This window comes from Petromyzon marinus, chromosome 13 (assembly GCF_048934315.1).
Source record: "Petromyzon marinus isolate PM22_M1 ecotype Great Lakes invasive population chromosome 13, UKy_Petmar_22M1.pri1.0, whole genome shotgun sequence".
Classification (NCBI taxonomy): Eukaryota; Metazoa; Chordata; class Hyperoartia; order Petromyzontiformes; family Petromyzontidae; genus Petromyzon; species Petromyzon marinus.
Window position 1 is genome coordinate 738,295 of NC_133679.1, and position 117,478 is coordinate 855,772.

At 49.9% G+C, this 117,478-nt stretch overlaps 4 protein-coding genes across 10 annotated transcripts; 1 reads left to right on the forward strand and 3 right to left on the reverse strand.

The window, feature by feature from the left end:
* Positions 1 to 22,899: 22,899 nt before the first annotated feature.
* TDRD7 (tudor domain containing 7) lies at positions 22,900 to 49,481 on the reverse strand. 6 transcript variants are annotated; one of them, XM_076066759.1, is made up of 16 exons: positions 49,063 to 49,481; positions 40,109 to 40,326; positions 39,321 to 39,450; positions 38,069 to 38,180; positions 37,656 to 37,890; positions 36,095 to 37,137; positions 35,804 to 35,987; positions 33,947 to 34,058; positions 32,557 to 32,750; positions 31,876 to 31,995; positions 31,138 to 31,230; positions 29,924 to 30,058; positions 29,497 to 29,607; positions 27,685 to 28,283; positions 26,502 to 26,659; positions 22,900 to 25,124 (listed from the first exon to the last, which is right to left on the reverse strand). In XM_076066759.1, exons 1-16 carry the CDS (start codon positions 49,310 to 49,312, stop codon positions 24,919 to 24,921), a joined length of 3,900 nt encoding a protein of 1,299 aa, XP_075922874.1. In that variant the 5' UTR covers positions 49,313 to 49,481; the 3' UTR covers positions 22,900 to 24,918. The 6 variants fall into 6 exon arrangements, with proteins under 6 accessions (XP_075922874.1, XP_032809695.2, XP_032809697.2 ...); XM_032953804.2 differs by having other exon boundaries at positions 40,109 to 40,329; XM_032953806.2 differs by having other exon boundaries at positions 40,109 to 40,348.
* A 103-nt stretch (positions 49,482 to 49,584) lies between these two features.
* On the forward strand, positions 49,585 to 59,940 carry GTF2E2 (general transcription factor IIE subunit 2). 2 transcript variants are annotated; one of them, XM_076066762.1, is made up of 8 exons: positions 49,585 to 49,706; positions 53,748 to 53,907; positions 55,745 to 55,833; positions 56,020 to 56,127; positions 57,836 to 58,018; positions 58,344 to 58,454; positions 58,951 to 59,066; positions 59,202 to 59,940. In XM_076066762.1, the coding sequence occupies exons 2-7, from the start codon at positions 53,748 to 53,750 to the stop codon at positions 59,017 to 59,019; spliced, it is 720 nt and encodes a 239-aa protein (XP_075922877.1). In that variant the 5' UTR covers positions 49,585 to 49,706; the 3' UTR covers positions 59,020 to 59,066; positions 59,202 to 59,940. The 2 variants fall into 2 exon arrangements, with proteins under 2 accessions (XP_075922877.1, XP_032809701.1); XM_032953810.2 differs by having other exon boundaries at positions 49,588 to 49,706; positions 58,361 to 58,454.
* A 5,143-nt stretch (positions 59,941 to 65,083) lies between these two features.
* On the reverse strand, positions 65,084 to 74,826 carry LOC116942184 (RNA-binding protein, mRNA-processing factor 2a). The gene is made up of 7 exons (XM_032953811.2): positions 74,412 to 74,826; positions 73,048 to 73,125; positions 71,849 to 71,887; positions 71,410 to 71,472; positions 67,376 to 67,523; positions 66,839 to 66,966; positions 65,084 to 66,383 (listed from the first exon to the last, which is right to left on the reverse strand). Exons 1-7 carry the CDS (start codon positions 74,520 to 74,522, stop codon positions 66,360 to 66,362), a joined length of 591 nt encoding a protein of 196 aa, XP_032809702.1. The 5' UTR covers positions 74,523 to 74,826; the 3' UTR covers positions 65,084 to 66,359.
* A 4,152-nt stretch (positions 74,827 to 78,978) lies between these two features.
* LOC116942185 (sodium/hydrogen exchanger 2-like) lies at positions 78,979 to 109,327 on the reverse strand. The gene is made up of 13 exons (XM_032953812.2): positions 108,792 to 109,327; positions 102,997 to 103,298; positions 100,026 to 100,199; positions 99,165 to 99,415; positions 91,235 to 91,455; positions 89,250 to 89,452; positions 87,477 to 87,566; positions 86,891 to 86,961; positions 86,653 to 86,808; positions 86,238 to 86,370; positions 85,234 to 85,314; positions 82,335 to 82,413; positions 78,979 to 81,406 (listed from the first exon to the last, which is right to left on the reverse strand). The coding sequence occupies exons 1-13, from the start codon at positions 109,081 to 109,083 to the stop codon at positions 81,177 to 81,179; spliced, it is 2,283 nt and encodes a 760-aa protein (XP_032809703.2). The 5' UTR covers positions 109,084 to 109,327; the 3' UTR covers positions 78,979 to 81,176.
* Positions 109,328 to 117,478: the final 8,151 nt, after the last annotated feature.

Sequence of the window (117,478 nt, forward strand, 5' to 3'; positions counted from 1 at the left end):
CTGGAATTCGTACTCTTTGGTTTGAAAACTAAATTTAGTTTTCATTAATTTAATTTAATTCTTCACCTACGTGACTTTACCGAAAAAAAAACAAAGAGTATGAATCCTTGCAGTCACGAAAGCTTCCAATCTAGAAGCAGCTGGAATGTTTGCACGGGGTACGACTCCCGACCTAGGGTACAAGATGGAAGCTGACAACACCATTGTTGATTGTACATTTACCTAAACTCTGTCTTTTATTCTGCTGCTGCTGCTTCGTATGGCTGATGCTGATGTGGAGCAACAGCTGCGATTTTTACATTGAGGCGGTGGAGTCAGATGCTCGTGTTGGGAGCAGCCGAGTGGCGTGTCGATGCTGCGGCGATGCCCTCTTCGTCTTTGTGTGAATCGGGCATTGAGTCGTTTACAAGGCGATCTGTTCTGGGTGGTGACAGCAGTCAACGCACACTGACCCGAGTTTTTAATTTCTCATTTGTGCATCACCACCACCATCAGTACCATCGACTGCTGCTGCCATGGTGTGTGCAGTGGATGCGGTTCGGGGTTGTGGCCCCAGGAGTTTCACGGAAGGTCCAAGCCAGGGATCTTCCTGGTCGGATCTTTCACGAGGAGTTGTTTGTGGCCTTTTGCCGACTCCAACTTTCCAAACTTCAGCGTCAGCGTTGAAGCTGCATTGTTGAAGGTTAAGCAACGTGTGTCCAAGGCGGGCTACACTCCATGGCGATGATTGTCCTTGTCCTCGCATCGTGGTCGACTCATACGAGGGGAGGAGTCACATGCTTAACATCCAAGAAGCAAGCAGACTGGTACTTTATATTTTCCATAAAAGAGATTTTTTTGGGTTAGATCGCATAAATATATAAATGTTGTGTCGTTAAAACCCACCACCACCCGACAAAGCCAACTAGTAAGGGTTATCACGTAAACAGAACGTGGCCAATTCGTCACAAGTACAGCACTAGTGTATAGTGTATTGTAGTGTATAGTAGTGTACAGTGTAGTATACTAGTACAGCACACCGGTGTGTTGGAGAGCCAAGCCACAACATTTACAATCAGAGTACGACGTTTCGCCAGTAATTACAACTAGCTTCATCAGGCGACAGCCAGATTTGTAGAGGAGTCCACCTGTTTCGTTCTTTATTTAGAGGCGTCGATGTGCTGAGCACGCAGCTGCACTCTACTTGTGCAGAGTGGGGGGAACGAATCTGTTTAACTTCCTAAAACGTTGACAAAACGCGTTTGTTAAAACGTATCCGTTAGTTGTGTGGATTTGAATATGTTAGTTCACCGGCGCACGTTAAAATGTAAACGAAACGCAGTGGTTTCAGTGAGCCAACATCGTCGTTGCTGGCTTAGCCTCCTGGCACGGCTGAGCCAGCTCGATCTGCGTGGTAACAAGTTCTATAGTCGCGGCAGAGCGGCGAGTTGTGTGAGCTTATTGTCATCGGTGCACACGTGCGATTAACAAGAAGGAAAAACGCAACGCATTTGGCAATAACACTGTGGTCTGAAAATACAAGATGCTGAAGAGGCAGCGACGTTTCGGACAATAGGCCTTCTTCATAGCACGTAAATGCGCTATGGATGACTGACATATCGTCGTATCATATCTAGATGTATATAGCAGCGCCTTATTCCAAGGCGTTTTACAGCAATTATAAAATTGTATCCATGTAATGATAGTGGTTGAGATAAAGAATGGAGTTATTCTTGTTAAAAGTAGTGGCGTCGTCGTGCGGTGTTGGTGCTGGGCAGCGGTGGAGCTGCGCTACAGACCCGGCGACCCGAGATTGATTCCTTCTCGTGGCCAACACCGGTGACGATGATCCCAACCTGTCCTGGGCCTCCCCTAGGTCGACTCAACCTCAAAAAAGTACCTGGTGCAATGTGCAAATATTGTCACTCGGGAGACAAAGGTGGCCTCGTGTGCCGTGCCGGCCTTCGTAGGTGTTGATGATACTCGCTAACAGCACTTGCCCCAACAGTCTTGTGAAGACTACGCGGGGGATCTTTGTCTTTGTGCTGAAGGCCAGTGGCTCCAGCTGTGGCTGGCGGTATATTCTTAGGCCATGGAGTCTACGAGGCCTCGGGAAATATGCCCGATTACATTCTTAGATAAGGAAATGTGTAGGGCATAAAGTCAAGTGACGCCCTAACCCTTACACGTTACGCCTAGTAAGGTGTTTCATATTCTTAGTTCTTTCGGTAAAGTCACGTTGTTGTTTCCCTTCAACGTGACTTTACCGAAAGAACTAAGAATATGAATTACTACAGTCACGAAAGCTTTAAATCAAAATTTAAGGTGTTTCATATTTTAAAGTCGTGGTAAAACCGATCCAATGAGACAAATTCAACATCAACAGCGGTGATCCTGCCGGCTGTACGTACCGCCAAGAGTCGTGATTGTATTCCTCCTCATCGCCCCTTGTCGTTCGTGACACAATTCCCATGTTCAGTTATTCCTCATCGCCCCTTGTCGTTCGCGACACAATTCCCATGTTCAGGAATTCCTCATCGCCCCTTGTCGTTCGCGACACAATTCCCATGTTCAGGAATTCCTCATCGCCCCTTGTCGTTCGCTACACAATTCCCATGTTCAGGAATTCCTCATCGCCCCTTGTCGTTCGCGACACAATTCCCATGTTCAGGAACCGTAAGAGGGCGGAGAGCCTCACGTTACCACCCCGGGATCTCTTCAACTATCAATCCTCCTGCAAGAGAGTCGGTCTTTCTGATGCTCTCTTTGCTTTAAAGAGTGGATGCTTTCCGCAAATAATAACCTGGTAAAAACATAACCACAACTATTTAATGCTCAGATTTTTAGTTTCGATCCTTAGAGAAAACTACTATTTTTAATTCGGGCTATATATATACACACACAGTACGTGTTTCTGTGCTCATGTTGTCTTAGCAACCACAATCGTCAGCCCCACATTTTTGGTATCCAAGCTGAGCCAGTTTTGTCGATCGAATATTTTTTTCTTATTGTTGAAGTGCTTTCAGGTTTCTCTGAAAACGTTGTAAAATAATTGTCTGTAGCTAAACAAATCATAGGGCCATGGCTGATAATAAGTACATTCATAATTATATTGCCAGCATCGGCGTGTTCGGGTCATATCAATTGGTATATGAAGTATTGTGTACGGTATATGAAGTATTGTATATGGTATATAAAGTATTGTGTATGGTATAGCAAGTATTGTGTATGGTATATAAAGTATTGTGTATGGTATATGAAGTATTGTGTATGGTATAGCAAGTATTGTGTACGGTATATAAAGTATTGTGTATGGTATATGAAGTATTGTGTATGGTATAGTAAGTATTGTGTACGGTATATAGAGTATTGTGTATGGTATATAAAGTATTGTGTATGGTATATGAAGTATTGTGTATGGTATATCAAGTATTATGTATGGTATATCGAGTATTGTGTATGGCATATCAAGTATTGTGTATGGCATATCAAGTATTGTGTATGGCATATCAAGTATTGTGTATGGTATATAAAGTATTGTGTATGGCATATCAAGTATTGGGTATGGTATATCAAGTATTGTGTATGGTATATCAAGTATTATGTATGGTATATCGAGTATTGTGTATGGCATGTCAAGTATTGTGTATGGCATATCAAGTATTGTGTACGGTATATAAAGTATTGTGTATGGTATATGAAGTATTGTGTACGGTATATAAAGTATTGTGTATGGTATATGAAGTATTGTGTATGGTATAGCAAGTATTGTGTACGGTATATAAAGTATTGTGTATGGTATATGAAGTATTGTGTATGGTATATCAAGTATTATGTATGGTATATCGAGTATTGTGTATGGCATATCAAGTATTGTGTATGGCATATCAAGTATTGTGTATGGTATATAAAGTATTGTGTATGGCATATCAAGTATTGTGTACGGTATATAAAGTATTGTGTATGGTATAGCAAGTATTGTGTATGTCATATAAAGTATTGTGAACGGCATCGCAAGTATTTTTATGTCCATGAGCACACTACACTTGTACACAGGGTGGCCCAAAAGTCAGAACACACGGTTACTTCATTTATTTTAACACTGGCATTAAAACATTTTAATTGTTTATTAAGATAATATTTGATCTATTATCAATAATAATACTATCTGTCTTTCTTCTTCCTTTTTAAATGTAAGTCGAAATACATTTTACTAAAGGCGAACTAGTTCAATTAGTTTTTATGTATGCTATATAAGGCAGCTGTGATCTCGAAAAAAAGTCCTAAATTAATTTCACAAGATTATTCATGCATCAATGAGTGTGGAAGTCAGTTTGAACATTTGTTAATATAAATTAAATAACCATGTGTCCTGACTTTTGGGCGATGTGTAATGTTTATACAGTACTATAATATCAAACACGGTAAATTTAGAGTTGCATCACTTTGTCAATTCAAATTCGTATTCGTTTCTTTCCGTGCTGTATCGACCAGGGAGGGAGGCGCTTTGGACAAAGGTCCACACACCACAGGCCAGGTCCACACACCACAGGCCAGGTCCACACACCACAGGCCAGGTCCACACACCACAGGCCAGGTCCACACACCACAGGCCAGGTCCACACACCACAGGCCAGGTCCACACACCACAGGCCAGGTCCACACACCACAGGCCAGGTCCACACACAGGCCAGGTCCACACACAGGCCAGGTCCACACACCACAGGCCAGGTCCACACACCACAGGCTAGGTCCACACACAGGCCAGGTCCACACACCACAGGCCAGGTCCACACACAGGCCAGGTCAACACACAGGCCAGGTCCACACACCACAGGCCAGGTCCACACACCACAGGCCAGGTCCACACACCACAGGCCAGGTCCACACACAGGCCAGGTCCACACACAGGCCAGGTCCACACACCATAGGCCAGGTCCACACACAGGCCAGGTCCACACACAGGCCAGGTCCACACACAGGCCAGGTACACACACAGGCCAGTTGCTGTTGCTGAGCGGACCGGTTCAGGTATTGCTCACCAACGATGTCACTCCTCATCGCCAAGAATTGAAGTCACATGGTTCACACCAACTTAAACAAAACTATTTTTTATTTATTCTACCAGGTAATGCTCACCACTGAGCTATATATAGATATTTTTTCAGAAGCCTCCTGGCCACAAATGATAGCTCGACAGAGTGGCTTATCACGTGGACATGTATAGCAGCCAAATGCTCTCGACGAATCTTTCTGATTGTGTAGGGAAAACCCCTGGGGGCCCAGAGGAAAATCCACGCGAGCACAGGAAGAGAAAAACGTGCAAACTCCACAGATACAGCAGCAGGCATCAGGGTCGGGATCGAACCCACGATCTCCCGTGTACCAGGCCTGTAATTAACATCTCCTAACCACCGTGACTCATTAATTTGCCTAAGGTGCACCGGAACATGTTCACAATTATGACGATTCAGCCAATGCTGAAGCCACTCATCGAGCCGTCTTGTGCACCCTCCCTGTTCTTCAAGTGACGACGGAGGAGTGATTTACAGTTTTCTGCAAAATTATGGAATGTTTCGCTGTTAGCATTGTTGTATATATAGGTGTTATGAAAATTGATGAAAATAATGAAAATTAAATTAAATTTGAGATTTGCATAATTTATCCGAAATTATGTTAATCAGTGTAAATATGCGCATAAATTATGCTGATTCGAGAGATAATCGTATTAATTTGTGCGAGTGGGCGTGGTCATGATAATGCAGGTCGTTATGGATTATAAGGTCGAGCCTCGGTGACGAGGATTGTGTTATGAAATGAATAACGCAATTAATCGTATGCAGTGACGCAGGCGTTGTGAGCGTGAATGAGAGAGAGTCGATTCGACTCTGCTCTTTATTTCCGTATTATCGATAAGGATACGATTACTCTCGATTGAACATTATGAATTATGTGTGTTATGGATTATGTGTGGTGATAGTGTACTTATGATAGGTCCCCAGGATTCAGATCTCATACGCAGAACAATATTATGCAGAATTTCAGGAAGAATCACACATAAACCTTCTGCTTTAATCAATTTTATTTCTAGCTAACTTTAATTTTTGGATAATATGAAAACTCAATCTCGGGATTTTGGAATTTCAACACAGCGTGAACATGATACCATCACGATTACGTTGTTTCACCTCGATAGCGGCACCTGTGGTTAATTCCCGACGCGTAACGCAATCGATCGGTTGTTGAGAGAGATTAAAAACATGCGAACTATTCTATCAAAACCTTAACCTTATAATATGCAAACTCGTATTCTTGAATGATTACACAACACGGCACTCGGCCTTTGATTCGTATCCAATCCTTAACACATTATGATATGCGAAATTATGCTTGAAATCGTCAGCACAGTACCACGGCGATGTTCGTTCATTGATTCATCAACGATTATGCAATTAAAGCGTTCGACTGAAATCATTCTGATTGCCTCATCAATGTAACTCAATGGGTGGCGATGTTTTTCGTTATCAGCTAATAGTTGACGCAGTTATCATGAGTCTTGTATGTTTAATGGGAGGGTTGTTGATTTCTTGCGTTGAGCAAACGCCTAGGTTGATTTCCTTGTCAAAAAAAATTGTTTGTTCGTTGTGTAGCGGTGGGGGAGTGAGGAGGGGGGAGAGTGTGGGGGGGCATACGAACGACTGCCAGTTTCTGTCCACCGCTGGCTGGATGAGTCAGCACGACGCTCGCCGTCGTCGCGCCGATGGGTGTTGAGTGCAGGACCGCTGCCCTCTCAGCCCTGGTGACGCGAAGTTGCGCACTGTAGCACGCTGGTGGCACGCTGTTGGCACGCGCTGGTGCTGGTGGCACGCTGGTGGCACGCTGTTGGCACGCGCTGGTGCTGGTGCTGATGGCACGCTGGTGGCGCGCGCTCCCTCTCCTTGAAGATGCGCGAACGCGCCCGTGCTGATTCGCTGATAGCAGTTTCTCTCCACTGCTGGCTGAGCTGCTGCACGCTCTTGCTTGGCGTTGCTGGCCGCGCTCTTTCTCCTTGAAGATGCGCGAACGCGCCCGTGCTGGTTCGCTGACAGCAGTTTCCTCCACTGCTGGATGAGCTACGCCGGCGCGCGCTCTTTTCGCTGCTGTAGTATCTGACGCTGCGCTCGCGAGCGACAGGTCAAGTTTTTCTTCTGCTGAGTGAGCCGAGTGGCACGCGCTCTCTTTGTTGAGGTTGTTGGCGGCTCTCTGACAGCAGGTTTCCTCCACTGCTGTATGACTCAAGTCGCACGCGCTTGGCCACTGGTTTGCTGAAGTTGTTGGCGGATGCCCAAGCTTTTCCGCTGCTGGTTGAGCCACGTTGCACGTGCTTGCTTTGTGGAGATGCTCGAGCGCTCTCAGCGCTGATTCGCTGATAGCAGTTTCTCTCCACTGCTGTATGACTCACTTTCGTTGATACATCGCGACTCAGCGATCTTCGCTACTCAGCGAGGCTCGGAGCCAGCCGCTCCATGCGACTGCTCGTCCTGTGGACGTCTTGACTCGCTGATCTGTCTTGACTCTTGACTTAACTTCACTGACTTTTGAAAATGCGGCTGACCGTTATATTCAAAGACAATTCTCTCTGCGCAGTGGAAAAGGGGGGGGGGCGGGGTCTGTGTGTGTGAGTTCGTGTGTGTGTGTACAGATGGCTCCTGCGATAACGATCTGTTTGCCCTGGCGTGAAATTCCTCTCTCGCGCTCTTCGGGAGAGACAAAGGTGGTCGGGAGCACCTATCTCTTTATACTTTCGACTTATATTTCTCAAATACCATTTGGTCCCATGTTCGCCACGACTCGTGTTTGTAACTACGTCCTCCCGACACCTCTCGGTTTACCGAGGTTCGAATTGTTATGATGGAATTATTAAAAAGAAAATAATTTTCATCCTGAGTTTAAGAGGTCCGTTTCCAGATTGTTGGAATCTATATCCCTTGGTTCTGTAAGGTTCTATAATGGAATATCGTTTAAGGTTAACACATTATTATTAATGTTATTTTGCAATTTCTTTAAAACTTGTTTGTCTGGTTGCCGTGTGTGGGGTGGGGTGTGTCTCCTCATCAAACCCGGCTGGCTTTTCCAGATGGCCCCTTGTGATAAGGTGTAATTCCTGCTTCTCCGCGCTGTGAGAGAGACAAAGGTGGTCGGGGTTGCTTGGGATATTGTTTAAACTCTTTCGTAAGTTTGCCCGTTCGCCTCATTCCTTCTCGATAACCTTTGATGTGACTCGGTATTTTGTCTCCAAGCTTTGTTTTAACAGTAAAAGTATTAAAGGTGAAAATCATTTGATAGCGAATTAATTATTGGATAATAATTCACTGATGTATCTGGTGGCCTGGTCTTGATTGGAGTGAGCGCGAGGACCGCTAACTTTAGCTCATTCTTGTTATTGCATTTTAAATTTGAACCGTCGTTTTAAAAAAAAAATAGTTTAACCCATGGGCGTCCTCATTTCTGGCTTGCGGGAGGGCTTCCCTCTGCTTGACCTCCCTTAGGGCACATCAAACTCTTGTTCATCTGGAGATCTTCGCAGATAGCTGCTAACATCCTCGCCTCGAGAGTTTTATTATTTCTTTATTTATTAATGGCCTGTTTATGACCGACACCTGGTTTTTTTGTGTGCCTGGCTTACGGGTTTTATTAATTATTTTGTTTCGTTTGTTAAAAAAAATATGATATATATAACGGCAAATATTATTGTTAATATCAATTTTGGAAAAGGCTCATATACAACAGCATTTACATTACTAACACCGACTAAACAGTTTTATTAAAAGTTGCAAAAGTTAACTTCTTCTTTGGTTCTTTCGGTAAAGTCACGTAGAATGAGAATAAAATAATAAATTGTTAAAATAAAATAACACAATAATATTCTCACGACGTTTCGGCCACAACACAAGCGGCCTTCATCAGGTGAAGGGACGAGACTGTCTGGTAGGACAGCGATGGAGTGAAAGAGCCACGTTCAGATCACGACCTTTAAGCTGTGTGAGAGGAAACAAAGCACCTTGACAAAGGAATTAGCATATAATTTAGCATTGAAATGGCTGAGTGATTAGCTTGTGACTGGTCACAGAAATAGCTATGTTAAAAGTTAAAGCATACACATCCGCAGAGGCACCCCTTGACAAAGGAATTAGCATAGAATTTAGCATTGAAATAGCTAAGTTAAAGCATACACCTGCAGAGGCACCCCTTGACAAAGGAATTAGCATAGAATTTAGCATTGAAATAGCTGAGTGATTAGCTTGTAACTGGTCACAGAAATACCTACGTTAAAGTCAGAGCATACACATTCACCGAGGCACTTAGTACAAATCAAACAGGAGAATTTAGCATTGAACTAACTAGGCGAATTTAGCATTGAAATAACTGAGTGATTAGCTAGTGACTGGTCACAGAAATGACTATGTTGAAGTCAAGGCTTACACATCTGAGCTATTCACAGTACTATATAGTGAACCAATAAAAAACTAAAATATAAATTACCTTAATGTTATCAATAAACTCTATATTCTCCAATCAGCTAAGCTACCAACAATAAGTCGTTATATATCACAATGCTATATGGCGAAAAAATGGGTGGATTCTTACCCTCAACTTTAGCACCACGGATAGCTACGGGCCCCGTTCAGACGGACGAGTTCATCCATGGTCGGAACGGGGCCCGTAGCTATCCGTGGTGCTAAAGTTGAGGGTAAGAATCCACCCATTTTTTCGCCATATAGCATTGTGATATATAACGACTTATTGTTGGTAGCTTAGCTGATTGGAGAATATAGAGTTTATTGATAACATTAAGGTAATTTATATTTTAGTTTTTTATTGGTTCACTATATAGTACTGTGTGTAGTCATAGTCGTAGTAGTAGTCATAGTAGTAGTCATAGTAGTAGTAGTCATAGTCGTAGTAGTCATAGTAGTAGTCATAGTAGTAGTAGTCATAGTAGTCGTAGTAGTAGTTGTAGTCATAGTCGTAGTAGATGCGGTACAAAAAAAGAGTGCACGAAGCCAAACCGCACGACGAGACAGCTGCCTACCGAGTAGCGCGCATAGCATAGTACACACAGTACACACACAGTACACACAGTACACACACAGTACACACAGTACACACACAGTACACACACAGTACACACAGTACACACACAGTACACACAGTACACACACTATTGTACATAGTATAGTACACACAGTACACACACAGTACACACACAGTACACACAGTACACACACAGTACACACACAGTACACACAGTACACACACAGTACACACAAAATTGTACATAGTATAGTACACACAGTACACACACAGTACACACACAGTACACACACTATTGTACATAGCATAGTACACACAGTACACACACAGTACACACACAGTACACACAGTACACACACTATTGTACATAGTATAGTACACACAGTACACACACTGTACACACACTATTGTTCATAGTATAGTACACACAGTACATACACAGTACACACACTATTGTACATAGTATAGTACACACAGTACACACACAGTACACACACAGTACACACACTATTGTAGATAGTACAGTACACACAGTACACACACTGTACACACACTATTGTAGATAGTATAGTACATGCAGTACACACACTGTACACACAGTACACGCACTATTGTACATAGTATAGTACATACAGTAAACACACTGTACACACAGTACACACACAGTGTACACACGATTGTACATAGTATAGTACACACAGTACACACAGTACACACACGATTGTACATAGTATAGTACACACAGTACACACACTGCACACACAGTACACATACAGTATACACACTATTGTACATAGTATAGTACACACAGTACACACACTGTACACGCAGTACACACACTATTGTACATAGTATAGTACACACAGTACACACACTGTACACACAGTACACACACAGTACACACACTATTGTACATAGTATAGTACACACAGTACACAGTGTACACACAGTTCACACGCAGTACACACACAGTACACACACTATTGTACATAGTACAGTACACACAGTACACACACAGTGTACACACAGTATACACACAGTACACACACTATTGTACATAGTATAGTACACACAGTACACACACAGTACACACACAGTACACACACTATTGTACATAGTATAGTACACACAGTACACACACAGTACACACACTAATGTACATAGTACAGCACACACAGTACACACAGTACACACACAGTACACACACTATTGTACATAGTATAGCACACACAGTACACACACAGTGTACACACAGTACACACACTATTGTACATAGCACAGTACATACAGTACACACAGTACACACACAGTAGACACACACTATTGTACATAGTACAGTACACACGGTACACACACAGTACGCACACAATTGCGGTTTGAAATAATTAATTCAAACCGCATGAATTCATTAGGCTAGGAGATGTTCATTAATCTGTCTGCCAAGGGGACGAGAAGTGATTCAACCCCACTTCATATTCCACTTCAACTCCACTTCAACAACACTTCAACTCCACTTCAACCCCACTTCAACTCCACTTCAACTCCACTTCAACAACACTTCAACAACACTTCACCTCCACTTCAACTCCACTTCAACTCCACTTCAACCCCACTTCATATTCCACTTCAACTCCACTTCAACAACACTTCAACCCCACTTCATATTCCACTTCAACTCCACTTCAACTCCACTTCAACCCCACTTCATATTCCACTTCAACTCCACTTCAACAACACTTCAACTCCACTTCAACTCCACTTCAACCCCACTTCATATTCCACTTCACCTCCACTTCAACCCCACTTCACTTCCACTTCAACCCCACTTCATATTCCACTTCAACTCCACTTCAACAACACTTCAACTCCACTTCAACTCCACTTCAACCCCACTTCATATTCCACTTCACCTCCACTTCAACCCCACTTCACCTCCACTTCAACTCCACTTCAACTCCATTTCATATTCCACTTCAACTCCACTTCACCTCCACTTCAACTCCACTTCAACCCCACTTCATATCCCACTTCAACTCCACTTCACCTCCACTTCAACTCAACTTCAACCCCACTTCATATTCCACTTCAACTCCACTTCAACTCCACTTAATATTCCACTTCAACTCCATTTCATATTCCACTTCAACTCCACTTCAACTCCACTTCAACTCCACTTCAACAACACTTCAACTCCACTTCAACTCCACTTCAACAACACTTCAACTCCACTTCAACTCCACTTCAACCCCACTTCATATTCCACTTCACCTCCACTTCAACCCCACTTCAACTCCACTTCAACCCCACTTCAACAACACTTCAACTCCACTTCAACTCCACTTCAACAACACTTCAACTCCACTTCAACTCCACTTCAACCCCACTTCATATTCCACTTCACCTCCACTTCAACCCCACTTCACCTCCACTTCAACTCCACTTCAATCCCACTTCATATCCCACTTCAACTCCACTTCACCTCCACTTCAACTCCATTTCATATTCCACTTCAACTCCACTTCACCTCCACTTCAACTCAACTTCAACTCCACTTCAACCCCACTTCATATTCCACTTCACCTCCACTTCAACCCCACTTCACCTCCACTTCAACTCCACTTCAATCCCACTTCATATCCCACTTCAACTCCACTTCACCTCCACTTCAACTCCATTTCATATTCCACTTCAACTCCACTTCACCTCCACTTCAACTCAACTTCAACCCCACTTCATATCCCACTTCAACTCCACTTCACCTCCACTTCAACTCCATTTCATATTCCACTTCAACTCCACTTCACCTCCACTTCAACTCCACTTCAACCCCACTTCATATCCCACTTCAACTCCACTTCACCTCCACTTCAACTCAACTTCAACCCCACTTCATATTCCACTTCAACTCCACTTCAACTCCACTTAATATTCCACTTCAACTCCATTTCATATTCCACTTCAACTCCACTTCAACTCCACTTCAACTTCACTTCATATCCCACTTCAACTCCATTTCAACTTCCACTTCGACCCCACTTCATATTCCACTTCAACTCCACTTCAACTCCACTTCATATTCCACTTCAACTCCACTTCATATTCCACTTCATATTCCACTTAAACCCCACTTCAACTCCACTTCAAATCCACTTCAACTCCACTTCGTATTCCACTTCATATTCCACTTAAACTCCACTTCAACTCCACTTCAAATCCACTTCAACTCCACTTCGTATTCCACTTCAACTCCACTTCAACTCCACTTCAACTCCACTTCATATTCCACTTCAACTCCACTTCAACTCCACTTTATATCCCACTTCAACTCCACTTCAACTCCACTTCATATTCCACTTCAACTCCACTTCAAATCCACTTCAACTCCACTTCATATTCCACTTCAACTCCACTTCATATTCCACTTCATATTCCACTTAAACCCCACTTCAACTCCACTTCAAATCCACTTCAACTCCACTTCATATCCCACTTCAACTCCACTTCAACTCCACTTCAACTCCACTTCATATTCCACTTCAACTCCACTTTATATCCCACTTCAACTCCACTTCAAATCCACTTCAACTCCACTTCATATTCCACTTCAACTCCACTTCAAATCCACTTCAACTCCACTTCATATTCCACTTTAACTCCACTTCAACTCCACTTCAACTCCACTTCAACTCCACTTCATATTCCACTTCAACTCCACTTCAACTCCACTTCAACTCCACTTCATATTCCACTTCAACCCCACTTCAACTCCACTTCATATCCCACTTCATATTCCCGGCGTTAAAGTGGAGGGAGGCCATGGGGCTGAAGGGTGCCAAGTGGTAAAGGCACCCAAAGGTAAACAAACACGCACGAGATGTGCTCACGTGCTTCAGCATACAAATGGATGTTGTGCTATACAACACCCTAAATTGTAGGACAAGTTCAAAAATTACACATCGCCAATTTAGACACGTTTAAGATAAAATGAGATCACTTTCAAACAACGCTCTACGAAAGGAGACCGGTTAAAATTAACAAGGCTATATTAAACATTTTAATCATAAGCACTGTGCCCTAAAGACAAATAATACAGAAGCAGAGAAACAGGTTACAACTTAAGGTGCAGATAAAAGCCACAAGCATGAACCAAATAAATAGGGAACAAACTGGTTTTAATTACACATAGTGGACGTTTCCATGGCTCTGTATTATAATACCGTCGCAAAGAAACTCCTTAGAAAACAGAGCTTTTATCCTATATCAAATAATTATTAATTAACTCACTTAAAAGACTAAAGACTGCTGACCACTGTAATCTATCACACCAATGTTGTTCGTCTCGGAGTAATGTTACACATTGCTTGTGTTGCAAGCTGATTTATATGTAACGTTAATGACTGCCAAACTTAAAAGAGCGTGACCAAAATGCGCCTATGTGACATAGCAAATAAATGTTGTGTTGCATCTCGAGGTGCGAGCCTTAGTGCACTTCCTATTGCTGTGTCGTCCCTCCCTTTGCGTGGCCTATAAAGGGCGACTGTTGCAGGTGCCCTTCTTAGGGAGTTGACTTCAATTACCCTGTCTGAGAGTTGGTGATTTGCAAACTCGCCGGCCCGCCTCCACCACCACCACCACCACGCATGTATCTGGGAATTGCGGCGTCGCGCGGTCCATCGTTTGGAGTTCATAGCCGCAGTGGCACGCAGGAGAGTTTCTGTTTCCCCACGTGGACACAGCGCGACCCCACTGCCTCTGGGTAACCTCCTGCCCATTGCTTCCACGGTAAATGGGAGCCAGGCAGTGTGTGGTGATGGGGATCGCGGATGAGGAGTTTGCCGAGCACGTTGCACGGATCCCACGGGTTGGTCCACGCCGTTTAGACTCTGAAATTGGCGTCTTGCGAGGGTTTTTGTGCGTGGTTCCAAAAACGGATTTCTGAATTGCAGCCGAGGACGTGGGACCGTGGTCCGATCGTCGGTGATTCTCAGCTTTGGGTCGACTTCTCGTCACCTTTCGTTGCCGCGTGTGGCACCACTGGTGGGACATTATGGCAGTGGAGCAAGTCGCTGTTTGCACCTCGTGGTGCTCATACATTTGAGGACAAACAATGAGCATTTCCCACCACATGAATCAGAAACACATGCGATGTTGCGATCGATTCCTTTCAGGGTTCATAGCCTGCTCTCAGGACATGGGCTATCAGGCCAGGTAGATCGATGGCCCTGATCAATGGTAGATTTACTGTTCATCATCACACAAAGTTAGCTGGAAAGCAAACACTTGCATCACAAATAACCCGCACAAGGCGCATGCCACACACTGCATGAACCCGGAGCCTAGTGCAACATGCAATTTGCAATGCCCAAAGGGGATTTTTTTGTTAAATTTAGCCCAGCGATGAATCATGATATATTTTGAGCATCATATTTACATGTCGATTTAAAGCTTTCGTGACTGCAAGGATTCATCTTCTTTGGTTCTTTCGGTAAAGTCACCACGTAGAATGAGAATAAAATAATAAAATAAGACGATAAAATTCTCACGACGTTTCGGCCACAACACAATTAGCCGTCGGGACGACAGAGCTTCAACATTGAAGCGCTGTCGTCCCGACAGTTTTGTTCCTTCACCTGAAGAAGGCTACTTGTGTTGTGGCCGAAACGTCGTGAGAATTTTATTGTCTTTTTATTTTATTATTTTAGTGTCATTCTACGTGGTGACTTCACCGAAAGAACCAAAGAAGACGTCATTTTACAGTGTTTTTTTTCCTCGTACTGCGCGCTAAGCTGAGATATCGTCATCGCCATCACATCGATGTAGCTTGAACTTCTTTCGCACAGTACGTAGCGGGGTAGGACAACAAACCAAAGGGTTCCCATCATTCGCGTGTCATGCACCCCTAGCGACACGAATGCCCGGACCCCTACCAGAAAATACTGCAAGTCATTTACAACTTTTGCCGTTGACATTCGCTGAGTGATTCTGTGCTCGCTGGTAAGGACAACGTCAGCCCCACGAGTCTCTGAGTGATTCTGTGCTCGTTGACAGGGACAACGTCAGCCCCACGAGTCTCTGAGTGATTCTGTGCACGTTGACAGGGACAACGTTAGCCCCACGAGTCTCTGCGCTCTGCGCCGCCGCCACCAGCACGCGGTGCGGACGAGCGCGGAGGTGATTGCCCCGTGACGCTGCCGACCTCAGTGCGCGCAAAGGCCACGTGTCTCTGTGACTTACTGAAGCACAGCACTCTCATTGTCACACTTTCAAATCGAGTCATCATTTTAATTTTTAAAATTATGCCGACATGATATAACCCCCCTCCTCCTCCCCATCGAATTGTGAAACCACAGCCCGATGTGATCGACTCCAAAACGTTGTGTCAGGTAGCGAAAACGGTGTCACAGGTACACCGCACACACAGGTACACCACACACACAGGTACACCACACAGGTACACCACACACACAGGTACACCACACTCACAGGTACACCACACAGGTACACCACACAGGTACACCACACTCACAGGTACACCACACACACAGGTACACCACACTCACAGGTACACCACACAGGTACACCACACACACAGGTACACCACACTCACAGGTACACCACACACACAGGTACACCACACACACAGGTACACCACACAGGTACACCACACACACAGGTACACCACACTCACAGGTACACCACACAGGTACACCACACAGGTACACCACACACACAGGTACACCACACTCACAGTTACACCACACAGGTACACCACACACACAGGTACACCACACTCACAGGTACACCACACACACAGGTACACCACACACACAGGTACACCACACACACAGGTACACCACACAGGTACACCACACACACAGGTACACCACACTCACAGTTACACCACACAGGTACACCACACACACAGGTACACCACACTCACAGGTACACCACACAGGTACACCACACACACAGGTACACCACACTCACAGTTACACCACACAGGTACACCACACACACAGGTACACCACACACACAGGTACACCACACACACAGGTACACCACACAGGTACACCACACAGGTACACCACACACACAGGTACACCACACTCACAGGTACACCACACAGGTACATCACACTCACAGGTACACCAAACAGGTACACCACACACACATGTACACCACACACACAGGTACACCACACAGGTACACCACACACACATGTACACCACACTCACAGGTACACCACACTCACAGGTACACCACACACACAGGTACACCACACAGGTACACCACACACACAGGTACACCACACACACAGGTACACCACACAGGTACACCACACACACACAGGTACACCACACACACAGGTACACCACACACACAGGTACACCACACACACAGGTACACCACACAGGTACACCACACACACAGGTACACCACACACACAGGTACACCACACAGGTACACCACACACACAGGTACACCACACAGGTACACCACACACACAGGTACACCACACACACAGGTACACCACACAGGTACACCACACAGGTACACCACACACACAGGTACACCACACAGGTACACCACACACACAGGTACACCACACACACAGGTACACCACACACACAGGTACATCACACAGGTACACCACACACACAGGTACACCACACACACAGGTACACCACACAGGTACACCACACACACAGGTACACCACACAGGTACACCACACACACAGGTACACCACACACACAGGTACACCACACAGGTACACCACACACACAGGTACACCACACAGGTACACCACACACACAGGTACACCACACAGGTACACCACACAGGTACACCACACAGGTACACCACACACACAGGTACACCACACAGGTACACCACACACACAGGTACACCACACACACAGGTACACCACACACACAGGTACATCACACAGGTACACCACACACACAGGTACACCACACACACAGGTACACCACACAGGTACACCACACACACAGGTACACCACACACACAGGTACACCACACACACAGGTACACCACACAGGTACACCACACACACAGGTACACCACACACACAGGTACACCACACACACAGGTACATCACACAGGTACACCACACACACAGGTACACCACACACACAGGTACACCACACACACAGGTACATCACACAGGTACACCACACACACAGGTACACCACACACACAGGTACACCACACAGGTACACCACACACACAGGTACACCACACACACAGGTACACCACACACACAGGTACACCACACAGGTACACCACACACACAGGTACACCACACACACAGGTACACCACACACACAGGTACACCACACAGGTACACCACACACACAGGTACACCACACACACAGGTACACCACACACACAGGTACACCACACAGGTACACCACACAGGTACACCACACACACAGGTACACCACACACACAGGTACACCACACACACAGGTACACCACACAGGTACACCACACACACAGGTACATCACACAGGTACACCACACAGGTACACCACACAGGTACACCACACACACAGGTACACCACACACACAGGTACACCACACACACAGGTACACCACACAGGTACACCACACACACAGGTACATCACACAGGTACACCACACAGGTACACCACACAGGTACACCACACACACACAGGTACACCACACACACAGGTACACCACACACACAGGTACACCACACACACAGGTACACCACACACACAGGTACACCACACAGGTACACCACACACACAGGTACACCACACAGGTACACCACACACACAGGTACACCACACACACAGGTACACCACACACACAGGTACACCACACAGGTACACCACACTCGTTGCCCTGCCTGCCGTGCCGTGCAGGTGGCGGTGTCGCCCCCGGGCACCGCGGCGCGCGTGCTCGCTCTGACGTCACCAGGCGTCGCATCCGGCGCGTCACGGCTGGTGACGTCACGGCTGGTTTAAGGGCGACATTCTCTATTTTTGAAACACACCCAAAAATGTGACGCTCGCAAATTTTTTAAGTAACCTAGAAAGGATTTCAAGAATCCTTGTTTATGGCTTCGACCGCTATGTTCGTCGAGAGAGCTTCTCCAATAATTATTTTAAAATGAGACTGGAGCACATAAAGTGTATTAAGCTAATTATTATTTTATTTAAATGTGAATTCAGCCCAGGAATGATTGACAAGAGAATTGTGTATAATAATGTCAACTTGTTACGTGCCGCACACGATTCTCTGCTCGCTCTCCAAGAGAGGACGACTCAGACGCGGTCCTAGATATGAAACTAAACGATGTTTATTTTACCAGCTATATAGCCCACTGTGCTTTATAGCGAAGCGACTTTGCTACAAATGATAGCTTAACGAAGTGGCTTATCACATCGACATGTATAGTAAGCCAAATACTCTAAACACGTGACGTTGATTCTGATTGTGGAGGGAAAAACCGGCGGACCTGGAGAAAATTCCACGCGACCACGGGGAGAACGTGCAAACTCAAAATATACAGCAGCAGCAGGCGTCAGGGTCGAACCCACGACTTTCTGTACACCAGGCGAGATAGTTGACATCTTGCCACCTTATTGAGGTGTTATCAGCCAATTAATGAGTGTGTATACCACTGCCCAGGCAGTATCGCCTTATACAGTTCTTAAGTCGTCTGTGTAATCATAAAACACTCCAAATCAACTCCCTCAGCACTGTGATTGAAATGAACACGAGTATTGGTGGAGTGCTGCCTTGCCCTGGCAGAACGGATCAAACTCAGCTGAAATGTTTCATTTGAAACGGAATTATTGTTTTGGGTAAGGCCCGCTAGTAATGATCTGGCCAAATTTGTGTCATGAATCCCTCCACCACCCGACCGACATAGCCATACATTAAGATTGCCGCGTGTACAAGCGTACATAGCGCCAGTTAGTTTTGTTTGAGTCCCTCCGGTAAGTTGAACAAAGCTGTCAACCCAGACGGTTCACCCCGTATTCTTGTACAGGGAAATTGAGTTTTTAGGTCCATACGGCGTACGGCCGTTTCAATACGGGCAGCAAAATCTCTTGTGTCTATTAGTTTGTGTTTCTCCCTCGTGATGGGAATTTATAGGATGAGCGTTGGGATTTATAAGGGGCACGGGGGTGAGCAATAAGGTCTGAATTGGTCTGTGATAAAGTAGGACACTGATAAGGGGTTGACAGCTATGGATGAAGAGAGATCCTCGCAAGCGAATGTAAAAAACACCTCAATATTTTCAAGAGCCGCGTGGTGAATAGGAGAGACGGTGGTGGTCATTACTAAACAACGCCACGAAGCAGTCCAACAAGAACCCCCACCGCATGCGGTTCTGGAGCTGCAGGTTGCCGCCCACTGCTCTAGCGTAACATTGCCCCACGGCTGCAACACAAGTAAATATTAAATATGATTGTTTATGAAGTTAAACAAATATTATAACGAAGGCTGGATTTGAACCCACAACCTCTTGAACTGCCGCCGCCTTGTGGCGAGGGTTGAGTTTTGCACTGAGCGCTCAAAGCCTCGGGGCAGGCCGAGCAATTGGTGCAAAGCGCCACCTGCTGCTTGCAAAACCTGCGGCGTTGTTTACATCTCGCGAAGTCTCAACACTAGGGGCGCTGTCTCACCACTAGGGGCGCTGTCTTTCACCACTAGGGGGCGCTGTCTCTCACCACTAGGGGCGCTGTCTCACCACTAGGGGCGCTGTCTCTCACCACGAGGGGGCGCTGTGTCTCACCACTAGGGGCGCTGTCTCACCACTAGGGGGCGCTGTCTCTCACCACGAGAGGCGCTGTCTCTCACCACCAGGGGCGCTGTGTCTCACCACTAGGGGGAGCTGTGTCTCACCACTAGGGGGCGCTGTCTCTCACCACGAGAGGCGCTGTCTCTCACCACCAGGGGCGCTATGTCTCACCACTAGGGGCGCTGTCTTTCACCACTAGGGGGCGCTGTCTCTCACCACTAGGGGGCGCTGTCTCTCACCACTAGGGGCGCTGTCTCTCACCACTAGGGGCGCTGTCTCTCACCACTAGGGGCGCCGTTTTAACACTAGGGGCGCTGTCTCTCACCACTGGAGGCGCTGTCTCACCACTAGGGGCGCTGTCTCAACACTAGGGGCGCTGTCTTTCACCACTAGGGGGCGCTGTCTCACCACTAGGGGCGCTGTCTCTCACCACGAGGGGGCGCTGTGTCTCACCACTAGGGGCGCTGTCTCACCACTAGGGGGCGCTGTCTCTCACCACTAGGCGGTGCTGTCTCTCACCACTAGGGGCGCTGTCTCTCATCATTAGGGGCGCTGTCTCTCAACACGAGGGACGCTGTCTCTCACCACTAGGGGGCGCTGTCTCTCACCACTAGGGGCGCTGTCTCTCAACACGAGGGACGCTGTCTCTCACCATTAGGGGCGCTGTCTCTCAACACGAGGGACGCTGTCTCTCACCACTAGGGGGCGCTGTCTCTCACCACTAGGGGCGCTGTCTCTCACCACTAGGGGCGCTGTCTCTCACCACTGGGGGCGCTATGTCACCACTAGGGGGCGCTGTCTAACCACTAGGGGGCGCTGTCTAACCACTAGGGGGGCGCTGTCTAACCACTGAGGGCGTTGTGTCGCCACTCGGGGCTCATCCCGGATTCCTCTCATCTAAATATACTGAAGGTAAAATGTTACTCAGGCTAACCCGGGGGTCCCTCACCCCCCTATCCCCTGCACTGTGGTGGATCAGTCCCTGTGCCTGAGGCCAACAATTCCCTGTGGGACGCTGAATCCCGGAGTCCAACTGGGTGTGCGGAGACTCCGGGGAACTTCCATCGCAGCCCGGAGTGGAGCCGAAGGTCCCCCGAAGTTTTGAAGCCGGCTCCGTGGGGCATGGAGGAGGCGCGCAGCACCTGTGTAGAGCGCCCTGGCGTGCTGGTGGCCGTACGGGATCCCGTGGCTGTGTGGACCGTACGTGGTGGGTGTAGGGTCTGGTGAAGAAACGTCGCCGTTGACCACTTCGACATGGACACATCCGTGGTTTCCGTTAAACGCTTTGGTTTTCGCGCCCAAAGAGAGACCATCCCACCGCCGGCCGGCTACCTTAATTTTAAGTTCCGATTAAAGCGACCTGGGCCCTATCCAGACGTCACCCAGTGTCTACACACCCACTGTAGATGTTGGTCAACGTGCCTCTAAGTAGATGCAAGTTTGTTGTTGGTTAGTGTTGACCCTGCAACACCCGCTTCTGCCTTTTGATTTGCTATTGTTTGATAATAAATATTGCTTTATCGGGTAATTAACCCCCCCAACAAACATTGAAAAATAACAATGTTTTCATTTCTGTTATATTTTAATTCAAACCATGCAGTGCTCGATATTGCAATGTGTTTTTCTTTCGATGACCCATCCCGAGCCTAAACTTTCAAACAGCTTCTGCAACGAAACAATTCCAGCAGGACCGGCTAAATATTCCATCCTCTTGGTCACCCGCCCTTGTACTTTGAATTATATATTTTTTGCACGTATAAGGCCCATTGAGCTATACAGTGTATAGCGTTTTCATAAGCGACCTGATCACAAATGATAGCTTAACGACGTCGCTTACCATGTGGAAAAATCCACGCGACCACGGGGAGAACACGCAAACTCCAAATATCTAGGCGTCAGGGTCTGGATCGAACCCACGACCTCCTGTATACCAGGCGAGGTAGTTAACATTTCACTTGGACCAACACCGCGGACTCCTGAGCAAACGCAAGATGAAGTCGCCACGCCATGCCACTTATGCATAAAAAGAAACACCACAAATAGCTTAATTAATCACAAACGGTATTTTTTTAATAATGGCACGATTCAGGGATGCGAACAGTGGATGGAGGGTGGCAGATGACGAGTCTCAATGTTGCACACTTTCCCAGGCAACGAGGGGCAAATTCACACTTCAACCACAATGCGAAGCATTGACCAAATGCAGAGAACGGGGAGTTTGTATACTGCCAACTACAATATAGTAAGTTTAAACATCACAATGAAAAAAAATTAGATCCTATACTTGCGTACGACAGCATTGTGTTCAGTCAGGAGCGAAATGCATGGGTCTCTGCTGGCCACGACGAGAGGGCTTGAGTTGGTGTGGTGTTGCTCTTTCTTCAGTTTAACGAAACAGTGAATGATTGTGGTACAACAATGAGTTCGATTAAGATGGCTGGCAGATATCACCTTCACCTGTAGATAACGGAATGTTTACTGTGGAAAGCTTCAGATAATCTTCTTCAGATAACGTTGAATGTACAATGTAGCGTCAAGAATGTTTACGAGTACGTCGTGTGTACATGATCTTAAGAGATCAAAAAACTAACATTTTCCATTAAATTGGTGCAAGCCACAATCTCGTGCAGTCTTCCAATTAAACGTATTCCCATCTTAGGATCTACATATATTATAAATCAATGCAAAGTATAGTCGCCAATATGAAAGTGTGAATTTAATCAGCACACACGTGAAAGCCACCCTACATCCCTGCAAATCTGTTCAAAATTATAAAGCAAACGAATTCAATAACAGGGAAAACAAAACCTTTTCAACACGTTCACAACACCATCCACACCAGTACCGCAGCTGAGCAGTTACTTTGCACAGCTTCCGTGGACAATGTACAATTAAAGTGCACCCTAAGCCACTACCAAAAAACAAATGTTTCATATCTTTATATAAAAAAAAGTTGAATTTATAACAAAAATGCCAAGGTGAGCTTCGTGTATTATTCATCTAGCCAGAGGTCGGTAGCAGAAAAACTTTGGGGGAATTTTTCCCTTCGTTCTCTATCAACATTGTGGTGTTAAACCAGGGGCTGCGTCACTCGAGGCGTTTGACACAACTTGAGGTGTTAAACAACTGGCCACTGTGCGACTCTCGTGGCCTTTAATCCCAGTTGTTTTTTGTGGCTATTTGGTGCGCAGATTCACATGCAATTGCGTGTGTTATCTTTTCAAATAATAACATTTAAACCCCAAAATTGTCAAAACTCCACAAGCAAAGAGTTTGAGATCGAGGGAGATGCCGGCAATAATAATAATGCTTAAAGGTGCAGGCCGCTTGTGTTGTGGCCGCAACGTCGTGATTTTTGTTGTTTTATTTTTTTACCTACGTGACTTTACCGAATAGAACCAAAGAGTATGGATCCTTGCAGTCACGAAAGCTTCAAATCTAGAATTGCCGTGTACATCTTTGACACGCAGTTGTACTGACAGACGCGTTGAGAACACAATTTTGGCCCGAAATCTGCCGAGTGGCAATTTAGTCCAGACGGAATTACTCAAAGCGCGGAAATGAGAAGTTACAATTAAATAATTTCTCTTCCAAAACTGTTTACACCTCCAAAACTCTCACTTCACATTTCAAAGCTGTCATCTTGCTCGCAGTATTTAGACTGCACACGTGGGAACGATTTGTAAATCTGCACCACCAAATAATCCCAGACAACGCAAAAGTGTTCACGTAACTTGTAAATGTAAAACATGTCATCGTGTGATATTTTGTTAAGAATCATTGCTTTTCTTGAAGAGCGTTACAACCGCAGATTTCCTTCTCTGCATTTTAATCTGGCAACATATTTTTTCTACTTGTTAATTTAAGCAAGATCGCAAATATTAGTGCCATGCTTTTGCCGGGAAAGTACATCCTAGATATTGTTTACTAAACCAATGCCATTGAAAACCACCGCAGCAGGAAATAAACCGATACACTTTAAACAGCAACAAAACATCGGCGATAACGAACCAAACTTTACGAGCCACGTGCGGTTGTAATCGCCAGCGTGTCACGGTGCTTTTCACGACTTAAAATTCAGCATGAGCTGTGAGATGTAGACGTCGTTGTCCTGCGACGTGTCGATGAGGTCGACGCAGGCTTTCCTCTCAAACGGCTTGCTCGGGTCCTCATCGGTCGCCATGAAAAGCGCCCACAGACTCCTTCCCTTCACTTGCTTGCCGAACAAAGTCGCTGCCTCCACAGACCACTCGTGCTCGGAGGCAGTACCTTGGGAGATGCACGCACGGTTAAGATACACGCACGGTTAAGATATACACGCACGGTCAAGATATACACGCACGGTCAAGATATACACGCACGGTCAAGATATACACGCACGGTCAAGATATACACGCACGGTCAAGATATACACGCACGGTCAAGATATACACGCACGGTCAAGATATACACGCACGGTCAAGATATACACGCACGGTCAAGATATACACGCACGGTCAAGATACACGCACGGTTAAGATACACGCACGGTTAAGATATACATTCACAGTTAAGATATACGTACGGTTAAGATATACATTGACAGTTAAGATATACATTCACAGTTAAGATATATGCACATAGTTAGGACCTACGTACGGTTAAGATATACATTCACAGTTAAGATATATGCACACAGTTAAGATATACGTACACAGTTAAGATATACGCACGGTTAAGATACATTCACAGTTAAGATATACGCACACAGTTAAGCTATACGCACGGTTAAGATACATTCACAGTTAAGATATACGTACGGTTAAGATATACATTCACAGTTAAGATATACATTCACAGTTAAGATATACGCACACAGTTAAGATATACATTCACAGTTAAGATATACATTCACAGTTAAGATATACATTCACAGTTAAGATATACGCACACAGTTAAGATATACGTACGGTTAAGATACATTCACAGTTAAGATATACGTACGGTTAAGATATACATTCACAGTTAAGATATATGCACACAGTTAAGATATACGTACGGTTAAGATATACATTCACAGTTACATCAGAGCGAGTGTCCGGGCTCAAGTGGGCATCGAGGCATTGGTGCTCTCATCTCCCGTTCACAGCCCCAAGAGCCACTAGTGGAAATTCCACCTTCCATAAGGTGGGGGGGGGGGGCTAAGTCTATTGACAGAACCACCACTGATGACTTCCCCACAAAGTGGTGCTTATTTTAGTGACAATGGAGGGATGATGGGTCAAGTCAATCTCCAAATGGGATTTGAACTTACGACCATTCGATTGTGAGCCACTCGCTCTGCCACCTGATTTGTGCTTGCTCCACAGTGAGGTATAACACTGGCACATTTCTAAACAATGACCATTTCAATTCCAGAGTTTATATTGGCTCAATCTCATCCTTACACTCCCAAGACACCTATCCACGCCAAAAGGTTCCTCTGCATATGCACCATGACTGATGGTACTTTATCATCATGTATTTTTTTAATTGTATTTAAAAATGCTAAATTATACGACCTGAAATCATGTGCGAGACATTGTTGTATGCTGACCAACGTAACGGGTTCCCACCAGAAAGGCAACGGGGAAAACAAATTCCATCTATTATTCCAGTTCAACTCACCAAACAACTCGGCACACACTCCCTGGATGGGAAGGGTTCTGAATGTTAAGGGAAGAGGCAGAAGTCTGTCCAGCGGCACCACACTGTACTCTCCGTAGTCCAGCTGGTAGACGTTGGCCATTCCACTCATCACACCCTTCACCACAACTCTGTAGAATCTGTCAAGTAACAAGCAAGCGATGAATGGGAATGCACGGCACGAGTTGTACAACATTGAGATCAAGTTACATTTTCCAAAACGTATCTGCTCCAGTTCCATATCCATCACTATCAGCAGCCTTGGTCAATCTACTACTGATAGGGGGAGGGGTTAGTGGGGGATGAGTGCTGGCGAGCAGAATACCATCAGACCATAAATACAATAGTACATACAAGTATGGTTTTAATTGTTTTGGTCTGTACACTAATGCCTATAATCTACACACTGGTGTACTACACAAACACACATCCTCTACAGGACACAGGTAAGTGTACATGTAATACACATACATTTGGTAATGTTTTTTATATATAGGTTTTAATTGGAATTGCGGGTAGCCGGACTTTCCAGCTCACTGCACCGGGGGCTGCCCGTGAGTCTGGCTTGCAGAGGCTCGTCTCTACTGCAAACACTGCCCCCCCATTTGTATTGCGAGGTGCGGTTGGAATATTTTATGCACTACTTGTCATTGGCTCATTGCACTTTCAAATCGTACCGAGAATTGTCATAATCTTCATTACATTAAATTTGTGGACACATTTTTGTTTTGAATACAATTTCACATCACCAGGGAGTGCACATTATAATGAGATTGGTCGCGATGAGTTTTTTTCAGCCGGTGCGCCAACACCGACGTTTAGTTCCCTGCATTGATATTTTACAACAAACCTTCAACTTAGACTTTCGTGACTGCAGGAATTCATATTCTTGGTTCTTTCGGTAAAGTCACGTAGATAGAAAACAAAAAATCTTAAATAAAAACAACACAAGCGATCTTTATCAGGCTCCCGATGAAGACCGCTTGTGTTGCAGTCTAAACGTCGTGGGGGTTTTTTGCTTTTGTTTTAGCTTTTTTGTTTTCTATCTACGTGACTTTGCCAAAAGAACCAAGATTATAAACCGTCAACTCTTCAACGTTTTCTGATTGAAACGCTCCAAAATGTAAATATCCCAGAGGGATTTCTTACGACCACATTCACTCACCTGTCATCTTCAAATCTCGTGGCGTAAATCTTGCCGACCTGGACGCCGGTCGCAGGCCGGGGTGATTTACTGCGGTAATGCTGCTCCATTTCGTTCATCAAGCGGTCCAGCAAGGGCATCTCCTGGCAGAGTTGCATGACAAACTGGCTTGGTAGGTGGGCGGCGGAGACGAAAACTTGCTTCATCTTACCGAGCGGCAACGCGTGCAGCGGCGGCACCACCTCCTGCTGCTCCTGCTGCTGCTCCTGCTGCTGCTGCTGCTGCAGTGCAGCCGAGACGGGGGACAAGGAGCTTTCCCGCAGTTGAAAAGGCCTCGGCACTTTGGTGCCACCGAAATTGAGCTCGTGAAAATCGAATGTCTCCCCGGGGTACGGCGGCGATAACGCCACGGCACCGTTGCTGTTCCTGCCAGCGGTGCACCGCTGCTCAAACGACTCGGGGTTTTCGCTCGAGCCGACCGATGGACTGGGTTCCACATTAGACCTGGAGCGAAGCGCTCGAGAGATGACGGTGCAGTTCACGGTGTCTTCCCAGTGTTTCCCATCGTTGATAAATAAGTAGATGTTTGAGACAGATGTAGAGTAGTCTGTGGAAACAACCTGAAAAACAAACCAAGAAAAACGTCTCCTAAAAGTCGTCGAGAATATTTTAACTTCAATGCATTACAGAGCCAGGATTGTAATAATAGATGCACTCATGAGCATCAAAGACAAATATATTTAGGAAAATAAATGTAAAATTTTGATTTAAAGCTTTCGTGACTGCAGGGATTCATATTCTTGGTTCTTTCGGTAAAGTCACGTAGAAGGGAAACAATAAAATAATAAAAATATAAAACAATGTAGTATGATGAATTTCATGCTGAACTCCGTACAATTTCAATGTAAGGAACCACTGATAAAGCTGATAGACAATCTGACTGGGCTACAGAATAGTGTGGATAGAGTTTTAGGACAACAAATGCTCCCCACCCATATACCAGATGTGAGGCCTCCATAAATAGTTGAGTATTAAACATTTTTAGGAGACGCACAGCTAAAGGCTCACAAGAGGGTAGAAAAATTATTTCTGAACCAAATGGAGTTTGCATGGAGCTGCCTGTGCGTGAACTGGGGTCACTGCATTCAGAAGACACCACCAGATTAATCTCCGAGGCCATGGGCATCCCGTTAACCTCATCCTCTGCTTCTCAAGCCTCCTCAATCGCTCCACTAATCAACGCCACTGAATCTGATTTACCACGACTCCCTTCGTAAGTAAACAGCAACCAAGCGGGAGATGCTACCACATTGGAATCGGCGAGTCGACGAGTGGATGTTAATACTCAAGGACAGAGAGATAAGAGATATAGACAGACAGACAGTGCAAGTTAATACTCAAAGACGTATGGCCTACACCCATTTGCCCGTTGCAGTTGGCTCCTATTGCCAGGCTAATCGCAACATTCCTAGGGACCTAGGAGGGAGGAGGTTTGGGTGTTTCTGATGCGAGGCTGCCCTCACTCCTGGCCTGTATTTATTGAGGGGGGGCTTCCTTCTCTGCCACTCTGAATGTCTGGAGCAGGCATTGCCCACGTTGTTGAGATTTGTCCCCGCCCTTTGAGGAATGAACGACAGGAGGACTGGAACGAATGTTGCAATGTAAAATTCTCCCCACTGGTTCAAGGGTATAAATGAAATGAGTAGTACAACTCCACACTCGTATGTATGTTGGATTTCTTTCGCACTGCACGTAGCCAATCGCGTTAATCGGAGGCGACTGTTTTCCAGCATCATGGCCCAACAAGACAGGGTGTGAGTTACCATCTCTCACCTTCACACCCCAGCCGTGTCTTTCTGCCACACAGCTTCGCAACCAGTGCAGAACCTGCCCCGTCAATTCTACGTGCTCCGTGCCAGCACCGGCCAGTCTGCACTTCACAACCTTTGTAAAACATCACTTGTGATCATTTAGCGCACAAGCCGTTCTTCTTGAATAACAAACATCAGTAAAACGGCGAGCAAAAAAGTAATGTAATTCCAGGTGGATGTAGACTTACCTACGTGCTGTGAAATGAGTGTTAAGTCAAGACTTTTACTGCATTTTAAATAATTTCTGGCCAGGAAGCAATGGACGAGCAATATGCATTCATACGAAACTAGAACACTTGCACCTAGTCTTTGCATTTTAATACTTGCCTGCATTAAAAAAATTACACAATGGATCGGTTTCAGACAAGGACAGGATGAGTATTTCCTACCTGTGCAGGGATCTCCACCAAGTCCTTGATGTGTTGTGCACCGATTCTTAAGAGGCTCGAAGTCTCGATCAGTGCTCTTTTACCGTAATCAGTGAGATAAACCTCCACAATGTGTTGGTCTTGAACATGCAAAATCTACAAGAATGCAATGAAAACACCTTTGTTAGAGTTCAATATGCTTCTCGTGTACAATCTAAATAACATTTCAATATATGGCACTACTTATGCAGTACAACAATAAAATAAAAGAGTTATCGACAAACTACTTTCCACAAAAAGTTTAAGAAGCCAAATACATTCTTAAAAGCAAATGGTTTTAAAAAGTAAAATGCAACTGTAAAAAAGTGATTTACTTCATGAACATGAATACATATTATCCAAGGATCGTAATGCAATTGATTATATTATATTTTGTGAAAATAGAATCCACACCTGAGCTCTTAAATCCCAGCACTTGTGACCAAAATGCAGTAAGTCACAAGAGATGATTACGGAGGGTCTCACAACAACAACCTTCGTTCACCACTAAGTTGCGGTGACTTCACGACAGCACTTGTGCCAGGCTAGGTGCAATTTGAGGCCATGTGAAATGTCGAAGGCCCGCTGTTGGCAGGAGGTCATAAGACAGACCCAGGTGCCATGGATTGACTGAGATGACTGGCAGATGCACAACCTGTGCTCCCTACTGTGCCGCAATGAACACACAGCACAAGACACAACCCACGTTACCCGCTTCGCTGTGTAACGTGGGTTGTGTGTCTTGTGCTGTGAACTTGAAGTGGGCAACGTGGGTTGTGCGAACAGAGAAGCGGGCGTAAGAGGGAGCCCTCTCTCAGGCTCCCTTTTGCTGTCAACGTGGACAGATTTGCACAGATTTGCAACAAGAGCAGAAGGATAGAACGTTTCGCCGTGTCAGAAAGCGCTTTCAGTTTCCACTTGGACGTTCCCGTAGCTACATCTGTTGTTGCACAGGGCAGCCTTGCGCGGGTTGTGACGACGTCGTGACGCCAGCTGCCGTCATGCGCGACGGGGGGGAGGGGCATGCGGCTCAGCCGCCAGCTCAGACACCAATCCTTCTTCAGGAACGTGTTTAGGAAAGGAAGTGCAACGTGTGGTTGGAGGGACAACGGGGGTTTTACAACACGGGGGAGAGCCCGAGGTGGAGAGCAGCAGCAGCAGCAGCAGCGCGAGTGGTGGAGTAAGCGCGCTCTCACCTCCGCACGCACCAGCGGCCTCCCCTCTACGTGTTGGACGAGGCACCGCATGCCACTGAAAACGTGGTGCACGGGCTCCAGGCATGCCACCTCCTGACAGGAGAACATTTACTTGCAAATTACAAACACTGCATAATCGCGCACACAGCATGAGAGATTTAGCGCTCGTATGCGTATTAGGACCAGGGCTACATAAACGTGTTTGCTATCCCTGTGCCAATATAAACCCTGGACACCCTTGTTCTATCAAGGGATTTTACAGGTGAATATTTTCAAGGAATTATAACCACAGGAAGATGTAAAATCACCGCCATACTTCAAATCAATAATGTAAACTTTTAAGAAGCATATATGATCAAATGTTGAATTATTTAACAGGAAAACATTACCACAAACCAACTCTACTCCTAACGCAAGCAAGTATTTTTAGTGAAACCAAGCGGCAGGCACATATTCCTCAACCAAATCCAACACATTTCTATTGTCCACTCATAAATGCCAATGACAATTTAGTTCGAAATAGCTTCACCGTTTGACCTACAACAATAGCAGTGTGTGCACGCGAACACACACGGAAAGGGAACCGTGAAAGTAAACTGAAACCACATTAAGGAGGAAAGACTGGTTACAATTGCTTACATGGCACACAGCCTGGGAAGGGGGCAAGACCACCCAATGGTGGCTTGAGAAGAGCCGGCAGGAAGGACTTTACACCACGTGGTACACAAAGATCCTCACCTTTTCAATCTCTGAAAGGATTCTGTCCACTTTTTTGACAACATTTGTCTTCATTTGGCAGAAGAAAAAACCATCACTGGTCACGTGCTGAATGTAGACGTTTCTATAAGTCACGTTTACCTGAAAGAGAAATTGACTATAAGCGATTTCTGAATTGTGAAGGTTTACTAAGTTAAAATGTATTTTCCAATGTTAACAGTGATCCACAAGTCCAAAAAACAATACAGGAATAGAAACTCAGATTCAAGTTTTTCTACTGAAGTTATCCAACCAGCAAAATTGTTGCGTGTAACATTCACACTAGTAATTACCTTAGGTAATGTGGAATATAAATGTAATCATGACACCCTTAAATAAGGATAACCCCTGCTAGCATTTCCCAGCGCTCTCCGACACAGCTACACATTCTATCCTGCTGCTCTCTATTTTGATACGAGTTGTTATGCCCATCACTGTGAGCGTAACATCATGACAAGTCGTCTCTTTCACTGCCGTTAAGACAACTGCAGTTGGTCAAAATGCAGCCAAAAAACATTTACCGTTCTTAAAACCCAACTCGATTACGCCGACGAAAGTCCAACTGTAAATTGCTACAGATTAAATGTGTTCCAAGGCGTGCGAGTCAAGTAACGTCTCGTCAACAGGCCCGACTGGCATTTTAAAAGAAGACGTTACACCAACCTCGAGCTGCAGGGCAAGACGCCTGTCCTCTAACGCTCTTAAACAGGCGGCGTTGATGTTCGCCCCAGAAGGGTCGTACAGAACCACCAGGGCTTCGGGGATTTTCTTCAAAAGTTTCAAGTGCAGGATGTGGTCATAAGCCATCGAGCAAAGGCAATTGAGGACCGCCTTGTCCCTGCAAAAGTATTCCAAGCCTAGCAAACCAACAAAGACAAACGTCAAGTCAGTGAAGTGGCGGTGGGTGCTCATCTCATTTTTATAGCCCTCAGTTCGCTGAGCCACCTGTGTCTGGATAAAGGTTAAGTACATTTTTTGCGGCATATAAACACCACTTTAACAGCACCCGAAACGTATCTAGACACAGCCCACACTCACCACCTTTGTTTACATCCAAATTGTATCCAGTCACCGTAAACACCACTGATGCCTACTTTTTTTTTTAAACCGAGTAAATTCCATTCTTTGTAATCTTTTGAAAAGTACTACAATACCCCGGTGGCTTACGTTTTCGAGGATGCCTTGCTGAAAGGTGCGACGACGAATATTGAAACGTCAATAAAAGCAATTTCAGTCTGCACGCCACGAGAGCTCAACAAAGACAATGGAGGCTACGGCGAAGCTGTGTTAAGGCGTGGACCTTCATACAAGGACGTACCCACGTTACATTACATTACTAAAAATATTGTACTCAACACTCGTGTATAGCAATAACATTTTACACAACCTATACAGGGTACAATAAGATACAGTACACGCTATAACATCACTAAAATACTATAGATAAAAAAATCTATTGTACTCGACAGCGCAGTATATTTCTTCATGCGCGACGTAACGTAGTTCGTGTACGGGGTAGGTGGAGGCAAAGGCTGAGAGGCGACGGATACGAGAAGGGACGATGCTGTCAGCGATGTGTGTGGGTTTGAGGCGACGCAAATCCAGTAGCGATGTTCAAACAAATTGACGTATTTGCGAAACGACGTAAAATAGGCAGACGTAATTTTGGGTATTGCTGTAGTTATGCCAATCTGTACAAAGGTTACGCCAAGCTCTCCTTGAACAACACCGGTGTGGACTAGGCTGGTGGGGAATGCAATAGATTATAAGTCTCAACATTTGTTTTTGAGCACTCTCATGAGACCAGTCAATCACGGATGGGTCGTGCTAATAACACGCAGAGAATCGGCTCTTTAAAATAACAACACCGCTTCAAGCCTGTTGCTGAACTGGCTCAAACTCAAGAATGGATCCCGAACATCTGCCAGCAACTGCTTCCAGGTCTTTGGGCCGGACACCCCAAAAATATACAGGGTACTACTGCACTTCCAATAAATATTTTCATCTAATTCCCAATAAACACACCACACATTTCAGCCCCAAAACACCTTACCTGCTAGCTGGCACACAAGCGCAAGCATATGCTGGCTGCAAAATGTGTCTTCCAACTGACGAACATCAGACTTCTTTATTTCTAGCGAGAGGCCCAGATCAACGCACATAACCTTCAATGGATACAACAGGGACACGTGAAATAATTTAGCATCACTTGACTTTTGACGAGATGTATAACAATTCAGGTTTACAAGCAGCAACGTTTCCTGTACTATCCTTACATGCCACACAGCCTGACACAAACAAACGGGTTGTTCACACCGACTCATTAAAGCAACTCCATGCTTGTGGCCTCCTCCTTGTTTAAAAAACGACAAATATAATAACATACATTATAGACCATTGCGGTATATTCTGGGTACAACATGCACCTCCATTCTTTATCTCCACATACAAATAATGTATACATTTTACTCTGTTGGCCAATGGAGCAAGAGGCTTAGAAATGAAGGAGCAGCAATGGGCTCTCCTCTATCTCCTTTGAAGCTGACAGAACTCGACCATTTCTGGATATTCTGCTCGGGCACGGTTGAAATGGTAAAATAACAAACAGCGTTTACCGAAAGAAAAGGCACACTTATGCCTATAAGAATGCAGTCACACCATCACTCCGCACATAAATAATCTTATCAAGACAGTCATACATCGGGCTAAGACAGTGTCAGGTGGTGATAGAGAAGTGAAATTAAACATGTTAAAGAATCGCTGCAATTGAACGGTTACAATGATCCACAAATCAACAGGGCATTGAATGCCAAAACCAAATAAAATAACACCAGCGTTGAAACTGACCAAGTAATTTAAACTATTAAAATACCGTACATTGCCGGAGTAACTGATAAACTAGCTAGTTGTTTGGAAAAACAAAACACCCGAGTCAGATTTGGCACAGTACATAAAATACAGAAATTCATATCTGGAACAAACATATGTATTACCGAAGCTATCAACAGAAGGTGTACAGGATTAATTGCACTTGTGGCAAATGCTATGTTGGGCAAACAGGACGAATATAAATCAGCACGAGACTAAAAGACCAAATAAATATTAAATACTCCCAAATACAACTGTTGGCAGTGGCAGAACACACGTGCCAACAAGAACACTCGATTGATTTTGATGTTGAAGTTCTGTGCAAAACTAGTTACTACTGGCCAAGGCTAATCAGAGAATCTATCAAAATTGAGAGATAGATAAATAATTTGAACTGTTCAAATAGCTACAGCCTTAGTGCTGCTTGGAAGCGAATCATCAAATAATACATTGTTTAAATGCATGCCTATAGAGGTAACCATACTTCCATAGGGATTACCGTTGAACAATTAACTGGTATGGATATTTTAGTGCACACAATCGACAGGAGGTACAAGAATAATGAGTTTGCATAATGTGCATCCATAATATACATTGATTACCATATGCATAACCTAACTGGCAATCGAAACCCATTGTCATTCATTAATCCCCCCCCCCGCCTCCCCCGACATCGCCTCTACGAGAACGCTCAAGAAGTGCTAACAAGTGATGCCATCACATCTACCCTTCTATTTACATTTTAAAATGCCGCTGGTCAATAGACTGATAAGACTAAAATAGATTTTGTTTAATGTGATATAGAATTTTTTTTTATATACAAGAGCTCCAGAAGACTATCGATGCCATCTGCCAGTGAGATTAGACAGGCCACCCGCACGTCAGTGCTCAAACATACGTTAACCTGCCAGTGGCCACTTGCACACGCGTGTTCCTCTCATTCTCAGCTGTACTGCACGTGGTGTACAGGTGACATCTTGAATCCCGTTATTGACCACTATTGAATTACCTAACTCCGCAAAACACATGCAAGTCCACTTGCCTCGACGTGGTCACCGGACACGTTGACAACAGACGCCCGTAGCCAGCCCCGCTCCTCGGCATGCACAGCCACCAACTCATTGACGCTGAAGCAAGGCATCATCCTGCCCTTATTGGAGCCATAATATAGGTTCATCGATTCAATAAGTTCATTCAATTGGCAAGCGTATATTCCGCTGCAATATCTATAAAATATGAAAGAAAAACAGTGAACGATTTGACAAAACAGCAGCGTTGTTACAACAAGCGTGTGCTTCGGAGCTTCCACGAAAAAAAGTCATCGAATTCTCACCTCACAATCACCTCGTTAGTCGATTCGGCCGTGACGAATGAAACTAACACAACGTCTTCTTCGGACAGGGTCAGCGATGGAATCTGCACGCACGCCGAGCAGAGCTTTTCATTCACGCAGGTGCCATTTTCTGTGTAAAGCACCACGATGGCAAATTCTCCTTTTACTTCTTCCACTTTGACCTTCAACCGCTCGCTCAGGCAGTTGAGTTCCCTGAGGGCCGTGGAGGCCCACTGCGCGCCGTGCTCACCCATGGGACGCAGGCAACAACGCACGCACTGGGCGGGGAGACGAGCACACGCAGGGGGTAACTTGCAGACCTCTGTGCGGACGCAGCTGGTGTGAAAGCCGTAATCTATTGCGAAAACGATGGCGGTCTGTTCTTTCACGTCAACGGACTGGACTTGACCTCGATACCAGCTGTTCGATATCTCAAAAGAACAGAAGGTTCCTTGGACGAATTGGGCGAGCTCCCTTTTACCAGTTGCATACTGATTGAGCAGCATGTTGCTGATGCTTCTCAAATCGTTTTCCAGAAAGTCCGTTTCAAATTGGATGTAAAATTCTTCGCAGTGTCTTACCCAACTGATCTTCCCAAATGTTAATTCAGCCTTTGGCAAAACAGCAGGTGCGACAATTACCTCAGAGATGTCTGGAAAATGAAGAATTACACTTTTTGGATTGTTTTTCAGAGGCATGTCCAAGTCAAAAATCTCTGAAAGGCATTCATATTTCTGTATTATCTCCTCAGGAAGTGTCTGGTTATATTTCTTGAAAAATAAATTTGGGAGACACTTCAACCAAATTCCACTCCTGTGATCCTTCAGCAGGTTACACAGCTGTCGTTTCAAAACATCATTCAATGGCGACTTATTTTCATGCTTTTTTTCCAACAAGCTTTGAAAAGGTGTGAATTTCACCACGTTGCCCAAGTTCCCTTGGAGTCCTACCCCAGAAGGGTTGAGACCATCAACTTGCATTCTGGCATCATCAGATAGCATGACTATGCAACTGCCAGATCTTTCAGAACCAAATCTTTTCACCTGCAATATAAAAATAACGAGTTACACAGTGAAACTTTATGATCATAAGGGCACAAAGCATCCTTCCCACAAATCTCGACACCGAACATGACACTTAACATGTGGATAAGGAGTTAACCAGCTAATTCAGTCGATTATCCACACATTTTGTGACCACAAGCGAAGTAAATTTAAGCCTATGGATGATAATAGGGTTTTCCCATTTTTTCTGGCAACAAAACAGGTGTTAAGATGATAAAACACCAAACTGAAACCTTTTACAAGGAATCATGTCTGCATTACCCACAATACTTGTGGTCAGAATGCAAACAAAAGCATACTATAAGAAATGCATTGTCCTTGAAACTGATTGGTCCACACCGGAGGCAGCTTTCTTTTGAGCCTCGTCTCAAACGGTGGTAGACCAGAGGACACCAAAAGGCGTAACTGTGGATAAGAGGATTTCGAATCAACTAAAACATAATTTTACATGAAACTATTTGACCAAGAGCCTCAGATAGTCCTAAAATGTTACGTACGTGGCATATGTCAGTCCATTTGTTCAAATATTCCAGTATAACCTCTGGTAAGTCTTCAGCAAAGGTCCGTTTATACAACTTAGATAAATCGGACCACAGAATGCATTTTTGCTCAATGAGTATAGTCTGAATGCGCTTTCTCAAAACAGAATGCGCAAATAAGGAGTCTCTTGAGTTATTTTCACATGCCTCATCGCATCCTTTCAAGCCTGATGAAAAACCATACATCGGCAAACTAGGGCAAGAAAGAAAAGTAATACGTTAGTCAAACATCGGTGAAACTTCCCAGAACATTGACACGGTTCCGTGTAAAACACATTCTTAGTCGTGTTTCACAAGGTTCCGTGTAAAACACATTCTTAGTCATGTTTCACAAGTTATTGAAAACAGTAAAATGAACACATTTGACTTACTGATCACCATCATGTTGTAAGGTTTTAGACATGTGTGATTGAGTAAAGGCAGGCATTTCACTGCAATATTCCAAGGGGTTTTCATTACCAGCCGGTGGTCGCATGGTTTGCTCTGTTAAATTTAAAACACAATAAAACATGCCGAGTCACAACACATGATTACAGTGTATTTTTGAGTACAATGCTTCTCATAATGTGAAGCTCAATTGAAATTCTTGCACACATACTACCAAATAAACCAAAACAGAGCCAAATTTAATTCGCCTATCTCAGACAAATGCCCCAAATGCCCACCAGACACTCCACAAACAGACTGTCATGCATTTTGGGACTGCCCTGACATCACCAGATTGTTTAGCCTTGTGATTTGTTACTTCAATCACATCACCAAGTTGTCCGTCACCCCATCAACTTCCACCAACCTCCCTCGGCTTACCGACCACCAGGACTCACCAAAGGGGAAAACTCCCTGTATTAGATCTTTAACACTGAAGGGAAAAAAAGAGTAATCCTCTGCACATGGCAGTCACACACACCACCTCTCTCCAGGCCTGCCTGGCCCTCAAGCCAAACTGCTCGCTGAAATATTTTTGCATGGTCCTCAGCAATTGGGAGGAGGAATTCAAAAATTCTCCACCCCTCCGGCAAGGTTAAAGACCTCGTGGTCTTAGTCCAAGGGCTTAACCCCCCCCTCCGCTTCTCCTCTAATCCCCTATCCTCCCCCTGCGTTAAATTTGTTATCTTATTCGTGTTCCCCTTCGTGTCACGCTAGGCATCACACGCCCACACTCTCCCACCGCCACATCCCTCCTACTTGCCCCACCAGACGTACCCTCGTTCAACACGTACTCACCGATTGCCACCACCCCAAGAGTCACGCAAAAATCCACAACACACACACACCCCGGCTTGCCTCCCCCACAACACTCCTCAAAGCATCACCTCTATATTGTCTCCCACTGATAACATTCACCCCCTCCCCCCATGTGGGACACCAACCCACGTGTCGGTGCTACTCCTCCACTGCGCTTCACCCTTCGTGTGTCCACACCCAACCCCGTCTGACCGTACGCTGCACCTTCCCCCCGTTTTTCTAAATCTTCAATGAAACACTTATGGTAAATACAAGTACAAAGCTCTTGGGAATCATACTGCAGTAAATCATAATCTGCACCACCACATAGTGAACATACTTTTACATCTTAAAAATGTATAAAATACTATTTATAAATAGTGGTGTTTTGCAAGATACCGATCTGCACGTGTCTCCTCTGGAGTTGCAATGATGACGTGTGTGAAAGTCCCGTTTCGACACCCATACTGAGATCACCAAATTCACTGCCTGGTGAAGCAGGCGGCAGTTCTACTGGGTGGCATGTGATCTGGAATAAAAAAAAATCCTGTCCTTGAGAAAACATTAAATGTTAAGATAGTATGCTTATTCTTGGGTCTTTCGGTAAAGTCACGTAGATAGGTTCAAAGAAAATAACAAATAATAACTAATTTTATTTTAACCTATCTACGTGACTTTACCGAAAGACCCAAGAATATAAATTCCTGCAGTCACGAAAGCTTTAAGTCAAGATTTAAGATAGTATGCTATTATACACAGTCAACACCCCTCTACCATGGTCTGCTCAAACGAAGGTGTTTTCTATGTGTTTATGAGCAATGTTAGTCTGATCACACCTTGTGGCGTGTGATGCTCAAGGCTCTGCAGTGCACCATTAACCCTTCTGCACTGGCACATCTGAGCAGCGCCAGTACGGGCTTTCTCGCTACAGGTAGTTTTCCCACTATTTGTCGCTCCAAGCCACATGCAAATTGTGAAACTCTGGCCTCACAAGTCATGTGAATCAGGCTTGGGGCCAAGCAGGGCCAGGCAGGGTGGTGGTGTAAGAATTGTTATCGTACGTTGAATTAGCCAGTAAACTTGAACGTATAACAGAAGTGACTCATCCATCGCGTGACATCTGCAGTAGACATCAACCTCCTGAGCCGCAACAAAATTTGGCCGGGCTGGGTGGGTGGTGGTCTCACCTTACCAGTGGGGCTAGATCGCACGCTCACCACGCCGGGCAGACGCTGAACCAGGTTATCCACATGGCAGCCGCCGGGCTCCAGGCGCGACGGCTCGCTGGGGAAGTGGTGGTACTCCGCGGATGTGCACAACGACAGCGGCGCGCCGCCCAAGGACTCCCAAGAGCGTGGCAGGGTGCCCCCCTTGGATTTGGGGTCCATCCCATTCCACATTTCTGCTGCTGCGACAAGAGATCAACGCTCACCGACACCATGCACGGGCAGTCAGCAGCTGCGCGAGAACCACAGGGCACAGGCCACGACAAACAACATCCAGCAGACACCACGCGGAGCCCAGACAGCCACTATGGAAACAAATAGCATGGTAAGTATGCCGCCGTAAACACTACAAGCATCTATTAAAGGTATTCTTCCAGCTACACCACACAGCTACACCACATGTAGCTATTCTCCCAGCTACACCACACAGCTACACCACACGTAGCTATTCTTCCAGCTACACCACACAGCTACACCACACGTAGCTATTCTCCCAGCTACACCACACGTAGCTATTCTCCCAGCTACACGACACAACTACACCACACGTAGCTATTCTCCCAGCTACACCACACAGCTCTTCTTTCGTAGCTGCTTGTGCCCAGGCAATCCCTCCCAGGCGTTTGGGCTTAATTCATGGACAAAACACCGACGACGTTGTTGATGATGAAGTTTAATCCGAAGTGACCCTCAGAAGTGGGACAAATGCCGTTACATGATACTGTACTTCAATGCAGTGGGTCTCGTCAGGGTGTATCTGCGATTACAGAGATAAGACTGGCCTTAAAAGTCGACATCACGGCCAATAGCCCACCTTTAATATCACGTGCCACACGCAGCGTCACCAAATAATCTGTGATTTTGAAGTCACGTTTCACTGTCAATGTAAAACATTAATCTCTGTTCGCGGGACACGCAGCCCAGGGGCGTTGTGTGGCGAAACTGCGACGTCGCCGTCGTTCGAGTCACCCTGACCCACCGCGTCGCCCTGACCCACCGCGTCGCCCTGACCCACCGCGTCGCCCTGACCCACCGCGTCGCCCTGACCCACCGCGTCGCCCTGACCCACCGCGTCACCCTGACCCACCGCGTCACCCTGACCCACCGCGTCACCCTGACCCACCGCGTCACCCTGACCCACCGCGTCGCCCTGACCCACCGCGTCACCCTGACCTACCGCGTCACCCTGACCCACCGCGTCACCCTGACCCACCGCGTCACCCTGACTCACCGCGTCACCCTGACCCACCGTGTCACCCTGACCCACCGCGTCACCCTGACTCACCGCGTCACCCTGACCCACCGCGTCACCCTGACTCACCGCGTCACCCTGACCCACCGCGTCACCCTGACCCACCGCGTCACCCTGACCCACCGCGTCACCCTGACCCACTGCGTCACCCTGACCCACCGCGTCACCCTGACTCACCGCGTCACCCTGACTCACCGCGTCACCCTGACCCACCGCGTAGCCGCGCTACAGCGGCCAGGGCGGGCGAGCGAGGCGACCTCTTTCTTACGGCGAGGGTGGCGACTTGGATCGCCTCAACACACTTCCCATTCCATCAGAGACGGTTTCTGAGTACCCCGGGTATCGCCTGAACAGACTGATGAGGCAAGTGCCGTTAGCGAGTCGCGCCGACGAAGGCCGGCACGACACACACGAGGGTGGGGGGGTGCCCAGCACCGCCTTCGTCTCCCCAGTGGTGATATTTACACACGACACCAGGTGCTCGTTTGAGGCCGAGCCGAACTAGGAGAGGCCCAGGCCCGGTTCAAGATAATCGTCACCGGCCTTGATGGCCGTGAGTGGGAATCGAACTCGGCTCGTCGGGTCCGTAGCGCAGCGTGGCGCTAACCGCCGCGCCACCGCTCCCCACCCACACCAATATAAAGTGTCCCCCCCCCCCGCCCCCATCCGGGCAGTGGGCTGCTCGTCCCCGTCGATCTTTGTTCGCAACGGAGCCGCACAAACCTTGGCAGCAGATGCGGCGGCCTGACATGCACACGTGGACAATGACACAAACCCTCCGCGGCCAGCCACTGTGGTCACCCATTGCAGGAATTCGAATGTTTGTTTTACCTTGACTCAATCCTCTCACACGCGGTGGCATCGGTTAATACGCAAGAGACTTTCGCGACCAACATCATCCACAATCGAGGTTTCTTGGGGGGTTACATCGCGTAAATGCGTCGTTAAACCCGCCACCACACATGCCAATGTTCTGTTTACGTGACAAGCCTTACTAAGTGGTGGTGGCGGGTTCAACGACACATTCATATTTACGCGATCTAACAATAAACACCTCTATCATGTACGGGGTGGCATCGTGGTCACGCCACACACCACCACAAGGTAACATCACACACACACACCACCACAAGGTAACATCACACACACACACCACCACAAGGTAACATCACACACACACACCACAAGGTAACATCACACACACACAAACCACCACAAGGTAACATCACACACACACACACCCCACCACAAGGTAACATCACACACACACCCCCCCCACAGGGTAACATCACACACTCACACACCACCACAAGGTAACATCACACACACACACACCACCACAAGGTAACATCACACACACACACACACACACAAACCACAAGGTAACATCACACACACACACCCCACCACAAGGTAACATCACACACACACCCCACCACAAGGTAACATCACACACACACACACCACCACAAGGTAACATCACACACACAAACACACCACCACAAGGTAACATCACACTCACACACACACCACCACAAGGTAACATCACACTCACACACACACCACCACAAGGTAACATCACACACACACCACCACAAGGTAACATCACACACACACACCACCACAAGGTAACATCACACACACACCACCACAAGGTAACATCACACACACACACCACCACAAGGTAACATCACACACACACACCACCACAAGGTAACATCACACACACACCACCACAAGGTAACATCACACACACCACCACAAGGTAACATCACACACCACGAGACAAAATCACAAGGTAACATCACACACACACACCACCACAAGGTAACATCACACACACACACACACCACCACAAGGTAACATCACACACACCACTACAAGGTAACATCACACACACCACCACAAGGTAACATCACACACACCACCACAAGGTAACATCACACACACCACCACAAGGTAACATCACACACACACACCACCACAAGGTAACATCACACACACACACCACCACAAGGTAACATCACACACACACACCACCACAAGGTAACATCACACACACACACACACCACCACAAGGTAACATCACACACACACCAGCACAAGGCAACATCACACGCACACACCACCACAAGGTAACATCACACGCACACACCACCACAAGGTAACATCACACGCACACACCACCACAAGGTAACATCACACACACCACAAGGTAACATCTCACACACCACACCACAAGGTAACATCACACACACCACAAGGTAACATCACACAAAGATAAAAAAGATCAAGATTCCCCGTATAGCCTTAACAGACTGTAGGGGCAAGTGCTGTTAGCGAGCACCTATGAAGGCCGGTAACGGTACACGAGGGGGTGGGTGGCCAGCCGCACGCCCGACCGCCTTTGTCTCCCTAGTGGAAATGTTTACACACCGCACCAGGTAATCATTTGAGGCTGAGTCGACCTAGGGGAGGCACGGGACCGGTTCAGATAATCGTCACTGGTGTTGGCCGTGAGCGGGAATCGAACCCGGGTCGCCAGGTTCATAGCGCAGCGCGCTAACCGCTACACTATCGCTCCCCACAACACCACCACAAGGTAACATATCACACACACACACACCACAAGGTAACATCACACAGACACCACCACAAGGTAACATCTCGCACACACACACACCACAAGGTAACATCACACACACACACCACCACAAGGTAACATCACACACACACCACCACAAGGTAACATCACATACACACCACAAGATAACATCACACACACACCACAAGGTAACATCACACAGACACCACCACAAGGTAACATCTCACACACACACACCACAAGGTAACATCACACACACACCACAAGGTAACATCACACACACACCACAAGGTAACATCACACACACACACACCACAAAGTAACATCACACACACCACAAGGTAACATCTCACACACACACAAGGTAACATCACACACACCATCACAAGGTAACATCACACATACACAAGATAACATCGCACACCACAAGGTAACATCACACCCCAGGTATCACACACACACACACACCACCACAAGGTAACATCACACACACACACAAGGTAACATCACACACACCACAAGATAACATCGCACACACCACAAGATAACATCGCACACACACCAGGTAACATCTCACACACACCACCACAAGGTAACATCACACACACCACAAGGTAACATCTCACACACACCACAAGGTAACATCACACACACACACACCACAAGATAACATCGCACACCACAAGGTAACATCACACACACCACAAGGTAACATCACACACACACCATCACAAGGTAACATCACACACACCACAAGGTAACATCACACACACCACAAGGTAACATCACACACACCACAAGGTAACATCACACACACCACCACAAGATAACATCTCACACACACCACCACAAGGTAACATCTCACACACACCACCACAAGGTAACATCTCACACACACACCACAAGGTAACATCTCACACACACCACACGGTAACATCTCACACACCACAAGGTAACATCACACACACCACAAGGTAACATCACACACACACCACAAGGTAACATCACACACACACCACAAGGTAACATCACACACACCACAAGGTAACATCACACACACCACCACAAGGTAACATCTCACACACCACAAGGTAACATCTCACACACACCACAAGGTAACATCTCACACACACCACAAGGTAACATCACACACACACCACAAGATAACATCGCACACCACAAGGTAACATCACACCCCAGGTATCACACACACACACACACCACCACAAGGTAACATCACACACACACACAAGGTAACATCACACACACCACAAGATAACATCGCACACACCACAAGATAACATCGCACACACACCAGGTAACATCTCACACACACCACCACAAGGTAACATCACACACACCACAAGGTAACATCTCACACACACCACAAGGTAACATCACACACACACACACCACAAGATAACATCGCACACCACAAGGTAACATCACACACACCACAAGGTAACATCACACACACACCATCACAAGGTAACATCACACACACCACAAGGTAACATCACACACACCACAAGGTAACATCACACACACCACAAGGTAACATCACACACACCACCACAAGATAACATCTCACACACACCACCACAAGGTAACATCTCACACACACCACCACAAGGTAACATCTCACACACACACCACAAGGTAACATCTCACACACACCACACGGTAACATCTCACACACCACAAGGTAACATCACACACACCACAAGGTAACATCACACACACACCACAAGGTAACATCACACACACACCACAAGGTAACATCACACACACACACAAGGTAACATCACACACACCACAAGATAACATCGCACACACCACAAGATAACATCGCACACACACCAGGTAACATCTCACACACACCACCACAAGGTAACATCACACACACCACAAGGTAACATCTCACACACACCACAAGGTAACATCACACACACACACACCACAAGATAACATCGCACACCACAAGGTAACATCACACACACCACAAGGTAACATCACACACACACCATCACAAGGTAACATCACACACACCACAAGGTAACATCACACACACCACAAGGTAACATCACACACACCACAAGGTAACATCACACACACCACCACAAGATAACATCTCACACACACCACCACAAGGTAACATCTCACACACACCACCACAAGGTAACATCTCACACACACACCACAAGGTAACATCTCACACACACCACACGGTAACATCTCACACACACCACACGGTAACATCTCACACACCACAAGGTAACATCACACACACCACAAGGTAACATCACACACACACCACAAGGTAACATCACACACACACCACAAGGTAACATCACACACACCACAAGGTAACATCACACACACCACCACAAGGTAACATCTCACACACCACAAGGTAACATCTCACACACACCACAAGGTAACATCTCACACACACCACAAGGTAACATCACACACACACCACAAGATAACATCGCACACCACAAGATAACATCGCACACCACAAGGTAACATCACACACACAAGGTAACATCACAAACACCACAAGGTAACATCACACACACACCACCACAAGGTAACATCACACACACACCACCACAAGGTAACATCACACACACACCATCACAAGGTAACATCACACACACACCATCACAAGGTAACATCACACACACCACAAGGTAACATCACACACACCAAAAGGTAACATCACACACACCACAAGATAACATCACACACACACACAAGGTAACATCACACTACAAGGTATCACACACACACCACAAGGTAACATCTCACACACACCACCACAAGGTAACATCACACACACACCACCACAAGGTAACATCTCACACACACACAAGATAACATCGCACAGCACAAGGTAACATCTCACACACACACACACAAGGTAACATCACACACACACACACCACAAGGTAACATCACACACACACCACAAGGTAACATCACACACACCACAAGATATCATCGCACAGCACAAGATAACATCACACACACCACAAGGTAACATCACACACACACCACAAGGTAACATCACACACACATACAAGGTAACATCTCACACACACACAAGGTAACATCACACACACAAGGTAACATCACACACACTACAAGGTAACATCACACACCAGGTATCACACACACAAGGTAACATCACACACACCACAAGGTAACATCTCACACACACAAGGTATCATCACACACACCACTACAAGATAACATCTCACACACACACCACCACAAGGTAACATCTCACACACACCACAAGGTAACATCTCACACACACCACAAGGTAACATCTCACACATACCACAAGGTAACATCTCACACACACCACAAGGTAACATCACACACACCACAAGGTAACATCACACACACACCACAAGGTAACATCACACACACACCACAAGGTAACATCACAAACACACCACCACAAGGTAACATCACACACACCACAAGGTAACATCACACACACACAAGATAACATCACACACACACAAGATAACATCACACTACAAGGTATCACACACACACACGCCACAAGGTAACATCTCACACACACCGCCACAAGGTAACATCTCACACACACCACCACAAGGTAACATCACACACATCACCACAAGGTAACATCTCACACACACAAGATAACATCGCACAGCACAAGGTAACATCTCACACACACAAGGTAACATCACACACCACCACTGGTAACATCACACACACACACCACAAGGTAACATCACACACACAGCACAAGATAACATTGCACAGCACAAGATAACATCACACACACCACAAGATAACATCACACACACCACAAGATAACATCACACACACCACAAGATAACATCACACACACCACAAGGTAACATCACACACACGCAAGGTAACATCACACACACGCAAGGTAACATCACACACACTACAAGGTAACATCACACACACACTACAAGGTAACATCACACACACACTACAAGGTAACATCACACACACCAGGTATCTCACACACACAAGGTAACATCACACACCACAAGGTAACATCACACACACCACAAGGTAACATCACACACACACAAGGTAACATCACACACCACAAGGCAACATCTCACACACACAAGGTAACATCACACACACAAGGTAACATCACACACACCACAAGGTATCACACACACCACAAGGTATCACACACAAGGTAACATCACACAAGGTAACATCACACACACCACAAGGTATCACACACACCACAAGGTATCACACACAAGGTAACATCACACAAGGTAACATCACACCACAAGGTATCACACACTACTACTACTCTACACCAACATAGCCACGCGAAGGCTACAACACCGTCATCATCGTTGCGTTTAAGGCCAAATTTAGCATATTGAACGCTTGGAAATGCGGTGCAGCGAGACGCAGCTAACAAGAGCGAGGCCTGTGTGCCATGAAGAAACGTCGCCGATTGTCTTTTATTCTTTAAGGCCACAGCGTTGTTGTTGACGAGTGTGCCGAGGTTTGTGTGTGTGTTTTTTTTGTAACAAGTCATCATTGCTCTGCGCGCTGCTCGGTTTGTGAGCATCTTGATTGGGAACGTTTACATTTTAAATGCTTAAGAGTCTCTAACAAACCCCCGGCCCCACCCCCTCCTTACACGACGGACGGGATGAACGAGTATGCCCGACATTGCAGGAAGTTCCGCTCGATTACATTTCGCGTCGTGTTAAGGAGTTACAATTTGGAGTTTACGTCGATGTGTTTAAAGTCGGGAGTGAAGCTTTTATTGACACCAATCTGATAAACGATTCAAAAGTAGAACCGACGGTAATGTCACGGTTGCTGAACGCAAGCGGCCGGTAACAAACAGCACCGCTAAAGTAGTAATAAAGAGATTTAAATAAACACGTTTATTGATTTAAGATATTCACTATAAGAACTCGGGTAAATTGTTATGGGGGATGTGAATCTCCAGTGGCGCAGTGCTTGCGAGCGAGATGAACAGCAGAGTTGTAAGATACCTGCTGCTGCTCCTGCTGCTGCTGCCTTTCTCCCTCTCGTGTCCGCTGCTGCAGCAGCTGCTCCTGCTGCTGCTGCCTTTCTCCCTCTCGTGTCCGCTGCTCCTGCTGCTGCTCCTGCTGCGTCTCTTTGTGTCGGCCCGCCCAACGGGAAACCGCGTGGCGCCAGTTGCGGCCACGCGCTCGTCACGTGACCGAGGGCGGCACCGCCACGTGACCAAAAACGCGCGCGAAACCACGCATCACCGGACATGCGATGGTCACGCAAACGCCAGCTGACGACTTCAATTGTGATAAATCTATATTTAAAATAATTAACGTCTATCGCATGCCTCTGAGGGAATCGCGTTATTTCGTCTGTGCAAAGCAGAATATAGCATATACGGTTATACACTAAAATATCACAATGCTGACGGAAAAAAATTTAAACTGTTGATGTTTCGTTCAACGTCACATCCGTTATTTGTTCGTGCCGCTCCGAAATGACGTCACATGTGGGTCCGCGCTTTTTGGCATAGATAACGTCACGCGGGCAAAAAATCTTAACTAAAAAACATGACATCACGTCCGCCAGAAGAGTGACGTCACGCGAAGAAGGGGTCCCAAACGCGCTCCGCCGAGGTTCCCCCAAGACCCGGGCGAGCGAGGTGAGTCGGGGTGAGGGGCAGTGGGGATGAGTCGGGGTGAGGGGCAGTGGGGATGAGTCGAGGTGAGGGGGTAGTGGGGATGAGTCGGGGTGAGGGGTAGTGAGGGTGAGTCGGGGTGAGGGGCAGTGGGGATGAGTCGGGGTGAGGGGCAGTGGGGATGAGTCGGGGTGAGGGGCAGTGGGGATGAGTCGAGGTGAGGGGCAGTGGGGATGAGTCGGGGTGAGGGGCAGTGGGGATGAGTCGAGGTGAGGGGGTAGTGGGGATGAGTCGGGGTGAGGGGTAGTGAGGGTGAGTCGGGGTGAGGGGCAGTGGGGATGAGTCGGGGCGAGGGGCAGTGAGGGTGAGTCGGGGTGAGGGGGCAGTGAGGGTGAGTCGGGGTGAGGGGGTAGTGAGGGTGAGTCGGGGTGACGGGGTAGTGGAGATGAGTCGGGGTGAGGGGGTAGTGGGGATGAGTCGGGGTGAGGGGCAATGAGGATGAGTCGGGGTGAGGGTGAGTCGGGGTGAGGGGGTAGTGGGGATGAGTCGGGGTGAGGGGGTAGTGGGTGAGGGGGTAGTGGGGTGAGGGGGTAGTGGGGTGAGGGGGTAGTGGGGTGAGGGGGTAGTGGGGTGATTGCGGTGGGAGGGGTCAGCGAGGTGAGTCCGGCGGGGTGACGTCTCGGTGAGCGCCCATGCGCCCGGTTCTTGTTACATCGTCTGGTCGCCGTGTGCACAGCACCGTGTCACTCCACTGCTGGATGAGGCCCCCGCAGGATGCTCGTGTGCAGGGTTCGCGAAGCGTGGACCCGCGACCGGTGCCTAGATATCGCTCGCCGCTGGCGTGAGACGTGGCCGGTGAATGAAGTTGAGAGAGATGAGAGAGAGATGAGAGCGATATGAGAGAGATGAGAGAGAGATCGCCTGCTTCGTGACGCAGGGATAGAGGACCCATTGCGGCCGCTCTGCTAAACTCGAGTTACCATCATCGTTAGCACTCATTAATTCCCAGAGGTTACCTGTGTGTACTTGGGCAACTCTTAATCATCATCATCATTCCATCGTGTCCCTGCGTCACTGTTTCGGCCTCTTTTTATCACTGCCGCTTCTTGTAATTTTCACCGTCACGCCTCGTGTTGTCCTGTAAAAGTATTCCTCTCGGCTAGAAGCCACATTGTACATACTCGTTGTCTCACTGCGTCTATGTAAACATGTCGATAAATACGAAGCTACTTTTTGGTAATTTCATTTCCCTATTTAAGAACTGGTTCCATAGTGTAAACAAGGGCAGTCTCCAATCATTGTTTACTCCATCTCTCTGGCAAATGTGCTGTGAGGAAGGGCCATTGCCCGAAACGTCGCCGATTACATGTTTTATGTTCAGGCAGTGTCATTGACGCGTCGAGTTTCAATGCTAACGTGGAGTCCTTAGGTCCGATGATTTTATAGCAACATTCGTCCTTGCGTCTTGGATGTTCACGGTTATTTTTGGTACTCGAGTTTCCTCTGTTTTTACATTGAGCAAATGACAGTTTTTACATCAGATGAAGTCCAGTACCTAAATTATGTAATTACGTCTACTTAATTCTGTTTAAAAAGGGAGAGCAAACTGACTGGAAAATGCATGCAACGTCTCTGCTGGACTGTAAATGTTTAAACCACGATCATTGGAAACTGAAAAACGGACACTTGATAGGCCACCCGAACGAGTGAGGGAGCAACATTCTAGGAAATGTCTCTATCATCTTCCACATACACACTTAGTCAAATTCTGGAACAAAAACGAACGAATATGAAATATACATTTTATCTGGACTCGGAGAAGGCATGTGACTCGTTGGAAATTGATGTACAGTGAGGGAAAAAAGTATTTGATACCCTGCTGATTTTGTACATTTGCCCACTGACAAAGAAATGATCAGTCTATAATTTTAATGGTAGGTTTATTTGAACAGTGAGAGACAGAATAACAACAACAAAATCCAGAAAAACGCATGTCAAAAATGTTATAAATTGATTTGCATTTTAATGAGGGAAATAAGTATTTGACCCCTCTGCAAAACATGACTTAGTACTTGGTGGCAAAACCCTTGTTGGCAATCACAGGTCAGACGTTTCTTGTAGTTGGCCACCAGGTTTGCACACATCTCAGGAGGGATTTTGTCCCACTCCTCTTTGCAGATTTTCTCCAAGTCATTAAGGTTTCGAGGCTGACGTTTGGCAACTCGAACCTTCAGCTCCCTCCACATATTTTCTATGGGATTAAGGTCTGGAGACTGGCTAGGCCACTCCAGGACCTTAATGTGCTTCTTCTTGAGCCACTCCTTTGTTGCCTTGGCCGTGTGTTTTGGGTCATTGTCATGCTGCAATACCCATCCACGACCCATTTTCAATGCCCTGGCTGAGGGAAGGAGGTTCTCACCCAAGATTTGACGGTACATGGCCCCGTCTATCGTCCCTTTGATGCGGTGAAGTTGTCCTGTCCCCTTAGCAGAAAAACACCCCCAAAGCATAATGTTTCCACCTCCATGTTTGACGGTGGGGATGGTGTTCTTGGGGTCATAGGCAGCAACGGCGAGTTGAGTTGATGCCAAAGAGCTCCATTTTGGTCTCATCTGACCACAACACTTTCACCCAGTTGTCCTCTGAATCATTCAGATGTTCATTGGAAAACTTCAGACGGGCACGTATATGTGCTTTCTTGAGCAGGGGGACCTTGTGGGTGCTGCAGGATTTCAGTCCTTCACGGCGTAGTGTGTTATCAATTGTTTTCTTGGTGACTATGGTCCCAGCTGTCTTGAGATCATTGACAAGATCCTCCTGTGTAGTTTTGGGCTGATTCCTCACTGTTCTCATGATCTTTGCAACTCCATGAGGTGAGATCTTGCATGGAGCCCCAGGCCGAGGGAGATTGACAGTTCTTTTGTGTTTCTTCCATTTGCGAATAATCGCACCAACTGTTGTCACCTTCTCACCAAGCTGCTTGGCAATGGTCTTGTAGCCCATTCCAGCCTTTTGTAGGTCTATAATATTGTCCCTGACATCCTTGGAGAGCTCTTTGGTCTTGGCCATGGTGGAGAGTTTGGAATCTGATTGATTGCTTCTGTGGACAGGTGTCTTTTGTACAGGTAACAAGCTGAGATTAGGAGCACTCCCTTTAAGAGTGTGCTCCTAATCTCAGCTCGTTACCTGTATAAAAGACACTTGGGAGCCAGAAATCTTTCTAATTGAGAGGGGGTCAAATACTTATTTCCCTCATTAAAATGCAGATCAATTTATAACATTTTCGACATGCGTTTTAAAAATTGTTATTCTGTCTCTCACTGTTCAAATAAACCTACCATTAAAATTATAGACCGATCATTTCTTTGTCAGTGGGAAAATGTACAAAATCAGCAGGGGATCAAATACTTTTTTCCCTCACTGTAGTAATCCAGGCTCGCACAAACCAAGGCCTATATAAACTCACGATTAGTCCGTTACAAGGTTGGAGCAACTACACGAGGACGGGACTGGATTAAAACCACGACTTTTTTCAGAAGTAGTTATATTGTGGCGAGTGATTGTGAATGTATGTACACCTGTGATTAGTTTGCAAATAATTTATGTACGTGTGATGTATTTTCACTTGTGGAGGAGGTTAGTGAAGGATCCTGCTGGGGAGTCGGAGGCAGTCGCTCTCCAGCAACAGCGGAGGGCAGAGGAGCAAGGCTCACAACAACGAGAGGAGTGCCGGGAGGCTAAAACTCAATGTTGGCACAGTGGGGAGCACGGTTGGTGCATCTACCAGCCATTTCAGTCAGCTGTGGCACCTGGGTTTGGTCCGTGACCTTCTGCCAGCGAGCCTTTGACACTTCACGTGGCCTCAAAGTGCACATAACATTGCACAAGCGCCAGTGGTGATGTCACCACCACTTAGTGGTGAATGACGGTTGTTGTTCACTTGTAAAATGTACATTTGTGATGTAGAATGTGGTGTAGCACACGTGTGATGTGCGTGTAATTTAGTGTGTGGTGTAGAACACCCATGTAATGTGGTGCATTTGAACGCTGTGCCCACACCGACAGATGGATCCAGCCCTATTGCGCGAGCGTGAGCGGTTCAAGCAGCGTGCCTTGGCCCAACCGGTGGTAGAGAAGCGGCCGGCACCCTCCTCAAGCTCCTCCTCCTCCAAGAAGAAGAAATCACGCCCTGACCATGGGGGCTCCAGCGGGTCCAAATCTGGAGGTCAGTGGTTGACCTCCGTGTGGGCCCTTTCTGCCAGCGGCCCTTCCATTAAGTTGCCGTTGTAGTGTGGTGAATTCCACATTCCTTTTTTTTTGCTGAATTATAATCCAATCTTCTTTCGTATGGCTGCAGATGTAGAGCAACAATTACAATTTCACATTCAGGTGGTCAAGCCAGATAACCGTGTCAGGAGCAGCGGTGTGTATCTCCGTGATGTCTCCTTTGCATTTGTGGATCGGGCATTGCGTTGTTATATGTACTACGGTCTGTTCTGGATGTTGGCAGTCACATACTGGACAGTTTTTAATTTTCCATTTGTCCATCAGGTATCTGCATCTGCCATGGTTTTGTGCTAATGCGGTTTAGAGTGAACCATATATTCCAATCGTGTCTATGATCAAATCATGAGAATCATTTATTGTAGATTATGCATCTTCTTTGGTTATTTCGGTAAAGTCACGTAGAATGAGAATAAAATAATAAATTGATAAAATAAAATAACACAATAATATTATTGTGTGAGAATAAAATAATAAATTGATAAAATAAAATAACACAATAATATTAGTGTGTTATTTTATTTTATCAATTTATTTTATTCTCATTCTACGTGACTTTACCGAAAGAACCAAAGAAGATGCATAATCATAATAAAATAATAAATTGATAAAATAACACAATAATATTATTGTGTTATTTAATTTTATCAATTTATTATTTTATTCTCATTCTACGTGACTTTACCGAAAGAACCAAAGAAGATGAATGCTTGCAGTCACGAAAGCTTTAAATCTAAATGTAGATTATGCAATTTTTTTAGTTTTTAAACTTCATGATGTGCTAGTTTTATGGTGCTTAATGAACTGACAATGGCACGGGAAGATGGGCAATGTGATGAAGACAGAACAGGACCGAGAAAATGGCACAAAAACACGATCTGAAGTGGGTATAAAACTTGCGGAGACTTCTCTCTTCTGGAGGCAGCACGTTTATTATATCGTAACAATAACACAAAGGGGTACGGGCCCTTCCACCCGATACTTAGGGAGATATTCCTCCGGCTAGCCTACCTAACATCGGCTATGCTATAGCCTCTTCACTGGTTAAGCTTTTGGTCCGACCCTCGCCAGGGGGCGGGTTCAGCCCTTTGGGCTCTTCGCTTCGGGTCTTCAAGGTTGCAGCTCCAGGGTGGCTCTTGAGTCTTCAGGTGAACGACGACTGCCGGACCCGTTCAGGGGACCGTCTCTTATACCGGATTCTGGCTCACTCCGCCCCTAGCCACTCCTCCCTTCTGGAACCGTCTGGAAGGGCCTGCGGAGTGACATTATCCCCCAGCCCCCTTCCTGGGGGTGTGCACCTGTGGTCCCGAGCTGCCTTCGGGTTACCTTAGCGGCTTAGCCCAACGGCCTGACTCATCACCCTTAGACTCCCTTCTGCTCCCTGTTGACTTGAGGCCGTTATTACAGGCTACAAGTTGTGGAAATCTCGTACAGCGCTCAACGATGCCGCTACAGACGCATAGCAGAAACAGGAGATGCATGCTGAGGCTATGCTCACCTCGCAATCTGGACGACGTTAGGAGGAGAGAACAGGGAATAATGCAGGACAAGATCCAGTGATTATTTTTTCTCTGTCTAATTTTATGATGTGCATTGGTGGGACAGTTTAAACATTTAAAACAACTAAAACACACTCTCGTTGGCAATAATGGGAAAAGAACGATTCAATAATCAAGGCCACCAAGTCATTCCAACCCGAGTAATAACCCCTGAGCCACCTGGACACTTTCTGGCAGACTCCTAATAAAGTAACTTGCATGCTTGCCTTTGTTTTGCAGAAACAGGAAATGGAATCAACTATAAGAACCTTCCGGGAAGCTCTGGGTACAAGTTTGGAGTGTTGGCTAAAATTGTCAATCACATGAAGGTAAGGGTTTTTCTACGTTAGTAGTTTGTGTACCTAGCAGATTGTATTCAGAAGGGGGTGTGCACAAGGTACAATCAGCTCTTAACTTAGCAGCCACACAGAACTTCCCAGGGGCCACAACTGTACGCGCTTGACTCCATGGAGATGTAACAATGCTGTCCTCGTTTCGTGCGCTTTCTTGTGAAGACGCGGCACCAAAAGGGAGACACACACCCCCTCGCGCTCGACGAGATTCTGGATGAGACAAAGCAGCTGGACATTGGCATCAAGCAGAAGCAGTGGCTGACCACTGAGGTGAGTTTGTTTTGCACCTTTCGAAGTGCAGTGCATTGTGGGTTAATAGAACTGGAAAGTTTGTGCTGATGCTGGGTTGTGTGGGGATGCATTTGAGTGCGTGGGTGGCATTGTTGGGAGCGGTAGTGTAGCGGTTAGCACGCTGCACTCTAAACCTGGCGCCCCGAGTTCGATTCCCGTTCACGGCCGACACCATTGACAATGATCTGAATCGGTCCTGGGCCGTGCTTAGGTCGACTCAGTCTCAAACGAGTACCTGGTGCGATGTGTAAACATCGCCACTGGGCAGACAAAGGCGGCCAGGCATCGTGCTGGGTACCCCACCCCCTCGTGTGCTGTACCGGCCTTCATAGGTGCTCGCTTCACAGCACTTGCCCCTACAGTCTGTTAAGGCTACACGGGAGATCTTTGTCTTTTGGCATTGTCCACACCAGCACGCTTGGGCTGGATTGCCACTCGCATGTTGTACCTGAACCAGGTCTTAAATGCTGGCTCAGCAGTCGGTACGCTGAGTTGGCGCCTCTGAGATCAGTTTTCAATCCAGGCAGCTGCCGATAATCAGATTTTCAAATGTATTGAGTTGATCATGGGGTGTGATGATGATGGTGTTGTTGGAGCGTAAGTCAAAGTGATGACGACTTTTTGTTTTCTAAACTCACGACTTTTTTTTGCCCTTTACCTTTGCTCTTACTTCTTCCACTCACGTGATACTTAGCACCATGATGGAGATTTAAAAAGCCCCACCACAAATAAGGCAAAAATAGCACAGAAGGCAATGGGCGCTGGAGCAGTAAAAACCTCAGGTTGTGGATGGCGGCACAACTGATACACAATGCCCCATAATGCGATGTCGCCAAATAGCAAATAGGTGAAGGAAACATGCACAAAACTTCAACTGGTATTAAAATAAAAAATCGCGGATAATCGTGAATGAAGATGTTTTATAGTAGTGCTGTGTGATAGTTTTGAGATTTGAAGTTTGTGTGCAGCTCTGTTGTAAACCAGACGTTACTAACTTGCTGTACAACATTTTAATAATGCAATAGTCGCATGCATAGGTTCAATTTTTTATTTATGCAAATTATATGCAGACATTACCTTTAGGCTAGTGGAATGAGCAAGACATTACAAAAATGATTGCTTTTTAATAGTGGCACCTAATGAGTACAGGAGGTTGGGAGGGATTAATTGTTACATGCCTTGTGCAGATAGGAGTGCTGACATTTTAGCATCTGAATCATGTGGTTTTTACTAATATTGGATGAGTGTGGTTAGTTTTTAATTTTTGACCTATGAGTATTCCCATTTTATAATTTGATTAGGAACATTTTAATTCTACCCAGAATGAAGAATATAAATCCATGTCTTTCAAGGCACAGCAATAATTGTTAAAATTCGGCATTTCCTCAGTTTCCTTTAGGAAAATGTAATATATTATCACAGCCAGACATTTGAATTGATTACGATGTCTTTGATTTAAGTCACACCTGACACATTGGCATACATGGTGAATTGTCCATGGGAAAAGTACACAGATAGGCCACAACAGAAAAAATAAGTAGGCTCTTGAAGAAAGGTTAGAGATGAATGCCAGTGATAACTTGAATTATGTCATGTCTGGTTCCTGCTGCTAAATTTGATCGCGAGCGCACGGACAGGCGTCGTGGCGGTAGAGCATTGAGGCGTAATGTTTCCTTCGTCCTTCCAGGCCTTGCTCAACAACCCCAAGATCGACGTGGTCGATGGGAAATACGCCTTCAAGCCCAAATACAATCTGAAGGACAAGAAAGCGCTGCTGCGGCTGTTGGACAGACACGACCAGCAGGGCCTGGGTGGAATCCTGCAGGATGACGTCGAGGAAGGACTTCCGAATGCTGCCAAGGCTATGAAGGTACGCGGTGGCGAGTACCGTCAGCGACAACCTCGCCAACTGTTAGCGTCGGCGGCTTCCGCCTTGATCGGCATCGCCACCGACACTTCAGCTACGGGGCGGTGCCAACACAACCATTCGCATGGTTCCAGCAGTACCAAATTCACCAGCAACGGCCATCACAGAGGCACTATCACCGCCGCAAGCAGTCTCGCCACCAACTTCATCACCAGCAAGACTAACTTGACCAGTAACCAATTCCTGTACGGTTGTTTTGATAACTGTTGGAGTTGCATGGTTCATTGCAAGATTATTGTAAAATACTGTTGACCTTTGAACCATGCAGGCTGTGTGTTTCTGTAGGTTATCGGTGATCAGATCCTCTTTATTACTAGACCAGACAAGAAGAAGATCCTATTTTACAATGACAAGAGCTGCAACTTTTCTGTGGATGAAGGTATGCAAATCCTCGCCATTGTATTTCACCTGCCTGTATTAAGCGCATGTCGGCTTCTGTATGAAATGGGAGCGCCCAAGTGGAGTATCTGACTGGCCTGCTGACAGGCACCCTTACCACGTAGCCGGTTGATACCCCCGCATCAACGCCGCATGGCATTTTCGGGAGTGAATTAAGGACATGAACTCTGCTAAACATTGGGATTTACAACCCCCCGTTATCTTTTACGAGCCCATTTTATCTAGATAACAGTATTTTAAAGTTATCATCACGCTTAATTGTAACAGATAATGTTCCCACATGGCTGTGGTGTATGCTCATTTACGTGATCGAGTTCAACATTCCAATTGCACTCGACTCTTGGTCTCTTTATATAATTATTTTGATCCCAATCAAATGGTGAATGCTTATTTCAACTTTGTACATTACATCGGTTTTCCTCTTAGGGTTATCATGAGGTCATGCTTCACTGGTAACGTGAGTTGTGGTGTTGCAGAGTTTCAAAAGTTATGGCGAAGTGTTCCCGTGGACTCGATTGATGAAGAGAAGATTGAAGAGTACTTGAAACGGCAAGGCATCTCATCGATGCAGGACACTGGCCCCCGGAGACTGGTAAGGACATAAACACAGCACCCCTTCCCTTTCTGGACATAACGTCGTGCTTATAAAGTGACCGTATAAAGTCTACGATTCTGAATTAAGAGTGATTTCCCCAAACGCGTGTGCTATGTTTACGTAACATTCTAGGCTCCTATGCGGAATCGGAGGGCCAACGCACAGCGCAAGAAGAAGTTCAAGACTCACAATGACCACTTGGCTGGAGTGCTGAAGGACTACACAAGCTTGTCTGCGAAAGAAGTGGGGGGGAAGTAGCCTCCTTCATGCGTTGGGGTCAAGTTGACAGAACATTTCGTTTCGTGTAAATTGTCAGTACCTGAAAGCGCGCCGCACGGTAATCTCCCACGCTCATCATTTGCCGTGCACTTCGAATACCCGTGCACCGTAGCGCCGAAACAGAAGTCGAAAGCTGCGGGCCGTGGCCATGCGAACCAAGCCATGACAATGTTCATGTGCACACTGCCCCGATAAATGGGGAAGGCCGGTGAAGGTTGCTCACCAGCAGGTATCGGCACCAAAACAAAATTGTTGCTTTTCACAAAGAAACAAAAACCCCATTAAACTTTTCGCTTAGCAACTGGTTTTCAACATTATTTTCATGACACTGTTTGATGGCAGATTTCAGAATTTTTTAATGTAAAAATTATACATTCTGAACAATGGTGGTAAAGATTGTGAATCTGTTTGGCATTTCTAACAATATCTGCCTCCGGGCTGTCTTTTTTTTATATAATTTTACAAAGAAGTTAAAATGTTGATCATCTATTCAAGGCTTGTTCGAAGATGCAATGTAACATTTAATCAACAATCCACAATGGCCAGATAATTAAAGTTTGTATATTTTAAATTAAAAGGTTATATGGATTTTTATGCTTTGTGAAGTGCATTTTCTTAGTCGATATAAAATGTAACTTTTTTGTTACACATGTACATAGTTTGGTTTTCCAAAATGCATTTAAAATGTAATCATTTTGTAGGCAATATAAACGTTAATTGCTTTTCTGCGTCGATGCTATTTAATTCTTCAGCCCCTGGTTAGAGGAAGCATCCGTATTATTGATTCATAATTTAGTGTCACAAACTTAATGCTATTGTCTTCGATTGCGTGGGGATCACAATGCACTTTTTCCTGTACAACGTGAAGTTATCCCAGCCCTTGCCACCCCACACCATCACTGATGGAAATGCCACATTGCTACATCGTGTGGGGACCATCTCAAGTGGCAATTACTGTTGATACGCCGTAGCGCGATACTCATTCAAGCAATTCTAGAGGGATGATGGATTGAGAACCCCCAATCTGGATGTGAACTTGTTACTTTAAACTTGAGTCGAGTCCTCTTGACGAGGGTGTCATCTTGGTTGGGTTTGCCGTGATGCTCTGCGGGGAGTATTGGTGGTCAATGGAGGGCGCTGTGAGATCACAAGCAGACGGGACGTGGCCATGAGTGCAACGCATAATACCCAGAACTATTCGGCCAACAAGTCGGACTCACACGGCGATTCTTAATCTGAAGCAAGTATCCAACCAGCCACGAGTTCTATCCTGCTCTTAGACCCGAACTCATGTCGGCAGCCAGCACACAGTACTCGCGTGTCTCGTCACCCGAGCACTTTGCACGCGTCAGCAGTGATGGTACAGTATTCGACAGGGTCCCTGGGTGTGCGGTGTAAGAATGTGCCACGTTTGTGATTGAGGTGTACGCATCGATCGTGGCATCCGTGCGCGCGATGTAATGCGAGCTCGTCTCTTCTACAGTGGCGAATGGTAATCACCAGGCACGGCACTTGTCACCTCTGAAGAATGTCTCTCTGGAGGCCCCAGGAGGATGAGACTATTAATGTTCATGTTCAAACACCGTGTTTTATTAACGCTTGTAACTTCCAACCCGCTCATCTTATCTCGCTCTCCTTCACGTGTCCTCCAATCCTCAAGCCAATGTTTATCTCAACACTATCCCAGTCGACTGTGCAAAGCGTTATCTGCTGCCATGTCTGCCAACTGTTGAGGTCCAGGCTTAACGGTTCATTTTCCAGTATTTGGATTCTGTCGTGGGTTCTGTCCTCTCGTCGTACCCACACATGCCTTGCTGGTGAACACGGCAGCGTTCACTTCCCGTTCTCTCCATATTCCTTCTGCCGTCTCTCACCCTCCCCTTGCCACCATGGTTCCGTCTAAAGTCTTGAGATGGACATCACACATTTGAACGCTTTATGAATGTTATATACACATGGAATATTGTTACATCTTCATACGATTTAAAAGTTAGTAAAAATGTAAACTCAAAACTTCCCGTGGCCAATCATATTTTATGTACATTGTTTTGGAAACTGATGTAAGCAAAAGCACGGTTTGTTTTAAAATTGTGTACGTTGTGGGTATTGAAATCTTACGAAGATTTTTTTTTTTTAACAATGGGGTCAAACAGGTGGCGGTGAGCAAACCCTGCAGGGCCCTGGACACCCACGGAGCGCGCTAAAAGCATTCCGGGCATCGGCGGGCAAAGTGGCGGAGCTCGACGGGCAGAGAGCGCGACAGCAGCATCCAGCCCCGCGCACACAAATAGAATTTCGCCATTCAGTTACCACAACAGCAGCAGCAGCATCATCATCGGCTGCACTCACCGAATGCGACATCGACAAGCAGCCGTTTTTGGCCAGGGTGTCGGGGGGCGGTCTTGGCGGCGATATTGGGGTTGTTGTTCTAATGTCCACACGAGGGTTGCTTTGGAGGGCATGCCACGGTTGGAGGAGTGCCATGTCAAGCATGTAGAAAAACACGTGTACATGCGTACACAAAGCTCGCCTACTCCCCTCCAGCGTGGCCCTCATCGTTTCAGCGCTGCCATCACGCGGTATTAGCAGCAATCGGCTGTGACTACTGATCGTGATTAACTGCACAGTCAATGATAGCCCCCCCCCCCCCCCGTGCCCTGGCTGCTGTCCCCCGTCAGGCACGAGAGGTATTGTCTGTGGGTTTGGTCTCTCGCTGACAAGGTGACGGAGGACCCCCATGTGATATTCAAGTGACAAAACACATCTTAAATGCAGATGGAATACCCCTAATAACGTTGTGCGCCATGCTGTGATTGGACACGAGCAGAATTTTGCGCCACTTATAAGCACACTGGACCAACATAAAAGCACATGTGCCCCCTGTGGAATGCATCTATTGCCCTTAAGCTGTTTTGGAATGGTGTTAAACCCCCTAAATATCAACTCCACATTGCCTGCAGGGTCCGACTCAGAGGTAATCTTCCTTTCTGCCACGACCAGACAATCTTTGCGATATTGCAAGTGTAACAAATGGCTTGCAGGCCATTTGTAATAAGGACAGAACTGGAAACCACCTGGGATCGAATCAGCCACCGGAAACCACAAATCATCAGAAAATAGAGTTTAGGTTACGACCCAAGAAATGTCTGAAGTCATCACCAAAAAGAGGACGTTGATAAGGACCTAACCTGCCTTCGACCAAGTCACTCGGAACGGCCAATATTGGAAGTCAAGCAGGCACGTGCCTTGGGATGAAAAAGGTAACGTCGGACAGGTGTCTATTCAGGTCGTGTTTAATAAATAACACGCGCTTGAGTGGAGTGTCCGCGGCATTCTTCGCGATTGGAGAGTGTTGATGTGAACGCGAGAGAGAGCACGGCATTGCAGTGGGAAGGCGGTGGGGAGCCGAGGTGGCGCTTTCTGCTCTGGGTGCCCCAGGAGCGAAGACATTCGGCACCGTTGGGACACCTCCCCGTGGTTGTGAACAGAATTGTCCATTCATTAGGGAGGGAGTTTCCGCAGGGACTGGCACTGTGGACCGAGGGACTGCGACAAGGCCGTGACGGAGTGTGGCCTGGTTGGTAGCCCCCCTCCACTTTAGCAGACTCGATTATGACAGAGAAGGCCAGTGTGATTGTAAACACTGCACGCAAAACGGCCATCAGTCTGTGCAGAGGAACGCAGCAGCATTCTTGCGAGAGGACGACGCTGCACGTATTTTGTGCCACTCATATCGTAAACCAGGCGTCTTCCCTTCAAAAGAACTTGCTCAATTACAGAGGGCGGCGTGTTGATAATCGACGGCACCAAATAATATTCACCTCGCGTAGCGGCGCACAGCACGGGTGCGTTTTGTGCGGCATCGCCAATGGAGAGTGATCGTCCGTGCCTCTGTGGCACGGCACAAGACGGTGTGCCGTGCGCCAGGGACTTTTTATCTGAAGCCAGTGTCCGCTCTTCGCAGTCCCCGCTTGCTACATCGCGTCTATTCTTATCCGCGTTTCACTCGCCACCTTCGTGCGAACACAGGCAGGTGGTGGATCTCCGTACATTGGTGACCGACTGCCTTCTGCCCTTGCCACCCATGGCCACGTTGGCAGTGCTCAATGGATGCTGCACTGGTGGCAGGTTTAAAAAAAACCGTTACTGGTAAATTCATTTGTACCTCATTCAACAAAGCCCAACCTTCAAAACCCACACAGACATGCTGACTGGTGAAGCCTTTAGCTGCCCCTCACTGGGGGTGGATTGTGGATGGGGAGGGGGTTCCCACCTTCATCAGGCTGGGTGTGCGGGTGAGTGCCATAAAAGTGGATCCAGATGAAATGGAGCACAATAAAAACCGTCACCGATAACAATGTTAAGCAAATTAAAATGACATTAGACAGCGTCCCAGCTCTACACAAGGATACAACCCGTCGTGGACATTGTCCCCTTCGGTGCTTCACGATGCAGTGTGGCGATGATGATGATGAAGCCAGTGACGCATGGACCGCATCGCCACGTGCACAGTAGATCCACCCGGTCCCTGGTGGGTGTGACATCTGCAACAGGTCAACAGCGCTTGCCCGGGCAATGTTACACGATTATTCGTTCCGCGAACCACGGACCCGACAGGACTGCACCTGCAAGCAGAGCGCACCTCGGTCACGCAGCAAGAGGCCTCTGGATGATAGGCGATGGGGTGGAAGATGCCCCCGACCAGTTACCATTGTGGTGCAGCCACACAACCCATTCCCTAGACATCTGCCTCAAATATGCCGCAGATTATACAACAGCCGCCTTTTTAGGGCGCCAAAGCGAGGCTGGATGACGAAGCATTAAAACATCAAAAAAATGAATCGTCCCCGGGAGGCACCTCTGATGAGTACGGTTGTCAACGCACGGTGCAAACGACGGTCAATTTACATTTGCAATAGTTGAGCCACAACAAAACCCATTACCAAAGTCACGCCCCTCATTAAAGGACGCCCCGATGTGGGGACATCGTCACTGCAAAAACGCACGCATGAAGCCACAAGAGGCAGGAGTTGGCTGCTCACACTGCAACGAGGCTTTAGGAGCCAGCAGTCCCAGCTGGCAACGCGAATTCACGGAGCTAGTGGGAGACACCGAAGAATACGCTTGGATAAGAATTCCTCAATGCTCGCCATACAAAACAAACATTCATGCCCCCCTTTCCCAATATCTAATAATAACTTTGTAGGGAGGTGTACACAAAAACCCAATGATCACCCCCCCCCCCGCCGACCCATATGATGGAGTGCTTACAAACACAGGTGTGCTTACACACCAGGCGTGTGTAATGGGATGTCGAGTTAACGGCTGTGATGGAACATCCTCGCCACAGCCTAACGATGCCTGCAATCTCATGGCACCAGTTCTCACCCACTCCATCACTCGCGAACGCCCAGAGTTCAAGTGTGTATATACACTCTGTACCAGTAATTTAGTCAGGGGTTGAGGCTCCCAGAGCCAAAAAAAACAAATAAGTTACATTGCACAGGAACTGCACACTGTAAACATTAGAGGTTTTAATGCAAAGTATGGCATGTTTGCACTCTTGAAAACATTGCCGTGTGCGGCGAGGCGGCGCTCATTTGAGACATTCGCCTGCACATCCGTGCACTGCCCGACCGACAATCCGCGGGAGCCGTGGCGAGGCGCACGCCTCCATCCCAAACCTCTCTTGCCTTGCGAACGCACGCAAATTAATTGCACAAACGACAATGTGCAGCGGTATGCAGGAAAACACTTTATTTTCAAAACATTTCCAAGAACTTCAAACCCATCGCCGCACACGCCCGTTAGAGTATTTTAATTGACAAGAGCAGGATAGGCCAGGGTTAAGTCCTTCTGCCTTACAGGAAAACTAAAGCTGTCGTCCATAACGGTGGTTACACACCACAGGTTCTGCAGGTGGTAGCTCAAGATGCCAAAATTATACAAAACATTTCAACCGTTTCTCTCGGATAAATAATATAAATACTTTATTCCTTTATGCAGTCGTGTTTATAGAAACGGAGGACTCAAAATGACCACAAACCAACCGCTCACCTGCCTCCCCCCATCCACCTTTAAAGAGAAATTCGCGACCAATGGAAATTAAAGAGCGGCTTGGAGACGACTGACCGTGTAAGTTGGTCGCACGGAACAAGCACAACCCACGCGTCTCCTTTCCACCACTCAAAAATACAATGTCCTGATGCAGTCAGTTCAAGCTATACTTTGTGTCATCAAGATAAACCCACGTTTTATTTTTAAACCCATTTTATTTTTTTCAAATAGCAAGACTAAAATAAAGTCATGGGGGAACACCCATCCATAATCCAGCGATGCATTCAAGGACTGGAGATTTAGAACATATTTAAGGCATTTTCATTAACTGGAAAAGAAAAAAAATCGGATTGCGTCATCTGCAATTTAGGAGGAATACAAATCTCCACCCCAAACTGGACAAACACATCGGCTCGGGCTTCCAGCGCTCACCCGGGGGGGGAGGGGGGGGTCAGACTTCACCAACGATGCCAATTCAAAACATCTTCGGGGGTACCCAACTGTTGAGGGATGGCACATGTTAATTCTCGTTAAGCAAACCTCACACCCACACATCAGTCCTTAGAGAATCAGCTGTGCCACAGCAGATGCAGTCTGCTCTTACAGACAACTCAAACTAGAAACAAGTACTAAAAACACGTTCAACGCGAGCAGGCAGGGCTATCCGCGGGATATGCCGTATTACCTCCTAGAGTACGCGATCTGCTTGTAAACAAGCCGTGCGTGGCACATTAGAGTCGCCCCACAACAACAAGGCAACGACGAGGACAATTTGGTAGCGCTTACGGACCACGCTGCACAGGGCCACCGAGGAGAAAAGACCGGATCCACGAGCCACCACGACCGGAGTGCCGAGCGAACGCTCCGGCACTCGCCACGTTTCGTGCGTCTGCCCCCCTTGTCCCTCGCCAGCGCCGAGGAGCGCTTCGCTGCTCCCCCACAGAGTGGCTCATCCTAGGAGGGGGATATCCAGTGCATCTAGCAGGCACACAGCACGCACACACACACCAACACCGGTATACGGTGTTGCAGCAGTTCCACCATTAGGTTATCGCCATTTCACATGCTTAGGACAAAGTGTGCGCATGGTCACCAACAATGGGACAGCCCTTTGTCAGTCCACTGTTGAGGGCCTCACCCTGTATGGGTCAATGGGGGGGTTATGTGACCACACTTCACTGGTCATTGCGAGTTGGTAAAACGCACCTTTGAAGTGCCCGAGGAATGAAGACGTGCTACAGACTTGGCAGAGACGAGTGTGGTCAAGAACAAGACAATGGGCGAAAACTCCAATTCCAAAATGCCGAGCCTCGGATTTCTACGACCGGGACGCACACAGCGCGGTGTGGAAACGCCAAGTGGAGTGCTTTAGTTCGGCGTATCCGGTGAAACGGGTTCATCGCCGCCGCGTACGTACGAATCTCGCGCTGTACCTGTGATGGCAGCGCAGAGGCGGGGTAGGCGAGGGACGGGCAGGGTAGCAGGGGCCCCAGGTCGAACAGCGGGTAGGGGGCGGCCCACGTGTCAGCGGGGGAGAGCATCGGGGCGCCCGACAGGTCAACTGCGCAGACCGCACACGCGCGCAGCTCGGCACGCTGGGGCGGCAAACTCCACCGGCTCCCAACAATGCACTCTTCGCAGCGGCCTCAATTCATACGAATGTAGAACCTCTTGCACACCGTGCGTAGCCAACCGTGTGAAGTGAAATGGCGCCGCAGGATCTTTAACGGCCACTCCTAAGCAGCCGGTGCACAGCAAGTTTCTGTACACCGGCAGCATTAGCCGGGGGGCGCCACCGATCTCTGACCGCGGTGAACGCACTACCGCCGGGCCGCGTCACCGCCCATGCGTTTCACGATAAATGTAAAAAAATTACTCAAAATGAGGGCCGAGTTTTGCCAGTGAGGAGGGCGAGGAGGGGAGAGATGCAGCAGCTGCGCCCCCCCCCCCCCACCGTGCCCGGCACTCACACGGGTCCCGCAGCACCAAGTGAGCTCCCAGCGCCGGGTGCGGCATTGGGTTGGGCGTCGCCAGCAGTCGGTTCCTCGACGTCTTGGTATTGGCGCGAGCGAACTCCAGGCGTAGGGTCTGAGGGCTCTCGGGGTCGAACCTCACGCCCTGTACACACACGGCGGTGGCGGCGGTGGGGTCAGTCGCTGCCGTCGCCACCCCTCGACCGCAAGCGCAGCCCTCGTGACGGACTCACACCCAGCACCCCCCCCCCCCACGACACGCGCAGTTAGTGGGGTTATTCGACCGTACTTCACCACGCTGGTCAGAGCGGGTCGGTGAAAGCAGAGAGCACAAACGTGTACGCATAGAGGTCGAGTACAACAATGTATTTGTTTTGCTGTACTGCCCACCACGTGGCTCGGGCCGCGGCAGCCTGCTGACCGTGTGCAGTGGCCACCGATGAAAACAGAAACCAGAATCAACCCCCCCCCCCTTGCTTGGGGTTCGAGAGCGTCAAGATCGAGCGCATTGCCTGCACATCATCATTTAGAGAGACTGGTGTGGCTACATCAAGGCACGGGACACGAGGGCACTCATGGAGAGTGTTCATGGGTAGGAGGAGGGCTACCAGGATAGAGGGAGACAGCATTTCAGTCGCAGGCAGGAGGGGAAGAAGATCTCGTGCCCAGTCTCGCAACATGCATTATGAAAAACACTGCCAGATCACAGCAACTATTCGTGAGGATATTCTTCATTAATACCTTCCTATACCCCCCCCCCCCCCCAGCAGTGTCTTGTCAAAATTGTTAATATTTCCACACGTGATCTATAAACAAGACAGCAAACGGCCATACGAAGATGCCAGCTCAGAGCTGTGGATGGGGCAGCAGTTCGTTTTTTTCCCCAGACTGTGCACCGGCCTCATAGTGCAACACATGCGCAATCGGCCATCATTGTTCACGGGCCTTGCACCGTCAAGTTGCAGGGAAACCGTCGCCACCCAAGAGCGTCAGGATAAAGGACAATCCCCATTATTATTCAACATTCGGTACCAGAAAAATAAAAAAAGTTAGAGGATAAACACCACTCTGGGGAGGCACCGATTGAGATCTTGTTCACGAAAATGTCAAACTTTATGGTCTGCCTCCGATATGCTCCAATAAGCCCCCCCCCACCCCCCTGCTGCTCCTAAAAAAAAAAATCTCCCCCATGAGATGAAGTCCTCGTGCCTTTCCACTTGTAGGAGTACGAGACCTCATCCACCCCTCGTGCAACAGAAGCCGCTCCCAGCAAACGTTCCTCCCGCACGCGATACCGCATCACCCACATCACTCCTTGTGTAGAGCCATTTTGCCACGAGATTCTGCACTTTCTTCCCACATAACCCCTTTCCCTGTCGAGACCATGTACGGAGCAAGAAGAGATCAGTCTGCTCAGACACTACACAACACTGCATCACAAGCCCACACAATTGACAAAACAAGCAAGACCAAGGCAGCGTGGATTTGCTATTAGACTGGAATAAAACCGAGCAATTGAATCTAGGCTCAAAGACAAGAGCAGATGGATTCCCTGGGCTCTGGCCCAGTCATTATGGGCGAAGTTAATAAAAAAGGGTCCCAGAGAATGTGCGAAAAATGCCCCCCCCCCCCCGCCCCCTGTATATGTTCCAAGGTTGGCCGTGGACCAGCAAGAAATTTAATAATTTTTTTCCTCACGTCGAGCGACCAATGGACCCCTTTGGCCATGCACGTTCGGGGCGCCATGGTGACGTCAGAGTCGCGGCATTGCCCCCCACCCCGTGTGCGATAACGTTCTGTTCATCTGTCAAGCCAAACATTGACTTTAATAGCAACTGATGAATACATTTCATGATTTCTAGTGGAAGGCTCAGAAATGCCGCGAGCCAAAAAAACAAAACAAATTTAGATTCTTAGTGTCTAGGACATTTGAAGTGTGCCATTAAATTTAGCGTATAACCAAATGTGATGCTTAATATAGCAGCAAATGGCCACATAACCAATATCATCAAGCCTCACCCCCCTGCCCCCCGTAGCCTTACAGACTGTTGGGGCAAGTGCTGTTACAGAGCACCTATGAAGGTCGACATACAAGGTGGACAGCACGTGCCCGACCGCCTTTGTCTCCCCAGTGGCGATGTTTACACACCACACCAGGTACTCATTGGAAGTCAACTTGGGGGAGATCCACGACTGGTTCAGATAATGGTCACTGGTGCAGGCCGAGAGCGGAAATCGAACGCTGGGTTGCAGGGTTTGTAGCGCAGCAGCATGCCAACTGCGTCACCACCGCTCCCCAGACAAGACACAAGCGAACTGTGGATTGGTGCTCGATGGTAGATTGAGATTTCCTTCTGAAATCTCTTAAACATGAAGCAGACGCTGCTACGAAAGGGGGCAGCATCTACAGAGGAGGGAGGCATCGATCGGAGCGGTCGACTGTAGCAAAGGCACGAGGGACCGGCGCTGGAAGTAGATGTTGCGAATCTCGTGGTCCCTACACCGTCGGCTCGGCAGTGCACGAACCGCGGCTCATTCTTTCAAATCTCAAAAAACATGCCGCCATCCAAGCAGCCGGACGGTCAGAGTCGTCTGTGGGGGAAATATCGCTTGGGTCGGTTGGCACGCGGGGCTATAAAAAGAAGCCACTCGCAGACAAGTGTCGTCTCAAAAGAAAGGGCCACAGACTGCGATGTCGCTTACACTGTACACACAAAATAATTTTCCATTGGTTTTAAGCACATTGCTCGTGATACTCCTGGGTGTAGCAGAAGCAGATGTTTGCCATCAGTGATAAAGTGGCTCGCGTTGGACGGCACAGGCAATCCGCCAACGTGTCCGTCAGGAACCGAGCGAGATGGAGACCCAGCCACACTCAACGTCCTGCCATCTCTACAGCCAGAATAATCACGCGCGATGCCATCCTGGAGCATAATCACAGGAGGACCTTATTTGGTCCTAATTTTTGTATTCCTATTTTATATGTATTTATTCCACAGGTGCATTTTCAACATCCTACAAAGTTTACTCTGTAGTTTAAATTCAAGTTTGGTCTAATAACATGCTGGTCGTTAATGTGAACAAATTTGGACGAAATAAAAATGCCTTTTACCCATACCAAGGGTTACTATTAACATTTTTTAATCAACAAAATATTCGTGTTATTATAATAAAAAACTATTTGGAGAAGCATATTTTATGAACGTTTCACGTAATAATGCACATCTGACACGAGTCATTTGCTCAAGGACTCATAATTTCGAGTGAAGATGCTCGCATCACATTTAAGGGGCCAATGGTGATTTCAGAGGTCAGCGCTGGCAATACAATGCCCTTGCCTCTCATGGATTGGACAGAGGTCAGGCAGACGACTCACATGTGGACAGGATGCGGATGAGAGAACACAGCTGCCTCTGCTAAGAACCTGGGTCTAAGGCCAGGTAACTACGTGGCCCTAAACTGGGGTTCAAGTTAGCGAGTTGAGGGCCTGCACCTGGTCACCAATGCACAACTAAATATTGCATTTGGCTAACTTCACTCCAATTCTCCAAAAATGTTGGTTAACCATGCAATAAACATGTTACAGGGTTAAATTTCGATTTAAAGCTTTCGTGACTGCAATGATTCATCTTCTTTGGTTCTTTCGGTAAAGTCACGTAGAATGAGAATAAAATAATAAATTGATAAAATAAAATAACACAATAATATTCTCACGATGTTTCGGCCACAACACAAGCGGCCTTCATCAGGTGAAGGGACGAGACTGTCTGCTAGGACAATTTATCAATTTATTATTTTATTCTCATTCTACGTGACTTTACTGAAAGAACCAAAGAAGATGTTACAGGGTATAACTAAGGGTGTGCCTCTGGTATGAAATAGGTCTAGAGACAAGTCGAGGTTACTATATATAGTTCCCACTTTAGCGCTCAGGCCTCTGCTGTGCAAAATGCCACAATTCGTTATATCAGCAGCGAGCGGAGAACGGAAATTCCCATTACAACGTGCACACGTACGATGAAAGAACTTACATTCAGAGAGACTTTGGCATCTTCTGCTTGTGCTCTGCTGTAAAAGGTTACAAATCCCACGGGCTGGAAGACATTTCAAAAGAGTAAACATGAAAAGATCTTACTTCACACCACGTTAGTTTTTGAAGTTGCCAAGTCACTTAGTCACTGGAGACTTAGCAGCGCAAGCCAAGCATGTACAGCACCTTGTCAGCAGTGCAACTGAAGCTGTAGATTAAGCAGTAGTAATTGGAGTTTGTTAATCCGCCGATGGCCATGCAGTTTATGAACACAATTACTGTACAGAGCCAGAGAACATGGCCAATATTCGTAACATAGACCAACATTGGCCACTTCACACAGAAACGTCGGTTCGGATTTAACCGCTTCAGGGCTGACCTATGCCAGAACCCGTGTTTGATAAACGAGAGAACGAGGGAACGGCTCAATTCGCGCTTACCTGCTTCGAGGTCACCAAGATCAGAGAGCCCTCGTATCCCTGCAGGACAACATGAAGCCGAATCATTCAAACGGAGAAGACCCAGCCGTGCTTAGAGTTTCACCGATGGCAAACCAGCACCCCCCCCCCTCCCATCGGCACCAGTCACAGCCATCCACCAAAACCACTGCACAGCACTGTGCATGCGCCATACTTGGGTACATTGAACATACATGCACACGCAGTGTACGTAGAACAAGCCTTCAATCACGGCGTGAACATTTGCAATTAATTTCAAATCCACAAAACACCCGAAAGGCTGCGTCGCTGATGGGGTTCTCAACACTTTGAGGGACAGCGCCATTGCCGTCTGCTCATTTATGGTTACATAGTGAACGTGGAACTTCTTTCACAGCGTACGTAGCCCACCATGCTAATTGGAGGTGCGGAGCAGGGAAGGACAAGTAGACACAAAAAGCAGTTTTAAAGAAAAGAGTTTTCAATTGGCCCCAGAACAACGCGACCGATTAGAATCGTTTACAGTGCGACAGCACCATGCTGACAAGTCTCGCTGGTACTCTAATCAAACTATATAAAATCAATATTTAGCCGTGCCTATTGCGAGGGCTGATGAACAAGCGCGCACATGGGAGTCGATACACGGTCCATTTGAATACTCAACCCCGATCCGATTGGCCAATTTGGACCTTCCATGCACGGTATTGAGACCACAGCCGTGAACACAACGGGACGCCTCAGGGAGAGCACGAAAGTGCGTGGGTGGAGGGGCGGGCGAGATGTTAACTCCCTCGCCTGGTATGCACGACGTTGTACGTTCGATCCCGACCCCTTCTGTATAATTGGAGTTTGCGTGTCCCTCCCCGGATTTCCCCCTCCACAATTAGAATCAACACCACCACGCGGCGTCTGGCTGCCATAAAGTTCCACAATGCACTTCGTAGAGCTGTCATTTGTGGCGAGGCCGCTTCTGGAATGGAGTTGTATAGCTCAGTGGGCCTTAACGGGCAAAAAAATCTGGTTCTCACGTAGTTTGTTGATGTTTATCCGCAAAGACTGTCAGAGTTGGACACATTTATAATTATACAAAACAATAATCCATAGCATTGTTGTGAACACCAGAAATGTTAAAATAACGCAGCTTCTCTACTGCACGTTGGTTCCTCCATCCTAAAATGGGTTCCTCATCGCGTCCTCCTCACCTTGAAGGGTCTGAAGAGCAAGTAGAGCTCACGGGGTTTGATGTCCACGGGCAGCCCACTCACAAACAGGGTCCGCACCTGTCCACCACACAAACCCAGCCACAGCCAATTCCTCCAGAGCCTCACAACCCAACCACCGCACTGCTCCTCAAGCTGCGCTCTCAAAGGGGCCGTTCTACTACAACGAATGACGGAACGCAGAGCAGCCCCCGTCGCGAGGACACGATGGACGCAACGGAGCACCGTCGGCTGCAATAGGGGAAATGGGAGTCTCTGGGTAATCCCCTCTCAAGCCCAGTGCGAGCAGGGTGCAGTGCTCTGTCTACTGCTGGATGAACCGACGCCACTGCCAACGGTCAAAAGGTGACGTCTTGCCCAAGCGGCGAGCACAGAGAGCCAGTGGTGGCGATTTCACATTCACGTTACGGGGCGAAGCTATTCATCGGTCAGCCAATGTCGTCTTCTCCACGAAGTGGTACCCCCACCCCCCCCCGTTTAGTGACCACCGGGGGGGGGGGGGCGGCATGAGTGGCCGAGCCAAACGCCCAACCAGGAGTTGAAGTCACCAACCTTCGGATTGAGAGCCGCTCGCTCTGCCACCGAACTAGGCGACGTGGAGGCGACATGTAGCCGACGAGACCAAGGCAAGGCCACTTCGTGTAGCCCTCGACCGGTTGGGGAAGTGCCGCTAACGAGCACCTATCAAGGTCGGCACGGCACACGCGGGGTGGGTGGGCGGTGGCCGGCAACACGCCCGGCCGCATTTGTCTCCCTAGGTAGCGATGTTTGGCACGTGGCATTAAGTTACTCATGCGAGGCAGAGTCGATCTAGGAGAGGCCCATGACCGGTTCAGATAATTGTCACCCGATGGTTGGCCGTGAGCGGGAATCGAATTCGGGTGGCCGGGTTCGTCAGCGTAGCGCGCTAACCGCTGCGCCACCGCTCCCCACAATACCACAGAAGGGTTGACGCCTCCTAGGAGGATTGAGGGCGATTAGAATTGCAACGAGGATGAGTGCGAGCCAACAGCTGGGAGGTCCGCGATGGGGTTTGATGCGAATGGGCAGAGCGCACGGAGGGGATGGAGTTTAAGCAGCGGAGACGGCGGCGGTCGAAATGAGCGGCAGCAGAGAATCCGTGCCACCCTGTCGGGACGTCTTCTTACCGCCACCCGTCATTCATCCCTAACATTCTCAGTTACGGACAAGTTGGCGAACCCACTTTGTGTACTGCCATCGCCTGGCCAAAAAAAAAATCACGGCCCAGGTAGACCAAAAAAAGCGTCCCAGAGACGGCGAGAGGGCACGAGGTCCCACCGAGCAAGACTCGGCGAGCCGCTCCTCTCTCGCGAGTCGCCGCTCACCTCCTCCTCGTGGTGAGCGCTCGTACCGAGGTCGCCCTCGTCCACCTCCAGGCGAGGAGAGCTCATCGCGGCCGCAGTCGAGCAGCTCTCGTCGTCTCGCAGCAGAGGCATTTCCCTCCTCTCCGTCCCCGCGAGCCCCGCGTCCCCACCACGCAGAAGAGTTCGGGGGGGGTGGGGGGGGAGGATGGAACTCTCTCCTGCGTCACCCTTCTCGCGTCCTCTTCACGTCGGCGTCGCTCGCAAACAGCGGAGCGCTGCTGCGGCCGATGTCTCTCGTTCCTTCTCCCTGCAGGCAGCGCCCCACGAGTTCGCCTCCTACGCCAGGGCCAATTCAACCGGGCGCTGGGATTGCTGGAGGCGCGGCACGGCGCTAATGAGGACTCCTCGCTCGCTCGCCTCCTCCTCCTCCCCCTTCCGCGTGCCCTTTTGTTCCGCAATCACCGTCAGCTGTGCGGCGATAACGAGGCGGTGACGTAGCCCCGCGCATCGCCTCCTCGCTGCTGGCACGAGGGCGCCCCCCAGTCCGTGACTACCTCGGAGAGGAGCAGTCGTGACCCCCATTCCCCCACCGCAGGTCCCTCAGTGGATGCGCAGCTCTCACGGGGAAGTGTGAGACACCACGGGGGAGACCCGGGGGGCCACACAGGGCAGGGACAGTCGCCGAGAGACAACAGTCACGCAAAGGCAGGCGCAGCAGAATGAGACACCAAGACACGGAGACAGACGCGGAGACACAGGGCGACAATCGGAGACAGACGACGCATCGATTGATGTTGGCGGTGGCGGTGGGGGGGTGTAAAAGTGGGGAGCAGGGGGCTCTGTGCTCTTGCCCCCCTGCTTCGCTGCCCCCCCGCCCCAGTCCCCATTGTGTGGAGTGGTGACCCCCCCCCGATGTGATTAGCGGAGACAATGGCCGCGTCTCCCTCCCCCCTCCACAGGTGCGGCGCGCGCGCGGGTAACGACCTCGCAGCCAATTAGCCACCCAGGGGGATCCTGATGAGCCCCGTGTCTGTACGTGGTGCTGGCTCACAGCACTTGCCCCAACAGTCTGGTAAGGGCTATAAGGGGGATCTTTGTCTTTGTGTGTGTCTTTGTGGTGCTGGCTCACAGCACTTGCCCCAAGTCTGGTTAAGGCTATAAGGGGGATCTTTGTCTTTGTGTGTGTCTTTGTGGTGCTCGCTAACAGCACTTGCCCCAACAGTCTGGTAAGGGCTATAAGGGGGATCTTTGTCTTTTGTGTGCGAAGAACGAGCCACGTGTTGCCAATCAAGGAGACCACGTGATCGCTGCTATTCCCCTTGACGAGCCGCACGTGGCCCTCGCGTGCCCTGCCCCCCCGTGGGAGTGCGCGAGGGGGGGGGGGCGCCCCCGTGTGGACTCGCATAGGAACTCTGCTGGTGGTGTTACATCAACAACAGCAGCATCGCAGCGCGCATGTTTTGTCGAATTTGGCCCAGAGTTTGCTTAACATTAAAAAGCGGTTTACTTCTGAATCAAGCATCGAGGTGGAGGTCTATCTTGGTTACAGCCCTTCAGGGCCCGTGGTGGAAATTCCATATTCCTATGATGGGAGCCAGTCTCTGCATGGGATAACCGCTGGTAACGGCTCGCAATTGGAAGGTTGAGTTGAAATCGTGGTTGGGGGTTGACTCAGCCGATCATCACCATCCCTCCGGGGGTTGAATAAAACAAGTACCACTTTGTTGGGAATTCAACAGCGGTTGTCCTATGGATGGACTCGCCCCCGCCATAAGTATGAGGAATTTCCACCGGCGCCTCTGTAGGGCTGTAGGCATGACATGACAGACATCGCTTTTAATGACCACGTGGTCTATTCAAGAGCTCTGATGCGTTGAGGGAAACTCGCGAGAAACACCAGCACCAACATGTTTCGTTTCAAAGCCGTGCGATTCGTTCGCCACGTTGCTTCACCGGTCAAGATCTGATCGTGGTTTTCTCACCCCTGGACGCTTTGACGTCCAGGGATGAGACCACCTAGTTCCTGCCAACCCATGCGCCAGTTTCCTAGCGTTGATTGCCCAGGAGGTCTCCACAATGCACAGCTTTAAAGGTGGTCTCAGGATTGCACAAAAGAGAGATTTTTTGACGTGGAGTCATCGAAATCAAGAAGGTTATTTTCTGTGTAGAGGAATTGGAAGATGTTATTCTGGTGAATCATGAAAATGGAATGCAGTATATTTCGACCACTTAAATTTCATTTGGCGTTTTATTAAAACTGTACAAAGGTGCAATGCCCGCAACCACAATGGTGTTACTGTGTATGCCTTCGACGTAACGGGCACCGTAATCTTGGGACGTCAGCGGCACGGTGTCAAAATATTCATCTGTTGGGTGCTGCCCGTCGCTTACAATGAAAATAACGCCACGAACCGCCTAAACCGCGTCACGGTTTCACAAACCCCTTCCGCTACCACCGCGACCCAATCTCGTGGTGGAAGTTAATCGAGTCACGAGGGACCGAGTCATGAGAGGCCTATCGGTGGCTGATGTAGCTTGAATGTCACAAATTATATCTGCGAATTCACGATGACACTTAAAAATTGCCTGAATCCTGGTCTCCTGGAACCGAGGTCTGCATCAACCCAAATCTGCAAAAGCAGCCTCAGGTTGGCACCGCTGTCGACTTAAACACGTCGTGGTGGTGGTCTCGCTGCGTCGGTGAGAGACTGCCGCTCCCTGCCGCCTCCGCGTCAATGTTGCTCGTCGCCATTCATGACAAAGTCCAGCAGCATTTAATGACATTTGCACTACAGAAATTGGCAAATTAAAAAATATAAAATTTACCAACATAATTTAGTAGTAATAGTTTCCTAAAATACATTTTTAGAGCGTGGTCATAATAAAACAAACACATCAAAGTCACAGTTTAAATACAATTCCCGCTGTCCTTTTAACAAAAACAGGTCCTTGCAGGGTGGGCTGGTAGGAACATTGGAATTTTGCGCAATTTTATGACATTGTTACTTCCAAATGTTGGGTGCAATAAGACATATCAAGTCTCTGCGCTCTCTATTGCTGATTTTACACCCAACACCACGAGATTTCACTTCGTTAAAGTATTGAAAGGGGACGGACGGACGGACACATTAATCTATTGCAGGCTGGTACACTCAGTTTACAACTTCGTTCCTACCAGTAAAAATCATTCAACTTGGAAGGTGCCGCTCCCACCGCACAGTGTCCGCTGGGTCTGCTGGGAGAGGAGCTGCCAGGAGGGGGAGGGGCCGCAGAGGAGCGGGAATGGCAGCAGCCACGCGGTGAGCCGGCTCCAAATCCCCACTCCCAAGCTCTGCGGTCCTTTATGTATTCAGTTGTTATCGGTCAATTACTGAATGTTTATACACGAGAGGAAACCTGACCATCCGGAGAAAAGCACGCGTGCGAGTGACCAACACCCTCTCACTGACAGATGGGAAAGTTGGGGTCCACGTTTAATGCACCGCAGTCTCCTGGCGAGCCAGGGTACGGCACCCGCTCTGCGTGTGATCCACCAACCCCCGCTGCTGCCTCCACAGTGCTGGACTCCGGGCTGCCACGTGCGTAGTCACCAGTGCCCAAGTTAACATCAAAGGCACATCAACATATCAACACATCAACATATCAACACATCAACATATCAACACATCAACATATCATAGCCAGGGACTGCACGCGATTCGGTATTTACCAGATGCAACAACTCTGCAAACCCCACACTTGGCACAAACATTGAAGCGGCTGACATGCATATAAACAAATACCAACTCCACATTGTTCTCCCGATACTTAAAAATGTAACAAAGCAGCATGGCACCCGGCTGGGGTAGTGCGGGGAGGGCCTCTCACGCCAGCCGCTGCTGCACCTCAACCATCCTCGCCCCCACACGAGGGAGGCCCCCACACGAGGGAGGGGGCCCCCACACGAGGGAGGGGGGGCCCACACGAGGGAGGGGGCCCCCACACGAGAGGGAGGCCCCCACACGAGGGGGGGGGCCCACACGAGGGAGGGGGCCCCTCACACGAGGCGTCCCACTTGGTTGAGGGCTCCGTGCACAGAGGAAACCAGACGTGTTGGAGACAGCCGCCGAGGTTGAGACGAAGTAGAGAGGTGGTAGTGGTGGTGGTGGTGGATTCACGCCAGGCCTGGCAGGTGGTGGTAGTGGATTCACACCAGGCCGGCCTGAGGCCTGACAGGTGGTTGGGTGGTGTGGGCTGCTGGCCAGGGCGCGAGACTCGCGAGGGATTTTTTCCCAAAAGTATCAGTCGAGATAATTCATGGCTGTGACCAATTGTTATCAAGTGTGCAGGTAACGGGGTAGCTCGCGAAATCGCTTGGGTAAAGTCACGTGACGAATCGCGCCACGAACCCAGGCGGCCCGCTCACGGCCAACACACAAAACATTACAAAAGTAAACGACGCGCAGAGTGAATGTTGTGTTCGTCTAGGGCAGGGGTCAGCAAACCAATATAACAACAAGAGATACATTCATTACCAACTAGCTTGTTTGCCCGTCCGAAGACGGAAGCTTTAATATTTACGAAAACAAATGAGCAGAGCAGAGTATAATTGTATCTTGTGTAAATTTAATGGCAGTGAATTTTGCACAAAAGTATGTCATCAAACACTTCACTGCATTTCACTGTAGCACTGTATTAATGGCAGTGAATCTTGCACAAAGCTACGTGATAAAGACTTCCCTTCATGTCACTGTAGATAACTGACCTTCAATTTGTTCAAATTCACTGCTCTGATACTTTATTCTCTATTGCTTTCGGTCGCTGGGGTTGAAATAAATTGGAATTCGATACAATAACTGGAAAATCACCGAGAAATGTCTATTTTACCATAATGTAGAAGCATAAATTAGACTTACCTTTTGTCTCAAGTACTGAAGAAATTAATAAAGATATCAAATCCACTTTGTTGCTGCGTAGAATTATTTATTAGATTCACTTTCAATAAAGAAACGTGAAACTTAAAGCGAATTTGCGAAAAAAATATATTTCCGCTCGACCTGCGCGAGTGTAAAAATCCACCCGCTCATGAATATTAATGAGGGGGGTGCGGCATGTGGAGTGACGTCACACGCGTTACACACAAACAGACATTCTTGGCTCATAGTATTTTGAATTCGGTAAAAAAAAACAGCTCCCTCAATCAAGAGAAGCAATGCGCGTGAATCCGAGACGGTGGTCCTCAACGGGCAACCCCACGAAACGGGCCCCTTGAAGAAAGAGCCGCCGCATTCGGCTCCTGAGCCGCAGGTTGCCGACTCCTGGCCTGGGATGACATCGAGAGGCTGCGTCTCAAATCAAATGAAAACGATTCCCGTTACTTGGCCCGGCTTCGAAGGAAAGTTGAATTGTCACGGAGCACGCGCGACGGAGCTGCCACCGCAGAATGATCACCTGAATGATCACCTGCGCCACTGTAAACAGCGTCGCGTTGCTTGGGGTTACCAGCCGCGTTGTTTGGGGTTACCAGCCGCGTTGTTTGGGGTTACCAGCCGCGTTGTTTGGGGTTACCAGCCGCGTTGTTTGGGGTTACCAGCCGCGTTGTTTGGGGTTACCAGCCGCGTTGCTTGGGGTTACCAGCCGCGTTGTTTGGGGTTACCAGCCGCATTGCTTGGGGTTACCAGCAGCGTTGTTTGGGGTTACCAGCCGCGTTGCTTGGGGTTACCAGCCGCGTTGCTTGGGGTTACCAGCCGCGTTGTTTGGGGTTACCAGCCGCGTTGCTTGGGGTTACCAGCAGCGTTGTTTGGGGTTACCAGCCGCGTTGCTTGGGGTTAACCAGCCGCGTTCGTCACCGTTGGTGCCAGCATCGGTCCTGCTTCTCTACGGGATTTGGGATCGGCTTCTACCGGAGTTCGAGTGTCCCGAAGGACACCCGTTTTCCACTTCAATCACAGTGGTAGATACAGAGACTTCCTTCGACTCCACAATCACCGATGTGGTCTTTTGTGTCACCTGGTGGACCACAGCGCGAATTTACCCGAAAGTTCAGCAGATGTTGAGGATCCACGTGGGAGTTTTGTCTGGTTACTAGGCAAGAGTAAACCCTTGACTTAAAGCTTTCGTGACTGCAGGAATTCATATTCTTTGGGTCTTTCGGTAAAGTCACGTTGATAGGTTAAAATTAATAAAAATAAAATAAACAAAATAACATTTTTTGCATTAATTTGAACCTATCAACGTGACTTTATCGAAAGACCCAAAGAATAAGAAAAAAAACCCACCATTAATATCACTTATGTATGTTGAACTTCTTTCTCACCGCACGTAGCCAACCGTGCTAATTGAAGGTGTGGGGGGTAGGAGAACAAACTAAACACAAAAAGTAGTTATAAATAAACAGCTTTTTGAGATAAAACAACAATGACACGAGTTATCATTCCTTACAAAATATTGGGATCTAAACATTAAAAAAACACAATTTCAACCGGGCTTCTCGAGAAGCAATTGGCTATTCCATGTGCACAAAGTGGGTCGTCTGTCTCGACGCAGGCGACCTCCTGTGAGCTGAGCGCGCCCTGTGCGAGGTGCTATGCGTGGTGCGCTATGCGTGGTGCTCCCTGTGCGAGGTGCTATGCGTGGTGCGCTATGCGGGGCGCTATGCGGGGTGCTCCCTGTGCGAGGTGCTATGACGGGGTGCGCTATGCGCGGTGCGCTATGCGTGGTGCTCCCTGTGCGGGGTGCTATGCGTGGTGCGCTATGCGTGGTGCTCCCTGTGCGGGGTGCTATGCGTGGTGCGCTATGCGCGGGGTGCTATGTGTGGGGCCTGTGCAGCAGCGAGCTCGATCGCCCAGCGAGTCGATGTGCCCCATTGCTGCCCCTCGCCTCGTTCCCAGAATTCCCCACTTCGTCGTCGGAGCTCGCGTTGGAGGAGCCGACCCTGAAGGTGGCCGGGCCCGCCAGGCTTTGCGTTTCTCCTCCGCCGTCCACCTCGTCTCGTCCGTCCCGTGGCCGGAGGACCTTTGACCTCTCGAGGGTGTGAACTGCAAACACAAAAAGTGTCGTGACATACACGGCGGCTGCATTCGAGGCCATCGCCGAGGGTTGCCACCTGCCCAGGTTGCCCGGCGTTTGCGTTCGGGTGGCAGGAATTGATTTGTACCGATAATTTGCACCCGTATTGTGTTGAACTTTATTGCAGTAAACTGCAAGGCGTTGATGGACCTAGGCCGACTGAGAAATGAGTCTGTGTTTGGTCTGCAGTGCTTCTTGCATAGCGCACAGTGAGTGCTGTGCAGTGGCGGTGGTGTGGTGGTGTGGTGGTGTGGTGGTGGTGTGGTGGTGTGGTGGTGGTGTGGTGTGGTGGTGGTGTTGTGGTGTGGTGGTGGTGTGGTGGTGTGGTGGTGTGGTGGTGGCGGGGAGTGGTGGTGGCGGGGAGTGATGGTGTGGTGGTGTGGTGGTGTGGTGGTGGTGTGGTGGTGGCGGGGAGTGGTGGTGTGGTGGTGTGGTGGTGGTGTGGTGGTGGTGTGGTGGCGGGGAGTGGTGGTGTGGTGGTGTGGTGGTGTGGTGGTGTGGTGGTGGTGTGGTGGTGTGGTGGTGTGGTGGTGGTGTGGTGGTGTGGTGGTGGCGGGGAGTGATGGTTAGCACTGCGCTGCGAACCCGGTCACCCGAGTTTGATTCCCGCTCATGGCCACCACCACCAGTGACGATTATCTGAACCGGTGCTGTGCCTCCCCTAGTTTTGGCTCAGTCTCAACGGTGTGAAAGCATCGCAACTTGGAAGACGAAGGCGGCCGGGCGTTGTGGTGACTACAACCACCCCCCTTCTGTGCCGTGCCGGCCTTCGTAGGTGCTTCTCGCCGCTAACAGCGCTTGTCGCAACGGTCTGTGCAGGCTACACGGGGGATCTTTGTCTTTGTGTGTGGCGGTGCTGCCGCGTGGCGCCCGCGTGGGGCCGCTTCTGCTGCTCACCGAAGCGAGGCCTCACGTGGGGCGGCTCCCGCGTGGAGTGCGCGGGCAGAGTCCCGTGCCGGCGTAGCCTCCGCTCCAGCTGGACGTGGTGGGGGCGGTGGTGGGGGCGGTGGGGGGGGGGCACAGGGGGTGGGTGGGGGTAGAGGTTGGGGTGGTGGTTGTGGGTAGAGGTTGGGGTGGTGGTTGTGGGTAGAGGTTGGGGTGGTGGTTGTGGGTAGAGGTTGGGGTGGTGGTTGTGGGTAGAGGTTGGGGTGGTGGTTGTGGGTAGAGGTTGGGGTGGTGGTTGTGGGTAGAGGTTGGGGTGGTGGTTGTGGGTAGAGGTTGGGGTGGTGGTTGTGGGTAGAGGTTGGGGTGGTGGTTGTGGGTAGAGGTTGGGGTGGTGGTTGTGGGTAGAGGTTGGGGTGGTGGTTGTGGGTAGAGGTTGGGGTGGTGGTTGTGGGTAGAGGTTGGGGTGGTGGTTGTGGGTAGAGGTGGGGGTGGTGGTTGTGGGTAGAGGTTGGGGTGGGTGGGGGTAGAGGTTGGGGTGGTGGTTGTGGGTAGAGGTGGGGGTGGTGGTTGTGGGTAGAGGTGGTGGTTGTGGGTAGAGGTTGGGGTGGTGGTTGTGGGTAGAGGTTTGGGTGGTGGTTGTGGGTAGAGGTGGTGGTTGTGGGTAGAGGTTGGGGTGGTGGTTGTGGGTAGAGGTTGGGGTGGTGGTTGTGGGTAGAGGTGGGGGTGGTGGTTGTGGGTAGAGGTTGGGGTGGTGGTTGTGGGTAGAGGTGGGGGTGGTGGTTGTGGGTAGAGGTGGGGGTGGTGGTTGTGGGTAGAGGTTGGGGTGGTGGTTGTGGGTAGAGGTTGGGGTGGTGGCACACGGAGTGGTTGTGAGATTCACGACATTCACCTGCAGCTGGAGAGGAACGCTTTGCGGGTACACCTCATGAGCAACAGTGACTAACCTGGGTTCTCTCAGTTATAATTATCAATGGCTTCCCACCAGGGGTGCAGCCACTGTTCCCACTTCCCCAACGCGGCTGGATACGGCCGATAAACTCTCGTAAAAAAATGTGGGCAATGATGGTTGCGGTTTTTCCGCTTCAGCAAGTTGACATAAATGATGATTTTGCATGTTCACCACAAGTACGAGTGGTTAATGCGGACTTGATTCCTTGCGAAAGGTTTGTTTTATTACCATTCGATGATTTTGCTTTTGACAGAAACTCTCAACCGCACAGTGGCACAAAAGCAGCCGGCTCAGTGCTCGCCAATAATAGCACCGTGGTTCAGTTCAGCGCAGTTCATACTCGCTGAAAATTCCGCGCAAACGTGCGGCGCACTCTCGCAAACACCCGCGTCGAATAGCGCGAGAGAGTGCGGGACAGAGGCAAAAGCTGCGTCGCGTGCCTCTTGTTCCAGACACTCGCGTCGCGCGGCCGCCGTCCGCCAAGCCAACGAAGCGATAACTCGCGGGACGCCTCCAGCTTACAGAGTGAGGCTGTGCCCCCAAGCACCCCGTCTCCGTTCACCGCTGCCTGCGAGGGCCCCCTGCCCCTGCGCAACTCGTGACCGCGCGTGACTCTGCACGCCCGAGAAGCCCGCTTACATCGGTGGAGGGGCAGACAGAACCAGGTTTTTCAGGCCGATGGAGATGGCATCACACTTCCTGTGGCTGAACTCCGTTTCGTGCCGTGGGTTTCCCCAAAGCGGACTTCAAACACGGCAGTGCGACATTCCAAAAGCATTCCTTGCTATCGTCACCCCTGCAGGTCAACTCTCACATAGCTGGTGCGCGACGAGGAGTGTGCATGCGTGTGTGTGTGTGTAATATATTGTCTTTGTGTGTATATATGTGGAGCGGTGGCATAGCAGTTAGCACGTTGCGCTACCAACCCGGCGACCCGAGTACGGTTCCTGCTCACGGTCAACACCAGTGACGATTATCTGACCTGGTCCTGGGTCTCCCCAGGTAAACATCGCCACTGGGGAGACAAATGCGTGCACCACCGGTCTTCATAGGTGTTCTCTCACAGCACTTGCCCTTACGGTCTGTTAAGGCTACATGGGGGATCTTTGTCTTGGTATTTTTATATACACAGTGGTCGAAATGTGATTGTAGAGCACTATCCGTAGTTGTCCCGTGCCTCTCCGCACTGCGTGTAGATTTGCTTGCGTGATGAATTTTCTCTCGTACATAGGAGAGTGCTCAACGACGACCGCTAAAACCGGTAACCACTTCCGGGATCACTGCCGGTTCTGAAAGTCAGGAAGCGGCGACCGTTTCCCCGCTGGGTGCCCTCGTTTTCCAATAAAAATGTCAGCAACTTTCAACTGCCGCGCCAGGAGATTGAACCGAACCGGCATCCTCTGGGATTCCCAGTCCGGCGTGCTCAGCATCTCACCACGGCCGCTGCTTGAGTTTCCCGGTTAAACAAAGGTAGGACTGTGAAGTTTCCATCATCGAGGTTTTCTGTGTTAGATCACATAAATATATAAATGTGTTGTCGTTAAATTCGCCACCACCCGACACAGCCAACTAGTAAGGTTTGTCACGTGAACAGAACGTGGCAATTCGTTACTAGTAATAACACCGGTGTGTTGGAGAGTAAACCAACTTATGGTGGCGGGTTTAACGACAACACATTTATATTTACGCGATCTAACTCCAGAAACCTCTATCATGGATAATGTCGGTCGTGAAACCCTGCTATGTGTTAAACTGACTGCGACGTTTGCCGCGAGGTATTTTCGTACGTGCGGCAATCCGATAACTGGATTCTTCTTGACCGATTCTTTTTTTCACTTCACGCGGCTACCTCCAACGCAAAACCAAAACAGATTTTTGTGTTTTTTTACCACCGCCCCCCCCCCCCCCCCCGCGACGGCAGCGAACCGCGCGCCTGCATCTCCTCTCGTGGACGTGACCCACCTGCTCGGGGTTCGTGTTCTGCAGGAAGACCTCCGTCTCCTGGCTCTCCGTGGGCAGGTTGTGGCGGCTGTATGACGATATCTGTGGGGGAAACGTTGGGAGGCCGGTGACAAACTTCAGATGAAACTATGAGCTCGCTTTATGAAGTTCTAATTGTGTCAGCGTGTCGTGGGTGAGTGCTGCGCCCCGTCAAGGCAGCTTCTCGACAGGAAAAAAAACGACAATTGGTCATGTTGGGATCGCGAAAATGTATGTATGTACATATGTTAAACTTATTTCGCACCGTACATAGCCAACCGTGTTTATCGAGATTCTTAAAGAGATTCTTAACCAGGACAAATTCTGAAACCTTTTTTGTGAATTCCTTTTTTGTAAACGATGTTGATCAACAAATATGCTTGCATATGCTGAAGTAAAGTTATTTCGTCTTAACTTTATCATTGAATCTCATCTCATCCCAGGTTGATTAATTTGAGTTCAGCTGACTGGGCCCAACATCTCAAAAGCAAACACTCAACCCAAACAGAGCTCGCACATGGGGGCACTCGTGTGTGACCCAGCACTTTGGGACAAATTATTTGGAGATCGCGTGACGTGGCTCAGAGATGACAATACAACAAGGGTGTTCACGAACCCATCCGTGTGGATCTCTGAGTGTTAGCCCCCCCAGTTGCAAGTAAATTATCCAGGGCACTTTGGTTTCCTCCTACCTACAATTGGCCAAACAACCCAATGCAGGATCCTCCTCCTGAGAGTCTTGAGACTCGGTGAGGGTTCCTTGGGTAAATAAGAAATGAAATTGCTGTGCCGGTGTTTCAAAAAGCCTCCACATTTCAAACACTCGAGCTCACTCTTATGTTTAACCACAATATATGTCTTCTTCAATTAGACATTCTTGACAATATCTTTTATAATGGAGATTCTATGAAGGGAATGTTGTAGTGTCTGTGTGTGGTGCGAGGAGGTCTCGCTGTGGAGGGGAGTGCTCAGCCAGGCCACGTTACCCTCTTTCGGGGCCGGTAGAGACTCCTGTTCAAGAGGCGTCGGATGTCCTTCATGCGATCGTCTTTACAAAACACGTCCTTGGGCCGCTCATCCTCACTCTGCCCAGACACAGTGGACCTCTCTTCCAGGCACCTGTCACCAACAAACACCGGCGCAGCAGATGTCAAGAGCAGAGTGAAGCATTCGCAATGGAAGCAAAACACAACGACGTTTCACAATGAATGTTACCCTCCTTCCATTATATGCCGCCCCCCTCTGATCCACAACACTAACGCGGGGTGGGGGCCAGTGTGGGGTGGGGGCCAGTGTGAAGTGGGGGCCAGTGTGGGGTGGGGGCTGGTACGGGGGGGGGCTAGTGCGAGGTGGGGGTTCGGCAGGGTGGGGGCCAGTGTGGGCCACGGCGCCGGCGCTCACAGGACGGAGGCTGTGGACGGCACTCGGAACATGTCGATGCGCTGCATCGCCTGCTTCATCTCCAGCTTGCGGTACATGCCCAGGATGTGCGAGTCCTCGTGCGCGTCCTCGCGCACCAGCAGGGGCCACAGGAACCTCTGGTTGAACTTCTCGAACCTGGGCACAGACGGCGCACGTCGGTGGCGGCCGGACGAGAGGCGCCGGGCGCTCGCAACGAAACCGCCGTGCGGGCGCTCACCTCTCTCTGACGTTGTTGTGGGAGTAGTGGCCGCAGATGTCCTCCATCCCGATCACCAGGTGGTCCAGACTCTGGGGTCGGGGTGGGCGGCAGCGGCAACGCGCGCCGTGAGGATCCGACGCGGCCATCGATTTTAAAAGCCGCCGGCACGTGAAGCTTGGACGATGGCACGCAAGTTTGCGCAGAGGGCCGACGGTAACGTGGGTGATGATGTCGGTCATTAATCGAGGCAACTTTTGTCAGGAGGGTCCTGCACTAGGGTGTGTCGCCACTTCCTTTTCAAGAAGTGTTCAGCGTGGAAATACTGGCGTGCATGAGGTGATAATAACGATGTTAACATCGATGCTCACAATACTTGCATCAAATTGTGTTCATAACAATCAATTAGTTATATCTGTTGAGATGATCTATGTATGTTGAACGTACGTAGCCAACAATGGTAATCGGGGGCGGCGCTGTCTAGTCCCCTGCCACGCGATATGCATTCGTCATCTCCATTTACAACGGAGCGCCGCTGGCCCCGGCGAGACAGCGCTAGGCGGGGGAGCTGCGGCCGGGGTCATCATCGGCGTGCTCGTGCCGTTACCCGGGTGGCGAGCTCCTCTGCCATGGTGGCCACATGCCCCGACCGCCGCTCCACGTCCAGCATCTGCAGCAGCGGGCGAATAGTGGTGCCCTGTGCGCAGAGGAGAGTGGGCGGGCGGGCGAGTGAGCGGGTAAACGGGCGAGTGGGTGAGCGGGTGAGTGGGCGAGTGGGTGAGCGAGTGAGTGGATGAGTGGGTGAGCGAGTGAGTGAGCGGGTAAACGGGCGAGTGGGTGAGCGAGTGAGTGGATGAGTGGGTGAGCGGGTGAGTGGGCGAGTGGGTGAGCGAGTGAGTGAGCGGGTAAGCGGGCGAGTGGGTGAGCGAGTGAGTCGATGAGTGGGTGAGCGAGTGAGTGGGCGAGTGGGTGAGCGAGCGAGTGAGCGGGTAAACGGGCGAGTGGGTGAGCGAGTGAGTGGATGAGTGGGTGAGCGGGTGAGTGGGCGTTGTGGGTGAGTGGGCGTTGTGGGTGAGCGAGCGAGTGAGTGAGTGGGTGAGTGGGTGAGCGAGTGAGTGAGTGGATGAGTGGGTGAGCGGGTGAGTGAGCGAGTGAGTGAGTGGGTGAGTGGGTGAGCGAGTGAGTGGATGAGTGGGTGAGCGAGTGAGTGAGCGGGTGAGTGGGCGAGTGGGTGAGCGAGTGAGTGAGTGAGTGGGTGAGCGAGTGAGTGAGTGAGTGAGCAAGTGGGTGAGCGGGCGAGCGCTACTCGCCCATCCCCTGGGTACGTACACGTACAAGGTAGCCCAAGAGTCAGGACAACACAAGGTGTTTTCACTAATTTTACCAAATGTTCAACTTGACTACCATTACGATTAAGGCATTCACAAAATTATATCGTTATCATTGTACTGTACTTCTATGCGCCCAAATCCGTGCTTCCCGTGTTCATCAACCCGCCACGACCAGGGTGGGGAAGTATGACCAAATAGCCCCTACGACCCGCATGGTGTGGGGAGGCCTTCACCCAGCAAGGGAAGCTCAAATTCAGCGTTCCGTCTCCTGGTGTGATGAGTCTCGCGGTTTTGGTTGTGATTGGTATTTATTTAATTGCTGTACAATTCTTTATTTGTTTTGTTTTTCTCATTTCGTGACCCACGTCACTTGCACATGAGACTCTACCCTGGTCTCTTGAGGTCTCCCCTGGTGAGACAAAATCAACTTGAAACTTTGACGAAAGGGGCAACACGGGTGCGTATTGTGGACAAGACCCTAACCACAGGGCCCACAGGCCAAAAATACCAAGCGGCCAGCAACAAACAGCACCACCAAAGTTATATTGTTATTAAGACGGTTGGTCACTTGAGCTCGGTTCTACTGCTGCATGAAGAGCTTGGGGAGAGGGAAGCGATGGGAGGGAGTTCCAAAGCGGGGCGGTGCGAAGGGAGAGAAGCAGAATGAGCAGTGTGCTCGGACCGCTGTGTGCGTCACCATCAGCCAACACAATAACCATTAGAATAATTATTATTCTTGTTGACACTTCTAAAGCGCCTTTCACCCGGAGATCACAAGGCGCCGTACAAAACACGCACACACACACGTACAGGCTCACAGCAAGAACATCCAAACTCCAATACAAAGGATTCAAGAAATTTGAAACCACCATTTAAAAAAAATCTGCTGCGTCTTAACGCGCGATTTGAATAAAACGAGGGGGGTCAGCAGAGGGAGCGTCCAGTGGACGTGAATCGAGAAGTGGCCCGGTCAGCCACGTGGACCTCGACACTCCCGACAGTCCGGACGGGGAGGTCCGCAGCGCTCTTCCTGGATCGTGGGCGAGCACCTGCACGAAGACGGTGAAGAAGATGACGGCGATGCTGGCGGTGAGGAAGACGGACTTGCGCACGAAGGGGTCGGTGGGAAGCAGGAAGACGAGGGAGAAGCAGACGGCGCCGCGCAGGCCTCCGTAGGCGATGACGAACTGCTCCTTGATGCCCAGCGGCACGAGGCGCATCTTGTTGGTGATGTACGTGATGACGAGCACTCCTGCGCACCGCGCGGGGCGACACGGCTCCGTCGGGCGCGCGTCGCTCGTCGCGTTCATCCGTGCGTGCGGTTTTAGCGATTTCGTTGCGAACGATGCTCCTGGGTTGGCGGCAGGGCAAGCGAGCTGCCACCAACCATGCTGGGGTATCTCTTTACACGTGGGGGGGGGGGGTTCTCCGGCCACTCCACTTCCCTCCCACGATCAATATACCCATTCAGGAATGTGGCGTGAACTGTGCTGATACAGCTGTGCCTGTACTGGGTATATTGCGACCTGCAATGTGTGACCACAACCTCCGTGAATGACGCGGCGTAGATTTAAATAACTTTCATTGCTGGTTACGCTCTCTCGCATCTTTAGTCAGATCGGCACAAGCTCACAGGGCTTCACTGTCACATGCAAAAGCTGTCGCGAAAACATTTGTTAAAAGTCCTTTGCACAACACTTACATTCACATACATTCACTTGCATTCACTTAAATTCTCCTACACTCACCTACATTCACCTACATTCACTTACATTCACTTACATTCACTTACATTCACATACATTCACTTAAATTAACATACATTCACTTGCATTCACCTACATTCACTTACATTCACTTAAATTCTCCTACATTCACCTACATTCACTTACATTCACTTACATTCACCTACATCCACTTACATTCACCTACATTCACTTACATTCAGTTACATTCACATACATTCACCTACATTCACATATATTTACTTACATTCACTTAAATTAACATACATTCACCGACATTCACCTATATTCACCTACATTCACTTACATTCACCTACATTCACCTACATTCACTTACAACCACTTACATTCACATACATTCACCTACATTCACTTAAATTAACATACATTCACTTAAATTAACATACATTCACCGACATTCACCTACATTCACTTACATTCACATACATTCACCTACATTCACTTAAATTAACATACATTCACTTAAATTAACATACATTCACCTACATTCACTTACATTCACATACATTCACCCACATTCACTTAAATTAACATACATTCACCTACATTCACTTACATTCACATACATTCACCTACATTCACTTGAATTAACATACATTCACTTAAATTAACATACATTCACTTACATTCACCTACATTCACTTACATTCACTTAAATTAACATACATTCACTTACATTCACATAAATTAACGTACATTCACTTACATTCACCTACATTCACTTACATTCACCTACATTACATTCACTTACATTCACTTACAATCACCTACATTCACTTACATTCACTTACATTCACATACATTCACCTACATTCACTTAAATTAACATACATTCACTTACATTCACCTACATTCATTTACATTCACTTACATTCACGGGGAGTTCTTCGATTCAGCAGTCGGTAGAGAAAGGACAAAGTCACTCAAATGATCGTTGATGCGCTCCTACAGAACCAATCGTGGAAATTCCATATTCCTATGGTAAGGCTGGACAACCACTGCTGACTGACTTCCCCACAAAGTGGTATATATTTTATAGACCCTAGAGGGATGATGGGCCGAGTCAACCCTAAACCGTGGGGTGTGAACTCGCAACCTTCTCGATCGCGAGCCGCTCGCTCAACTGCTCAGCCGGCCGGCCGCGGCTGCCAAAAAAACGACAGCGGCAGCGGCACCCGGCACGTGCCGCGTCGGTGGCCGTGGCGAACCTGGCGCTCGGCAGGACGAGGAGGAGGGAGGAGGAGGGAGGAGGAGTGGAGGATGATTACCGACGATGCGGCAGCTGAGGCAGGCGATGAGCGTGAAGCAGATGAAGGCGCCGTTCCACTCGTGGCCTCGCGCCGACACCGTGGAGACGCCCAGGAACATGAAGATGAGCGTCTCGCTCACGCTGCTCAGCGTCTTCACGGCGTAGCGGATCGTGGTGCGGGACTTGTAGCTGATGTTGGCCTCCACGTACGGCCGCATGAGGACCGCGCTCGAGACGATGCTGGCGGCAGGGAGAGACCGACGTCAAACACGGCTCAGGCCCGCGGCTTCGCGTTAACACCTAGAAGAAGATTCTTCTTCAAGCGGGCCCTCGAAGTTGGGAGCCGTATTGACGTCACGGAGTGGAGAAGCGGCCCCAGCAACAACAGCTCCTCGCCCCTTGAGCAGCTGCACCTGTGCAGGACGCCAGCAAACGCACGGCAGGCAGGCACAGACAGACTCCAGCACAGGCAGACCACACCTCACCACACCTCACCACCGCCACCACCACACCTGACCACACCTCACCACACCTCACCACCGCCACCACCACACCTGACCACCACTGCCACACCTCACCACCACCGCCAGACCTGACCACCACCCAGGGACGTGCGGTCAGGGGAGGCAGGGGAGGCAGAGCCTCACCTGTCATACTCCAATGAAAACAGCTTACGAAAAAAAAGAATAATCAAATTAAATAAATATTAAGATTTTCCACTGATCTGTGTTATAACTGTCATTTCTGTACGATTCCAATAATTTTTGTAGTCAAAATCGCCAAAATTGCGGAGCTCCGCTGCAAATAGAGGAAGAGACGAGAGGTGAGGCAGCGACGAGCTCAGCCTCCCCTCTGATTGCGCAACCCCTCAGTAACTGGATGGAGCGCGGGCAATAAGCACGTGCCTGTTACTATCTCGGTATGTCACCAATATAATGTTTGTAGACCCCTTCATTTCATGTCTTCACCTTCCATACTCCAGGAAACTTATTTCACGTGTGTATAAAGATATTTAGGCTCGCTGGTCTCGTCATGAAACTGCAATGAAAAAGCACCAGGGGAGGCAGCTATCACATCTGCCTCACTGAGGGGGGCGTGTCTAACACGCCCCCCTCAGTGAGGACACGCCCCTCAGTGAGGCCACGCCCCCCTCAGTGTGTGAATCTGGCTCTGACACTAGCAAGTGCCTCCCCAGCCATTGACCTCACCACCACCACCACCACACCTCACCACCGCCACACCTGACCACCACCACCGCCACACCTCACCACCACCACACCTCACCGCCACACCTGACCACCACCACCACCACACCTCACCACCACCGCCACACTTCACCACCACACCTCACCACCACCGCCACACCTGACCACCACCACCACACCTCACCACCACCGCCACACCTCACCACCACCACCACATCTGACCACCACCACACCTCACCACCACCACTACCACACCTCACCACCACCACATCTCACCAGCACCACCACACCTCACCAGCACCACCACACCTCACCACCACCACCACCACACCTCACCACCACCACCACACCTCACCAGCACCACACCTCACCAGCACCACCACACCTCACCACCACCACTACCACCACCACACCTCACCAGCACCACCACCACACCACCACCACACCTCACCAGCACCACCACATCTCACCACCACCGCCACCACACCTCACCAGCACCACCACACCTCACCAGCACCACACCTCACCAGCACCACCACACCTCACCACCACCGCCACACCTCACCACCGCCACACCTCACCACCACCAACACACCTCACCACCACCACACCTCACCACTACACCTCACCACCACCACTCAGCGACCCACAAGATCATCCCTGACAGATCGATCGCCTGTGACTTCCGCACTCGCAACATCGCGGAGTGTGTCAGGAGACTCCAACTCTGAGGAATGACAGAGTTCGCGTGATTGTCATGCAAAGGTGAACTGTGTGCAGCACACGGAGCCTTGTGGTTGTTGTTGTTGTTTTAAGCCTCTGACGGTGGTGGTGGCGATTACAGACGCATCGCCATTGTGACGTCATCAAGCTGACGCGCCGTGGCGCTCAGATAACAGAGCCCCTCGTTGTAACGTTCCCTCGTCTCAGAACAAGCAGCCGGTTGTCTGTCCCAACGTAACGTCGTAAAGAGTGAGGCCCCGTGGCAGATGGAGGGGGGCGCTGTGAGCGGGGACCTTCGGGGTTCGTGCACAGGTTCCACACCGAGGCCCGGGCATGTCCCTGTGCGTACGTAGTTTTATTTTCATTGTGTTGAGTCCCGTTGGCTCAAAGCCAAGGCTCACAATGGCCACGACTACTGTACACTTACGTCAACGAGAAGGGAACTTTCCACGCAATTGGCATTGGGCCGAACCAAAAAAACCCCTCGAGCTGCGCGGGTAGCAACAAACACGGCCATTGTTCACTTACGTCGCTTTCTCAATTACCCGCCTCGGACGCAGGCCACTGGCGTACGCGGTGATTTTTAAAGGTGAATGAGAAAACAGGGATCATCACAGAACCACGGCGCTTGCAGCCACCACCGTCGTTGTCCGCTTGGCATCACCGGTTTACGACCGGCGCGGCGCCATCGCGACGATCGCGGTCGGTCGGGTCACGTGAGTTGCCGAGCGGTCGGGTCACGTGAGAGGCCGAGCGGTCGGGTCACGTGAGAGGCCGAGCGGTCGGGTCACGTGAGTGGCCGAGCGGTCGGGTCACGTGAGAGGCCGAGGGGTCGGGTCACGCGGGAGGCCGAGCGGTCGGGTCACGTGAGTGGCCGAGCGGTCGGGTCACGTGAGTGGCCGAGCGGTTGGGTCACGTGAGTGGCCGAGCGGTCGGGTCACGTGAGAGGCCGAGGGGTCGGGTCACGCGGGAGGCCGAGCGGTCGGGTCACGTGAGTGGCCGAGCGGTCGGGTCACGTGAGTGGCCGAGCGGTCGGGTCACGTGAGTGGCCGAGCGGTCGGGTCACGTGAGAGGCCGAGCGGTCGGGTCACGTGAGTGGCCGAGCGGTCGGGTCACGTGAGAGGCCGAGCGGTCGGGTCACGTGAGAGGCCGAGGGGTCGGGTCACGTGAGTGGCCGAGCGGTCGGGTCACGTGAGAGGCCGAGGGGTCGGGTCACGTGAGAGGCCGAGCGGTCGACTCGCGAGCTGCGATTTCCACTTTAATCCCTTGTCACCACACAGCTGCGATTCCTCTACACCAGTTATTCTTAACCTTTACTTCAACCTTGCACTCGTTTTGGTTCTTAATCGTTACAAAAATGTTAAATACATGGGTTCGATTAAACAAAGTAAGTTGTACTTACGTGCCCCGTGCTTAATTTGTGTTTGGATGATTTACCTTCTAAAGAAATCTGTCCATGTCCCGCACCCCCAGGGGTAGGTGCGTGCACCCCAGGTAAAGAACCACTGCTCCAGAGAGTTTGGTGACGGCACAAAACGACCGCGACCAACCAACACCACCCCTCCGTACCGCTGCGCACGTTCCTGAAATGTCACTGACAAATGGCGAGACGCCGATCGTGCCGGCCTCTGTGCTTTGTTTTTGTGGCTGAAGCCATCCGGGGCCATCCAGAGCCAGACTCAGCCGCAGCCGCAGCAGCAGCGATTGACTTGGCCTCAGCAGCTGACGCTGCTACGCGACGTTCAAACGTTGATGTAGATCGCTAAGGTTGCCATTCTATTTCAAGCAGGTAACGTTGATGTAGATCGCTAAGGCTGCCATTCTATTTCAAGCAGGTAACGTTGATGTAGATCGTTAAGGCTGCCATTCTATTTCAAGCAGGTAACGTTGATGTAGATCGCTAAGGCTGCCATTCTATTTCAACCAAGTAACGTTGATATAGATCGTTAAGGCTGCCATTCTATTTCAACCAGGTAACGTTGATGTAGATCGCTAAGGCTGCCATTCTATTTCAACCAAGTAACGTTGATGTAGATCGCTAAGGCTGCCATTCTATTTCAAGCAGGTAAGGCCCCCTGAGCTGTCGAACTCTTTTTTTCAGAAGCGACCTGGCTATCACAAATGATAGCTTCAACGAAGTGGCTTATTACGTGGAAATTTATAGCGGTAGACAAATACTATAAACGCGTGTTTATAAATGTGGGGTGAAAACCCGGATGACCCGGGAGAAAAATCCACGCCACCACAGGGAGAGAGACACGCAAACTCCAAATTTACAGCAGCAGGCGTCAGGGCCAGGATCGAACCCACGACCTCCTGCATACATGTCGAGGTAGTTAACATCTCCTAGCCACCGTGACGCCCCAATTCACCAAACCGTGCACGAGAAGACTGGGTTGGGCAACGAGGAGATTGCAGCAAACAAAACGACTGCTCTGAGCACTGCTACCGCAACGTGAACCGGACATCCTTAAAGGATTGCTGCGTCGATGAGTCGAATTAGCAATACTCAGTTTGAGATGAGGGATTGCGCATACAGTCCAGTAAAATAATAAACACACCAATTCATCAGTTTAAGTCTGTATGCCTTTTAGATCAGTGTTTCCCAGTATTGTTTGTTTTAGAGAGAAGGACTTGGCACGAATGCAGTTTAATATCTTCAGCGAGGTGTGGCTGCTGATCAGTCACCAACGTGGGCCCTGACATTACGGGCAGCAGCACTCACAAACGTCTGTACAAACTCGTTACAGCTCCGGCACAACAAAGCAAACTCGTAGAGTCACAAACTAATCAAGTAACAAAGAAAAAAGAGTTGCTGTTTGCTTCTTGTGGGAGATTCACACAGAGGGATGGTGTCCGTCTGGAATATGAACCACGCGGTCTGTGGATCGTCCTCCTAACTTGCGCGTGCAGAGGTACTGACAACGTGAAAGAGGCGCTTTGTCTGCTATCACCACTTCGAGAATTACCTTCCCCACAACGACGCGCATTATTACTGAGTGTAAACTTGGATTATATTGAGCCGCTGTGAGCGAACGCAACTGGCAGCGGTGCGAGGGGAGGAGGCTTCAGTTCGTCAAGATGGGAAATCCCAAAGCACTAACGAGTAAGACATCTTCCACCACACACCTCCTGGTGAGCCTCGAGCCGGACGACCGCAGCATCGCTCGCACAGACATCGCCTGCCAGCACACGCTGCTGTTGGCCCTGGGTGTGGTGAACCCAGGCAGCCATCCACGATGTCACGGACTGCTCCAGTGCAGTCCGTTGGCGACCTCCATCCAGCCACCAATAGTTTGCCAAAAAGCCACCATGTCAAATGTGCGTTTGCATTTTGTTTGGCTAAACTCCAGCTCTGAGCGTTGACAATATCAGGTTTTAACTTTCGTGAAACGATGTCATCGCAGGGCGCGTGGGCAGTGCAACCTCTGCAGTGAAAACGCTTTAGAACAATTCGGCCACAATGCAACAACATCTGTTACTCTCTGTGAGATTTCCAAATGGAATCTTCATATCACGGCATATAAATTGGAATTAGGACAAAAAAACTATCAAAATGTAGTTAAATCTTGACTTGAAGCTTTCGTGACTGCAGAAATTCATATTCTTTGGGTCTTTCGGTAAAGTCACGTAGATAGGTTCAAAGAAAATAACAAACAAAAATAACAACGAACTACTGTCTTTTATTTTTTTATTTTTTGTTATGTTCTTTGAACCTATCTAGTGACTTTACCGAAAGACCCAAAGAATAAAAATACAAATGTAATTACCCACGCATTGGGCACCGTGAAGCCAGCGAGCCATGCGGGTTCAGATCAAATAACAGGCACTTGTGATGGGGTCGTTGGCGGAGGATAAAGAGGCTGCCTGAGTGGAGGGACCGCCACAAATTGCCACCTGCGCGGCGTGGGTCACGCGAGCAGGGCCACTGCCACGCCAGCACCGAGCGGCCACTCCGCCCCGCGCAGGGAGGGGGCGCCGCGTGCGGGCGAATCGCGAAGACGCACTCGCTGCTGCACGCTGCTTCCTACTTGCTGCGCTCAACTGCCCGTGGCCGAAACGCGATCGGCATTCGGCCACCGTCCGCCTTCGAGAGGCACCTGGAGTCGAAAGTGGAAACGCTGCGCTGGGCGCCGCGTGTCGCGTTCGAACATTGTTCTGTCCGTTCGCGATATCCTGCGCTCGTTACGAGTCGCCTTTCACTGCGATGGTCATGACCCCCCATTGTCTGAGGCCCGGTCATTAGAGAAGCTGAGACGTCTACCCGTGCCGCCGTACAGTCCGGTGTGCCCGAGTCTCTTTGGTCGCGGTTAGACAGTTAGTGTGGGTTATTTATTTACTTATTACACTCCTTCACCCGTAAATCCTCGCTGAGTGTCGAGGCTCCTGCTAAGTTTTCGCAGAAGGTGGCAACAATTGCCACGTGTTTTTCGGTGACGTATTTAAAAAAATAAATTTGCCACATTTGGACCGTGACACCAGCACACAATGGCCTTCTCTTCTTTGAACGACATCACAGGGATCTTTGATGAAGATGCGAAATTGATGGTGCATAGCACTTCATGGTTAACATTATCACTCGCGCTACTATTAACCAGGGCGGCCTGTCAGCTTCAGACCGCGAAGCCCCGCAACAAGTGGCGAGCGCGCTCCGGCCGGGCCGCGTCAACCGGCGCGATGTGGTGACGCGACCTTCGGGGTGAGCTCATTTGCTTGGAGCTCGCTCGCGAGGCAGTGAGCACGTGGAGGGCATTGAAGCCGGGTGAAGGTCACGTGAGAGCAGCTGGGCCGGGAGCCGAATGGGTGGCAGCCGGCGAAGGACTTTGGCCAAGCTCTGTCGACGTCACGGTGCTCGCCGCTTATTGCCGCAGAAGGCAGTGCGGGAACATCGATCGTTGTGCTGTACTTCTACGCTTCCGAGTCTACGCTCTCTGCCTTCACCGACCCGCGCTGAGCGGCGCGGTGAAGTATGGTTAAAACATCCCCCACGACCCGCACAGGCGCGGAGAGGCCCTACATCCAGCGGCGGAGCGACAGAGCGGGTCGCCCGTGCCTCGTGGAGTCTCGTGACCTGCCCCGACCTCGCAAGGCGACTATCGCTCTCTGCTGTTTTGGCAACAGCCTCGCGGCGAGCTCTGCATTGCCCCCCGCGCGAACGAGCACGCGGCACGCGTGAAGCGACTCCCTTAGCAGTCAAGGGCATCTGTAGCCTAAACACCGGCACTCCGATTACGCCTGGGCTCGGACAGAGGTCGCCGCACGTCGAGCCCCTGGACGTGGACCTCCCTCCCTGTGTCCCCACGGACGCCGAGGGCCGCCACCCGTCCAGGCTCGCATCGGAGGGATTCGTCGGCCGTGTCCGGTGGCAGGAGTTGATTTGTATCGAGACCCCGTACCGGGTGTTGCGTTCAACGTCATCGCAGGACACTGCGTAGTTTTGCTCGACTTCGGCTGACTGAGAAACCTGCACGGATTTTGTTTAGTGCAAGGATCTGGCGACGTTACGCCCCTTGTAATCGGTTGTTGCCACCTGCCATAAAACTGCAGTGCCGCTACACACTCGCCTCTCTCGTTGTGTGGTGACGCCCTGGCCCGAAGTAACTGGGTGGATTAGTTATGATGTAACAGTCATAACACCAGCAGCAAATCGTCGATTTTTATTTACTCTCCCGTACAAATCATTCTAAAAACTCCGCACCTTGTTGCGGTTCCTTTGTACATCTTTCATTTGACGTTGTACGCAGATTTTACTTTGCTCCATCATCCCGCTTATCGAGGTATCCTGCCAAACCTCACGTTCTTTCGCTACGGCTGATGTTCTATGGGACACAGGGTCGCCGGTGACCCAAGCCGCCGCCCACAATTCGGCCCCTGCGCGCGAACGGCGAACAGAATGGAGGGACGCACAGAGGTGACCGACCCCTGGCTCCCAGCTCCCACGTCAACTCCGCACCACGGAGACTCATCGCGCGCTCGCCGCGGTCATCTCCTGCGCCGCTACGCCGCGCGAGTCGTACTCACGCCATGATCCCGGAGAGCTTGGACATCTCGGCGGTGAGGTAGGCCAGGTAGGCGAAGAGGAAGACGAAGAGCGGCTCCAGGACGCTCACGCGGTGCGTAAAGCGCGACGCGAACGCCGCCAGGAAGCCGTAGAAGAGCCCCACGATGATGCCGCCCAAGCCGCACAGCACCACCCTCAGGATCGCCACCGCCACGTCGATGCCCAGCACCTTCTGCATGTCGCACATCTCCAGGAAGAGCTGGTACAGCGCCTGCACGGCAGCGGGGGGGGGGGGGGGGGGGGGGGGCGTACGGAGACGGAGAAGTCAACGGTCGCAGCCCCACGGGCCCCGCAGAATCTCCCGCTGGGCATCGCGGGAGCGAAGTTGGCGCTCTCAGTTCGAGCGCCGCGTGCTGCGCTCGCCCCCACTGCCGTGCCGCGCAGCGCCGTCCGCGACACTCCACGCAAGGCAGCCGACACGCTCATCGACGTCCAGATGTCCTCATAGCCGACGCTACCGATGCCACCACAGCACCTCGCCAACGCTCTCCTCCACCCTCCGCCAGATCGCGCGGCTGCTGCGCGATCTGCAGGTAGCGGCTTCCAAGAGCCTCGCTGACAGCCTCCCACCGCCACCGCCGCCGCCACCACCGTCTGCTCCTCGTTCTTCCCCTTGGTCCCCGGACTTACGAAACGCCACGGCCAACCCGCACGAGCGGACCGGCCGCAGAGTCTACGTTCATGCGCGGGTCTTTTAAGGAACCCCCCCACCACCACCTCCTGCATTGCTATGCACTAGATTACAAAGTAATGTGTCTTTAGAGCTGCTTGTTTGTCCCCCCGGTTGTCTCGGTGCGGCGCGAGGAGGCGCGGGCGCTCACCACGGTGACGGCGTCGTTCAGCAGCGACTCCCCGAAGACGAGCGTCTGCAGCTGATCGTTCACTTGGATCTGCTCGAAGACGGCGATGACGGAGATCGGATCGACGGCGGAGATGACGCTCCCGAACATGCACAGCTGCAGCATGGGGATGTCGTCCAAGTTGAAGACGGAGATCTGCTCGCACGGCAGCACGCGGAGCCGCGTTAGGGGCGAGGAACAGCAAATCGTCGATTAAAATCGATTCTTAAGCCCACGATCCGTGCGTGGGATGACGCACGTTGACAGTCGGTCGTTTTAAGACGTTCTGAGTTGGATCTGGAATCGTCTGCGGAGCTGTGAGCAATCTGGTTTCTCTCTAAATGTCAAACACTCGTTGATTTTGGTCCAAGAAGTATTTGGGGCATATAGAGACTCAAACGTAGCCACAAATATCATCATACGCTTTGGGCAGACTTGGCGCTGCAAATCGGTGGCAGGGCGGCCAAACAACCGCGTGTGGATCTGGCGGAACAAAATCCGCGTCTCTCGCGATTCCGTCAGTGGTGGAAAGTTGAACAGGCTGTAAGTAGTGGTAGGCTTTCGCGACCGATATTATCCGTAATGAAATGTTTTTTTGGGGTCTCATCACGTAAATATATAAATGTGTCGTTAAGCCCGCCACCACCGCACACGGCCAATTAGTAAGGTTTGTCACGTAAAGAAAACGTGACAATTAGTTGCGAGTGCAGCACACCGCTTGTGTGTTGGAGACTAAACCCGCAACATTCACAAGTCGGCTATGGCCTTTCGCTGGTGGTTACAGCAACCAGCTTCATTAGGCCATTAGGCAGAATTGTGACGTTTGCCAACACCTCCACGCAGTGTAAAGTTTCCACTTTGACACAAGAGAGCCCCCCCACCCTCCCCACCCACCACCCCACGGCGTTTCGCTGTCACGGATTGCGGCACCACGAGGGACGAAATTACCGCGTGGGGGGGGGGGGCACCTCGTGACTCGTCACTCCACCTCGTTTAGTCAGAACACGCTACGTCACTCCACCTCGTTTAGTCAGAACACACTACGTCACTCCACCTCGTTTAGTCAGAACACGCTACGTCACTCCACCTCGTTTAGTCAGAACACGCTACGTCACTCGTCATTCCACCTCGTTTAGTCAGAACACGCTACGTCACTCCACCTCGTTTAGTCATAACACGCTACGTCACTCCACCTCGTTTAGTCAGAACACGCTACGTCACTCGTCACTCCACCTCGTTTAGTCAGAACACGCTACGTCACTCCACCTTCGTTTAGTCAGAACACGTTACGTCACTCGTCACTCCACCTCGTTTAGTCAGAACACGTTACGTCACTCCACCTCGTTTAGTCAGAACACGCTACGTGACTCGTCACTCCACCTCGTTTAGTCAGAACACGCTACGTCACTCGTCATTCCACCTCGTTAAGTCAGAACACGCTACGTGACTCGTCACTCCACCTCGTTTAATCAGAACACGCTACGTCACTCGTCATTCCACCTCGTTAAGTCAGAACACGCTACGTCACTCATCACTCCACCTCGTTTAGTCAGAACACGCTACGTCACTCGTCATTCCACCTCGTTTAGTCAGAACACGCTACGTCACTCGTCACTCCACCTCCTTTAGTCAGAACACGCTACGTCACTCCACCTCGTTTAATCAGAACACGCTACGTCACTCGTCATTCCACCTCGTTAAGTCAGAACACGCTACGTCACTCATCACTCCACCTCGTTTAGTCAGAACACGCTACGTCACTCGTCATTCCACCTCGTTTAGTCAGAACACGCTACGTCACTCGTCACTCCACCTCCTTTAGTCAGAACACGCTACGTCACTCCACCTCGTTTAATCAGAACACGCTACGTCACTCGTCATTCCACCTCGTTAAGTCAGAACACGCTACGTCACTCGTCACTCCACCTCGTTTAGTCAGAACACGCTACGCCACTCGGGTCCCAAATATGAAAGCTCAAGTTACGGTAATTTTGTGACGTTTTGCCCATTTTTCCTCGTCTAGGTGTTGAGTATTTTCGCGTTATCTTCGTGTAAAGATCGATTGTGTGACGTGCGTCTGTGAGAATTTATTTTCAGTGGTTTTAAACGGAGCGGCGTCACTCGTTGCGAGACCTGCGTTCATCCAACTCTGTGTCCTCGTTGACGCATTGGAGATGACGGCGAGGGCGACGGCGATGATGATAATGAGGATATGATAACACAACCAACATCTCACTCCAGTAACGCGAGACCCGATCAGGGCACCCGCCTCTCCGCTGTCGCGCCTCATCCAGCGAGCCGAGTCGGTGTGGACGACAAACCTCAGGCACGGGGGGGGGGGGGGAGGCGTCACAACGGCCTCGTCCAGTGAACACCGCCTCGCAGTCCCCACGGCCATGGCCGGGTGCTGCACAAGCCGCCTTCACTGGCTGGTTGCCACCCGTGCGGGGTCGTACCTGGGTTCGACCCGGGCAGGGTCTGGACAAGCTGTGTTCGGGTGGCGGGAATCGATTTTGTTTGCAGGAGACTGCACGGTGTGTTCATAGACCTGGGCCGAGGTTGGGTCAAGTTTGCATTGTGGAAACGGCGGTAGTCCTAGTTCACTGTAGATACCAGCAATGTATCTTGAACTTCGTTCGCACCGTACGTAGCCAACCGTGCTCAACAGAGGTGCGGGGTAAGAACAACAAACTAAACAGTAAAAGCAATGCCAAACTGGGATCTTTTAAATCCTCATCATTGGCGTTTTACGTTTCTAAATATATTTCTGGAGTTTAGACCATTACAGTTTGAGTGTGGAACACGGCATCACCTCTCAGTTCCATCACAGACGTTCTCAGTGCGGTGATTCTCGCAAACTGGACTCTTCTCGACCCTCCTGGACGCTCCCCGTGGTTATACAAAATGAAACGTGAACTCGTGAACTCGTGAACTCGTGAACTCGTGGACTCACCTGGCAGATGCCGAAGAGGAAGAGGCTGATGCTGAGCGCGTTCCACAGGGTGCCAAACACCGAATAACTGATGATGGTCCCGATGTTATCCATGAACTGGCGAGTGGGGAGAAAGTACCCCGAGTCGAGCATGAGGGGGGGCAGCAGGTAGAGGAAGAAGGCGTCCACCCCGAACACGAGGTCGGGGGAGGGCAGCTGCGGCGGGTGGGCCACGCGGATGACGGCCCCCACCAGCAGGCCCATGATGACGAGGAGGCAGCTCTCGGGCACGAAGGTGGAGATGGGGCGCGCCAGGTGGAAGCCTGCACCCCGCGCACAGCCATCGCCGCCGTTAGAGGCCACCCATTGAGTAGTCACGCAACAATTTGTCAAAACTTCACCCCTGTCCCCCTCCCTATACGCGCGCAAACTTTTTACACCCCCCTCCCCACCTGCGTACGTTCGCCTGACGCACCCCCCCGAATTCTGTAGAACGGCCGATATTTAATCCACGCAGAAACGATCAAGATTAATAATATTAATGTGTTTAAGCAAACAGAGAGTCCACCGCCGGACTATCTAACTAATTTGAAGGCCAATGTAGACAAATTGTTATCGAGGCTTCACGCACCCCCCCCCCCGTTTCCTATGCGTACATTGTCAGTAGACTCCCCCCATACGCATGCGAACGCATTTGGGTGAACCTCCCCCCTCCATGTGTACATACTCAATGGATGGCCCCTCACGACGGCCAGGAACCACAGCCGCTGGGACCCCGAGGCTCGGTCCCAAGGGGCTAGGGGACGCCTCACCCCGCCGAGTCTCGACACTTTCCCTTCTGGGGGAGCCTGCATTGGGATGTCCCCTCCCCTCCCTGCCAGTTTTTTGAAAGAGCAATTTCCGCGTGTCAAGGGTGGATCGGGAGTGGTTGGCACGCTGCGTTATGAACCCGGCCACCTGAGTTGGACTGCCGAGTGATATCTGCACCGGTACTGGGCCTCTCCCCCACGTCAACAACCAGCACTGAGCGGCAAGGTGAAGTATAGTCAAGCAACTCTCATGACCGATACAGCATGAGGAGGCTTTCACCCAGCAGTGTACTGACAAAGGATCAAGATGTCTAAAACTAAATTATGTTTACTTTTGCCAGGTAAGACCCACTGAGCTATTTGGTTGTTTTTTTTCAGAAGCCACCTGGCCAAAAATGATAGCTTAACGAAGTGGCTTATCACGTGTAAATTTATAGCAACCAAATATTCTGAACGCGTGTTCTAAATGTGGAGGGACAAGCTGAAGGGGTCCTCCGGCTTGTCCCTCACGACCACGGGGAGAGAAGGGCCACGCAAACTCCAAATAGACAGCAGCAGCAGGCATCATCAGGGTAGTGATCGAACCCACGACCTCCTGCAAACCAGGCGAGGCAGTTAACATCTCATAGCCACCGCGGCACCACCACCGCACCCCACCAGCGCTATCTACCCAGTGCTAACTAATCGCCATTTGTTTCCATCCGTATGGCGATAGCGGTGTCCCCCTCGCACATACGGGTTTCCCCGGGCACTTCGGTTCCCTCCCAGGTGTATTAACACTTATTTATTCGCTGATAACATCTTGAAAAAAAAACATTTGTAGGACCCTCCTAAAAAAGGCGTTACACGTGGGGTGAGACTGAGGGCCTCGTCACACCGTGGGGTGACACTGAGGGCCTCGTCACACCGTGGGGTGACACTGAGGGCCTCGTCACACCGTGGGGTGACACTGAGGGCCTCGTCACACCGTGGGGTGACACTGAGGGCCTCGTCACACCGTGGGGTGACACTGAGGGCCTCGTCACACCGTGGGGTGACACCTCAAGCGGCCCAGCAGCGGTTCGAGGGAGACGCTGGAACCAAATCGTCAGTCCCATTCGTGACGACTTCCGTGTCGTCCGACAGGCAGTGCTGCCCCCCCCCCCCTCAATTCATCGAACTTGGAGCGTGACCACCGCAGGCGCGAGCGTGCCGCGTGCCCCTCTCATTGTTTACCGTCGACGCGTCACGTGCGCCGACAATGCCTCTCTCGCAGCACCACGCGACCACACTGGCACGTGGCCTCAACACACGCGCGCGGCTTCCAGCGCGACGCGTGGAGCTCAGTGGGCGCCATGGCTACAGACGCCGCTAAGCAAACGGAAGGCTGCGCCGTGCTGCTGCAGGTACCCCCCCCCCCCCCCCCACACGGAGAGCGGGTGGTGGGAGTCTCTCTCCGGGCGTACAGGTGCACACCGCGCAGCCGGGAGCCCCCAGCCGTGCGCTGTAGAGGGTCCTGTCCAACGAGGACCCACAACTAACGGGGGGGTCCTTGCCAATGACCTCATGGCAGTTCTCCAGCACTGTGTGCGTCGAAACCAGTCGGGAGTTTTGCTTGCGTCGAACAAATGCAGCTGTAAGCATTCATTGCCAGAAGGCCATGGGGCTGATGAGATGAGTCAAAAACGGGAGGGTGTCTTGTTTTACTTGTTTTGTTTTATTTTGGGTGGCTGCGGTTTCGTACGATATTATAATTCACGACGTGCCGTCAACATGTAATGGTCTTTCACATTTAAAAATCTTCTTCGACTCCAGTGTTGACCTCATATGAGCCTGCCCCTGAGATCTGCTGACCGTGTGACCTCACAATCTTGTAGCGCGCGTCAGCAACCCCGGGCACCCGATCCTCACGGCGATCCCTTTGCGGCTTACAACTCTCCGCCTGCCTATTGTGGTGGGCACACAACAAAGACAAAGATCCCCCGTATAGCCTGTAACAGACTGTTGGGGCAAGTGCTGTTAACGAGCACCTATGAAGGCTGCCACGGTACACGAGGGGGTGGGTGGCCAGCACCACGCCCGGCCGCCTTCGGTCCCCCCCGTGGCGATGTCTACACACACCGCACCAGGTACTCGTTTGAGGCCGAGTCGACCTAGGGGAGGCCCATTACCGGTTCAAATAATTGTCACTGGTATCGACCGTGAGCAGGAATCGAAGCGCGGTCACCAGGATCGTAGCGCTGAGCGTTAAGCGCTACACTACCACACAACACACACACACAGACAGGCGCGCTAAGCGCTACACTACCACACAACACACACACACAGGCGCGCATAGCGCTACACTACCACACAACACACACACACAGGCGCGCATAGCGCTACACTACCACACAACACACACACAGGCGCGCTAAGTGCTACACTACCACACAACACACACACAGGCGCGCATAGCGCTACACTACCACACACACACACAGGCGCGCTAGGCGCTACACAACCACACAACACACACAGACAGGCGCGCATAGCGCTACACTACCACACAACACACACACAGGCGTGCTAAGCGCTACACTACCACACAACACACACAGAGACGCGCTAAGCGCTACACTACCACACAACACACACAGACACACAGGCGCGCTAGGCGCTACACTACCACACAACACACAGACACAGGCGCGCTAAGCGCTACACTACCACACAACACACACACACAGGCGCGCTAGGCGCTACACTACCACACAACACACACACAGGCGCGCTAAGCGCTACACTACCACACAACACACACACACACAGGCGCGTTAAGCGCTACACTACCACACAACACACACACACAGGCGCGCTAGGCGCTACACTACCACACAACACACACACAGGCGCGCTAAGCGCTACACTACCACACACAAAGGCGCGCTCACACTCCAGATGGCAAAAGTAAAGAGCATGCGCGTCGTGGTTTTCAACACCACCATGGCTCGTCACCACACGAGTAAGCGAAGCGCGCCTCACGGAAGCAATGGGGCAACAACGAATAACAACGACATCGCTAGAAGCCTTCCGTCTCATTGCTCAGGGGAAGAGCTCACGACTACGAACACCACGGGTCCGGCCCAGTGCAGTGCAGCAACAAGAACCCCCAGTGCAAGGAGGACAGATCATCCACTCATAATAAAGGTTTGTGGGTTAGATCGCGTTATTTATAAATGTGTCGTAACCCTCCACCACCCGACACGGCCAATCAGCAAAAAAAGTGTCACGTTGACAAAAGACAAATAATTCACTACTTTAGCCCACCGGTGTGTTGAAGAGTGAATCCACAACATTTACAGTTTGAGTACGACGTTTCGCTGGTAATTACATCCAGCATCATCGGGCAATTCGCCAGAATGGTAAAGCCCTCGCTTGCTCCCGGTCTTAAATAGAGAATCCATTGAAATTGAGAGGAATAAAAATAACTTTAATCGCTCTGACAGCTACAGGCTTAGTGCGGCCTGGAAGCGTATTATTAAATAATACACATTACAATTCCTTATAGGGGAAACACATACTAATTAACGGATTACTAACATAGCATATAATCACTAACACACATTACAACTAATTACTAATCTACAACTCATTACTAATCATAACCATTGACTGATTACTAATCGATTACATAATTACAATACCCCCCTCCGCCTTAAATCACTGCACCTGAAATGAGTTAAATTATGACGTCACCCTGCTGGTCGAGGATGACGCAAGCGTGGTGGAAAGATCAGCTGACGCTGTGAAACTGGCAGGAGGAAGGAAGAGATGGCATCAAGCGGATTGGTCGTGGGTCTCTGGAGGTCAGGTGCTGGCTACAAAACTTCTGCGAGCTCTGTCAAAGAGAGAAGGGAATGATCTGGCAGAAGGGAGGAGGTGGTGATCTGGAAGAGGGAGGGAGGTGGTGATCTGGAAGAGGGAGGGAGGTGGTGATCTGGTGGAGGGAGGTGGTGATCTGGTAGAGGGAGGGAGGTGGTGATCTGGTAGAGGGAGGGAGGTGGTGATCTGGTAGAGGGAGGGAGGTGGTGATCTGGTAGAGGGAGGGAGGTGGTGATCTGGTAGAGGGAGGGAGGTGGTGATCTGGTAGAGGGAGGGAGGTGGTGATCTGGTAGAGGGAGGAGGTGGTGATCTGGTGGAGGGAGGTGGTGATCTGGTAGAGGGAGGGAGGTGGTGATCTGGTAGAGGGAGGGAGGTGGTGATCTGGTAGAGGGAGGGAGGTGGTGATCTGGTAGAAGGGAGGGAGGTGGTGATCTGGTAGAGGGAGGGAGGTGGTGATCTGGTAGAGGGAGGAGGTGGTGATCTGGTGGAGGGAGGTGGTGATCTGGTAGAGGGAGGGAGGTGGTGATCTGGTAGAGGGAGGGAGGTGGTGATCTGGTAGAGGGAGGGAGGTGGTGATCTGGTAGAGGGAAGGAGTTGGTGATCTGGTAGAGGGAAGGAGGTGGTGATCCGGTACAGGGAGGGACGTGGTGATCCGGTAGAGGGAGGTGGTGATCTGGTAGAGGGAGGTGGTGATCTGGTAGAGGGAGGGAGGTGGTGATCTGGTAGGTGGGAGGGAGGTGGCAATCTGGTAGAGGGAGGGAGGCGGTGATCTGGTAGAGGGAGGGAGGTGGTGATCTGGTAGAGGGAGGGAGGTGGTGATCTGGTAGAGGGAGGGAGGCGGTGATCTGGTAGAGGGAGGGAGGCGGTGATCTGGTAGGTGGGAGGGAGGCGGTGATCTGGTAGGTGGGAGGGAGGTGGCAATCTGGTAGAGGGAGGGAGGCGGTGATCCGGTAGAGGGAAGGAGGTGGTGATCTGGTAGAGGGAGGAGGTGGTGATCTGGTAGAGGGAGGGAGGTGGTGATCTGGTAGAGGGAGGGAGGCGGTGATCTGGTAGAGGGAGGCGGTGATCTGGTAGAGGGAGGGAGGTGGTGATCTGGTAGAAGGAAGGAGGCGAAAACCTGGCAGCAGGGAGGAGGCGATGGCGCGGTGGGGCACACGCACGCACCGATCTTGGCGATGGAGGCGAGCATGATCCAGAGCGTGACCTCGAGCGGGTACTGCACGGCGCTGTAGTCGATGGAGAGGACGCTGAGGCGCCAGTCGCCCTTGGGCACCTTGGTGTGGCCCGGCAGGGAGCCGTGCCCGGACTCCACGGACCAGCCCGAGTTGTTGGCCGGCCGCGGGGGGCCCGGGACGCCGGGGACCGCGGCGGGGGCCCCCTCGGCGAGAGACGAGAGCAGCAGCAGGAGCACGAGGAGCACGAGGAGCACGGGGGACCCAAGGCGACCGGGATCCATGGCGACGGGGATCCTGGCGAGCACAGCTCCGACTCGCGACTCCGTGCGCCCGTGGCGGGGTGGGGGAGAGGAGTTCCCTGTCACTGGGACGGCTTCCTCCGCCACCTCGCGGGGCCGACGAGCGTGCTGGGTGGCGCCTGCTGCATGAGAGTGGCGCTCGTTATGTAAGCAGCAGCAGCAGCAGAAGCAGGAGGAGGTTTGTCGTGCCGGCACAGAACTGGTTGGGGAGGTTGTGGTCGCGGTGGCGAAACTGCGCCGGGGCACGCGGCCCGGGCGCTCACCTGGAAGGAAGGGAGGGGGGGAAGGGGCATCTGATAAAAACAAATAGCTCACGTAGCTGAACACCAGCAACACACACACACATACAGACACGCAGTGTCACACACTCATACAGACACGCAGTGTCACACACTCATACAGACACGCAGTGTCACACACTCGTACAGACACGCAGTGTCACACACTCATACAGACACGCAGTGTCACACACTCATACAGATACGCAGTGTCACACACTCATACAGACACGCAGTGTCACACACACATACAGACACGCAGTGTCACACACTCATACAGACACGGAGTGTTACACACTCATACAAACACGCAGTGTCACACACTCATACAGACACGCAGTGTCACACACTCATACAGACACGCAGTGTCACACACACAGACACGCAGTGTCACACACTCATACAGACACGCAGTGTCACACACACATACAGACACGCAGTGTCACACACTCATACAGACACGCAGTGTCACACACTCATACAGACACGCAGTGTCACACACACATACAGACACGCAGTGTCACACACTCATACAGACACGGAGTGTTACACACTCATACAGACACGCAGTGTCACACACTCATATAGACACGCAGTGTCACACACACATACAGACACGCAGTGTCACACACTCATATAGACACGCAGTGTCACACACACAGACACGCAGTGTCACACACTCATACAGACACGCAGTGTCACACACACATACAGACACGCAGTGTCACACTCATACAGACACGCAGTGTCACACACTCATACAGACACGCAGTGTCACACACACACAGACACGCAGTGTCACACACTCGTACAGACACGCAGTGTCACACACTCGTACAGACACGCAGTGTCACACACTCGTACAGACACGCAGTGTCACACACTCGTACAGACACGCAGTGTCACACACTCATACAACAACAACCGCCATTCGCCACTAAGTGTCGGTGACGTCACCACGACGCTTGTGCCAGGCCATGTGCACCTTAAGGCCACGTGAAGTGTCGAACGCCCGTTGGCAGGAGGTCACGGGGCAGACCCAGGTGCCACGGGTCGACTGACTGCGATGACTGGCTGATGCACCACCTGTGCCCCCTACTGTGCCAACCTGCTGAGCTTTAGCCACCCGGCGCTCCGCTCGTTGTTGTGAGCGTCGCTCCTCCGCCCTCCGTTGTTGTTGGAGGGCGACTGCCTCCAACTGCCCAGTAGCATCCTTCACGAGCCTCCTCCACAGAGGCCGATCTTGACACCGCTGGTACTAGTCATCGGCAAGTCCACTCAGCTCCACGTCCTCCTGTACCACATCACTCCATCTCTTCTCTAGCCCGTGCCGCGCCCGTTTAGCACCCTCGATCCGGCCGAACAAAAGCTGTTTCGGCATGCGGTGGCTGGGCATGCGTGCTACATGACCCAGCCAACGCAGCCTTGCCTGCCGGAGGAGCTCACCGATGGGACCTTGCCCAGATCTTTCAAGGATTTGTGATCTCCTCACACAATCCAGCCTGGTTAAAGCCAGGATGGATCGTAGGCAGGCTAGCCTAAATGTGTCCAACCGGCGAAGATGTTCCATTCGGGGGGTCCACGTTTCGCAAGCGTAGAGAAGAGAGGGAATGACCGTGGCCGAGAAGACCTGAAGCCTAGTGCGGAGCAACAGACCAGGTAGCTTCCACACAGCGTTACGCAACCGATGAAAAGATATTGCCGCTCGACTGATTCGGAGTGAGACCTCTGCTGTTAAACTGGAGCCGGTCATAAGCACACTTCCCAGGTATGGAAAACTCTCCACTCTCTCCACAACTGCCCCATCACCGATTGGGAGTTGTCGGGGTGGAGTGTCCGATGGTACAAAATACCCAGGCAGGTGCTTAGTTTTGATGGGGCTGATGGTAAGGCCCCATCTCTTAGTGGCACGATCCAGTCTCAGCAGCAGCGTCTCCAACTCCTCCTCTGAATGAGCAGCTATTACCAAATCATCGGCATACATAACGTGGTTGAGCAATAGGGAGCCATCCCTTGACCGCACCCGGGCATCGATCAGCCTCCCATTATATCTGTACCAAATGGAGATTCCCCCGGTACAGCTATTGAAGGCTTTATGAACTACTGTTGTTGTGGAGTGACTCATGCAGCCAGCTATGGCTCTAGGGTTTGGTGTTAGATGTTGTTTATGTCGTTTATTGTGAAAATTCGGTCACAGTTCTTATGATCACTGTTACATTGCTTTTATGGCTTTATTTTGGTGATGTCGAAAACGTGTTTTGGTTTGGCCATGTTTGTTGTAGTACGGAGTTAGACTGATGGCCTTAATCTTAGTTGTCTTGTGGTTGTTGTTTCACTTGCATCCCACTGGGATTTTTTGCACACAGCGTTGGTGTATGGTGCTTTTTCAGGAATGTTTTCCTGTTTTTTTCCTGGATTTTCTGTTTGCACAGTCACATAGTCACTTTAAGATGTTTTCTTGTTCATGTTTTTTGTTTTTTGTTTGTTGCGGTTGCACCCGATTCAAGAGCCGAATGGCTCACAGGGCTATAACAAATAAATGAAAACTGAAAACGTGGTCAAAATAGATGTTAAATAATGTGGGAGCCAGAGGACATCCCTGTCGCACCCCAAGGTGTACAGGGAATGGCTCTGACTCCCGGCCACGTAGTTTTACCCGGGCCCGCTCACCATCATGAAGGTCCTTAATGATCGTGAGCAGAGGGTCAGGTACTCCAAAAGCACGAAGAACAACCCAGAGCCCAGGCCTACTGATGGTATCATAGGCCTTGACCAGGTCAATAAAGCAGAGATGTAGGTCTTGCTGGAATTCCCTACACCTCTGCTGGTGTAGGGACAGAAAATATTGCATCTGTGCAGGACCGCCCTTTCCTGAAACCGCATTGGGGCTCCGCAAGCCTCTCGTCAGCGTGCCTGGTAAGGCGATGTTGAATAATCCTTGCCAGGACCTTTCCCGACACACTGAGGAGTGAGATGCCCCTGTAGTTGTTACAGTCTGTGCGGTCCCCCTTCTTAAAGAGGGGGACCACCAGGGCATCCTTCCAATCCTGCGGAACCCGTCCAGTGGTCCAGACTGTTGTTATGACGTCATATAGGGCAGTCTGTGCATAAACGCCACCCTCCCTCAGCATTTCGCTTGGGAGATCATCTCTGCCCGGTGCCTTTCCTTGTCTCAGACTCCGGATCGCCTTCAGTACTTCTTCAACAGATGGCACCTCAGCCAGCCACTCAAGGGGATGACTTCCTCCAATATTTGAGGCACCGCAGCCTCAGCAGGGTCATCCCCACTGTGTCACGATGTTTTCCTGGCTGAGGGATTTCCCCTCCCCCAGGACCTCACAGAAATGCTCAGAAAATCTGCAAACCTGTTCCTGGGGGTCGGAGATTGGATCACCGTTTTTTCCCCTAATGATGGTAATATGTATGGCGCTGCAGGTTACTTTTTTAATGGAGTTAAATAGAGATTTGTGATCGCGGGCCACTGAGGCAGACTCCATCTCCTCAGCAACCCGCGACCACCACCCATCCTTGCAGCACCTCACGGCTCTCCGAACCTCCGAGCGAAGGCTGCGTTAAGCCTCCTTATTCTCTGACGTGGAATTCTGTAGCCGATGACAGTGGGCCTGTCGCTTTTTCTCAACTATCCTGAACACCTCCTCTGTCAGCCAGGGTCTCTGGGGAGGTCTGGACCGCGTACCCAAAGCAGCCATTGCAGTTGCATGAGTCACAGTCCTAGACCTCGCCCATTTACCCTCGACATCAGGAGGAGTGGGGGACGATGCCAACCCCAGCCGCAAGCGATGATGAAATTCTCGCTTGCAACTTTCATTAGATAACTGAGACCAGGCCACTTTAGGTTGGAATGGGGTTCTGGGTGTACACCCACCACCGGAGTGGAAGAATGGCAGGCGCATCTTACAGATAACTAGTCGATGCTCAGAGAGCTGATCAGCTCCACGGTCGGTCCTGGTGTCAAGGACATGGGCTCGCATCTGCTGGTCCGTCACTATGTAGTCCAGCAGATGTTCTTGCGTATACCCGGCATGCAGCCATGATGTTGTGTGGATGTGCCGATGCCGGAACAGCGTGTTGGTAATTATAAGCCCATGGGCTGCCCAAAAATCTAGCAGCCTCCTACCGTTGTTATTGAGCTGATCTGGCCCATGCCCTCCAATCACTCCAGACCAGGTGCCAGCATCATGACCAACTCGGGCATTAAAGTCACCCAACAAGATGACTCTATCCCGAGGGGCCACTTTAGCCAGCACCTGTGACAGGAGGTCATAGAAGGCATCTGACTCATCGGCTTTGCCTGCATCCCTCCACGGATGTTCGTCTTCGGTGGGGGCATAAGTAACCACGACCATCACTCCTCGCCTCCGGTTGATGGGAAGGCGAGCCCAAAGTAGCCTGGGGCTTACAGCTTCCCACACCTCACCGCCACGCTCCCACGCCCCCTTCATTCTTTTCTTCAAAAGAAGAGCCACACCCTGTTGTTTGGCAGTCTGCTGCCCCGAGTAGAAGACTGTTCACCCCTCATGGTGGCAGGAGCCAGAACCGGTCCACCGGACCTCCTGAATGCCACAGAGATCCAGGCGGTATCGGTCCAGCTCCCGACAGAGGAGTGGCAGCCTCTCCTCCGCAGTGAGCGTTCGAACATTCCACGTGGCCACACGAAGTGGCTTTTCGTTGTTTCTGGAGGAGCCCCGAGGGTAGAGATTCAATCTCCTGGCTCCGCCAATTGGCCAGGAGACGTCATAGACGCCTGTCCATGTTGAAGGTGGAGGGGTTACCAGCCCCTCGCACCCGTCCATAGCCCCCGTTTAGCCACTGTGGTGGTCACAGACGCCATGAGAGGAGGGGCCAATCGGAATTGGCCCTCCCCCCACAGCACTGTCCACGACAGTTTCCCGTCCGTGTGTGTGCACTCGCACACACACACTCGCACACACACATCAACAACAACAACCGCCATTCGCCACTAAGTGGCGGTGACGTCACCACGACGCTTGTGCCAGGCTATGTGCACCCTGAGGCCACGTGAAGTGTCGAACGCCCGCTGGCAGGAGGTCACGGGGCAGACCCAGGTGCCACGGGTCGACTGACTGAGATGACTGAGATGACTGGCTGATGCACCACCTGTGCCCCCTACTGTGCCAACCTGCTGTGCTTTAGCCACCCGGCGCTCCGCTCGCTGTTGTGAGCGTCGCTCCTCCGCCCTCCGTTGTTGTTGGAGGGCGACTGCCTCCAACTGCCCAGTAGCATCCTTCACGAGCCTCCTCCACAGAGGCCGATCTTGACACCGCTGGTACCAGTCATCGGCAAGTCCACTCAGCTCCACGTCCTCCTGTACCACATCACTCCATCTCTTCTCTAGCCCGTGCCGCGCCCGCTTAGCCCCCTCAATCCGGCCAAACAAAAGCTGTTTCGGCATGCGGTGGCTGGGCATGCGGGCTACATGACCCAGCCATCGCAGCCTTGCCTGCCGGAGGAGCTCACCGATGGGACCCTGCCCAGATCTTTCAAGGATTTGTGAGCTCCTCACACAATCCAGTCTGGTTAAACCCAGGATGGATCGTAGGCAGGCCAGCCTAAATGTTTCTAACCGGCGAAGATGTTCCATTAGGGGGGTCCACGTTTCGCAATCGTAGAGAAGGGAGGGAATGACCGTGGCCGAGAAGACCTGAAGCTTAGTGCGGAGCGACAGACCAGGTAGCTTCCACACAGCGTTACGCAACCGATGAAAAGATATTGCCGCTCGACTGATTCGGAGTGAGACCTCTGCTGTTAAACTGGAGCCAGTCATAAGCACACTGCCCAGGTATGGGAAACTCTCCACTCTCTCCACAACTGCCCCATCACCGATTGGGAGTTGTGGGGGTGGAGTGTCCGATGGTACAAAATACCCAGGCAGGTGCTTAGTTTTGGTGGGGCTGATGGTAAGGCCCCACCTCTTAGTGGCACGCTCCAGTCTCAGCAGCAGCGTCTCCAACTCCTCCTCTGACTGAGCAGCTATTACCAAGTCATCAGCATACATAACGTGGTTGAGCAATAGGGAGCCATCCCTTGACCGCACCCGGGCATCGATTAGCCTCCCATTATATCTGTACCATATGGAGATTCCCCCGGTACAGCTATTGAAGGCTTCACGAACTACGTGGTCAAAATAGATGTTAAATAATGTGGGAGCCAGAGGACATCCCTGTCGCACCCCAAGGTGTACAGGGAATGGCTCTGACTCCCGGCCACGTAGTTTTACCCGGGCCCGCTCACCATCATGAAGGTCCTTAATGATCGTGAGCAGAGGGTCAGGTACTCCAAAAGCACGAAGAACGACCCAGAGCCCAGGCCTACTGATGGTATCATAGGCCTTGACCAGGTCAATAAAGCAGAGATGTAGGTATTGTTGGAATTCCCTACACCTCTGCTGTAGCAGACGGACAGAAAATATGGCATCTGTGCAGGACCGCCCTTTCCTGAAACCACATTGGGGCTCCGCAAGCCTCTCCTCAGCGTGCCTGGCAAGGCGATGCTGAATAATCCTTGCCAGGACCTTTCCCGGCACACTGAGGAGTGAGATGCCCCTGTAGTTGTTACAGTCTGTGCGGTCCCCCTTCTTAAAAAGGGGGACCACCAGGGCATCCTTCCAATCCTGCGGAACCCGTCCAGTGGTCCAGACTGTTGTTATGATGTCATATAGGGCAGTCTGTGCACAAACGCCACCCTCCCTCAGCATTTCGCTTGGGAGATCATCTCTGCCCGCTGCCTTTCCTGGTCTCAGACTCCGGATCGCCTTCAATACTTCCTCAGCAGATGGCACCTCAGCCAGCCACTCACAGGGGGTGACTTCATCCAATATTTGAGGCACCGCAGCCTCAGCAGGGTCATCCTCACTTTGTGCCACGATGTTTTCCTGGCTGAGGGATTTTCCCTCCCCCAGGACCTCACAGAAATGCTCAGCAAATCTGCGAACCTGTTCCTGGGGGTCGGAAATTGGATCACCGTTTTTTCCCCTAATGATGGTAATAGGTGTGGCGCTGCAGGTTACTTTTTTGATGGAGTTAAATAGAGATTTGTGATCACGGGCCACTGAGGCAGACTCCATCTCCTCAGCAACCCGCGACCACCACCCATCCTTGCAGCGCCTCACGGCTCTCCGAACCTCCGAGCGAAGGCTGCGGTAAGCCTCCTCATTCTCTGACCTGGGATTCTGTAGCCGATGACAGTGGGCCTGTCGCTTTTTCTCAACCATCGTGAACAACTCCTCTGTCATCCAGGGTGTCTGGGGAGGTCTGGACCGCGTACCCAAAGCAGCCATTGCAGCTGCATGAGTCACAGTCCTAAACCTCGCCCATTTACCCTCGACATCAGGAGGAGTCGGGGACGATGCCAATCCCAGCCGCAAGCGATGATGAAATTCTCGCTTGCAACTTTCATCAGATAACTGAGACCAGGCCACTTTAGGTTGGAATGGGGTCCTGGGTGTACACCCACCACCGGAGTGGAAGAATGGCAGGCGCATCTTACAGATGACTAGTCGATGGTCAGAGGGCAGATCAGCTCCACGGTAGGTCCTGGTGTCAAGGACATGGGCTCGCATTCGCTGGTCCGTCACTATGTAGTCCAGCAGATGTTCTTGCTTGGACCCGGCATGCATCCATGATGTTGTGTGGATGCGCCGATGCCGGAACAGCGTGTTGGTAATTACAAGCCCATGGGCTGCACAAAAATCTAGCAGCCTCCTACCGTTGTTATTGAGCTGATCTGGCCCATGCCCTCCAATCACTCCAGACCAGGTGCCAGTATCATGACCAACTCGGGCATTGAAGTCACCCAACATGATGACTCTATCCCGAGGGGCCACTTTAGCCAGCACCTGTGACAGGAGGTCATAGAAGGCATCTGACTCATCGGCTTTGCCTGCATCCCTCCACGGATGTTCATCTTCGGTGGGGGCATAAGTAACCACGACCACCATTCCTCGCCTCCGGTTGATGGGAAGGCGAGCCCAAAGTAGCCTGGGGCTTACAGCTTCCCACACCTCACCGCCACGCTCCCACGCCCCCTTCATTCTTTTGTTCAAAAGAAGACCCACACCC

Coding starts and splice junctions, on each gene's coding strand:
- TDRD7 (XM_032953804.2), bottom strand. CDS start 49,312: ATGTCCGGTGATGCGTGGTTTCGCGCGCGTTTTTGGTCACGTGGCGGT. Junction 31,231..31,875: donor TCCTTTCAGAGATTGAAAAG/GTGAGGATCTTT, acceptor TTCTCCTGTCAG/GAGGTGGCATGCCTGGAGCC. Junction 29,608..29,923: donor TGGTGGAGATCCCTGCACAG/GTAGGAAATACT, acceptor TGTTTTACAAAG/GTTGTGAAGTGCAGACTGGC.
- GTF2E2 (XM_032953810.2), top strand. CDS start 53,748: ATGGATCCAGCCCTATTGCGCGAGCGTGAGCGGTTCAAGCAGCGTGCC. Junction 53,908..55,744: donor CAGCGGGTCCAAATCTGGAG/GTCAGTGGTTGA, acceptor TTTGTTTTGCAG/AAACAGGAAATGGAATCAAC. Junction 55,834..56,019: donor AAATTGTCAATCACATGAAG/GTAAGGGTTTTT, acceptor TTTCTTGTGAAG/ACGCGGCACCAAAAGGGAGA.
- LOC116942184 (XM_032953811.2), bottom strand. CDS start 74,522: ATGCCTCTGCTGCGAGACGACGAGAGCTGCTCGACTGCGGCCGCGATG. Junction 73,126..74,411: donor GCGCTCACCACGAGGAGGAG/GTGAGCGGCGAC, acceptor TGTGGTGGACAG/GTGCGGACCCTGTTTGTGAG. Junction 71,473..71,848: donor TCTTGGTGACCTCGAAGCAG/GTAAGCGCGAAT, acceptor AATGTCTTCCAG/CCCGTGGGATTTGTAACCTT.
- LOC116942185 (XM_032953812.2), bottom strand. CDS start 109,083: ATGGATCCCGGTCGCCTTGGGTCCCCCGTGCTCCTCGTGCTCCTCGTG. Junction 87,567..89,249: donor TCTTCACCGTCTTCGTGCAG/GTGCTCGCCCAC, acceptor CTCTGCGCACAG/GGCACCACTATTCGCCCGCT. Junction 82,414..85,233: donor AGAACACGAACCCCGAGCAG/GTGGGTCACGTC, acceptor CACCACGTCCAG/CTGGAGCGGAGGCTACGCCG.